Source organism: Saccoglossus kowalevskii, chromosome 21 (genome assembly GCF_978046115.1).
Source record: "Saccoglossus kowalevskii chromosome 21, keSacKowa6.1, whole genome shotgun sequence".
NCBI lineage: Eukaryota > Metazoa > Hemichordata > Enteropneusta > Harrimaniidae > Saccoglossus > Saccoglossus kowalevskii.
The window spans coordinates 4457131-4579026 of record NC_140661.1 but is presented as its reverse complement, the minus strand read 5'-3'; the positions used below and the strand labels follow the sequence as shown (position 1 = coordinate 4579026).

Genomic DNA, 121896 nt, shown 5'->3' with positions numbered 1-121896 from the left:
CTAGAGGGTAGAACAAGCAACTCCCCCTTTCTCTCAAACATTATAGAAAATTAGATAAATAAATAAAAGTTAGGAAAATTACATGCAGAAGAATAGATCAAGCAGTCTATATTCAGGTATAAATAACACAAAGTGATGCATAAAACATATCAAGATAAAGTACATTGTATATTTTAAATAAAAGTATTTGATGAATAATTGCAAAATTTTGCATAGATCACATAAATTTGAATATCATGGTCTCATTACATGCACATCTGTTCAACAGAAATGCAGATATCGAGTCTACTTGTGCAAATCACGGATCAATGTTTTCATGATTGTATTTAAATGTCACTACCAGCTTCTCTGGTTTATATGTATCAGTTGGAAGAAAGACGGTGCAAATGTACTTGACAAAAAGACCAATATAGTTTGTACCAGTAGCATTGTGAAATTATGTGTCATTAGTTGTGACCTGTTATTTTAACAGGAACACATACACATGTATTTAATAACATCAGCATTCATGTATAATGCTATCTCATTTTTGGATAACAAATCTTGCCAATCATTCACTGTGTGCGTGAATCATAAGGCCTAAAGTTGTCACATTCCATTTGGTGCCATGATTGTAAATATTAAATAGACAAAAGGTCAACTGTCTATTTCTATAAATAGACTGATTTATTCTTCCCCAACCTTATCTAATCTATTGCACCCACATAAAATAATCCATGGGAGAAAAAAAAAAAAAATTTTTGGAAATGTGCGGAGAGAATAAAATGTGGCAGCTTTCTAATTAAATAGTACAAGAATGATTTACCAGAATTTTTTAGGCTAATTTTTCCAGCACTGGAGCAATTCCCAAAAGATTCCTTTAAATACGAGAGAGAAAAAGCGGGAAATCTAATACAGTGAAATAGTTTATTTTGGCTGGAATTAATTTTTGCTGAAAATGCATTTTTGCTGTTTTGTGAAACATTTATTTTTACTGATTTTTAATGAGTTGAATGTAAAACTTGGGGGGAGGGGGTGATATTCACTGATTCATCTCTTCAGTGAAAACAGCAAAATAAAATTCCAAGTAAAAATAAAGTATTTTCCAGTGAAAAAAATTATCTGGAATAGAATGTTGGGTGGGTGGGTGGGTGTGTGTGTGTGGGGGTGTGTGTGTATATAATATTTTGCATTGATACAGATAGAAACATTGTTACAATATTTCAAACACAAAGGACCAACCAAAACTCAGTATACATGACAGATCATTTAACAGTGATTTTTTCACAGGTTCATTTATTTAAAATTAAATGTAATTTTTGAACCAAATCAATTAAGTTATTGCAATAGATATTGTTGATACAGTAATAAACATCTGTCATGGGAAATTCAAGTGACATAATCAGAATTATTAATATCATTAATATTATGAAATTAGAATCTTTCAAGGTATTCAGAGACTTTTCATTTTTATCAGATCACACAATCACCAAAATATTTTTACCATATCAATCCAAATGTTCAAAAGATAAAAATATATTAAAAGGGGTGGAGCATTTAATGTGAGTCCCATGCTACACATAGCAATGTCATGCATATGGGACAAATATATTAACTATTTACCAAAATTTGAACATTAGAATATGCACAGTTGCAATGGCACTGTATATTAACAGCTCTACCGGTACTAGTCAAGATCTCTGTTATCAAATTCACCAACAAATTTCCCTAATCCTAACCTTTCGTTCCAGGTTGTAGTGAAAAATGATGTCAAAGCCAGAGGAAATGATTCAGTATTTTAAGTCCTGTGCTCAGTTACTTGGATAAATACATGACAAGAAATGCTGATAGCAACATGGTACAAAGAACATAGTTGTTAGGCGTGTTCCACCTCAACACTGAAGCCTATGATGAATTGGCACTTCAATGCTACACTCAATGTAAATATTTTCCTTTGTAAAATTTGAGATATATATTCACCCTGTGTAGAAATTAAAGACTGCAAACTGAATATGATGAGTAATCACAATCATTTTTACTGAAACAGAAATGTTTTCATTGTTATACTGAACTTTAATAAAACAAGTCATTGTCAATGACACGTCCCCGTTCCGTTCATATTTGAGTGACATATACATTCAAAGCAGATCATGACCGAAATGCACCTGCATATGTACAACACATTGTGCTAAATCTGAACAAAATCCATCCATGCATGACTGAGATCCGGTTCTGGAATTGTGAAAATACGTGATTTTGATGCATTTTCGGCCTTAAAATGGCCATCATTTCGCTATTGTTAAGCAGATCATGAAACAAAGGCACATACATATTTATGACATGATGTACCATGTGTGTGTGAAGTTTGAACTTGATCAATCCAGACATGTCTCGGATACGGATCCAGAACTGAATTCTTTAAAACAAAATGGCCGCCAGTCGGCTATTTCGAACTTGATCCGAAAAAAAAAATGACGTGCATCAAGGTCCTATTATGTTTAATGTATGTACCAAATTTGAATGAAATCCGTCCATGCATAACTGAGATCCGGGTCCGGAATGGTGAAAATGTGCGATTTCAATGCATTTTCGGCCTTAAAGCGGCCGCCATTTGGCTATCGTTAATGAGATCATGAAACAAATGCACATACATATTTGTGACATGATGTACCTTGTGTGTGTGAAGTTTGAACTCGATCAATCCAAGCATGTCTCAGATACGGATCCAGAACTGAATTCTTTAAAACAAAATGGCCACCAGTCGGCCATTTCGAACCCGATCCCCCAAAAAAAATGACGTGCATCAAGGTCCTATTATGTTTAATGTATGTACCAAATTTGAACAAAATCCGTCCATGCATAACTGAGATCCGGGTCCGGAATGGTGAAAATGTGCGATTTTGATGCATTTTCGGCCTTAAAATGGCTGCTATTCGGCTATCGTTAATCGGATCATGAAAAAAATGCATGTGCATATGTCCCATATAATGTGTGATGTATGAGTGAAGTTTGAACTCAATCGGTCCATGCATGTTCGAGATACAGGTGATCACGGACGCACGGACGGACGAACGGACGGACGCACACAGGGCAAAACATAAGTCCCCGTTTTCGGACTGCGTCCGAACGGGGACTAATAATTTTTACTACCTCACATTAATAACAAATGATTAGTCGGCTTTATTTAGCCATTTTTTTGCCCAAAAAACAAAAATAAGATGAAAATAAAGTGATGTCTTAGACTTCATTGGATGAAGTTGACGATTTTCTATTTTCATGTGTCTCATCCCCGCTATATTCACTACTTTGACTAGCAATACTGGAATCTGGCGATTGGTCAGTACTATCAGTATCTGTAGTATCAGTACTTAACTCTTCATCACTACGGGATCCAGAGGTACCAGTAAAACTACCATCTGCCATTCCTTCAAAGACTGAATCCGGAAGACTTGTGTCAAACGGGGAAAGCTCTGCAGGTTTTGTATCATAGTCACCGCTGCCCATTACTGAGTAACTACCGCTAGTTGACGACACTTTCAGAGACTCTGGCTTAGAACTACCGCTGGTTGTGGAGTGCTCGGATTTAGACTCTGTACAACTACTACTGTTAAATGTAGATAAACTGATATCAAATCCAGTAGCTGACTGAGATGTTTCAGTTTCCCTTGATGGAGTGCTGTAACAAAAACTTTCTTGGTTGCCACTGAAAGTACTCATATCAGGTGTTGGCTCGCTGGTCTCAGTGGTATCTGTTGTGTTGAGTATGCTGTCAGAATTTGGTGGCAGGCTGCTATTGCTGTCACCAGCAGATCGTGTTGAATCACCACCTTCCACAGTTGTATCCTCACCCCCAGAACATGTCTCATCAGTAGTGGCAGTTGTATCGAAATAGCTTACAATTGAATCAGGTGATGAGAAAGAAAAGGCCGACATGAAAGATGCGCTAGTTTCAGAAACTGGAGATCTATCTTCAGAATTTGAAGTTTCAAGTTTTGAAGATGATTGGTCTGTTGTTGATGCATTACTGCTTGACAAAGCCAGGGTGCTGCTGCTCTGCAAATTTGAGGTATCCAGATTTGACACATCAGCAAGAACACTGGAATCTGAGTAGCTATCTATTACAACATAAGAACTGGCTTCAGACTTGTCAGAGATATAGCTAGAATCCAAGGATGTGGTTTCGGTGTTATCACTGTACTTCACAGAAATAGTGGAGCTGTTAACACTACTATCAGTGAGGTCAGAGGTCGTGCCTTTCTCACTTGAAGCACTGTCTCCACTCTGCACTATGTCAATGTAACTAGAATCCTCAGAAACATCTTTTTTCACATTTATTTCAGTTCCGTGTTCATCCACATTTTGCCTTTCTAATGAGGCACTAATAGGCATACCAAGCATTGTATTGTCTGGTTTTATTGGTGTAGAGGCACTTAAGACACAATCTCTCTGAGCGACAATTGCTTCTTCCAAGACAGGCTGCGTTTTTTTAACAATAACAGTATCAAGAACTTCACTGACATCACCTGACTTTACACATTCACTAACATCTTTTGATAAATCAGAATCCCCAGCTCCAATTTTAAAAGTATCATCGCCGTTAAGTTTTGGAGTAGAGTGTTTTGTTTCATTAACTGTCTTTTTGTCACCTGAGTATTTTGTGTTTGACTTCACCAAAGCTTGTACGGTTTCAACTTCTGATGGTGGGAAACAGATTCCCATTCTAGCTCTGCCAGTGTATTTGGATTTCCTTGGAGACCCGGGTGCCACACCCTGTCTAATTGAGGTGACAGCGTATCCAAGATCTGCCATACGATGGTTGATGTTGACATCCTAGTATATGAAGACACAAAAATACAAGTTATTGTCAATAACAAGTCCCTATCATGTTTTAGTGACTGTGAACATTAGTTCCAAATGATTATTCACACTCATGTGACAGACATGATACAAAGTGAAACCAGTTTATTTGTGCAATTCCTTCCTATACTCTGCCCATGAATAAAGTATTTCTAGGAGGAAAATGACCAATAGCCATCTTGAATCAGATTCTGAAACAGATGTATGTGCCATTGTATTACATGATGATGTGTAAAATCCAGCCATGTTAGCAGTATGGCTCCAAAAACAGCATTCGTTAAAACAAAATGGCCAACAAACAGCCATTTTGAATGGTTACTTAGACAAAACTTATTAATTAATTCATGGAGTTCAATATTTCTGACGTTTGTCAAATAAATCCTCTAAACTTAGTTTTTTTAAAAAGACAATATGTTCTTTAAATAGTTTATTTCCTTTGTTACCCTTTTTTCTATTGTCATATATTTCACTTTTCTCATTACTGAATATCCATTTTTTAGTTATACAACAATATTTATTAATTTTGCTGATCATGAGAATCTATGAGGTCATGGTAGTGTTGCATCATTTAGAATGGATTTTGTTTTCATGTACCATTTTGCTTTTTGTGTTTCTGATAACCAAAAATGCCTCATATAAGAGTGTGTTACTGGATATTCTGTTTATATAATTATTAAATTGCCTTCCATAGACAATGATTGGTTGAATGAATTTGTCAAAAAGTGACAAATGTAGCTGAACATTTTTTATTTTATTTGAGCTTATTTTTTTTCTTTTAACGAGAACATTGCTTTAAGGCCTTTTTTTCTTCAGTGATTTTAGATCTTCCTTGAAAATTCCATTTGGAGTTGTATTGATCGAGGTCAAGATAATTGTCTTACAGAACTAATTTGTTCCTTGAAATGATCTCAAAATGACCACATCTCATAGACATCCACCCAAGGAACATATGTACCAAGTATGAAATCAATAGAGGTTAAAAAAAAGAAAAAGTTGACGTGGGGTGCGGATTGACTATCCCAACTGCTCCCATTTAACAACAGAGCTGACGGCATCAAGTTCCCAATATGTTGACATATCGAGTTTGAATGAAATGTACATACACAACTGAGATTCAGTTGGCAGAAATGCTCAATTTTGATGAATTTTTAGCAGCTATATTGAATTGCATTATGAAACAAATGCATATGCTTATGTAAGATATGATGTGTAATGTGAACATTCTGAATGTAATCAATCAAAGCATGTAGATATGACCCTGTAAATGCATTTATTATAACAAAATTTTCGCCAGTCAACCATTTTTACTCTGATCTGGAAAAAAATTATGTGCATCAAGGACCTATTATGTTGAATGAAATATGTTCATGCATGATCAAGATCAAGTTCAGGAATGGAGGAAATATTTGATTTTGATAAATTTTTAGCTCTAAAATGGCCACCTTGAATTGGATCATGAAACAAATGTGCATATGTATAGTATGATGTGTGATGTATGTGTGTAGTTTGAATGAATTCAGTCCAGGCATGTCTGAGATATAGTTGCAGATGGACGCAGAGGTGAAATTACAAGTCTTTGTTTTCTGACTACCGTACATCCAAACAAAGACTAAAAATTGTCATAACTTGAAACGACATTGACATTGGATGGAGTCACTGGATATTATGTACTATGACGAAACTATAAAACAAAAGTTGTTGAGGAAAACTGTTATCATTTCTGAGAAATATCTTGTACAATATCCATACCTATAAAAAAACCACCTGCCTGTAGAAACCTCTTTTAGACAGTCCCAAAGTATAATGTATGAGTAACCTGTGTATAAAGACTACCTGCCTGTAGAAACCTCTTTTAGACAGTCCCAAAGTATAATGTATGAGTAACCTTTGTATAAAGACCACCTGCCTATAGTGACCACTTTTAGACAGTCCCAAAGTATAATGTATGAGTAACCTGTGTATAAAGACTACCTGCCTGTAGAAACCTCTTTTAGACAGTCCCAAAGTATAATGTATGAGTAACCTTTGTATAAAGACCACCTGCCTATAGTGACCACTTTTAGACAGTCCCAAAGTATAATGTATGAGTAACCTGTGTATAAAGACTACCTGCCTTAAATGACCACCCTATCAGCAATATTTGTTACCATTAGTATCAATCAATTCAACACATGGTACAGGGCCTATATATACTAACCTGTGGGCCATTAGTATCAATCAATTCAACACATGGTACAGGGCCTATATATACTAACCTGTGGGCCATTAGTATCAATCAATTCAACACATGGTACAGGGCCTATATATACTAACCCATGAAATTCCTGCCCGTCCGCACGCCCGAGACGGGTAACTTTCGTATCGGACTGGTTGAATTTCAAACTTCCCTGTCCGGTGGTCGGGTAACATGTTACCACATTCTTCCGCCGAAATTAAAATAAAAACAAGCTACCATTCTTTATATGTGCTCTAAACATTTTAAACAGAAACGTGATCAGCCAAAACTATGAAAATATTGCATTGCCGTCGCACATCGCGACTTGCCGACACGCATTCTCAACCCACAACACGGAATCCATTGACCTATTAACATAATAATAGGTACGTGACCTCGGGTCAGGTCCTATCTCCCATGGTGCAGTGACACTTCCGGTGACCCCTGACCAGTTCTATCGTTGAGTAGTTTGTTTACAAAGTTTTCATTTCGCGTACAACATGTATCGTTTTTTGGGGATAGACCCTCCAACAAAGAAACAGAAGTCGAGCATCGATAGAATTGCGGCAAATAAGGAGTATGACCAGTCAAAACGTACTCGCAAAATCGTTCCAAGCTGGAAGACCGAGTTCAAAGAATGGCTGGTCACCGATGACACCGGTAATCATACGGTGTATTGCCGTATCTGCCGGGCTATTTACGGGCCGTTATCAAACCGCAAAATACCAGACAAACTCCGTAAGTACGGAAAGGGATCGTTTGTAACCGGCTGTACCAATTTAAGACATGATGCCCTCACATGCCATGAAATGTCAATTGGTCATAAACAAGCCAAATCGATATTCGACGCAAAGAATGCTCCACCCACAGTAACTTGGGGGCTGAAAATCAATAAATACTAATTTTTTTAAAAAACCAAGTTTTATGGAAGGACAGAGGAGAAAGAAGTTGAGTGCTATACAGGCAGTAGATGAAGCAGTAGAGCAGCAGAGAGCTGCTGAAGCACTTGATGAGGAGGAAGTTGCAGAAGCTGAAACAGATGGTGATGGTGATGCTCATTTGGTAGCTGGATTAGATTCTGACTATGGTTCAGATTTTTCTGATCTAGCTGAGAGCAACAGTGACACAGACGTCTGATATATCATTTTCTGAATATGCATGTTCTCTACAGCTACTTTGTTGTTAAAATAAACCGTGCATAGTGTATTGTATACAACTTGTGTTTATTTGTGTGTGTGTGTGTGTGCGAAAATAATTGAAAAAATGTGCGGGACTGGTAACATTTTAGCAGGGCTTGTAACTTTTGAAAGTTACCAGCCCTGATGTCTGGTATGTAATCTGGACAAATTTCCTACACTGACTAACCTGTGGGCCATTAGTATCAATCAATTCAACACATGGTACAGGGCCTATATATACTAACCTGTGGGCCATTAGTATCAATCAATTCAACACATGGTACAGGGCCTTTGTCTGTCTGTTTATAGCTCAATATTCTTGCCATCAGTACTTTCCATTTAGCACAGTAAGTCAAGTCTTCAAACTCATCAGTCGCTTTCTCTGACCATTCACCATCTTTGATAAAAAATAAATAATTATGTGTTTACTATAGACTGGTGTATTTTTCAAATACTGGTTATATAGATCAGGGGAAGAAAATGAAAAAAAAGGGAAAAATAAATCAAAAAGTACCAAAAAACACTTCATTCTCAATTTCATTGCTATGATGCGACCAAAATTACAATAACAGCTACAATAACCAAAATTGATATGAAAACATACCTGCTGGTTCTAGATTGGCAAGAAAACTTTCAACAGCTTGGAAGGCTAGGCTCAAAAAATCACTCCTAAAGAAATAAAGAAGTTACAAATCAATCATGTTTAACAGATGTACTATAATCTTCCAGTTTACTATAACTCTACTATCACCATAATCTACATAGTAGACACCTACCTCAATGATAGTATCAATCCTTTATCTAGTTCACTACTATCACCATAATCTACATAGTAGACACCTATCTCAATGATAGTATCAATCCTCTATCTAGTTTACTACTATCACCATAATCTACATAGTAGACACCTATCTCAATGATAGTATCAATCCTCTATCTAGTTCACTACTATCACCATAATCTACATAGTAGACACCTATCTCAATGATAGTATTAATTCTCTATCTAGTTCACTATCACCATAATCTACATAGTAGACACCTACCTCAATGATAGTATCAATCCCCTATCTAGTTCACTATCACCCTAATCTACATAGTAGACACCTACCTCAATGATAGTATCAATCCCCTATCTAGTTCACTACTATCACCATAATCTACATAACAGACACCTACCTCAATGATAGTATCAATCCCCGATCTAGTTCTCTACTATCACCATAATCTACATAGTAGACACCTACCTCAATGATAGTATCAGTCCTCTATCTAATTCACTGCTATCACCATAATCTACATAGTAGACACCTATCTCAATGATAGTATCAGTCCTTTATCTAGTTCACTGCTATCACCATAATCTACATAGTAGACACCTACCTCAATGATAGTATCAATCCCCTATCTAGTTCTCTACTATCACCATAACCTACATAGTAGACACCTATCTCAATGATAGTATCAGTCCTCTATCTAGTTCACTACTATCACCATAATCTACATAACAGACACCTATCTCAATGATAGTATTAATTCTCTATCTAGTTCACTACTATCACCATAATCTACATAGTAGACACCTACCTCAATGATAGTATCAATCCCCTATCTAGTTCTCTACTATCACCATAATCTACATAGTAGACACCTACCTCAAAGATAGTATCAATCCTCTATCTAGTTCACTACTATCACCATAATCTGCATAACAGACACCTATCTCAATGATAGTATTAATTCTCTATCTAGTTCACTACTATCACCATAATCTACATAGTAGACACCTATCTCAATGATAGTATTAATTCTCTATCTAGTTCACTACTATCACCATAATCTACATAGTAGACACCTACCTCAATGATAGTATCAATCCCCTATCTAGTTCTCTACTATCACCATAATCTACATAGTAGACACCTACCTCAATGATAGTATCAATCCTCTATCTAGTTCACTACTATCACCATAATCTACATAACAGACACCTACCTCAATGATAGTATCAATCCCCTATCTAGTTCTCTACTATCACCATAATCTACATAGTAGACACCTACCTCAAAGATAGTATCAATCCTCTATCTAGTTCACTACTATCACCATAATCTGCATAACAGACACCTATCTCAATGATAGTATCAGTTCTCTATCTAGTTCACTACTATCACCATAATCTACATAGTATACACCTATCTCAATGATAGTATCAATCCTCTATCTAGTTCACTACTATCACCATAATCTACATAGTAGACACCTACCTCAAAGATAGTATCAATCCTCTATCTAGTTCACTACTATCACCATAATCTGCATAACAGACACCTATCTCAATGATAGTATCAGTTCTCTATCTAGTTCACTACTATCACCATAATCTACATAGTAGACACCTATCTCAATGATAGTATCAATCCTCTATCTAGTTCACTACTATCACCATAATCTACATAGTAGACACCTATCTCAATGATAGTATCAATGCCCTATCTAGTTCACTATCACCATAATCTACATAGTAGACACCTACCTCAAAGATAGTATCAGTTCTCTATCTAGTTCACTACTATCACCATAATCTACATAGTAGACACCTACCTCAATGATAGTATCAATCCTCTATCTAGTTCACTACTATCACCATAATCTACATCGTAGACACCTACCTCAATGATAGTACCAATCCTCTATCTAGTTCACTGTTATCACCATAATCTACATAGTAGACAGATACCAGATTCTCTTCGGTATTGATATTTGTTACTTTTGCTCGATACCACAAGTTATCATATGGGAATGGCACGCTCACAATATCACCAATATTGATAGAAGATAATATATGCATCTGAAAGAAAAATATTTTATGTTACAAAGAAAGATAAAATTGTAAATTTAAAGCAGGAATGGTCTCAATATTTTCCTAAATTGTTTAAAACTGCATCGTATTTGATTGAATAGTGTCACTGAGATTAGTCTAACCATGTATTTTTAAGGTTAACCTGGAGAATTTTCACAATTTGAATGTATAGCCAGCTCACTAAATGCCAATTTAATGTTCTTCTAGTGTCAAATTCATTAATATTTATTTCTGGTTCAAGATTCTAGACTACTAGAGTAATAGTGGCTGAAGTTGTAGACAAATCCTAAATAATACCTCCTCATGTGAGTATGGGGCGAATGATTAAATGATTTGATGACAAAGAATTGAAAATCCAGTACAAGTTTGTATCTTCACCTATGTCCATGATGAAAACAACATTTTGTGCTGTGAACCAGTTCAAGCACATACAGACCTTTATCCAAAGTTCCCCAAAGTTGAATGAATCTCTGCACATGACATTGGTCGATTCAGTAATCGATTAGTGTTCAACTTTATTCCACAACTACTGATTATTAGACGAGCAACAATCACTCTGCTATCGACAATCACTCAGTGATTTAAACTATAACCATGCTATAAATGTGTTTAGCCTTACCTCTCTATTTTCTTGTAATGAGTAGTATTGGGTCATTGTCTCCACCAAATAGTCAAGTTGCTGAGATTTTTTACCTAAAACTTGAACCCAAAAATGTCCAGCAGTGTCAACGGCTGATACATACACTTCAAAGTAATCAGAGTATGAGGGCAGACTGGTGTCTGAAATCTCGTATTTAGATACAGCTGAAATTAATCAAAGAGGTGGGTTTACAACACAGTAAACAAGAGTGTAAGGGTAGACTGGTGTCTGGTATTTGCCTACACAACTGAGAGGAACCACAGTGTTGGGTTTACACAAGTTACCTGGTTTCTTTGCACTTCTTTGAGGTGGAGCATCCTCATCTGATTTATTCTTCCAAGGCTTAGGACTGCGAGGTCTTCTATTAGCTGATGCCACTTCCAACTTCTTTCTAAATTCCTCTTCTTCTGCAACCTTTTCTTCCAATAGACACTAAATAATCCAAAATCAGTGACATTATAATGCACAAATTAGATTCTATAGATTAAAGGAACATCCTGAGATTTACAAATAATCCTTTTCCACTAAACCACCAAAGTTACAACCCAGTTATCACCCCTGGGTCTTAGTTACAAACCATGAATCTTAGTTACAACCTCTAGGTCCTAGTTACAATTACCTAATTACCACATTGTGTGACCTCAGTTACCACCCTGTGTTCGTAGTTACCATCCTTAGTCCTACTTATAAATCCTTAATTCTAATAAATCACCACTCCAGGGTCCTAATGCAATAATTTGGGTTCTATTGCTACAACCTGGGTCCTAATGCTACAACCTGTGGGTTCTATTGCTACAACCTGGGTCCTAATGCTACAACCTGGGTTCTATTGCTACAACCTGGGTCCTAATGCTACAACCTGGGTTCTATTGCTACAACCTGGGTCCTAATGCTACAACCTGGGTTCTATTGCTACAACCTGGGTCCTAGTTACCACTTCTGGGTCATAGGCACCATCCTGAGTACAAGTTACAATCTATGAGTCAATCATTACAAATTATTTCAATCAGTATGTACCTTAGCATGCTTTATTTGTTCTATAGATCCTTTGATAGTGATGGTTTGCTGTCGATTTGGATCATTGTCATCATTTCGTCTTTCCACTTTAATACGGGTTTTAGAAATACGACACATAGTGCGTATATTCTCACCATTCCTACCTATAAATAATAATAGTTGAATATTAATCAAAATTTTAAATTATTTAATTGCCATGGTTACACACTCAGGCACCCTAATACAATAAATAGGAAAACAAGAGCAGGGTCTGAACTTGGGAGATGAGATGTCACCTAGTGTTAAGGCAAAATTTCCATTGCTAACACTATGAAGCCAATTTTTGAGAGATTACAACAATTTCTAATGCCAGAATCAATTTTACATTCCTTTCAACCCTTGATAACATAATAGACAGATATTAATAATTAACAATTCACTAGAATTGGTTAAAATGAACTGCTTTTTTTTTAAAATTGTCAATGGTGTGGATGGCTCATCAAACGAATGTAGTTTGCAGTTGTTATGCGGCATAATCAGATCTGCCCTCTAGAAAGTTTGCTGTTGTTCAATGTGGGAGACTCCTTTGTATGCAGTGTTCTATGAGTTCTTGATGTACATGTATCCCTCAAGTATAAATGCTTAATGGAACAATGGGTTCCTAGTTAATACTGCATGAAATTATCTACTAGTTTCACTTCCAACAATAATTTATGCATAAATAAACATTGCATTGAAATGTTTTTGCATCAATCAAGCTTTTTTATGGACATCTTCCATTTACAAAATTTTTGGAGCATGTTCAGTATATTGTAAAACAAAATATTTAAGTAATTCAACTGACTTGCTCATCATGTAGTCAAAAAATGAAATGGGTTTAAAGGTTGGAGATGTTGTAGTGTACATGTATATTTTCTACCACCATTGTAAGTATCAAGAGTTGATTCTAGGAAATTTTTCTTTGCGATTTGATCAACGGAAAAATTATAGTTACAATATATGTACAATATTAGTTTATGCATATTTAAAAAAAATAATATTGAATTTGTATTCATAAAATGTGTAACCTATGGCAAGGTAGGTATAGTGGCTGCAACTCACTTCAACTAGTGAATTTGTATCCCCAGAAAGGACTCGGGTATGTGACCTTCTGGGGTCATGTATAAGATTTATTGATTTATGTATAGAGGCTGCTACTATCAACACTGCCATTATTTCATTCAATCTAAGGCTGCCACTAGAGATGGAAAAAATTGAAATAGCCTCTCAATAAATATCCAAAACAATATATAGCAGAAATGAGTAAATTTAATACAATTAATTCAATTGGCTTCTGGTTTGCCTGCTCAAAATAGTTCATTTCTGGGATCCTTTCTGGTACCATTAACATTCCACATTTTGTAACTTTTATTGGTGTTTGAAAATAAATAAAACAATACCTATAATTCTACCAAGTGCTCTCTGTGGTACCATTATTTCTACATTATGAATTTCAGGTTGATTTGAAATAAATTCACGTATTAATCTTTCAGCTTTTTGAGCATTTTCATCCTGACCGCGTATCACTATTACTCTCTCCTCATCCTCTTTAAGTCCAGTCTCATCATTGAAGTTGATTCTTGCGCCACTTTGTTCTTGTAACTAAAATTATACAGCATAAACAAAATATGAATTTTAAAAAAATTAAAAATTGAACAACCAATAACAAAATCAGAATTTTTTTTATCAACTTATTCCCGATGAACAGATAAATTTGATACTGAACAATTCAGGCGTAACTTAACTCCCAAAGCTGGCTATTCAGCTTTTTTTACCTTTACTTATCATTGTTATATGTATGAATAATTTCAATTCATTCTTTGTAGTATTTGCACATGTAACTACTAATATTTAGACAAATTATTCTGCTCAATTCAGTCATATGGCCGCTTCACGCCATCTTGCGGCTAGATACACATTGTTATTGTTTCAAACATCAAAACAGCAACTTTGCTATGGTAACTGACTGGTTTGCTTTGAGTGTCTCAAGATTTTCAAGTGATTGGATCTGGTTAGATCAAACATTTGTGTGCTGTTCACCTACATAGTACATGCATGAAGTATACTCAGGTTATCACATGCAACGACAAATTTCTTCTGACACGCGAGACTGCATCAGTACATTCATATAGCAATTTACACAACTAAAGTATTTTCTATTGATATTCAACACATCCCTCAGATTGACCTCCAACTTGTTCTAATCACGCATCAAACCTGAGGCATGTGCAGCAAACCAGTCAGCAACTTCACTGGAGAATTATGTTACTGGTTTTGTGTCTGAAACAATATGTTACTCTTGGGCTATACTGTACTATAATTAAAATTATGATCCTCTGTCACTGAAACTGTAAATAATACAGCACGTCTCAGAGGTATTGGGGCAGCCAATTTGCTAGCGAATTGGCTAACTGCTTTGGTTTTGACTAAACGGTTGGCTTTCGAATCTCGCTGCCGTCCTCTTGTGACCACGCCCACTTAAGGCTAATCTATGTAACAGTAGGGGACGATCGTCATACTTTAAGAGCAAATCAGCGATGGTTTTATAGTTGGATGCATACAGCGATTTCGCTTTCAAATATACCAGGGAAAGTGTTCTATGTTCTTCGTGTCCACACAAGAACGACAAAATAGGTTGATTTGTTCAGTGGTTGGCTTAATGTTGCCCCAACAGATTGTTTGGATGTGTTAGTTTATTATTTTCTCCCTGATTTGTAGGAAACTGTTTCTCAACTTGTCTATTTAGTTTCAAGCAGTGTTCAAGATGGTTACCCTCATATAGTAAATATCGGTGGATTAATCACATTTATCATATTATCACTTGTACGCCAGCTGACTGTGGCCATTTACAGGCTCAAATCATTCAGGGGAATCCAAACATGTACCAGGCTGCGCAAAAACATTCTACAATGTATGTCCCCTAATGCAAGATAGATTTGCCAAGAGTGGACGTGATCACAAGCCAGCGCCAGCGAGATTCAAAAGCCAACCGTTTAGTCAAAACCAAAGCAGGTAGCCAAATCGCTAGCGAGTTTGCAAATTGGCTGCCCCAAGACTTGCTGTAACAGCATGCAGATATTCATACATACAAGTACATAAATGTACATGGAAAAGTATAGCACTAATCATTAAAAACTACCATCATATTATAGTTATACTGGACACACTAGTCATTGAAAACTAAGTGTAACCACCATTATATATATTAGCTCAACAAGTTTTAAAATTGATCTAGATTTTATTTCTTGTTCTCGTAGTAAATTGCTAACTTGACTGGTAACAAAAATATAGTTGACAGTGACACCACACACACAAAGCAAATATTCTACTAATCAGAGAGAACTTTTCAAAATGTACAATACATACAAGAATGTACAATATACAAGAATCACTCTGATTGGATTGATTGAATACTCGTTGTGGGTAATAACAAAAACAACTTAATTTGTTTTTAATCCAAAGGTACAGTCCATTGATATGCTACTTGTGATTTTGTATGTATATTTCTTCCATATAGCATCTATATTATAATGCAGTGATAAAGTGTAAACAATCATAGCTTCTGCAACAGGAGCTGGTGTTTTTAATGATCAGTGCTAACATAAGAATGAATCAGTGTTCTCTCATGGGACAGATGCCCCCAAGTTTGGCAGACTCCACTGGGTTTGGCAGACCCCCTGAGTTTGGCAGACTCCACTGGGTTTGGCAGACCCCCTGAGTTTGGCAGACTCCACTGGGTTTGGCAGACCCCCTGAGTTTGGCAGACTCCACTGGGTTTGGCAGACCCCCTGAGTTTGGCAGACTCCACTGGGTTTGGCAGACCCCCTGAGTTTGGCAGACTCCACTGGGTTTGGCAGACCCCCTGAGTTTGGCAGACTCCACTGGGTTTGGCAGACCCCCTGAGTTTGGCAGACTCCACTGGGTTTGGCAGACCCCCTGAGTTTGGCAGACTCCACTGGGTTTGGCAGACCCCCTGAGTTTGGCAGACTCCACTGGGTTTGGCAGACCCCCTGAGTTTGGCAGACTCCACTGGGTTTGGCAGACCCCCTGAGTTTGGCAGACTCCACTGGGTTTGGCAGACCCCCTGAGTTTGGCAGACTCCACTGGGTTTGGCAGACCCCCTGAGTTTGGCAGACTCCACTGGGTTTGGCAGACCCCCTGAGTTTGGCAGACTCCACTGGGTTTGGCAGACCCCCTGAGTTTGGCAGACTCCACTGGGTTTGGCAGACCCCCTGAGTTTGGCAGACTCCACTGGGTTTGGCAGACCCCCTGAGTTTGGCAGACTCCACTGGGTTTGGCAGACCCCCTGAGTTTGGCAGACTCCACTGGGTTTGGCAGACCCCCTGAGTTTGGCAGACTCCACTGGGTTTGGCAGACCCCCTGAGTTTGGCAGACTCCACTGGGTTTGGCAGACCCCCTGAGTTTGGCAGACTCCACTGGGTTTGGCAGACCCCCTGAGTTTGGCAGACTCCACTGGGTTTGGCAGACCCCCTGAGTTTGGCAGACTCCACTGGGTTTGGCAGACCCCCTGAGTTTGGCAGACTCCACTGGGTTTGGCAGACCCCCTGAGTTTGGCAGACTCCACTGGGTTTGGCAGACCCCCTGAGTTTGGCAGACTCCACTGGGTTTGGCAGACCCCCTGAGTTTGGCAGACTCCACTGGGTTTGGCAGACCCCCTGAGTTTGGCAGACTCCACTGGGTTTGGCAGACCCCCTGAGTTTGGCAGACTCCACTGGGTTTGGCAGACCCCCTGAGTTTGGCAGACTCCACTGGGTTTGGCAGACCCCCTGAGTTTGGCAGACTCCACTGGGTTTGGCAGACCCCCTGAGTTTGGCAGACTCCACTGGGTTTGGCAGACCCCCTGAGTTTGGCAGACTCCACTGGGTTTGGCAGACCCCCTGAGTTTGGCAGACTCAATAGGTGCTGCGATTCCCATGGGATAGATCCCTAGGCAAAAAAAAGGTAATACAGTTTGAAAGATATTAACCATTTCAATACCAAAGTCAACTTTTGGCACAAATTTAGACCAGATCCAGACTTACTCCAAAATCTCACAAAAGAAGTATAGAAAAAAATATAATAATAATAATAGGCAAAAAGTTGCACCAAATTTTGATCGAAAAAATGATGGTGCTTCAAAGGGTTAACCATGTAATGTACACATATACCAACATGACAGCTTTGTTTTGCAGGGAGAACACTGATTAATAACATTATGATTCATAAATAGATGTAATAATGCATGTTATGATGAGCTGGTGAGAAAACAGCTGGTGACAACCACAATATGGAATGAATGAATACCAGACAGCTGTCATGGAATGAATGAATACCAGACAGCTGTCATGGAATGAATGAATACCAGACAGCTGTCATGGAATGAATGAATACCAGACAGCTGTCATGGAATGAATGAATACCAGACAGCTGTCATGGAATGAATGAATACCAGACAGCTGTCATGCAATGAATGAATACCAGACAGCTGTCATGCAATGAATGAATACCAGACAGCTGTCATGCAATGAATGAATACCAGACAGCTGTCATGGAATGAATGATTACCAGACAGCTGTCATGCAATGAATGAATACCAGACAGCTGTCATGGAATGAATGAATACCAGACAGCTGTCATGCAATGAATGAATACCAGACAGCTGTCATGCAATGAATGAATACCAGACAGCTGTCATGCAATGAATGAATACCAGACAGCTGTCATGCAATGAATGAATACCAGACAGCTGTCATGGAATGAATGAATACCAGACAGCTGTCATGCAATGAATGAATACCAGACAGCTGTCATGGAATGAATGAATACCAGACAGCTGTCATGGAATGAATGAATACCAGACAGCTGTCATGCAATGAATGAATACCAGACAGCTGTCATGCAATGAATGAATACCAGACAGCTGTCATGGAATGAATGAATACCAGACAGCTGTCATGCAATGAATGAATACCAGACAGCTGTCATGCAATGAATGAATACCAGACAGCTGTCATGGAATGAATGAATACCAGACAGCTGTCATGGAATGAATGAATACCAGACAGCTGTCATGGAATGAATGAATACCAGACAGCTGTCATGGAATGAATGAATACCAGACAGCTGTCATGCAATGAATGAATACCAGACAGCTGTCATGCAATGAATGAATACCAGACAGCTGTCATGCAATGAATGAATACCAGACAGCTGTCATGGAATGAATGATTACCAGACAGCTGTCATGCAATGAATGAATACCAGACAGCTGTCATGGAATGAATGAATACCAGACAGCTGTCATGGAATGAATGAATACCAGACAGCTGTCATGGAATGAATGAATACCAGACAGCTGTCATGGAATGAATGAATACCAGACAGCTGTCATGGAATGAATGAATACCAGACAGCTGTCATGCAATGAATGAATACCAGACAGCTGTCATGCAATGAATGAATACCAGACAGCTGTCATGCAATGAATGAATACCAGACAGCTGTCATGGAATGAATGATTACCAGACAGCTGTCATGCAATGAATGAATACCAGACAGCTGTCATGCAATGAATGAATACCAGACAGCTGTCATGCAATGAATGAATACCAGACAGCTGTCATGCAATGAATGAATACCAGACAGCTGTCATGCAATGAATGAATACCAGACAGCTGTCATGCAATGAATGAATACCAGACAGCTGTCATGCAATGAATGAATACCAGACAGCTGTCATGGAATGAATGAATACCAGACAGCTGTCATGCAATGAATGAATACCAGACAGCTGTCATGGAATGAATGAATACCAGACAGCTGTCATGGAATGAATGAATACCAGACAGCTGTCATGCAATGAATGAATACCAGACAGCTGTCATGCAATGAATGAATACCAGACAGCTGTCATGGAATGAATGAATACCAGACAGCTGTCATGCAATGAATGAATACCAGACAGCTGTCATGCAATGAATGAATACCAGACAGCTGTCATGGAATGAATGAATACCAGACAGCTGTCATGGAATGAATGAATACCAGACAGCTGTCATGGAATGAATGAATACCAGACAGCTGTCATGCAATGAATGAATACCAGACAGCTGTCATGCAATGAATGAATACCAGACAGCTGTCATGCAATGAATGAATACCAGACAGCTGTCATGCAATGAATGAATACCAGACAGCTGTCATGCAATGAATGAATACCAGACAGCTGTCATGGAATGAATGAATACCAGACAGCTGTCATGGAATGAATGAATACCAGACAGCTGTCATGCAATGAATGAATACCAGACAGCTGTCATGGAATGAATGAATACCAGACAGCTGTCATGCAATGAATGAATACCAGACAGCTGTCATGCAATGAATGAATACCAGACAGCTGTCATGGAATGAATGAATACCAGACAGCTGTCATGCAATGAATGAATGAATACCAGACAGCTGTCATGCAATGAATGAATGAATACCAGACAGCTGTCATGCAATGAATGAATACCAGACAGCTGTCATGCAATGAATGAATACCAGACAGCTGTCATGCAATGAATGAATGAATACCAGACAGCTGTCATGCAATGAATGAATGAATACCAGACAGCTGTCATGCAATGAATGAATACCAGACAGCTGTCATGCAATGAATGAATACCAGACAGCTGTCATGCAATGAATGAATACCAGACAGCTGTCATGCAATGAATGAATACCAGACAGCTGTCATGCAATGAATGAATACCAGACAGCTGTCATGCAATGAATGAATACCAGACAGCTGTCATGGAATGAATGAATACCAGACAGCTGTCATGCAATGAATGAATACCAGACAGCTGTCATGCAATGAATGAATACCAGACAGCTGTCATGCAATGAATGAATACCAGACAGCTGTCATGCAATGAATGAATACCAGACAGCTGTCATGGAATGAATGAATACCAGACAGCTGTCATGCAATGAATGAATACCAGACAGCTGTCATGCAATGAATGAATACCAGACAGCTGTCATGGAATGAATGAATACCAGACAGCTGTCATGCAATGAATGATTACCAGACAGCTGTCATGCAATGAATGAATACCAGACAGCTGTCATGGAATGAATGAATACCAGACAGCTGTCATGCAATGAATGATTACCAGACAGCTGTCATGCAATGAATGAATACCAGACAGCTGTCATGCAATGAATGAATACCAGACAGCTGTCATGCAATGAATGAATACCAGACAGCTGTCATGGAATGAATGAATACCAGACAGCTGTCATGGAATGAATGAATACCAGACAGCTGTCATGGAATGAATGAATACCAGACAGCTGTCATGCAATGAATGAATACCAGACAGCTGTCATGCAATGAATGAATACCAGACAGCTGTCATGCAATGAATGAATACCAGACAGCTGTCATGCAATGAATGAATACCAGACAGCTGTCATGGAATGAATGAATACCAGACAGCTGTCATGCAATGAATGAATACCAGACAGCTGTCATGCAATGAATGAATACCAGACAGCTGTCATGCAATGAATGAATACCAGACAGCTGTCATGGAATGAATGAATACCAGACAGCTGTCATGGAATGAATGAATACCAGACAGCTGTCATGCAATGAATGAATACCAGACAGCTGTCATGGAATGAATGAATACCAGACAGCTGTCATGCAATGAATGAATACCAGACAGCTGTCATGCAATGAATGAATACCAGACAGCTGTCATGCAATGAATGAATACCAGACAGCTGTCATGCAATGAATGAATACCAGACAGCTGTCATGCAATGAATGAATACCAGACAGCTGTCATGCAATGAATGAATACCAGACAGCTGTCATGCAATGAATGAATACCAGACAGCTGTCATGCAATGAATGAATACCAGACAGCTGTCATGCAATGAATGAATACCAGACAGCTGTCATGCAATGCAAAACACAACAGATTTTAAAATACACTTGCAGTTGTAAAACATGCAACACAACAACTATTACATAGCAGTAGTCAAATGAAAAAAACTCTTCTTGCACTGAAAATTACTTAAACCACTATTGGCTACTACTGATATTTCTGTATTTACGCAAATTGTAAACCAGTCACACTGGTTTTGATTGAGTGCAAACAGACAGTGTATTACCTCATGATAACTATACATAACTTGTAAACCAGTATTGTATTACCTAATGATAACTATACATAACTTGTAAACCAGTATTGTATTACCTAATGATAACTATACATAACTTGTAAACCAGTATTGTATTACCTAATGATAACTATACATAACTTGTTAAAATCAGCCACATATTTTGTAAAGCAGACTGTACAGCTTTAGTCAAGGAGCAATGTCTGGTGTTGACGAGCAGATAGAGTTCTTTCGTATCTTTTGAAAAACTGGCCAAGGGTGCACCCCAATATCAACCACAACAGCTGCATTGAAATGATTAATTTTTCATCCATGATTTTTAGTCTAATTTATTCCAGAGCACCTCTGTGATGAATTCAATTTAAATCTGATTTTTTTAGATATCAGAAATGGGCTAATAATAGATAATCAATATGCATGTTTATCAACAATAAACTAATCATGTCTGTGGATTACCTCAATGAACCAAATGAATTATTATACAAATTAAGCAATTATTATGAATAGATTTAGGTCTGTATATTGTTTCAGGGTGCACATGTACAAAGTTTCATTATAATGTGATGATTAATCCTAACTAAATTAGTGGAAAGCTGAAAAGTAAATTATTATGCAAATTAGGTAATTATTATAGATGTAAATAAACCTAAAACTAATTTGATCATCACATTGTGTTAGAGTACATAGGTACCAAGATATACTAAGTACTGTCACAGACCATCTATGTACAAAGTTTCATTGAAATTTGATTAGAACCAAAAATTATGATTTATTTATATGCAAATTAGGTAATTAATATGATCTAATTTTAAATCAAAACTGAGTGGGTCTGTTCAATGTTCTGGAGCATCAATGTACCAAGTTTCATTGAAATGGAATAATTAGTATATGTGATATCAGTGTATAAGCTGAAAATTGGCTAGCTATGCAAATTAGTTGATTAATATGCTCACATTTTTACTTAAAATTGATCAGGTCTTTGGATTGTTCTAGAGCATCTATGTACCAAGTTTCATTGAAAAGTAATGAAGTACTAGTACTTGAAATATCAAAAAGCTGACAATTTATTAATTATGCAAATTAGGTAATTAATATTTCACATATCTGTCTATGCATCGTCCTATGTATTTTTGTAAGTTTCATTGAAATGTGATGATTAGTACCTGAGATATCAGTGGAAAAGCCGAGAACTGACTATTCATTATGCAAATTAGGTTAATTATATGAATGGATTTTTACCCAAAACTAAATACATCTGTGCATTAGTCCAGAGCATCTATATACCAAGTTTCATCGAAATGTAATGAACAGTCAAGGAACAGCTAAAACTTAGCTAATTATCATGCAAATCAGATAATTAATATGCATGGATTTCAACCAAAACCTAATCAAATCTGTACAAAGTTTCATTGAAATTTAATTAGAACCAAAAATTGTGATTTATTTATATGCAAATTAGGTAATTAATATGATCTAATTTTAATTCAAAACTGAGTGAATCTGTGCATTGTTCCGGAGCATCAATGTACCAAGTTTCATTGAAATGGAATAATTAGTATATGTGATATCAGTGTAAAAGCTGACAATTGGCTAATTATGCACACACACACACACACACACACACACACATACATACATACATACATACATACATACATACATACATACATACATACAGACAGTACAGTTCTCGCGGAAGCTTTGGCTTTTGTGGCATCATTGTCGCATACGCATGGCTTCATTGTCGCCTCAGCATCGCATCATTGTGGCATCAGCTTCGCGTCATTGAAAATTGAAGCTGTGTTCGCCTCTCTTATTTTGTGGCATCATCGTGGCCTCAGCTTCGCAGTCTCGTGGCATCAACATGGCATCAGCTTCAAGGTATTGTGACATGAGTATGACCTCATTATTTTCACATGGAAAGGCAGTAGAGAAAAAACACATGTACAGAAGTTCGATATGTAATCGATTTGAAATTCAAAGTGGTAAGGGGAATAAAATAATATGACCAAGGGTAAAATGACATTTTAAAAAGATATCTTGTTTAATTATTTAATGTTGCAAGTATTGGGTACCAAAAACTATGTGAAGTACATTGCAATCTGCAAGGTGACGAGTGTCATATTGACTGCAAGGAAAATCGTGATAAATTTAAATCACACGATGCAATCGTCGTTCGGAAACAACACTATTTGCTATACGAAATAAAACTGTTCTTGTTATAAAATTACCTTATTTTCGTTCATTTTATTTGCTGGTAAGAGAACAGATTCAGATTCCTCATTTTGGTGGTATTTCTCTGTGTTTCGTTTAGTTTTAGCCGAGTCCGATCCCATGCCCGGACTACTAAAACATGCAAAACACGCGAACGCCGCCTGGCGTTGTCGCCTGCAATCTTGATACAAAGTTCCAAAACAAGTGCGTACATTTCCAACTATGATTGGATGGTTGTGGTGGCGTCGGTCTGGTAAAATTTTACATCCAATTTTCAAAATTAAGTAACGATCAGTGACCTGAGCTCGATCTATACGTACTTCAAAAGTATTCTCACAAAAAAATATTTTCGAATAAAAACGAGCCACAGGCCTGGTAAAAAAATCGAATAGCACTTGACGTGCAGAAATAATTTATTGGGCTTCAGAAAAAAAAAGTGCTCATTTAGTTGTAGCCGTAAATATTTGGTGACCAGTCGATGAACAATTTGAAACTCATTATACACACGGAAGTCCTTCGATACTGAATATCAACTTTCCCAACTTGCAAAACTGATTTGTATCTCAGCCCAGTTTTTCTTTTTTCTTTTTTTGAACTGAGGTCAAATCCCAGCCGTTTGTCAAAATATACCGATGTTTTTTCAGTGAATGATTGTAAAGCCTGTCACAGCACAGTGAATCGACGCCGGAGATTGGACAGTACGACGACCCTTCAATTAGCGTCAAATATGCTTTGTTACAACATCATTGATTTGCTGAAAGTCACCTGATCGGAGCATGACCTGGGTAACAGAACCATATTTGTCCGTATTATCAACGGGACTTTGCAAGTGAACCACACCCACATTTTCATTTCATTTCATTTTAGCGCGGAAGTTGCCAACAAATGTCGAAAAACTCGTGAATTTTATGGATTTGTATAAAATAAAGCTATCGATTAGTAAGACTGGTAAATAATATATCCCCCGATGCTCTTCGATTTTTTTAAATTTTATTTCAAGGCGAGAAATGGATAATTGAAGTTCCATCGATTTCAAGGCGACTGTTTCACCGCGACAACTCTAACGCTGTGTTGTAGTTTCACGAGGTTAAAAAATATATATAATAAATAGTACATGTTTAATTAATTGGTTTTACAGCCCGCAAATTACGGGACATGATCCCTATGAATTACGATAAATAAATGCTGATTGTGTTGAATAATGGACGTCGGGACCGTTTGGACGGGGATCGATATTCCAAACAAATTATTGGGACACGGTCGGTAGACATTTCAAACAAATGAAATTATTAACGAAAGACGAGATTTTTCCAGATATTTACGAACATACTGTCACAACAAATATATGCAAAATTGACAAATACACAAAGAGATATTAGGTTTTATTTTAGCCTTAGAAATATTTTCTTCCACTCAGTCCATGCGTGGGACTTCTATTTAGCTTCATGGTCGTTCGGCTTGTGTTCTCCTTGGGGGAAATAACAATAATTATACAAATCGTAAACTCAACACAGTCAGGAAAAGAAACCCGGACAACCATGTCGTACTTCTGTTGAAATACATTTTGTAGCAGTGCGTCACGTCAGAATATTGTTTAAAATAAAATAGTCAATCCCAGCCAAATCTAGGTCAAAGGGTCAGATTGCGTGCATATAATTATAGATAGTTAAAACAAAAAGTATTTGAACTTTTGACGGTTGTTTAACATCTATGCACGGTTACTAAACTCGTAACCGTGATCTATGAAAACCAGAAAATTGTTAGTAGTCCGAATTTTTGCACAGTCGAAAATAAAGCGGAAATTCAACAAGCGGTCGCGGAAGCAGGCGAGAGGTTGGGCGAAATGAGTTCTGTACTTCTTTGTTTGATGAAGCGATGCTGATGCCACATTGTCGCCATAATGAGGCCACAATAAAGCGAAGCGATAACCACCTAACTTTTTAATGTCGCGACGTTGAAGCGATGCTGAAGCCATAACAATGCTATAATGATGCGATGCTGAAGCGAAGGTGAAGCTGAAGTGAAGCCAAAGCTTCCGCGAGAACTGTACTGTACATACATACATACATACAGACAGACAGGGTAACTGCAAAGACTCCCATTGTGTGCTTCGCACATGGGAGTCAAGAATAGACCTTTTTTTATTTATGTAAATTAACCTTCGAGCATGGGGCAATTCAACTGCTTTCTGAATCTTTCAATTTTATGTTTTTTCATGTTGTAAGTCTGAAACACTCACTTGATCATGTTTATAGATATAAAAACATAGTTTGGACTAGAATCTTGTATATTGCAGAGGTTGCTGTCCAAAACTATGGGTTTAATTTAAGCCACATTTTTTTCACATATCCTCCAGATAGGAAACACAAGCATATTTTATATTAAGTTTGTACCTTTATGCATAACCACTAAAGGTCACACATTATGGTATAAATTCACTTTAAATGACAATGTAAGTGATACGGTAGCCACGCTTCTAAAAAAATAGGGATTATTTCCATGAAAGTCACGCTGTAGTAAACAGCTCCAGCCAAGCTCCAGTAAAGACTTGTTTTCTTAAACTTACAGGTCGATTATGTCATGCCAAAGTAGACATATGTGACTATGAATATCACAGCAGTGATTATATATAGTATTTATGACAATAAATAGTGTACAAGTTGAGATTTTGTCAGATAAATGTCAAAAACACAAAGCAGGAAAAGGTATGCACTTCTAAATCTTTAATAATTAACTGCTATCAATCAATGTCACATGATGTTGGGCCGCTGAAACAGGTTGCGTCATTGAATCTCCAAAAACATTTACACAGTTCCTAATGCTTTTCTCATTATCACATAGCGGATTCAACGAAAACAATGAAAATTGTGTTCACAATTTAAACAAGCAGCCTATCGGCTGAGATAGCTCCGCTGTTAGCAATGCACATTTCAATTAAAGAACTGAAGACATCATTAGAAAATGAACAATATGTATAGTATCAAAGCAATCGGACTTACAGTTTTTAACAAGAAGTCGAAAATATCACTTTCTATCAAAAATGACCAAAATATTCACCAAAATTAGAGAATTGAAGATATCATCACGAAATGAACAAATCTGAGAAAGGTCTACATGTAGTATCTATATGTGTAATATCAAAGCAATTGAACTTTTGGTTTTTAACAAGAAGTCAAAAATATCACTTTTTACCAAAAATTACAAAAATATTCACCAAAATTAGAGAATTAAAGATATCATTACAAAATGAACAAATCTGAGAGAGGTCCACATGTAGTACTTATATATGTAGTATCAAAGCAATTGGACTTGCAGTTTTTAACAAGAAGTCGAAAATATCACTTTTTACCAAAAATGATAAAAATATTCACCAAAATTAGAGAATTAAAGATATCATTACAAAATGAACAAATCTGAGAGAGCTCCACATGTAGTACCTATATATGTAATATCAAAGCAATTGCACTTGCATTTTTCAACAAGAAGTCGAAAATATCACTTTTTACCAAAAATGACAAAAATATTTATCAAAATTAGAGAATTGAAGATATCAACATGAAATGAACAAACCTAAGAGAGGTCTACCCAAGGTACATATACACCAAGTATCAAAGCATTCAGGCTTGTAGTTTTCAAGAAGAAGTCGAACAAGCAGCCTATCGGCTGAGATAGCTCCGCTGTTAGCAATGCACATTTCAATTAAAGAACTGAAGACATTAGAAAATGAACAATATGAATAGTATCAAAGCAATCGGACTTACAGTTTTTAACAAGAAGTCGAAAATATCACTTTTTACCAAAAATTACAAAAATATTCACCAAAATAAATAGAGAATTGAAGATATCATCACAAAATGAACAAATCTGAGAAAGGTCTACATGTAGTATCTATATATGTAATATCAAAGCAATTGAACTATTGGTTTTTAACAAGAAGTCGAAAATATCATTTTTTACCAAAAAAGACAAAAATATTCACCAAAATTAGAGAATTGAAGATATCAACATGAAATGAACAAACCTAAGAGAGGTCTACCCACGGTACATATACACCAAGTATCAAAGCATTCAGGCTTGTAGTTTTCAAGAAGAAGTCGAAAAAGTAAAACATTGACACGAACGATGACGACAATCACTCATATGATAAGCTCCGCTCGACAAAGTCAACAGCGGAGCTAAAAAGTCGCCACAGAGAGTACAAGCCAGAAATACCCCCAGATGATCTCTACAGTTGTTGATGACTGACCAATAATTTTACATACCGTACGACTCAGTATGAGTTAACGTACTGGCTTCTTAGTGGCTTTGTTCAAGAAAATGTGTTAATTGTGTGCCCACGCACCGACCCATAGCTGAATCGTGACAATTTTGGTTTTCTCTAAAATTATTTTTGTTAACATGACTACTAAACCTAGCCTTTAACATTAGGTGAACAGCATTTATGAGAGTAAAAGTGTGGATGCTGTGCAGTGAATATTTTTTATGGTTGACCCATGGACGTACTAATACGTCCATGGTTGATCATAGCGAGCATGACAGCATTCTAAGAATACATGCATTGTGGTCACTGCCGTGGCATCGTACAGTTGTTCAACGATACAAAGGTGCAGAAGAAGAACGCTATTGTAGAACATAATTCAAAGAAATGGTCAATGCCACATCACTTTGTATCACGTTCCATATTAGCTTGTCATTACAGAATGCCTATGCAGCTCAGGTATGTGCTCTATGCTCTACGCTCAGACAACCAATCCAATTGGTCTGACATGCCTGATAGTGCTATCGGCTTGTAAATAAACTACGAATTTCTGTAAACATAGGCTATGCAAGTGATTAACAGGACTCAGTTGCATGGCCACACCAATAAACACTTGCCTGGGGCAAGTGAATTGGGGCTTCAAGTTAAAAAAAAGCCAGGATGTGTGACCTTTAGGGGTCATTCCAAAGCATATTATGTCTCTATTAATATGGTATAAAATATGCTTGTTATGGACTGTCAAACATACAAGGTTGTTTAGATAACAGTTTAACCCTTGGAATTCCAATGATAACTTTTGATATCAATCCCGAAATAAACCTGATAATTCGCCACATTATTTTAATCATAATTATAAACCAAGAAGAAATTGTCTTCATCAGAAAAAAATGATTTAAACTGTTAAATGTTGGACCAAAATTTTAGTAGGAAAAATATGGTGGTTGAATAGCCATTATGAATTGATTCAGTCTCAATGCAGACTAAAAAGTAGTTATAAATCTGACCTACATGTGTACTTTAGTAAGTGACATGGATTTTCTTTTTGCAATCTAATTATCATCTTCAACTTGTTAATATTTTTCAATGGGCACCGAAACGATAACAATTTCAACTTAATCTTGTTTATGATTGCACAGGTCAACTGTAATTCAAACCATAATACAGATAATGGAATGATAGGCGTTTCACTGTAATATATTTTTTTTAAATAAAATTCCTGTCCACCCTGGCTAACCTTAATTTCTGTTAATAAAAGACATAAGCATTATGTGAGAATGCAAAAAGAATGCACAGAGAGATTCAACCATGCTGTAGTGAAGATCAGATTATTTTGATGACACTATCATCATAAGTTTCAGCATAGTACAGTTACATCATGTGTATTGCATGGACTGAAAGAACGTCTCAAATGATTTGATTTTGAACTTTAATTTTATTTTTTAATAGCTCAATGTCGAAATGACGATCTTTTACAGTGGGATACAACATTGAGATACCTTGACTTCATCAAAATTGACCATCATCAAATGTGTATGCACATTGATAAATATACCAGTATCCTTAAAAATACATTGGTCTATTGTGTGATATTGCATTCTATCTTATAAAGAAATGCAAATACCAAAATATGCAAATTATTTCCAAGATGACATACATGTTTGAAGTCTGAGTTCAGCTAAAAATGCCACTAAATTGTCATCATCTTGGTCAATTCTCAGCGTTACATCACAAGTGGTTCAATTGGAAAGATGTATAATAATAAGGTTATTATAGGGATATGACAATCATATACGCTAAATTGAATCTATTGAACTCATTAATTATTAATTTATTTTTATCTGTGGTGGGTTAAAATAGTAAATGTTTGTTTCCTAAAAGAGCCAAAAAACGGACACACAAGCACATTATTATACCACTAATAAAACTAGATAATATTAATTTGAGATTCCCTAATAAATAAATAAATGAATTAATTAAATGTAAGATGAAATACAAACAGAGGAGCTAGCTTCTACAGCAGAAGTGTACGTGAAATAGCAAAGATGGAGCATGCCTAAATATGCAGAATGTACAGCTAGTCACATACACAGAGATGGATACAGGTAAAGAGTCACTGGTAAACCAATACAGATGCATGAATGGACACCAAACAATGGAAAACCAATGATTCGACCATGGATGGAGGAAGGAAGGAAATCAATGGACAATACCTGGAATTGGGAACAATAGGATGAATCCAGGAAATCATCATATTGTATATTTTCCACAAGTTTCTCTGGGAATTTGACTTTCTTAGGAGTGCTATTACTGCCAGTGGAATCACTCTCATCATCAGGCTTTGTTTAAAATGTACAAGAAAAGGATTTAGCATGTGAGGGCAGCTTCAAATTTCAGTCTAAGATTCAGCTTCAGCATGAGAAGATTATACACAAACAAACAAACATAGTAGAGTAGCTGCTTCTTTTTCACTAAAAGTGCTAATTATAGCTTTTTGAAGAAATACAATTTATATTTTCAATGATTATAATGATTATAAATTACATGAATTTTTTTCAGGAATTTAGTCACTTTGGCTTGGTTGTTAAATTTAAAAAATTAGAAAAAAATGAATCACAATTTGTGAAAGCTGGGGACATTATTGAAGCTACTCCTTGGAACTAAAGATGATGGCTCATAAGTTTTTGGGCCATTTTTACACAAAGAATGTATATCCATATAACATTAGCTGGCAAATAAAATTGTACATGTATGTGAAATAATATAAGGCTTTAATTCAAAGTGTCAAGAATTGGCCAATGTTAGAACATATTACAACTGTATTTGCTCTATTAGAAGCGCATGTGCTTTATGTGATTTGTTGTGATCAAAATATGTAATTTTAATGATTTAATTTTCAGGCAATGTGATTCATGGTTGTGTGCTTCTATTGGGGATGCGCTTGTAATGAAGTAAATACTGTATTTCAATTCTGTGATGAATCTAACATGTGATTGAATATGAATCTAAGGCTGGAATCTGAAGCTTATTTCATGCCTGTAGAAATCAACATTACACCATGATATAGTTGAATTAAAGGTGCAGTTTTGAAGCTGGAAGAAAACTTCTGCAAAGAAAATACTGGAAATAAATTCTGATATTAGAATATAGTAGACTGCTATGGAAGCAAAGAAAAGTGGATTTCTTCCTTGTTTAAAGCCGTAACTTTATCATACCTTAATCATGTCATGAATTTCAGAGAATGCAACACAAAAGTTAACCAAATAATGACACAAATGCCATTAACAGTACTGTACAAGAAGAAATATTTAGGGAAGAGTAGGAAATCAAACGGGCGGAGTACCGCAGAACGCCGGGGAGAGCCGCGGACTGCTTATAATTAGCGGTCTCTACCGCTGTACCGGTCTCTACCACGGTCCTCGGTAATGTGTGAAATACGTACTTAACAGTTTCTTTGTGATTCCATGAGTCATTGTTTTAAAATCCGATGCTGTAAATGAATACGATATGTGCGCTTGTTTAGTATTTAGTACATGTATTTAGCGTAAATTTCCAAAGTGATGCAATACAATTTTTCATGGTACATGTATAGGTATACCTTTATTACACTGGAATAAAGTTTACAATTGAAAAGAGGACGATTTCAGAAGTTTCAGCGTATCCAAGCCGTATCCTGGTTCTTGATTGATTTGGCAGTATTGTGTCACACTCCAGAAAAAATGGCCAGCAAACGAGAAACGGGCGAACTAATCAAAACAGGTCAGGCTGTCTGCATTGCACTGACAATGACATGATTATTTTCTGTTTCGTTTCATAAATCTTGCCTTGCGCATGTATTCTTGGTTGACAGAATCTTTTTTAAACAAAAGACGTTATTTTTCTGTTACATGTTCGTGTTCCATGGCACTCGTGAGTGTGAAAGGCATTTTGAATGAATAATTATTGAGTTTATGATACCGTACGATAACGCTAGCTGGCTCGATTAGAATTTCATTGCGTGTGAACCGCTGAGGTCATTGCCCGTTACTGTGCCAACTGCACGTAGTTCAAAAGCACCTGACGTTGTTTTGTTTTTTTACACTGGAAATGTAAGCAATACTCTGCGTTCAAAGTACGCTGCCCCGATTTTGAAATTACAGTAAATTGTAACGCATGGATTTTATTTACATGAAATTTAGTTTATTTCAAAATGATATAGATGTCAAACCATAATTATTATTATTTGAAATGTTGTTTCTTGACTTGACTTTTCTGGCTTTAATGTTTTGTGTGTGCGTGTTTGTTTACAATATCATTATCAACAACAGTTATTCAGTGGCCCCGTCTCTGAGGCAGTAAGTCGCGGTTTCGACTATGTCGCGTAGTTCGATGGCTCCGGACGATTGTATTGTGTTTTGCCGTCAGTTTTAAAGTAGAAAAACTAAGTCTGGTATTATCGCGTATTTAATTGCCCGCTCAATCAGTTGGAGGTGACAACTTAACACCTACAGACCGTCAATTACTGAAATAGAAAGGGTGATAGCAGCCTGACTCGAGGTGTCGACAGGGGTATAATAAATAAGTTTGCGTAATTATTGCAAAGGCAACGCATTATCAAGTCGGCAAAGTTGAAATATTCACAGCCAGTACGTAAACAATGAAAAACAAGTTTGCGCAATTATTACAAAGCCAACGCATTATCAAGTCGGCAAAGTTGAAATATTCACAGCCAGTACGTAAACAATAGAAAATAAGTTTGCGTAATTATTACGAAGGCAACGCATTATCACGTCGGCAATGGTGAAATATTCACAACCAGAACGGTAAAAAAATTTACGTAGGCAACGCAGAGCCAGTAAAAATTTGCGTAATGGGATGTGTATAATAAAAAGGTCAACGCGCGGAGCGCGAATGGTCACCAAGGTAACAACCCACTTGTTCAGCGCGCGACTTGGGGGTTAAACTTGGGCCAAGATTTATTAGATTAGTCAGTTTCGGCAAGAAGTGCGCTATTTTTTTCGCTGATCACCCAGTTGTTGTAGTATATATTGTAGCACCAAGTGTGTGACACTCCCTCTTCGACTTCGGCTTGCTTTTCCTACTCAGTGCATGGTCTCGAGGTAACGTAAACTGCGGCCTCTCATCGAGTGTTTTACACTTGGAATTTATACTTCGCCCGATTATATTGGTATACGCGAAACATTAATCTTTTAAAATAAATCCTGAGACTATACATGATGTAAATTCAAAATAATGTGATATTATTTTACATTATGTGGGGTCTACATTATTCTGGGTTGCTTTGCGATGTTATACCAAGACTCGTGAAAATAAAATAGTGTTCTTCTGCGAACTAATAGAGACGATTTTTCCAATTTTCTGGTACCACTCAATTTTTATTATTTGAACTTGGCGGCAAGTAACCTTTAGTTTCCCAGTCTATTGTGTACATTCATAGTCTTAACAATAGGGTGTAAATTGCCAAGCGAGCCTACCGCACACGACCGCGGTAAACCGGGGTCATGGAATCTATGCATAAATTTGCATAAAATGCGGCCGACCGGCGAGCACCCACCACCACCGCGGTAATGACCGCGAGTTTGATTTCCTACTCTTCCCTTACAGGGTTTAATATTAGTAAATTTGATGTTGCAGGGACATTTTAAGTTTTAAATTCATAGATTTGTGAAGGAAAGAAATGACTTTTTGTCAAATTTGCATATTCACTTGGGTTTTAATTTAGAGCATAATTAAGTTGTATATGATACCAGAATGATATGGATGGCTACACTTTATTGTAATTAAGATAAATATAGGAAAATACTTAATACATTCAAAGACCATGTGGGTTCATGTCTAAATATTTTTCTTAGAAAGCCTGACCTTGGAGATGGGTGACCCCACCCCCCTTCCCACTCGAGTAGCAAAATACAGGCAGTAAATACAACCATCTATCATGCTACAATGTAATATTGAAAACAGAATGACGGAAGATATATGGAGGTCAATTCGTCCAAACAGAAACTAATAACATGTGTATACTTACATCCTTTATATGACAGCCTTGCCTACCAATGATAGCACCAACTATATTACGAGGAACTTTGACTTCAATGATTTTCTGTCTTCCTGTAGCAATCTGTTGTTCAGATACTTCATCTAAATAGCACAAATTAGAACAGCAAAATAATTCAATTATATTTTATTTCTTATGTCATTATGGCACTAATATACAATATATGAATACAAAAAATGAAGGCTGAAGAAGTGAAACTAAGTTCACATACTGATAAGATCATCAAAAAGGCCAGGTTGACACTGGATCATAACATGTCAGATTTTCCTGTTAAGATTTCTCCATTTTATAACTGCAGAGTCTGCACTTTACTGTTCATTAGTATGCAATCACACAGAATTAGTTTTTCTGTAACAGCATTTATTCCCATCTTTATAATGTTTTGGTCTCCCATCAGTCTTGTGTTGTTGTCTAACATAGCACTATAGTAATTAGTGAACTTTCTCACAAAAACTATCAGTAGGCTTCTACCTTAAAGGAAACATCAAGCCAAACAACATAATGACCCCTCAAGAAAATGCTCCACAAATGTAGGAGAATGCAATTTACAGTTTTTTTATATCACTTTCCATTCTTTGGATACATGTATTCAACTTTTCATCAGTTTTATGTAGCCAGCCATCTTGATTTTATAGAATCTGTTGTCAGAAATTGAGAAAATGATACAATACAGCTACAAACATTAGTTTGAAATGCTATTCTTTGGAACAAAATTCTTGTTTTTATATATTAATGGATTGCTTGTGTGGGAATCTTTTATTGGCTCCATGTCGCTATTCCACTGATATATAAAAACAAGAATAATACAAATACACAAATGTAAAATAAAATTTAATGATTTGTATAGGATTTTAAAAGTAAATTATTGATTTCATAACCAAACTGAACAAAAATCATATGGAACTTAAATACAGCTGCAATTTGTGTACTGAAGTTGTCTGGTGTATGTACAGTTTAATTACAGGGATTGCTACCAGGAGGGTGTATTTGCTATTAGACGTACAATCAGCCACTATTAGAAATTATATTTTATACTCTTACTTTAGACAATTAGTGTTGTCCTGTATATGATCATGTGGATACATATAAATTACCATGACATCAATTTCAAACAAACATTTATTGTTTGTATGATATCAACCGTGTCTTTTAGACAAGGGCAGGACAGTACAAAACACTGATTGTTGTAGACCAGGTGATTTGATTGTCTATGGAATACTATAAACCAAGATCCGGTTCCAGAATGGAAGAAATGCTTGGCCACCAATCTTGAATTTTATTTTTAACATTAAAATGGCTATCAATTGGCCAACTTGAATTCGATGGGCAAACAAATCTGTGTGCATATGAGCATAAGATGTATGATGTATGTGTGAAGTTTAAACATGATCAGTAAAGGCATGCCAGAGATACAGCTTTGGAATCCGATCTGAAAAACAAAATGATGTGCTTCAAGGTCTAATTATGTCCAAGACAATATCCTGTTTCGCAATGGCAGAAATATTTAATTTTGATGAATTTTAAGCATAAAAATGGCTGCCAGACATGTTGAATTAGGTTGTGAAACAAACGAACACGCTTATGCAATCCAAGATGTCTGATGTATGTGTAAAGTTTGAATGTGATCGGCCTACGTACAGATAAACAGAAACAAAGAGGTCAACTTGAACAGAGACTTATTAATCACTATTTAAGCTTATATTTGTACAAGCATTTATGTATGAAGGACTGAGCATTTGTAATTGTAATGTAAACCTGATTAAAAATACTGTTCTTTGCTTATTTAGCTGACATGGTTGCAGAGTTATGAACTCACAGGGGTTAGGGGTCGTCTCATGTCAAAATATACCTTGTTGTGCTTGCTTGCTTGCATGAAAATTAAGTTTTCCAAAAAAAAGATTCATGTAATGTTGCTTTTAAAACAATTTTTTAGTTAAAAAATAAACTAGTATTTTTTTAGTACCTGTACTATAGTTACAATAGTGATTTTTTTATGTATTTTTATGGTTGTCCAAAATGGGTAACCATTTTTCATATTTTGTTGCCTTATTACAAAAGTGGTTGTTCAGGACATCTGCAAATTTTGAACCCTGCAGAAGTCTAGCTAAAGTATAGAATATTGAAATATGATTGCCCACCAGAGAGAAAGAGCTCACCACTCGCATCTAAGAGTTTGGGTTTTTGTTTTTTAAAGATTATTCAGTGTTATGAATTCCTGTATAATACTTTATTTTCGCTTTGAATTTATTTTCACTAAAGGGATGATAGAGCAAATATAACTTTTTCCCTCATATTTTATATTTAACTCAGTGTCAATAAATTCCATACAGAACATCCAAAGTATAGTATACAGTGTTCTCCCCAGGAATATAAACCACTGTGGCGGACTAATTTGCATATCATTTGCATATCATTTACATAATAATAGAGATTGACCAAAGCATATTTACATCCACATAACATATATTTTCAAAAACAATGTGGCACATATTTATTTGTTTCATACAGTGTTATAAACACTATTCTTTTGGGATATTAATGAGCTCAGTCACAGTGCAAATATTTTTTCTATTGGAGTCAAAATATTACGTTTCACAATTTAGAAGAGTTTGAATTTAAAAATGAAAAATTGTCAAATCGAAATGGAAATGCTGCAGACTATTAAAAACAAACAAACAAATAAATTGGATCACCAGCTTTATTAAAACTGGAAGCCAGGCAGACTAAACTTAATTTCAGAGCCCTGAATATTGATTTCATTTTAGTAAGTTTGTAGTTCTTGATTTGAACATACCTTCTTCATGTCTTTTATACAGCAGGTAAAGTAATGCCACAGCAGTAGGTAGTGTGATTGCCAATGCAATATAATGACCAGTGGTAAGGTGACCCATAGTGGAATTCAATTCAACAGGTTACTGAACACATACCTGAAAAAAATAATTATTATTATAACATAATTATTAATTCTTACACAAGTTGCTGTCAGTAAGTGATATGTACTTGATTATGTTTTGTACGTATACATGTACAAACCATTCATACATTCAATAACCACTGTTCAGATCTGAAGATAAAATGATGTTGTCCTCTGCTGCAAATATAATTTAGGCACAATCTGTCACAGCACATTGTGAGCTACATGTATATGCCATTTTTTGTCAGACAAGTGCATGCTGGTTGGAAAAAATGACGTCACAGTGCACTGACCTTTAATGTTTTTTTAAGCTCACTATGGAAATTTCAAGAAATCATGAAATCATAAATGATTAAGAATAATCATTCATATACATGAACTAGGTAATCATAAAGTAACAACTACTTGACCCATTCAACACCAAATAAGTCTGAATTTGCTCATTTCTCTCCAATGGTGTGTGGTTTATTCTTTTTTCATTCAAGTAGTTACATAAGGGTAACATCCATTGTATACATTAGTGCTTATGAAGCCAATATGCCATACAGAGACGAGCCACCATGATCACCATATACATATACTGTAAAGTACTTTATTTTCGCTTGGAATTAATTTTTGTTATTTTCGCTGAAGGAATGATTCAGTGAAAATAAAATCCAGCGAATATACCTTTTTTCCTATATTTTACAATAAATCAATGAAAATAAATTCCATACAGAACACCCAGAAAATCAGCGAAAATTAATTCCAGCTAAAATAAAGTACTTTATAGTACATGCTGCAGACTGATCACTAAGACTAGAAGACTAGAATGTTTGAACTTTCTAAGATGAATTTTATGAAGCACTGCCCTAAGTACACCTTGTGTGGCAGCAGGTTCTTGTTAAGACAGGATGCAGCATACAATAAGACATCAACTCAAGTCAAATCTGATTTAAAAAAGAACACTTATGCACAATAAACTGGCAGGAAAGAACCACTTTACATATGGCTAATTGGTTAATTAAAACAAACTGTGATAGACTGATAAGATTGATAAATGTCTAGCCTTGCTGAATTCAAGCTCTACAAACCATTCATGATATTTGATATATATAACCTTATAACTCAGACTCACTGAAATAGAGGCGAAAATATATAATTGATTCAAGTCTGAGCACACCAGTGCAAATAGATGAGATAATTACTTAGTGGTTTACAAGAATTCAAAGCCCTAGCATTTCAATGGAATTATTAACATGTTCCTTACAGGCATACTCTCTTATAATCAGACCTCTGAGACTGTGATAGAAAACAGAAGACTTTACTAATGGAATGTACAGACTGTCTACAAAGATAAAAGTCACAACAAGTGGACTGCAATCACAAAGAAGTTCCTGTATTAGAAACAAAGTATTCAAGCTCAATGATATTTGGGTTTAAATGAGAAATGTAACAAAATCAGTGTAGCATAATTTAGTGCATCTAATGTAACATTTTTTTGTGAATTGGTTGTAATTTCAGACACTGCCTGCCAGATATAATTAGTCTGGTAAAATGAAAAAACAGTTTTAGCAGTTTCAAATCAAATACCCAATTATGAGATTAAATAATATTATGAGTTGCTGAGATTTCTGGTTTTTCAGATCTTTTCAAGACCTCATTCAAAAATTGTTAAAACCTCACAGATTTTAGACATTTTTAAGGCATAAAAATGAAGACACTTATGATGCCATATTTATTTAATTTAACAAGAAAGCTGTTCCTACCCAAATTGATGTTTCATCTCAGTCAATATTCACAAATAAGTTGACAGACGATACTCATTTTCTGCTGTAGATTGGTAGGATACTTATTGTTTGAATATTCAGTGAGATATATTATTGACATTAATTATATCATGGTTACCCCACAAAATATTCACAGAATTACTGCATCAAGAACCCTGACATGCCACCATTGGCATGTTAGAAAAATTACTACATTAAAATTGGTAAATTTTCTAGTCATTCCACTGTCACTTGTACATTTTGTTGGTCACTGGTCAATACCACAAAATTAGTCCTGTTCTCAGAAAGTCCACTGATGACATCTATGCTATAGAAATTGTTAATTTGGCGCATATGTTTTCAAATCAATAAACGAGACAGTGTTGAGACACAACTGCAATAGGGACCAAAACCGTATTAGGACGAAACACTGGGATGAAACAGGTTTGGGACAAAACTACACTCTTTCATATATAGTATAGGCACTTGTTAGGCGTTTTGTGCATGTACATGACATAAGTTGCCATTATGAAAAAATATTCTAAGCTAATTTCTAGACAACTGAAACCCAGTAGAGGCTATTTAAACATGTGCATAGCAAGCGTAATACCTAGTTTTTAAAAAACAAACATATTTATCAATTTTAATTCTTTGCAGAAGTCTTTTTGTTGCCCTGCACATTTTTTGCTACTTATTCTGGTAAACATTTCTAATTTTTCTCTGAAAAAAACATTGAAATTATTAGTTTTAAAGACAGTATAACTCAACTGAGTAATTTCTAATAATTTATCAAAAAAAGCTTGTTAGCTAAGAAGGTAACCGAAAAATATTCGTTCCAATCCCACTACATTTTGTACATATGAAAACTGTGCTTTTTGAGCCTAGTCATAAAGTTTAGATGTAGATGTCATTTAGACAAGTGTTAAATAGACAAGGACTGAGGTTAAATCCCTGTTTCACACCACTCCTGTTTTAATTTAATACTATTCTTAATAAAAATTACCCCAACCTAGTTGCAGTGTTTGAATAACAGGCCCTCAAACTAAATCAAAAGCCTTGGAGAAGTCAATGAAACAAGAAAAGAGGCAATTCATAATTTACTGACAATTGAAACTAGGGAGCATACTCAGTTTCCAGCGATTGAAAGGGACTTAGGGTACATTTTGTCTCCTCAGTAACACAAAACAGAGTAAAGATTAACAACATTTTGTGATGTCTATAACCAATACAAGAACATTTTATTTACAGAAGCATGGAAAATATCCACAAATTTCAATAAAATAAACATATAATACTCAGATTTATTTTGAGCAATAAATCCCTGTTGATTCCTTTAGGCCAATATTGCGAATCTTTTTTGAATCTAGATAGCAACACCTCCTTGACACTAGCTGCTGGTTTCGCAATTACCAATAGACGAACGAATCAGACTATCGATGCAACAGAAAACCAGACACCAGCGAAATCCAGAGCTACAGAACTGCAGCTACCTAGACACTAATGTTACATAGAGTGACCATCCAAATTCTTGGGTTTTCTGTCATTTTCAATTTTAATTGTTGTTTTTTTCTGTGCATTCCAATGGATATGTTAAGTGATTAAATAAAAAAGAATAATTATCTGAATTCTTAAGTTTGTTATTTACATATTTGGAGTCTTCAAAATGTAAATACAATTGATAATATTACATTTATTTATCAAAGCTTGGAGATTACCCCGATCACTTGTTAAAACACAGGCATTATATACCGGCTCCGTGTAAATTGGTCATATTTTGCAATACAAGTGACTGTGATGATAAAAAACTTGTAACTAAAAATATGTGACAGAGAAAGGTCAGGTCACCGTCGGGTCGGGTTTATGATTTTATTGATTTTGCCTTCGCTGGCTATACATGAAAATAAAACCAAACAAAGGAAAATTCTAAGAACTGACTTCAATGTTACTATGTTCCTAACAATTATTTCACTATATAATGTCATATAATACGAACTTTACCTTCATGTGAACAGTACATCTTACATGATTAACGTCTTTCTGCACGTCTCCGCCATATTATCTTTTAGTCACGTGGGATGAAAGGGAGACTGATTTAACAATGACCTATGACCTACGAAGATTCGTTTGATTCATGTAAAAGGCATTCACAGTATTGTACCTCTAGGTATATTAATGGCTTCTTTTGCCATTATTATGAATACTATTACTTTTACACGTGTCGATGGTAAATACAAAAAAATTAATTTCAAAATGTTACTCATAACATGAAAACATCTTTTTTGATAAACGTTTGGTGGCGCTTTACAATGAAAACCGAGGCTCGAAAACGAGGGGAATTCCCCCAGAATTTTGGAAATTCCCGCTCAGTTACGCCTTACCTTTACTACCTGTTGTTTTTCTTTTCGAGTTAGACGTATTTTGGGCTGTGATCTCGAAAAGAACGGTTAAAAACTTACACTTATCACGTTCATCATCATCTCGCGATATTTAAACTGTCGTGTGCCTGATCTTCAGGAGTCTGGTTGAGATTCAAGTGGTCGAGTTCTTTTTTTCACTGCAGCAATTTCGGACTTTGAAAGATACAAGTTACACCACGAACCAGGAATTTGGATTTTTGGGACAGAGTCACACGGTCAGTGAAATAAAATGGTAAGTTACTATGTTTTATTTGATCTAAAATTGAGGATTCAAAACCATATGCTACTGTTTCATGTAGTCAATAGCTCTAAGGTTGAAATAATTTATTATTTAATATTTAAGTTTGCGCCTAGTGGTAAGAGTTTGCTAGACCTGTCTATTGAAGGTGTTGCTGTCTGGATTCCAAAATGGCTTCACAAATATTTGTGGAAAGGAATTGACATTAAGTATGGATTTATTCTGATCTTTTTTAAGACTCGGCCCAGATCCTTAGCATGGGCTAACAAAGTGTGCATGAACGCTTAGCTCTGGTTAAGTGCCCAAAATGTTATTGTATTCAAGATTTACTCTATATATTCATAACTATTCACTTCGGTATGCCATTTCCAACATGACATCAAAAGATATTCTTGAGAAAAAATGAACTGACGATGAGGCTCTGTAGTACTCCCTTAATTTGCTTTGGTGTTGTTTTCTAACCATAGAACTAACACGTATACCTTTCTGGCCACTGTACTTCATTGTTACATGTATAATCATAGTGAAAATCCTGAAAATTTGTATATTCTTAACAGGTTTGCTAACCACTGTTTTTCCCATGCATGAACAAAATTAGGTCTAGCCGATAAATAAGCAAATATATGATATTACCTTAAATCTAATACTGTAAAATACTTTATTTTCACTGCAATTAATTTTCGCTGAAAATTCTTTTTGGGTGTTTTGTATGGATTTTATTTTCACTGAATCATCCCTTCAGCGAAAATAGCGAAAATAAATTCTAAGCGGAAATAAAGTATTTTACAATAGTCTTTGTTATAATAATGAGATGTTTACTAAAAATAGAACTGATGAAAATCTGGAGTGTGGTACAGGGCATGAAACAGATCAACCGATGATTTAACGTGGGTGGACATTGAGAACATTTTCAACCCCCACTGCTATACTGTGGTTTTTTCAGTGATGTGTTGTGAATCCCAAGGAAGTGTATTGACTGTACAAAACCTGAAGAAATAAACAAATTTGTAGTGTATATGGGTTGAAGTCAAACCGCTGGAAATGAAATAATAATTATTCTACCTTCCAGGTTCTAATTACTTGTATTTTGTTAGTACTGTACCAGCACTTGTATATCCTAAAAATTAAGTTATTTGTATTGTGTAAGGGCTGAGGTCAAATCGCTGGAAATGAAACAAAAATAATAATCTATGTTCCAGGTTCTAAATACTGCATGCAGATCTTTTTCGCACATCACACAAAGACAGTACATAATAGTATGCATATGCCCAACTAGTCACTTAATGATATGAGGGAAGAATGGCCGACTGGCAGCCATTTTGGACACATAATTTTCTATATCCTACTACTCAAAGGTGACTGAGGCAATTTTGTGATTTCTACAAATATGATTCTGATGTCCATGTCAGTTTTCAGTTTAGTCTCAGAACATATGTATGTATATACACAGTCCCTCAACACCCGGTTGGGAAAGGCTAATACTTATTTTGTCTCAATGTGTGTTTTGCGTTTGTCAAATTGTTTATTCGTTAATCCATATACACTTTGTTTTGATTTTTGCTATAACGCAAGAGACGGTACATTATTTATCGAAATGTGGGAAAACTATGAGGATTTTGTGATTTCGACAATAGTGATATCGATTGGAACAATATAAGAGAAACCTGAGTATGTTTATGCTGAATGCATGAAAGAAGGCAACAGCGACGGCAACTGAGACATCAACACAACCATTCATTCTGTCAGGGCCGCAAAAAACGTATTGAACGTAATTTATGTGTTAAAACACGATCTAAGTTTGATCGAAAAAAAGAAATAAATAAAAAATTAACAGAACGGCCATTAAAACTGCATTGGGCACTTTTTTGAACTTCCACCTTAATACAAATTAATATAAATATTAATAAAATTAATTTTATTATCATTAAAATTAATAAAATAATAGTTCAAGTCAGAAAAGTGTGTTTGGAAGGGTTGTTATGATCAGATACTCTATAACATCGACTAAGGTCGTTGGAATCGCCTTCTTGATATAACATGAACAAATTTTGTATGCTCTAAATTCACAGTCATTTTCTGAGAAGAATATCGGAACCCGACCACACCAAAATAATTCTGTTATTTCTAAGATATAAATCAATGGCTCTTCAAAATTTTAGTCATTATTAAAAAAAAAACTTCGAATAGTAGATTTCTTCGAGCGATACTAAACGACCATGGTGCTTCGTGTGTGAATACAAGTATCCAGGGGGGCAAAACTAACGGTAAAATAATCGACTGAAATGAACCCTTTAATGCTGCTTCTACACAAAATAATATATTTTGGGGAACAATTTAAATATTAAACTACAAAAATATGATGATTGTGATCGCTTTAGATATACATGTAGGAACACATTTTCACAGGGTGAAAACTTTTTGTACAGCGTCACCATATTACGTCACCTGGCTATGACGGTCTGAAATTGAAATCTTGATTTTTTTATGTCAATTAAATGAATATATCTTTTAAATTACACATGCCTTGTTGGGAACTTTTTATGAACGCAAATACATGCGCAACTTGGAATAATTTTTAAATAAGCTGTATAAAATAGCAAAGATTCACAGGTGCAGAACAGAAGACAATTAAAATCTAGGAAGACTCCAAGATGCTATGATGTCATCGGTTTCACTCCACAAGCATAACCCGCACTGTTACCAGCGATTGAGGGATTAACATCTTAGAACAAAGGCGTTTCCCAACCATGTGTTGAGGAACTGTGCTATATAGTACACCAAGATACCCACCGGTACTTATTAGTTGGACATAATAGATTAAGGTTCAACTAGTGATCTTTGACTGCTATCAAAATGTTAAACAATTAAATCACCTGTTTAGTTTATTTAAATATAACCATTGTTCATGAGATTTAACAATGTGCATTTTATATTTGGTGATCATTTGGAGAGATAAATCATGATATACTTCATTTTAGTGACATGTAAAAACAAAACATACTGAACAATTGAAAAAGATATGAATGTATATTTTTTAAATACAATTTTTTTTGAGGAATTGTGCTGTTTTATTGTCATAGCAACAATTTTAAAAAAATAGTTTTATATGTTAAATTAATTTTCACTTTGTTTCAGTCAATTATTGACTATTTAAGTAAAACTAAAATCAAATTTGTTATAAAAAGTTTGTAATGTAAAAATAGTTCTCTAATGACTCATTCACTGACCCTTGTGTTAACTTTCCTTATAGTTGGCCATCCCACTAAGTGATGAGAGTATCCTATGAGTAATACTTGTAGTATTAATAGTGCAACCCACTCACATGTTGGTGATAATATAACAACCACTAACATCCTGAGATGGTAGTAAAAAACATAAACTACAGGTGTTACTTTATGTTGTATCTCTCAGTTGCTGTTTTCCTATGGGTTGTGTACATGACTGGATATCAGGTTAGATTTATGAAGACATTAGCAGCCATATACATTGTATTCCATGTAACAACTTGGTCACTGTTCATAACAACTTGGTCACTGTTCATAACAACATGGCCACTGTTCATAACAACATGGCCACTGTCAGTAACAACTTGGTCACTGTTCATAACAACATGGTCACTGTTCATAACAACATGGCCACTGTCAGTAACAACTTGGTTACTGTTCATAACAACTTGGTCACTGTTCATAACAACATGGCCACTGTCAGTAACAACTTGATCACTGTTCATAACAACATGGCCACTGTCAGTAACAACTTGGTCACTGTTCATAACAACATGGCCACTGTCAGTAACAACTTGATCACTGTTCATAACAACTTGGTCACTGTTCATAACAACATGGCCACTGTCAGTAACAACTTGATCACTGTTCATAACAACATGGTCACTGTCAGTAACAACATGGCCACTGTTCATAACAATATAGTCACTGTTCATAACAATATGGTCACTGTTCATAACAATGTGGCCACTGTTCATAACAATATGGTCACTGTTCATAACAATATGGTCAATGTTCATAACAATATGGTCAATGTTCATAACAATATGGCCACTGTTCATAACAATATGGCCACTGTTCATAACAACATGGCTACTGATAGTAACAATTATCGGTAACATGGCCACTGTTCATAACAGATATTTATTGTTAGTGAGATACAAACAAGTAGCAACAGTACCATTTTAGTAAGTCTAACAACGTGGCTGCTACACATAACACATAACAATATAGTCACTGTTCATAACAATATGGTCACTGTTCATAACAATGTGGCCACTGTTCATAACAATATAGTCACTGTTCATAACAATATGGTCACTGTTCATAACAATATGGTCACTGTTCATAACAATGTGGCCACTGTTCATAACAATATGGTCACTGTTCATAACAATATGGTCACTGTTCATAACAATATGGTCAATGTTCATAACAATATGGTCACTGTTCATAACAATATGGCCACTGTTCATAACAATATGGCCACTGTTCATAACAACATGGTCACTGTCAGTAACAACTTGGTCACTGTTCATAACAACATGGCTACTGATAGTAACAATTATCGGTAACATGGCCACTGTTCATAACAGATATTTATTGTTAGTGAGATACAAACAAGTAGCAACAGTACCATTTTAGTAAGTCTAACAACATGGCTGCTACACAGTCTTAGATTGTAACAGTAATGCCACTGTTAGAAACAAATGTTCATAAATATTTACATGGGAGGGAACACATCCTTATCTCTTTTGTACCCATTATTCAATCTTTTATATTCAAGGCCAGGCAGGTATTTGGTATTAAATTGTATTTTATTCTGACACTTGTGGTCAATAAAACAATAAAATATTGATTCCACACAGGTAATTATCGTTGGTGTTATAATTTAGTGAGATACAAACAGGTACGGCTTATAAATATACTCTTGGATAATTGCCAAAGTTTTATCTGTACGGGAAAAATACGGGGAATAACCTTGCGTTACTAATGAACAAATCCACCCATGCCTTTTTCAGCTTTTGTAGTCGTGATCAAACTTTGCTCTGTACTTGTATATTGTGATCAATCTTATTTTTGTTAAGACACTACAGGGTTATTAGTTACCTCATGTGTAATCTATTTCACCTCTAGTCTTTTTTACTCTAAATGCTATACCCTCAATAGATGGTCTATTTGGACTCTAAATGATATACCCTCAATAGATGGTCTATTTGGACTCTAAATGTTATACCCTCAATAGATAGTCTATTTGAACTCTAAATGCTATACACTCAATAGTTTATCTTGTCTCTAAATGTTATAATACCCTCAATTTTACTCTAATTTTAGATACAAAGACCTGTCAGTTTCTCTTAATCATTCCTCTGGTGTGCCTGGTGTATGAATAATATGTACAATTTAGGGGGGGGGCATGTTGGTTTTATTTTTATGTCACCTTAACTGTTTTTCAGATAGATTTTGTTAAAAGTTGTGTTACATAGACATCATTTTGTGTTCGCAATGTTAATTTCACCAAATACCAACAGGGACTATGTCATCAAGAGTGACTTGTTTTTCTCATGGCCTTTAGTCTTCTTGCAAGAAATCAGAAAATGAAATTTAAATTAAAATAATTCACTTAATTATAAAGAATATTTCCCGACAGTAAAGCTAACACAACAGATGAAGACACTCAGTCAATAGGCAATTTTGTCCATTTCATCCAAAATTACCCAAGAAATTATAGAATTATACATTTAATTATTGAAGCAAAGTATGACATTCAATTATTCCAGTATATCTAAAATGTTAGTCTAATATGTCTCAGTTGAATTTAGGTTTTAGGTCAGTTTATGAACCAAACTTGTTATCAGTACATCACACCATTATTTGCTATCTCTGGTTTGATAATGTACAATGTCATCTCATCCCCTCCCCAATTATTTATTAATTTAACATAGTCTGCCAATTAAATAAATAAGATAAATTTTTATCTGCATTTGGGGAGAATATCTTGCCTATGTTGTTGCCATTTGCAATGCCATGGTAGTTTAATGGATTTGGAAACAACCTTTTTTTGTGAATAGTTGTAATTGTATTAAATGTTCCATCGTTGTGGGTATCAGTAAAATAAAACCATGTAAAGTTTTAATTTTTGTTTTTGTTTTTCTAGATTTGTTATATGGTGTGATTGAAAGTTAATTCAAGATGGCAGACACTGCTTTTGAGAAATTGATACAACATGCAAAGAGTGGAAAAGTTGATGAAATAAACAGAATATTACAAAATGAATCTATAAAAAATGAGATATTGGATAAGAAAGATGAGGTGAGATTTGTGATATTATCAATTTCCTCTCAATCTTTAGTAAAGTTTTTGTGCAACATGTTTTTGTGTTGAACTTCAACCTACAATCATTTCTTCCAGGAGTTAATGTTTTCTGGGCCAGCATGTCTCAGGGAAAATATTTCTCAGTAATATTATTTCTGTGCCTTACTTGTCTTCTTATTTTTCCAACTATATTATATTATTTTCAGTTGGGGAATAGAGCACTTAACCATGCCATTCAATTTGATCACTACAAAGTAGTCGAGAAATTAATAGACCATGGCAGTGATGTGAAACTGAAAAATGAGGTAATGAATTTGTCATCTTATGGTTGAATAATAGAAATCCTAATTCATCTTTTTTCTTTTAGTGATTTTGTTAAATTTTTTATTTTATCCATTTTTTGACTTATTTTGTTGAAATGCGAAACATGGAAATTGTGATCAGCCATTTTGATCTGATCGTTATTGGTATACTTCTTTATGGACAGCCTTGGCTGATTTCATTTATAAAGGATCAAAAGCATGTGTACTTTGTCATATATATTGATGAGGTGATGCCATTAGTTGCATTCACGCACAGCTCCTTAGCACAGGCTAAGAGGTCAAATTCCTTAGCCCGTGCTAAGAAAACGTGCGTGAACGCTTAGCACGGGCTAAAGAATGCTAAGTACGGGTTAAATCTGAATTTAAGACACGATCTAGACCCTTAGCACGGGCTAACGGAGTGTGCGCAAACGCTTAGCCCAGGACTAAGCGCCCTCTCCTCTGCATTGTCCCATGTTCGTATAACGACTCTATTCCACCAGTCATTACTCCCCGCTCGCTTCCACACTGATCGGGTCACTGTAGTAGAGCGTACAGCAGCTCCAATCGTAGACAAAATAAATTTGGTTCGCTGTCTACGACATGCATTAATAAAACTATATATTCTGTTACACAGTTGTATACTGTTTCTGTGCATCCAAATAAGTTGGGTCCGTCTTTCTCGCGTTCCTGTGCACGTCGCTTCAAAATTAGAATGAAACATGCCAGCAGCAGAAATAGTACCTCGCGCGTGTCATCCATTTTTCGTTTGTAAATAGCGGCTTACCAAAGGTCACCGACTATTGGCACCCCTTAGCCCGTGCTAACGACTGGCCCTCCCTGTGAGTGGACGCAATTGGGTCTAGCCAAAATGCAAATATGCTAGATAAGCCTAAATCAGCTTAAATCTTAGCCCGTACTTCATGTAACGTGAACACAACTATTGGTAGTCTTCTTAGATATATTGATTTATCACATTGTTACCACATTTCACACATGTACTAGTTGTAGTGTTTCTTTATTTACAGCGTGGTTTGACGCCATTACATTGGGCATCATATTACAACAGACCACAGATAGTGAAATTATTGTTAAAAAAAGGGGCAGATATTGATGGCAGAAATCAGGTATTTATGTTGTTTTAAACAGTCGTCATAGAAACGAGTTTAAGACAAGGATTTATTAACAAGAGGGGTATGCAAATGGTGAATATTTCAAGAGTCTATAAAATAATGATTATATAAGTCCCTGTTTGGACAAAGTTTGATAGTTGGTCTATTATTTTGTGTTTCTTTTGTGTGTCCATCCATCCATACAGTACTCATTTCGCCCAACCTACCGTACCACCTGCTTTCGCTTTCCATTTGTTTTTTTCACTCGCTTTTGTGAACACAATCAGCTGAGACAGGACAAACATTGACCGTAATTCATGGGGATCGTGTTTTCACACTTTACTATCAAAATCATCTTTTTGACCACTCATTAGTCAGTGATCAGTGTTTGGGCGAGCGGTCGGTGTTTTCAAAAAAAGTAATTAAAATGCAGTTCAATGGTTTCCGCACGGTCAGAAATTTGGTGATAAGCAGTCGATTAAAAAGCGGTAAAAGAGAAGGTTGAAGAAATGAGTACTGTATGTTTAAAGCCATTTCTTGGGCATGCTTTAACTAACTTATCTCAAACTTGAGACAAAGACAATACAAAACTTCATACATTTTAATTAATTCATTATTTTTTAAAATTTTAATTAAATTTTGATTTGATTAAATATGGCTGACAAGCAGCCATTGACTAGCTGTCATTTAAACCATTCTACTGAAAAGTCAATATGTCAACAACAAAAAATAGCAAACTTTGTCTTGCTACATCACTGAAATATGTCCACTGACCTTTGAAAAGATCAATAACAATGTGTGATTAGTTGTACGACAACCAACCAATTCACTAGACCTGATAGTTGTGCAGTGTCTGTGTGTGTGTGTGGGGGGGGGGGGGCACTCAACGGTTGTAGTTTGTTTAATGTTGAACACAAAATTTTTCTCCAGATACACATTTATTGCAGACTGGTGGCCATTTTGATAATAAAATTGCTTAATCCTAATATATGAATGTGTCTGCAATGAAAATGGCTTTATCATATTTTTTCATATCAATTATTAAACTTTTCAGTTGGAATCTACACCGTTACATGAAGCGGTTGAAAGAAAAAATATTGAAGTGGTTAAAATATTGATTGCAGCCGGTGCAGATCTTAATGCTCTCAATAAGGTTTGTATATGTTGACTATTTCAAGAACTTTCAGTTTTTAAACCTTAGCCCAAATATTTTATTCAATTTGGTATTTGGTTTACACAGGTCTCTCTGTACTGGTGTTCAATTTAGACAGCTTTCTCCATACTGGTGTTCAGTTTAGACAGGTTTCTCTGTACTGGTGTTCAGTTTAGACAGCTTTCTCCATACTGGTGTTCAGTTTAGGGAACTGATCATTACCACCCAGCCGGTTTCCTGTGAGTTTGACTCGGTTTACCGTACCGGTCGTTGCTTTACCGTACCGGTCGTTGCTTTACCGTACCGGTCGTTGCTTTACCGTACCGGTCGTTGCTTTACCGTACCGACCGTTGCGTTACCGTACCGGCCGGACAATTACCGTACCGACCGTTGCGTTACCGTACCGGCCGGACAATTACCGTACTGATAGGACCAATACCGACTATTTATCACCTTCGATTAATGAATGCATGGTAAACAAAGCCCCGGTAACTGATCTGCGCCCTGCCGGTAACCGTGAGTCATGCATGAATTAATTGGGCATTTTGCAAACAATAAGATTTTTTTTTTACCCACCCATTGAAAGTGAATAATTTGAAAAGGACATGACTTGTACAACAGAGTGTTACGTCCCAGTCGACTAGAGGACTCGATGGGTTAATTATTTGTTTATATTTGTCAGTAGCTCACACAGTGGAAAGAAAGTCGGACAACCGTCGAAATACAAATAAATAAATTAAATAAAAAAGTCTTTCTGAAATTTCATGTGTTTTTTTCAATATATGTGTGTTATTCACATATTCATGATCGCCTGTAACGCTATAAAACGACAGTCCTACATCGTAGCTTACCCACGACGTTGAATAAAACGTCTCAACCTGTCGCATGAATTCGATGATACTTGCATAATGTGTCAGCGTGACTCGCTTGGCCGAGCTCACATGTATTTAAATTCGGGCTTGGGCGTTCGAAAATCTGTTTTGATACTTTGTTGACAATAACACGCGCAACGCGTGCACGTAGTCCAGATAAAATTCAAGTGCGTAAAACGGAATTTGACCTTGCTCTAGGTCAACATTTTTCTATTGCTTTTCGACCTCATTTTGTGAGTTTGCTTATGGAATTGTCCAAACATATTTACCCGATATTTACACACCTCCTCCAACAATCCCCAATGTAACTTTATTATAACAAAACAGAGTGTGCAAGTGTGCCGGTATATCTCTTTTTGGAACATGTGATTGGCCCTGAAAAGGGCTGTTTGGTTTGGGGCAGAATACGATTTAGACTGGAAAGGTCGGGACTTTTTTTTGTTTTACAAAAAAAATATAATTACAGTCAATACAAAGTCAGCTTGGACATTCAGTTGTGAGACATAACAAAATAAACGGTGCCAGCGATAGATTTTGCGAATGAAAGAACAAACTAAACGCAATCAAAGGCGCCGACCACTCGCGTTGGAAATAAACTAATAAAACGCGTTGCGACGAGAAATCTCGTCTGCATCTATCATTCACGCAAACGCACACACATGCTATTTTCGTATGTTGAATACGTTGGCAACGTCGTCAAATATTTAGCCCAATCACTGAATAAAAAAACATCCAAGCACACGTGCACTGGCGCCAGATAAAGTGAAAAAATGAAAACAAAATTACGTCTGCACTGTGCATTTTTAACAATAACCAAAACCATTAGGTTACATGCCAAAACTACCGACTCAGGATTCATCATACACAAATATAGCCACTTTCATGGAACTGTTTTTTTTGTAACCCACTTTGTCGGCTCAGTTGATTTGGGAGCACTGATCCCAATTTAAAAAAAATAAAAATATCGTATAAAATAAAGACGCAGTTCCGTCTGTAGTCATATCCAACAGTTCACATGGACGTACTGGGAGCTCCATGGTCTCAAAAAAATCATGTGTAGCAACTTGAATGTAAATATTATGCAATAATAATGGTAAAGTTTAATCTCTGACAAATAAAAAGACGCAACAAATTGACCTGGTGGTGTATTTGACCTCGAAAGCTACTGCATAGCAAACATGAACAAAATGATTTATAAACTGACTATAACTACAAACTAAACAAATTCTACTCAAATTAATTCTACAGTTTTGCTTTCTCAGGCGATCCTGTGCATAAAACTGAAATTTAAACAGGTCGGCATTTTACCGGTAAACCGGAAAATCAATGCATAAATTAACTTGTCAGAAGTGTGAATTGCCTCCTGCCAGTACGGTAACGGCCTTGCCGGTACGGCTAATGACCTTCGGGTACGGTAAAGCAGCGGCCGGTACGGTAAAGCAACGGCCGGTACGGTAAAGCAGCGGCCGGTACGGTAAAGCAGCGGCCGGTACGGTAAAGAAACGCATGCCGCAGGAGACTCACAGGAAACCGGCTTGGTGGTAATGATCAGTTCCCTTAGACAGGTTTCTCTGTACTGGTGTTCAGTTTAGACAGGTTTCTCTGTACTGGTGTTCAGTTTAGACAGGTTTCTCTGTACTGGTGTTCAGTTTAGACAGGTTTCTCCGTACTGGTGTTCAGTTTAGACAGCTTTCTCCATACTGGTGTTCAGTTTAGACAGGTTTCTCTGTACTGGTGTTCAGTTTAGACAGGTTTCTCCGTACTGGTGTTCAGTTTAGACAGCTTTCTCCATACTGGTGTACAGTTTAGACAGGTTTCTCTGTACTGGTGTTCAGTTTAGGCAGCTTTCTCCATACTGGTGTTCAGTTTAGACAGGTTTCTCTGTACTGGTGTTCAGTTTAGACAGGTTTCTCTACTAGTGTTCCGTTTAGACAGGTTTCTCTACTAGTGTACTGTTCATGCAGGTTTCTCCAGTGTTCTCTACTAGTGTTCTGTTCATGCAGGTTTCTCCAGTGTTCTGTTTATGCAGGTTTCTCTGTACTGGTGTTGTGTTTATGCAGGTTTCTCTGTACTGGTGTTGTGTTTATGCAGGTTTCTCTGTAATGGTGTTGTGTTTATGCAGGTTTCTCCAGTGTTCTGTTTATGCAGGTTTCTCTGTACTGGTGTTCTGTTTATGTAGGTTTCTCTGTACTGGTGTTCAGTTTAGACAGTTTCCTCTGTACTGGTGTTGTGTTTATGCAGGTTTCTCTGTACTGGTGTTGTGTTTATGCAGGTTTCTCTGTACTGATGTTCAGTTTATGTAGGTTTCTCTGTACTGGTATTCTGTTTATGCAGGTTTCTCTGTACTGATGTTCAGTTTATGTAGGTTTCTCTGTACTGATGTTCAGTTTATGTAGGTTTCTCTGTACTGGTGTTGTGTTTATGCAGGTTTCTCTGTACTGGTGTTCTGTTTATGTAGGTTTCTCTGTACTGGTGTTGTGTTTATGTAGGTTTCTCTGTACTGGTGTTGTGTTTATGTAGGTTTCTCTGTACTGGTGTTGTGTTTATGCAGGTTTCTCTGTACTGGTGTTGTGTTTATGTAGGTTTCTCTGTACTGGTGTTGTGTTTATGCAGGTGTCGCGCGCAGTTATCTAACATGAAAAAATTTTACTTTCTGTATGATGTTCTCTAAGCTAGTTTGTAATTTCAGACATTGTTTTGATAACCACGAGTTGAGTCCTGAGAGACTAGATCGGTTTCTGTAGCAACCATGACGCTATATCCAAACGTTCGCTACATTGTTTCCCATTGCGTTCTCGTGGTACTTGTCTGTTTACCGCCCAAAATTCCCACCAAAGTTCTGCCTCGTGTTAGTCGCGTGTCACTCCTAATAAGGAATGACAGCGCTATGTTTCGTTTGTATGCGCCAATCATTAGCGTTGTTTTATTTTCGGAACGTTTTTGGCATGATATATTCTAGAGTACAAACACGTGTTTGGCACTTCTCCGATTAGCTGTCACCGAGACAAATGCCGCTCTAACGTTGACAATTACATTAACCAGGCAAAGCGCTGTTGTGAGAAGTCCGATTCAGGCCGTCGCTGTAATTCCTTCTATGGTAGCTTCGCAACTTGATGCTCGTTATGCACACCCTCCTTTCTATGCTCTCTACGATGTCAACTCCTCATGAAGCTATTATTTAGCGATCTATATTTTATACCAAGAAGTATTTGCTGTACAACATATTGATGTTCATGTTGAGTACAAATAAACCAGTTTGAATTATACCTCACGTCTGTTCAACTCAAGAAAACACAACGCAATCGATGTCCGTTTCAATAACAATTCCGCATGATTAGTCAGTTCGTTTTATGTGACGAAAAGAACACCCCAACGCCTACATGTAGTTTTGCGATATAAACTTATCCACCACAGCAGGTTTCTCTGTACTGGTGTTGTGTTTATGTAGGTTTCTCTGTACTGGTGTTGTGTTTATGCAGGTTTCTCTGTACTGGTGTTGTGTTTATGTAGGTTTCTCTGTACTGGTGTTGTGTTTATGCAGGTTTCTCTGTACTGGTGTTGTGTTTATGCAGGTTTCTCTGTACTGGTGTTGTGTTTATGTAGGTTTCTCTGTACTGGTGTTGTGTTTATGTAGGTTTCTCTTACTGGTGTTGTGTTTATGCAGGTTTCTCTGTACTGGTGTTGTGTTTATGTAGGTTTCTCTGTACTGGTGTTGTGTTTATGCAGGTTTCTCTGTACTGGTGTTGTGTTTATGCAGGTTTCTCTGTACTGGTGTTGTGTTTATGTAGGTTTCTCTGTACTGGTGTTGTGTTTATGTAGGTTTCTCTTACTGGTGTTCTGTTTATGTAGGTTTCTCTGTACTGGTGTTCTGTTTATGCAGGTTTCTCTGTACTGGTGTTGTGTTTATGCAGGTTTCTCTGTACTGGTGTTCTGTTTATGCAGGTTTCTCTGTACTGGTGTTCTGTTTATGCAGGTTTCTCTGTACTGGTGTTGTGTTTATGTAGGTTTCTCTGTAATGGTGTTGTGTTTATGCAGGTTTCTCTGTAATGGTGTTGTGTTTATGCAGGTTTCTCTGTACTGGTGTTCTGTTTATGTAGGTTTCTCTGTACTGGTGTTGTGTTTATGCAGGTTTCTCTGTACTGGTGTTGTGTTTATGCAGGTTTCTCTGTACTGGTGTTGTGTTTATGCAGGTTTCTCTGTACTGGTGTTGTGTTTATGCAGGTTTCTCTGTACTGGTGTTGTGTTTATGTAGGTTTCTCTGTACTGGTGTTCTGTTTATGTAGGTTTCTCTGTAATGGTGTTGTGTTTATGCAGGTTTCTCTGTACTGGTGTTGTGTTTATGCAGGTTTCTCTGTACTGGTGTTGTGTTTATGTAGGTTTCTCTGTACTGGTGTTGTGTTTATGCAGGTTTCTCTGTAATGGTGTTGTGTTTATGCAGGTTTCTCTGTAATGGTGTTCTGTTTATGCAGGTTTCTCTGTACTGGTGTTGTGTTTATGCAGGTTTCTCTGTACTGGTGTTGTGTTTATGTAGGTTTTTCTGTACTGGTGTTGTGTTTATGCAGGTTTCTCTGTACTGGTGTTGTGTTTATGCAGGTTTCTCTGTACTGGTGTTGTGTTTATGCAGGTTTCTCTGTACTGGTGTTGTGTTTATGCAGGTTTCTCTGTAATGGTGTTGTGTTTATGCAGGTTTCTTCAGTGTTCTGTTTATGCAGGTTTCTCTGTACTGGTGTTCTGTTTATGTAGGTTTCTCTGTAATGGTGTTCTGTTTATGTAGGTTTCTCTGTACTGGTGTTCAGTTTAGACAGCTTTCTCTGTACTGGTGTTGTGTTTATGCAGGTTTCTCTACTAGTGTTCTGTTCATGCAGGTTTCTCCAGTGTTCTGTTTAGACAGGTTTTTCTGTAATGGTGTTCTGTTTATGTAGGTTTCTCTGTACTGGTGTTCAGTTTAGACAGGTTTCTCTGTAATGGTGCTGTGTTTATGCAGGTTTCTCTGTACTGGTGTTGTGTTTATGCAGGTTTCTCTGTACTGATGTTCAGTTTATGCAGGTTTCTCTGTACTGGTGTTCTGTTTATGCAGGTTTCTCCAGTGTTGTGTTTATGCAGGTTTCTCTGTACTGGTGTTCTGTTTATGCAGGTTTCTCTGTACGGGTGTTCTGTTTATGCAGGTTTCTCCAGTGTTGTGTTTATGCAGGTTTCTCTGTACTGGTGTTCTGTTTATGCAGGTTTCTCTGTACTGGTACTGGTTTAGGTAGGTTTCTCTACTGGTTTTCAATTTAGACAGGTTTCTCCATTGGTGTTTTGTGATAGCCAGATTTCACCATACTGGTGTTCTGTTATAGCCAGATTTCACCATATTGGTGTTCTGTTATAGCCAGATTTCACTGTACTGGTATTCAATTTATTTAGGATTATCTGTACTGGTGTTCAGCTTTTGCAGGTTTCTCCGTATTGGTGTTCAGTTCATACTGGTTTCATTTTACTGGTACATTGATAATACCACCTACAAAGTAACTAGTTTTGCTGTACTATAGTATACTTTGTATGTGTTAGTATATCACAATATTTGTCACTATACTTTGTAGTATCACCATATTTGTCACTATACTTTGTAGTATCACCATATTCGTCACTATACTTTGTAGTATCACCATATTTGACACTATACTTTGTAGTATCACCATATTTGTCACTATATTTTGTAGTATCATCATATTTGTCACTATACTTTGTAATATCACCATATTTGTCACTATACTTTGTAGTATCACCATATTTGTCACTATACTTTGTAATATCACCATATTTGTCACTATACTTTGTAATATCACCATATTTGTCACTATACTTTGTAATATCACCATATTTATCACTATACTTTGTAGTATCACCATATTTGTCACTATACTTTGTAGTATCACCATATTTGTCACTATACTTTGTAATATCACCATATTTATCACTATACTTTGTAATATCACAATATTTATCACTATACTTTGTAATATCACCATATTTATCACTTTGTAGTATCACCATATTTGTCACTGTACTTTGTAGTAGCACCATATTTGTCACTATACTTTGTAATATCACCATATTTGTCACTATACTTTGTAATATCACCATATTTATCACTATACTTTGTAGTATCACCATATTTGTCACTATACTTTGTAGTATCACCATATTTGTCACTATACTTTGTAGTATCACCATATTTATCACTATACTTTGTAATATCACCATATTTATCACTTTGTAATATCACCATATTTCTCACTATACTTTGTAGTAGCACCATATTTGTCACTATACTTTGTAATATCACCATATTTGTCACTATACTTTGTAATATCACCATATTTGTCACTATACTTTGTAGTATCACCATATTTGTCACTATACTTTGTAGTATCACCATATTTGTCACTATACTTTGTAGTATCACCATATTTATCACTATACTTTGTATTATCACCATATTTATCACTACACTTTGTAATATCACCATATTTGTCACTATACTTTGTAGTATCACCATATTTGTCACTATACTTTGTAATATCACCATATTTGTCACTATACTTCGTAATATCACCATATTTCTCACTATACCTTGTAATATCACCATATTTCTCACTATACTTTGTAATATCACCATATTTATCACATCACTATACCATATTTGTTCTCTATACTTTGTAGTATCACCATATTTGTCACCATACTTTGTAATATCACATTATTTGTCACTATACTTTGTAATATCACCATATTTATCACTATACTTTGTAGTATCACCATATTTGTCACTATATTTTGTAGTATCATCATATTTGTCACTATACTTTGTAGTATCACCATATTTGTCACTATACTTTGTAATATCACCATATTTGTCACTATACTTTGTAATATCACCATATTTGTCACTATACTTTGTAATATCACCATATTTATCACTATACTTTGTAGTATCACCATATTTGTCACTATACTTTGTAGTATCACCATATTTGTCACTATACTTTGTAATATCACCATATTTATCACTATACTTTGTAATATCACAATATTTATCACTATACTTTGTAATATCACCATATTTATCACTTTGTAGTATCACCATATTTGTCACTATACTTTGTAGTAGCACCATATTTGTCACTATACTTTGTAATATCACCATATTTGTCACTATACTTTGTAATATCACCATATTTATCACTATACTTTGTAGTATCACCATATTTGTCACTATACTTTGTAGTATCACCATATTTATCACTATACTTTGTAATATCACCATATTTATCACTTTGTAATATCACCATATTTCTCACTATACTTTGTAGTAGCACCATATTTGTCACTATACTTTGTAATATCACCATATTTGTCACTATACTTTGTAATATCACCATATTTGTCACTATACTTTGTAGTATCACCATATTTGTCACTATACTTTGTAGTATCACCATATTTGTCACTATACTTTGTAGTATCACCATATTTATCACTATACTTTGTATTATCACCATATTTATCACTACACTTTGTAATATCACCATATTTGTCACTATACTTTGTAGTATCACCATATTTGTCACTATACTTTGTAATATCACCATATTTGTCACTATACTTCGTAATATCACCATATTTCTCACTATACCTTGTAATATCACCATATTTCTCACTACACTTTGTAATATCACCATATTTATCACATCACTATACCATATTTGTTCTCTATACTTTGTAGTATCACCATATTTGTCACCATACTTTGTAATATCACATTATTTGTCACTATACTTTGTAATATCACCATATTTATCACTATACTTTGTAGTATCACCATATTTGTCACTATAGTTTGTAGTATCACCATATTTGTCACCATACTTTGTAATATCACCATATTTGTCCCTATATTTTGTAATATCACCATATTTGTCACTATACTTTGTAATATCACCATATTTGTCACTTTACTTTGTAGTATTACAATATGTATCACTATACTTTGTATTATCACCATATTTGTCACTATACTTTACAGTATCACCATATTTGTCACTATACTTTGTAATATCACCATATTTGTCACCATACTTTGTAATATCACAATATTTGTCACCATACTTTGTAGTATCACCATATTTGTCACTATACTTGTAGTATCACCATATTTGTTACTATACTTTGTAGTATCACCATATTTGTCACCATACTTTGTAATGTCACAATTTTTGTCACTATACTTTGTAATATCACCATATTTGTCACTATACTTTGTAGTATCACCATATTTGTCACTATACTTTGTAATATCACCATATTTGTCACTATACTTTGTAATACCACCATATTTATCACTATACTTTGTAGTATCACCATATTTGTCACTATACTTTGTAATATCACCATATTTATCACTATAATTTGTAGTATCACCATATTTGTCACTATACTTTGTAGTATCACCATATTTGTCACTATACTTTGTAATATAACCATATTTGTCACCATACTTTGTAGTATCACCATATTTGTCACTATACTTTGTAATATCACCATATTTGTCACTATACTTTGTAATATCACCATATTTATCACTATATTTTGTAATATCACCATATTTGTCACTATACTTTGTAGTATCACCATATTTGTCACTATACTTTGTAGTATCACCATATTTGTCACTATACTTTGTAATATCACCATATTTATCACCATACTTTGTAGTATCACCATATTTGTCACTATACTTTGTAATATCACCATATTTGTCACTATACTTTGTAGTATCACCATATTTGTCACTATACTTTGTAGTATCACAATATTTGTCACTATACTTTGTAGTATCACCATATTTGTCACTATACTTTGTAGTATCACCATATTTGTCACTATACTTTGTAGTATCACCATATTTGTCACTATACTTTGTAGTATCATCATATTTGTCACTATACTTTGTAGTATCACCATATTTGTCACTATACTTTGTAATATCACATTATTTGTCACTATACTTTGTAGTATCACATTATTTGTCACTATACTTTGTAGTATCACCATATTTGTCACTATACTTTGTAATATCACATTATTTGTCACTATACTTTGTAATATCACCATATTTGTCACTATACTTTGTAGTATCACCATATTTATCACTATACTTTGTAATATCACCATATTTGTCACTATACTTTGTAATATCACATTATTTGTCACTATACTTTGTAGTATCATCATATTTGTCACTATACTTTGTAGTATCACCATATTTGTCACTATACTTTGTAGTATCACCATATTTGTCACTATACTTTGTAATATCACATTATTTGTCACTATACTTTGTAGTATCACCATATTTGTCACTATACTTTGTAATATCACCATATTTGTCACTATACTTTGTAGTATCACCATAATTATCACCATACTTTGTAGTATCACCATATTTGTCACTATACTTTGTAATATCACATTATTTGTCACTATACTTTGTAGTATCACCATATTTGTCACTATACTTTGTAATATCACCATATTTGTCACTATACTTTGTAGTATCACCATAATTATCACCATACTTTGTAGTATCACCATATTTGTCACTATACTTTGTAATATCACATTATTTGTCACTATACTTTGTAGTATCACATTATTTGTCACTATACTTTGTAGTATCACCATAATTATCACCATACTTTGTAGTATCACCATATTTGTCACTATACTTTGTAATATCACATTATTTGTCACTATACTTTGTAATATCACATTATTTGTCACTATACTTTGTAATATCACATTATTTGTCACTATACTTTGTAGTATCACAATATTTGTCACAATATTTGTCACTATACTTTGTAATATCACATTATTTGTCACTATACTTTGTAATATCACATTATTTGTCACTATACTTTGTAATATCACATTATTTGTCACTATACTTTGTAATATCACATTATTTGTCACTATACTTTGTAATATCACATTATTTGTCACTATACTTTGTAATATCACATTATTTGTCACTATACTTTGTAGTATCACCATATTTGTCACTATACTTTGTAGTATCATCATATTTGTCACTATACTTTGTAATATCACCATATTTGTCACTATACTTTGTAGTATCACCATATTTGTCACTATACTTTGTAATATCACATTATTTGTCACTATACTTTGTAATATCACATTATTTGTCACTATACTTTGTAGTATCACCATATTTGTCACTATACTTTGTAATATCACATTATTTGTCACTATACTTTGTAATATCACATTATTTGTCACTATACTTTGTAATATCACATTATTTGTCACTATACTTTGTAATATCACATTATTTGTTACTATACTTTGTAATATCACATTATTTGTCACTATACTTTGTAATATCACATTATTTGTCACTATACTTTGTAATATCACATTATTTGTCACTATACTTTGTAATATCACATTATTTGTCACTATACTTTGTAATATCACATTATTTGTCACTATACTTTGTAATATCACATTATTTGTCACTATACTTTGTAATATCACATTATTTGTTACTATACTTTGTAATATCACATTATTTGTCACTATACTTTGTAATATCACATTATTTGTCACTATACTTTGTAATATCACATTATTTGTCACTATACTTTGTAATATCACATTATTTGTCACTATACTTTGTAGTATCACATTATTTGTCACTATACTTTGTAATATCACCATATATGTCACTATACTTTGTAGTATCACATTATTTGTCACTATACTTTGTAATATCACATTATTTGTCACTATACTTTGTAATATCACATTATTTGTCACTATACTTTGTAATATCACATTATTTGTCACTATACTTTGTAATATCACATTATTTGTCACTATACTTTGTAGTATCACATTATTTGTCACTATACTTTGTAATATCACATTATTTGTCACTATACTTTGTAAAAGCACATTATTTGTCACTATACTTTGTAATATCACATTATTTGTCACTATACTTTGTAGTATCACATTATTTGTCACTATACTTTGTAATATCACCATATTTGTCACTATACTTTGTAGTATCACATTATTTGTCACTATACTTTGTAATATCACATTATTTGTCACTATACTTTGTAATATCACATTATTTGTCACTATACTTTGTAATATCACATTATTTGTCACTATACTTTGTAGTATCACCATATTTGTCACTATACTTTGTAATATCACATTATTTGTCACTATACTTTGTAGTATCACCATATTTGTCACTATACTTTGTAATATCACATTATTTGTCACTATACTTTGTAATATCACATTATTTGTCACTATACTTTGTAATATCACATTATTTGTCACTATACTTTGTAATATCACATTATTTGTCACTATACTTTGTAGTATCACCATATTTGTCACTATACTTTGTAGTATCACCATATTTGTCACTATACTTTGTAATATCACATTATTTGTTACTATACTTTGTAATATCACATTATTTGTCACTATACTTTGTAGTATCACAATATTTGTCACTATACTTTGTAGTATCACCATATTTGTCACTATACTTTGTAGTATCACCATATTTGTCACTATACTTTGTAATATCACATTATTTGTTACTATACTTTGTAATATCACATTATTTGTTACTATACTTTGTAATATCACATTATTTGTTACTATACTTTGTAATATCACATTATTTGTTACTATACTTTGTAATATCACATTATTTGTCACTATACTTTGTAGTATCACAATATTTGTCACTATACTTTGTAGTATCACAATATTTGTCACTATACTTTGTAGTATCACCATATTTGTCACTATACTTTGTAATATCACATTATTTGTCACTATACTTTGTAGTATCACAATATTTGTTACTATACTTTGTAGTATCACCATATTTGTCACTATACTTTGTAATATCACATTATTTGTCACTATACTTTGTAGTATCACCATATTTGTCACTATACTTTGTAATATCACATTATTTGTCACTATACTTTGTAGTATCACCATATTTATCACTATACTTTGTAATATCACCATATTTGTTACTATACTTTGTAGTATCACCATATTTGTCACTATACTTTGTAGTATCACCATATTTGTTATTATACTTTGTAGTATCACCATATTTGTCACTATACTTTGTAGTATCACCATATTTGTCACTATACTTTGTAGTATCACCATATTTATCACTATACTTTGTAGTATCACCATATTTGTCACTATACTTTGTAGTATCACCATATTTGTCACTATACTTTGTAGTATCACCATATTTGTCACTATACTTTGTAGGTGCGAGTATCACCGTTATACACAGCTGCAAGAAGAGGAAGTCTACAGTGTTGTGAATTATTACTGGATAAAACGTTGAGAGACAGAAAGGCCAATGTTAATTTACTCAATGAGGTATATACTTGCATTAAATTCAAATTAGGGATGGATACCCACAAATTTCTATTATGGTTTGTATCATGAAATCAAAATAGTTAATAAATTACAATTGCTGCAGAATTGAGTTGAAACAATCAGTATCACTGTTTTTCAAACCATGGTGATGTCATCAGCATCTGACACCCTTTGCCTTATCAATTAGTAATACATGTGTCAACTCATCTTTATGGGTTTCTTAGCCAATACTGCGTTGCTAAAACTTTCTAAAACTCATTGCAATGTGAATAATCCACAAAAACATACTATAAATAAAACCATGTGTGTATTTATAAATGTATGTAAATCTATTTTAAATTCATTTTAAGAAGGCCTCTTGATGAGTCACCATTAATACCAGTAAGTCACAGTTTTGACTGGATCCTGACACCCACAATTTAGAGAGGCATCACTCTAGATACTGAGAAGTATATATTTTCATAATTTCTTTATCAAAATGTCTAGCACAATGAGATACATGTATAACCTTTGTGAGACTTGCAGTCATTTATGTAACTTGATATCATTAACACATGGATATATATGTGCCAAGCCACTATTACCGGTAATATTGTTACAATTGTTTGTTTTTTTCAGAATAATGAGAATGCATTGTTTGCAATTCTCAGATTTGATATCAGTGACAATGTTTCTCAAGTTGAAATACAGAAACAAAGAAATGAGGCAATGCAAATTGTTCAGTTACTCTTGGATGAGAATATTCGTATTGACTGTATAAATAAGGTGACTATTAGCTTAGACTGTCACTAATTTCACATTCATGCTTCATATTTGATGTGCATCTATTTTACCTGAGATCTAAATTACAACATAATTTGAGTGTGTTTTGCCTCACTATGTTGACAAAGGTTATAACGTATTATCCATCTCAAATATAGAATGTTGAACTGACCTGCACAGGTTATGTAAAATAATTCTGGCATCTAATAAGAACTTTTATAACCTTTCTGTCAATTACATCAATCATAATAACTTTTAAAATACTGGCTGTATACAGCTGCATTTATTTCCTGATTCAGTTCATGATGCTCAACAGCCACCATTTAAGTGCTAAAAATGCTTTACAATAAAGTATTTTTAGCACTTCAACATTGGATCTGGGTAATGCATGGATACCTTTCTTTAAGACTTGGTACATGCATTGAACATAAGGGAACATAAAAGAACCTTAATGTTTGATGCTTCTCATTCAAAATAGTTGATTACATTAAATGAGAGTGAGTAGTGTATTACTTGTGTCTACATCAATGAGAGTGAGTAGTGCATTACTTGTGTCTACATCAAAGAGAGTGAGTAGTGCATTACTGGTGTCCACATCAGACAAGAAGTCGAAAATATCACTTTTTACCAAAAATGACAAAAATATTCATGAAAATTAGAGAATTAAAGATATCATCACAAAATGAACAAACCTGAGAAAGGACCAAATGTAGTACCTAGATATGTAATATCAAAGCAATTGGACCTGCGTTTTTTTAACAAGAAGTCGAAAATATGACTTTTTACCAAAAATGACAAAAATATTCATGAAAATTAGAGAATTAAAGATATCATCAGGAAATGAACAAATCTGAAAGAGGTCCACATGTAGTACCTAGATATGTGATATAAAAGCAATCGAACTTGCGGTTTTTCACAAGAAGTCAAAAGTATCACATTTTACCAAGAATGACAAAAATATTCATCAAAATTAGAGAATTACAGATATCATCACAAAATGAACAAATCTGAGAGAGGTCACCCAAGGTACCTACATACCAAGTATCAAAGCATTTGGGCTAGCAGTTTTCAAGAAGAAGTCAAAAATAGCATTTTTGACCCAAAATGACAAAAATATTCGCTATAAATAAAACAATTGAAAATATCCACACGAAATGAACAAATCTGAAAGAGAACCGCCCAAGGTATCATTCTAGAAAGTTTCACAGCTTATACAGTTTGTGCTTTTTAAGAAGAAGTAAAAAATGTAAAGTTGACGACTACGGTGACGGCTGACAATCAGTAATACTATAAGCTAATAAAGTTTAAACATGAATGGTGAGAGCATCTCAGAGATACATTTGTATGACTCAGTAATTAATAGCAAAATGACCACCAGTCGGCTATTTTGAATTTGATCATCAATTTGTGCATTAAGGTTTCATGTCCAATGTATGTACCAAGTTTGAACAGAATTCATCCATACACAACTGAGATTCAATTCTGTAATGGCAGAATGGATTTTTAACATTATAATGACCCCCTCCCCCTCACCACATTTGGCCATCTTGAATCGGATTAAAGACTTAGTCCGAATAGAGACCCGGAATGCATTCACATTGCTTCACGGCTATACAATCATGTGACACCCTGATTATCTTTCTGTACATGACTTTCTCCGAAAGCTCTTTCGTTGCCATGTACATTCCTGTAAAAACCACATGAGAGATTCAATACAACTCTAGTTAATGTCAATTGCATTCAGTAATTAATAACAAAATGACCACCAGTCGACTATTTTGAATTTGATCAAAGAGATCCCATTCAACTCTAGTTAATTTCATCTGTGCCCTTACACAACTGGATCTAATATGCACAACATTTAATTTCTGTTGATCATTAATTGCACAATAAAGGACTTGTTCCTGACTTGATATCAAGATTACATGATATTGATAATTTGTTATCTTCTCTCTGAAGGATAAATCAACACCATTGAAACTCATCAAGTCAAAGTTTGGTCTAAGTAAAGACAAATCTGCATACTATAAGCACATTGAAGAGCTCATAGTGAAAGCTGAGAAAGTATGGTTACATTATTATTAATATTATTAAAATTAATATTATTGAGAACATAGACTTCTAATTAGATTGGGACCTAAAGATTGTTTCTGTACTTGGTATATGTAAAAGTCACAGTATTTATATTACAATGTGTAGTGGAGAGTGAGTAGTGGATTACTGGTGTCTACATCAATGAGAGTGAGTAGTGCATTACTAGTGTCTACATCAATGAGAGTGAGTAGTGGATTACTGGTGTCTACATCAAAGAGAGTGAGTAGTGCATTACTAGTGTCTACATCAATGAGAGTGAGTAGTGGATTACTGGTGTCTACATCAAAGGGAGTAAGTAGTGCCTTACTAGTGTCTACATCAATGAGAGTGAGTAGTGCATTACTGGTGTCTATATCAAAGAGAGTGAGTAGTGCATTACTGGTGTCTACATCAAAGAGAGTGAGTAGTGGATTACTGGTGTCTACATCAAAGAGAGTGAGTAGTGGATTACTGGTGTCTACATCAAAGAGAGTGAGTAGTGCATTACTGGTGTCTACATCAATGAGAGTAAGGAGTGCATTACTGGTGTCTACATGAATGAGAGTGAGTAGTGTATTACTGGTGTCTACATCAAAGAGAGTGAGTAGTGGATTACTGGTGTCTACATCAAAGAGAGTGAGTAGTGGATTACTGGTGTCTACATCAAAGGGAGTAAGTAGTGGATTACTGGTGTCTACATCAAAGAGAGTGAGTAGTGCATTACTGGTGTCTACATCAAAGAGAGTGAGTAGTGGATTACTGGTGTCTACATCAAAGAGAGTGAGTAGTGGATTACTGGTGTCTACATCAAAGAGAGTGAGTAGTGCATTACTGGTGTCTATATCAAAGAGAGTGAGTAGTGCATTACTGGTGTCTACATCAAAGAAAGTGAGTAGTGGATTACTGGTGTCTACATCAAAGAGAGTGAGTAGTGGATTACTGGTGTCTACATCAAAGAGAGTGAGTAGTGCATTACTGGTGTCTACATCAATGAGAGTAAGGAGTGCATTACTGGTGTCTACATGAATGAGAGTGAGTAGTGTATTACTGGTGTCTACATGAATGAGAGTGAGTAGTGGATTACTGGTGTCTACATCAATGAGAGTGAGTAGTGGATTACTGGTGTCTACATCAAATAGATTGAGTAGTGCATTACTGGTGTCTACATCAAAGAAATTGAGTAATGAGTTACTGTGGGATTAGTGATTTTTTTTTATAATAAGCCTGTAATTTATATGACTTGTTTATTTATTCATATATTTGTATTTCCATAGCAACGGGAATATCATGAATTAATGATAGAAGAAGGCATTTTGCCAGACATTGGTAAACTGTTTGTGTGTGGTCATGGTGGTGTTGGTAAGACAACACTTAAAGATGCATTACAACGGGTAAGTTTATTTGACATTCTTATTAATTGTTAAGTGTAAACTACAATATAAATTTTTATGATACATTGGAACACTATGTTTTGTTGACAGTGAATGCAGCAGCGTTATATATCACTTGATAGAATCCCATCACATGTAAAACATTTTTGATCTTTGACTAAATTATTACTACAAGCAGGAATGTATAATGATGATCACAAGAATACTGCAAAGTATGATCTTAGGCAGTACAGGATGGCACTTATCATCTGCAATCTTTTCTTTTCTTTGTTCATAGCATTGCTCTGATAATAAGGAATAATACAAAGTAACATGTAACTGGAAGTTACTTATCATATAAGTATGTACAAATTTTTGCATTGAAATATGCATTTGAATATGTCTAGAATTAATTGTTTACATTGTCTCTGTGTTACAGGATTGGATCCAGGCTAAAATCACTTCTCGATTCAAAGAGAGATGTCCCGATCCTGGTAAAGATGACTACACACCAACGGCAGGCATTGATGTGCAGTCTATTAAACTGCCAGATGGCACTAAATTCAGTGTTTGGGACTATGCTGGACAGGCTGAGTTTTATGTGACGCATACGATGTTTCTCGATGCCAGCACTGCTACCTTTATTGTTGTCTACAAAATAGCAGATTACCGAATGTCAGAGGAGGGAATAAAATTCATGAAACCAAGTGAAATATATGAAGAACAAAAAAAAAAGGTACAATGTGTTAAATTTGACATGAGTTAATATCTTGAAAGAATATTGTTAATTTTGTTAGCTCTGCTGTCATCAAATAGGTCATCGTAAGCGTATTGTCTGTCAACATTTCTAATTTTGACATCATCCTAAAAACTACTAGCCAATTACATATTGATACTTGATATGTGGGTAGCTTGTAGGACCTCTGTCAGGTTTTTTCATTTTGTGAAGATATCTTCATTTCTGTATTTTTTGGTAAAAATTTCACTTTCATATGTATGTACAGTCTGTGGGTTAACCTCTGTGAGATTTGTAACAAGATGATAACAATTGTAATTGCCATAGCAACAATATTTTCCGTGTGTCTGTGTGTCCATGCATGCGTCCGGACTGGACCAATCACAATCGAACTTCACACATACATGATATTATACATATACACATCAATTGTTTCACGATCTGATTCAAGATGGCCGAATGGCGGCCATTTTTGTTCTAAAAATCATCAAAATCAAGCATTTCTCGGCTGTTCACAAATGGATTTTGTTCAAACTTGGTATATACGTTGGACATTATAGGACCTTGATGCGCATTATTTTTTTCCAGATAAGATTCAAAATGGGCGTCTGGCTGCCATTTTGTTTTAATAAATGTGGTTCTAGTGCCATATCTCTCTGACTTGCTGTGACTGATTATGATCAACATCATGTCATAGATATACAGATTTATTGGTTTGACGATCCTATTAAAAATGGCCAAATAGTGGTCATTTTTGTGCTCAAAAATCATTAAATATCAAACATTTCTGGCATTTATGGATGGATTTTGTTCAAACTTGGTACATACATTAGACATAACGAGTTCCTGATGCACGTTATTTTATTTTTTAGATCGGATTCAGAATGGCTGACTAGTGGCCATTTTGTTTTAATGAATGGGCTTCTAGAGCCTTATGTCTGACATGCTTTGACTGACTATGTTAAAATTTTATAAATTCATAATACATGTACTCAAAATGGCTGATTTTGTTTAAATTAATGCTGTTCCAATATCTCTCAATACTCGTTTGACGATCAGATATGTCAATCATTTAAATGTTAAACAACCATCATAATCATATTCCTGACATATATATTCCAGCTATATTACTATAAACAAAACTATATATCTTAAATTTGATAACTAACGGGAACTGTGCCATGCATGGCTTGTATTTTAATGAATGCAGTTTCAGAGCCATACCATCTCCTATATGCCTTGTCTGATCTTGTTCAAACTTTATTTTATATCATACATCATGTCACACATTTATTCATTTCACACTCTGATTCAAGATGTCTGAATGGTGGCCATTATTGTGCCCAACTGGCCAAGTGGTAGCCATTTTATTTTAATGAATGCAGTTCCAGAGCCATACCATCTCCTATATGCCTTGTCTGATCTTGTTCAAACTTTTTTTTATATCATACATCATGTCACACATTTATTCATTTCACACTCTGATTCAAGATGGCTGAATGATGGCCATTATTGTGCCCAACTGGCCAAGTGGTAGCCATTTTATTTTAATGAATGCAGTTCCAGAGCCATACCATCTCCTATATGCCTTGTCTGATCTTGTTCAAACTTTATTTTATATCATACATCATGTCACACATTTATTCATTTCACACTCTGATTCAAGATGTCTGAATGGTGGCCATTATTGTGCCCAACTGGCCAAGTGGTAGCCATTTTATTTTAATGAATGCAGTTCCAGAGCCATACCATCTCCTATATGCCTTGTCTGATCTTGTTCAAACTTTTTTTTATATCATACATCATGTCACACATTTATTCATTTCACACTCTGATTCAAGATGGCTGAATGATGGCCATTATTGTGCCCAACTGGCCAAGTGGTAGCCATTTTATTTTAATGAATGCAGTTCCAGAGCCATACCATCTCCTATATGCCTTGTCTGATCTTGTTCAAACTTTTTTTTATATCATACATCATGTCACACATTTATTCATTTCACACTCTGATTCAAGATGACTGAATGGTGGCCATTATTGTGCCCAACTGGCCAACTGCTAGCTATTTTATTTTATTTTAATGAATGCAGTTCCAGAGCCATACCATCTCCTGTATGTCTTGTCTGATCTTGTTCAAACTTTATTTTATATCATACATCATGTCACACATTTATTCATTTCACACTCTGATTCAAGATGACTGAATGGTGGCCATTATTGTGCCCAACTGGCCAAGTGGTAGCCATTTTATTTTAATGAATGCAGTTCCAGAGCCATACCATCTCCTGTATGTCTTGTCTGATCTTGTTCAAACTTTATTTATATATCATACATCATGTCACACATTTATTCATTTCACACTCTGATTCAAGATGACTGAATGGTGGCCATTATTGTGCCCAACTGGCCAAGTGGTAGCCATTTTATTTTAATGAATGCAGTTCCAGAGCCATACCATCTCCTATATGCCTTGTCTGATCTTGTTCAAACTTTATTTTATATCATACATCATGTCACACATTTATTCATTTCACACTCTGATTCAAGATGTCTGAATGGTGGCCATTATTGTGCCCAACTGGTAGCCATTTTATTTTAATGAATGCAGTTCCAGAGCCATACCATCTCCTATATGCCTTGTCTGATCTTGTTCAAACTTTATTTTATATCATACATCATGTCACACATTTATTCATTTCACACTCTGATTCAAGATGTCTGAATGGTGGCCATTATTGTGCCCAACTGGCCAAGTGGTAGCCATTTTATTTTAATGAATGCAGTTCCAGAGCCATACCATCTCCTATATGCCTTGTCTGATCTTGTTCAAACTTTTTTTTATATCATACATCATGTCACACATTTATTCATTTCACACTCTGATTCAAGATGACTGAATGGTGGCCATTATTGTGCCCAACTGGCCAACTGCTAGCTATTTTATTTTATTTTAATGAATGCAGTTCCAGAGCCATACCATCTCCTGTATGCCTTGTCTGATCTTGTTCAAACTTTATTTATATATCATACATCATGTCACACATTTATTCATTTCACACTCTGATTCAAGATGACTGAATGGTGGCCATTATTGTGCCCAACTGGCCAAGTGGTAGCCATTTTATTTTAATGAATGCAGTTCCAGAGCCATACCATCTCCTGTATGTCTTGTCTGATCTTGTTCAAACTTTATTTATATATCATACATCATGTCACACATTTATTCATTTCACACTCTGATTCAAGATGACTGAATGGTGGCCATTATTGTGCCCAACTGGCCAAGTGGTAGCCATTTTATTTTAATGAATGCAGTTCCAGAGCCATACCATCTCCTGTATGTCTTGTCTGATCTTGTTCAAACTTTATTTATATATCATACATCATGTCACACATTTATTCATTTCACACTCTGATTCAAGATGACTGAATGGTGGCCATTATTGTGCCCAACTGGCCAAGTGGTAGCCATTTTATTTTAATGAATGCAGTTCCAGAGCCATACCATCTCCTGTATGTCTTGTCTGATCTTGTTCAAACTTTATTTTATATCATACATCATGTCACACATTTATTCATTTCACACTCTGATTCAAGATGACTGAATGGTGGCCATTATTGTGCCCAACTGGCCAAGTGGTAGCCATTTTATTTTAATGAATGCAGTTCCAGAGCCATACCATCTCCTATATGCCTTGTCTGATCTTGTTCAAACTTTGTTTATATATCATACATCATGTCACATCATTCATTCTTGATCTAATTTTCACATTTCTATGAAACTTAGTAAATAGATCCTCTGTTTTGGATTGAGATTCATGCATATTAATGACTAGTACCTGATTCGCACAATAATTAGCCACATTTTCGGCTTTTCCCACCAATATCTCAAGTAATTGATTATCTCAAGTAACTGATTATCTCATATCAATGAAACTTTGTACATAGATGCTCTGGGACAATTCAAAGACCTGATTAGTTTTGGTAAAAAATCATGCACAATAACTCCCTGATTTGCATAATATTTAGCAAATTTTCAGCTTCTCCATAATACCTGAAGAACCATTCATTGCATTTCAATGTAGTACGTAAGTGTTCAGAGAGAATGTGCATAGCTTCTAAGTTTTGAAATCTTCATATCAAATTATCTAATTTGCATAATTTAATTACCTATATTTCAATAAGATTTGCTATATTGAAGGCATCGAACAAGAAATATGATTAAAACAACAGATTTAATATTGTATCATATATCATATTTTGATCATAATAATAATATGCACAACTTGTATCTTGTGCACTGTTGTTTTACAGGTTGAGTATTGGCTTCGGTTTATCAGATCTACAAATGCTGGTAGAAAGTCTGAAGATGAAGATAAAAGACCACATGTAATACTAGTTGCTAGTAGAGCTGATTGGGCCAAGGAATTTCCAAATGAAGGTACATTTAGTCTCATTAACATAAAGTAAATAATATATGGTTAGTTTTGAGGTCACATGATGGTCATATAAATGTCATGTGATCACATTTTGACTCGTTTTCATTTCCAGCCAAGCAAGTTGCTCAGACTATCCATGATGAGGTTCAAGAAACTTTCAAAGATGATCTAAAGATCTTGGATGATGTCTTTGTAATTAACTGTCATAATTCACAGTGTTCTGATATGGAAAGACTGAGAAAGATATTGAAAGAAAGGAAAGCTGCAGTATTGAAGGTGTGCCATACGCTGTGCCACTGTGGATATCTTCATCACCGGAACTACAACTATTTCTGTGTCTCATATATCATCATATTTAACATCAATGTTGATATGTGTTGCAAAGCTTTCAGTGTCTCGTATATCATCATATTTAACATCAATGTTGATATGTGTTGAATAGCTTTCAGTGCCTCATATATCATCTTATTTAACATCAATGTTGATATGTGTTGAATAGCTTTCAGTGTCTCATATATCATCATATTTAACATCAATGTTGATATGTGTTGAATAGCTTTCGGTGTCTCATATATCATCATATTTAACATCAATGTTGATATGTGTTGAATAGCTTTCGGTGTCTCATATATCATCTTATTTAACATCAATGTTGATATGTGTTGAATAGCTTTCAGTGTCTCATATATCATCATATTTAACATCAATGTTGATGTGTGTTGAATAGCTTTCAGTGTCTCATATATCATATTTAACATCAATGTTGATATGTGTTGAATAGCTTTCAGTGTCTCATATATCATCTTATTTAACATCAATGTTGATATGTGTTGAATAGCTTTCAGTGTCTCATATATCATCATATTTAACATCAATGTTGATATGTGTTGAATAGTTTTCAGTGTCTCATATATCATCATATTTAACATCAATGTTGATATGTGTTGAATAGCTTTCAGTGTCTCATATATCATCATATTTAACATCAATGTTGATATGTGTTGAATAGCTTTCAGTGTCTCATATATCATCATATTTAACATCAATGTTGATATGTGTTGAATAGCTTTCAGTGTCTCATATATCATATTTAACATCAATGTTGATATGTGTTGAATAGCTTTCAGTGTCTCATATATCATCATATTTAACATCAATGTTGATATGTGTTGAATAGCTTTCAGTGTCTCATATATCATCTTATTTAACATCAATGTTGATATGTGTTGAATAGTTTTCAGTGTCTCATATATCATCTCATTTAACATCAATGTTGATATGTGTTGAATAGCTTTCAGTGTCTCATATATCATCATATTTAACATCAATGTTGATATGTGTTGAATAGTTTTCAGTGTCTCATATATCATCTTATTTAACATCAATGTTGATATGTGTTGAAACTATTTCTGTGTTTCATATATCATCTTATTTAACATCAATGTTGATATGTGTTGAATAGCTTTCAGTGTCTCATATATCATCTTATTTAACATCAATGTTGATATGTGTTGAATAGCTTTCAGTGTCTCATATATCATCATATTTAACATCAATGTTGATATGTGTTGAATAGCTTTCAGTGTCTCATATATCATCATATTTAACATCAATGTTGATATGTGTTGAATAGCTTTCAGTGTCTCATATATCATCTCATTTAACATCAATGTTGATATGTGTTGAATAGCTTTCAGTGTCTCATATATCATCATATTTAACATCAATGTTGATATGTGTTGAATAGCTTTCAGTGTCTCATATATCATCATATTTAACATCAATGTTGATATGTGTTGAATAGCTTTCGGTGTCTCATATATCATCATATTTAACATCAATGTTGATATGTGTTGAATAGTTTTCAGTGTCTCATATATCATCTTATTTAACATCAATGTTGATATGTGTTGAAACTATTTCTGTGTTTCATATATCATCTTATTTAACATCAATGTTGATATGTGTTGAATAGCTTTCAGTGTCTCATATATCATCATATTTAACATCAATGTTGATATGTGTTGAATAGCTTTCAGTGTCTCATATATCATCTCATTTAACATCAATGTTGATATGTGTTGAATAGCTTTCAGTGTCTCATATATCATCTTATTTAACATCAATGTTGATATGTGTTGAATAGCTTTCAGTGTCTCATATATCATCATATTTAACATCAATGTTGATATGTGTTGAATAGCTTTCAGTGTCTCATATATCATCATATTTAACATCAATGTTGATATGTGTTGAATAGCTTTCAGTGTCTCATATATCATCTTATTTAACATCAATGTTGATATGTGTTGAATAGTTTTCAGTGTCTCATATATCTTATTTAACATCAATGTTGATATGTGTTGAATAGCTTTCAGTGTCTCATATATCATCTTATTTAACATCAATGTTGATATGTGTTGAATAGCTTTCAGTGTCTCATATATCATCTTATTTAACATCAATGTTGATATGTGTTGAATAGCTTTCAGTGTCTCATATATCATCTTATTTAACATCAATGTTGATATGTGTTGAATAGCTTTCAGTGTCTCATATATCATCATATTTAACATCAATGTTGATATGTGTTGAATAGCTTTCAGTGTCTCATATATCATCTTATTTAACATCAATGTTGATATGTGTTGAATAGCTTTCAGTGTCTCATATATCATCATATTTAACATCAATGTTGATATGTGTTGAATAGCTTTCAGTGTCTCGTATATCATCATATTTAACATCAATGTTGATATGTGTTGAATAGCTTTCAGTGTCTCATATATCATCTTATTTAACATCAATGTTGATATGTGTTGAATAGCTTTCAGTGTCTCATATATCATCTTATTTAACATCAATGTTGATATGTGTTGAATAGCTTTCAGTGTCTCATATATCATCTCATTTAACATCAATGTTGATATGTGTTGAATAGCTTTCAGTGTCTCATATATCATCTTATTTAACATCAATGTTGATATGTGTTGAATAGCTTTCAGTGTCTCATATATCATCATATTTAACATCAATGTTGATATGTGTTGAATAGCTTTCAGTGTCTCATATATCTTATTTAACATCAATGTTGATATGTGTTGAATAGCTTTCAGTGTCTCATATATCATCATATTTAACATCAATGTTGATATGTGTTGAATAGCTTTCAGTGTCTCATATATCATCATATTTAACATCAATGTTGATATGTGTTGAATAGCTTTCAGTGTCTCGTATATCATCATATTTAACATCAATGTTGATATGTGTTGAATAGCTTTCAGTGTCTCATATATCATCATATTTAACATCAATGTTGATATGTGTTGAATAGCTTTCAGTGTCTCATATATCATCATATTTAACATCAATGTTGATATGTGTTGAATAGCTTTCAGTGTCTCATATATCATCTTATTTAACATCAATGTTGATATGTGTTGAATAGCTTTCAGTGTCTCATATATCATCATATTTAACATCAATGTTGATATGTGTTGAATAGCTTTCAGTGTCTCATATATCATCATATTTAACATCAATGTTGATATGTGTTGAATAGCTTTCAGTGTCTCATATATCATCTTATTTAACATCAATGTTGATATGTGTTGAATAGCTTTCAGCAGTGTCTCATATATCATCATATTTAACATCAATGTTGATATGTGTTGAATAGCTTTCAGTGTCTCATATATCATCATATTTAACATCAATGTTGATATGTGTTGAATAGCTTTCAGTGTCTCATATATCATCATATTTAACATCAATGTTGATATGTGTTGAATAGCTTTCAGTGTCTCATATATCATCATATTTAACATCAATGTTGATATGTGTTGAATAGCTTTCAGTGTCTCATATATCATCATATTTAACATCAATGTTGATATGTGTTGAATAGCTTTCGGTGTCTCATATATCATCATATTTAACATCAATGTTGATATGTGTTGAATAGCTTTCGGTGTCTCATATATCATCATATTTAACATCAATGTTGATATGTGTTGAATAGCTTTCAGTGTCTCATATATCATATTTAACATCAATGTTGATATGTGTTGAATAGCTTTCAGTGTCTCATATATCATATTTAACATCAATGTTGATATTTGTTGAATAGCTTTCAGTGTCTCATATATCATATTTAACATCAATGTTGATATGTGTTGAATAGCTTTCAGTGTCTCATATATCATCTTATTTAACATCAATGTTGATATGTGTTGAATAGTTTTCAGTGTCTCATATATCATCATATTTAACATCAATGTTGATATGTGTTGAATAGCTTTCAGTGTCTCATATATCATCATATTTAACATCAATGTTGATATGTGTTGAATAGCTTTCGGTGTCTCATATATCATCATATTTAACATCAATGTTGATATGTGTTGAATAGCTTTCAGTGTCTCATATATCATATTTAACATCAATGTTGATATGTGTTGAATAGCTTTCAGTGTCTCATATATCATCTTATTTAACATCAATGTTGATATGTGTTGAATAGTTTTCAGTGTCTCATATATCATCATATTTAACATCAATGTTGATATGTGTTGAATAGCTTTCAGTGTCTCATATATCATCTTATTTAACATCAATGTTGATATGTGTTGAATAGCTTTTAGTGCCTCATATATCATCTTATTTAACATCAATGTTGATATGTGTTGAATAGCTTTCAGTGTCTCATATATCATCATATTTAACATCAATGTTGATATGTGTTGAATAGCTTTCAGTGTCTCATATATCATCATATTTAACATCAATGTTGATATGTGTTGAATAGCTTTCAGTGTCTCATATATCATCTCATTTAACATCAATGTTGATATGTGTTGAATAGCTTTCAGTGTCTCATATATCATCTTATTTAACATCAATGTTGATATGTGTTGAATAGCTTTCGGTGTCTCATATATCATCATATTTAACATCAATGTTGATATGTGTTGAATAGTTTTCAGTGTCTCATATATCATATTTAACATCAATGTTGATATGTGTTGAATAGCTTTCAGTGTCTCATATATCATCATATTTAACATCAATGTTGATATGTGTTGAATAGTTTTCAGTGTCTCATATATCATATTTAACATCAATGTTGATATGTGTTGAATAGCTTTCAGTGTCTCATATATCATCATATTTAACATCAATGTTGATATGTGTTGAATAGCTTTCAGTGTCTCATATATCATCTTATTTAACATCAATGTTGATATGTGTTGAATAGCTTTCGGTGTCTCATATATCATCATATTTAACATCAATGTTGATATGTGTTGAATAGCTTTCAGTGTCTCATATATCATATTTAACATCAATGTTGATATGTGTTGAATAGCTTTCAGTGTCTCATATATCATCATATTTAACATCAATGTTGATATGTGTTGAATAGCTTTCAGTGTCTCATATATCATCATATTTAACATCAATGTTGATATGTGTTGAATAGTTTTCAGTGTCTCATATATCATATTTAACATCAATGTTGATATGTGTTGAATAGCTTTCAGTGTCTCATATATCATCTTATTTAACATCAATGTTGATATGTGTTGAATAGTTTTCAGTGTCTCATTTATCATATTTAACATCAATGTTGATATGTGTTGAATAGCTTTCAGTGTCTCATATATCATCATATTTAACATCAATGTTGATATGTGTTGAATAGCTTTCAGTGTCTCATATATCATCTTATTTAACATCAATGTTGATATGTGTTGAATAGCTTTCGGTGTCTCATATATCATCATATTTAACATCAATGTTGATATGTGTTGAATAGCTTTCAGTGTCTCATATATCATATTTAACATCAATGTTGATATGTGTTGAATAGCTTTCAGTGTCTCATATATCATCTCATTTAACATCAATGTTGATATGTGTTGAATAGCTTTCAGTGTCTCGTATATCATCTTATTTAACATCAATGTTGATATGTGTTGAATAGCTTTCAGTGTCTCATATATCATCATATTTAACATCAATGTTGATATGTGTTGAATAGCTTTCAGTGTCTCATATATCATCATATTTAACATCAATGTTGATATGTGTTGAATAGCTTTCAGTGTCTCATATATCTTATTTAACATCAATGTTGATATGTGTTGAATAGCTTTCAGTGTCTCATATATCATCTTATTTAACATCAATGTTGATATGTGTTGAATAGCTTTCGGTGTCTCATATATCATCATATTTAACATCAATGTTGATATGTGTTGAATAGCTTTCAGTGTCTCATATATCATATTTAACATCAATGTTGATATGTGTTGAATAGCTTTCAGTGTCTCATATATCATCATATTTAACATCAATGTTGATATGTGTTGAATAGCTTTCAGTGCCTCATATATCATCTCATTTAACATCAATGTTGATATGTGTTGAATAGCTTTCAGTGTCTCATATATCATCATATTTAACATCAATGTTGATATGTGTTGAATAGTTTTCAGTGTCTCATATATCATATTTAACATCAATGTTGATATGTGTTGAATAGCTTTCAGTGTCTCATATATCATCTTATTTAACATCAATGTTGATATGTGTTGAATAGCTTTCAGTGTCTCATATATCATCATATTTAACATCAATGTTGATATGTGTTGAATAGCTTTCAGTGTCTCATATATCATCTTATTTAACATCAATGTTGATATGTGTTGAATAGCTTTCAGTGTCTCATATATCATCTTATTTAACATCAATGTTGATATGTGTTGAATAGCTTTCAGTGTCTCATATATCATCTTATTTAACATCAATGTTGATATGTGTTGAATAGCTTTCAGTGTCTCATATATCATCTTATTTAACATCAATGTTGATATGTGTTGAATAGCTTTCAGTGTCTCATATATCATCTTATTTAACATCAATGTTGATATGTGTTGAATAGCTTTCAGTGTCTCATATATCATCTTATTTAACATCAATGTTGATATGTGTTGAATAGTTTTCGGTGTCTCATATATCATCTTATTTAACATCAATGTTGATATGTGTTGAATAGCTTTCAGTGTCTCATATATCATCATATTTAACATCAATGTTGATATGTGTTGAATAGCTTTCAGTGTCTCATATATCATCATATTTAACATCAATGTTGATGTGTTTTGCTAACAATGTTGATATTTACGTTGATTTCTGTGTCTCGTACACCAACCTCATTGGTGCATGATATGCTTGTTTTAAGCTATCTGTGTGCTATCAAATATCAACAACCATTCTGGCCACTGCAGAAAAATATTTCCCAAATACAAACTGTTCAATGATACTAGATATATATGTAAACTGCTTGTCATGAAACTATATGTACTAATAATATTTAAACAAAGTTACTTTTATATTGGATTATTTCTATTCACTTTGCCAGTTGTGTTTGTTTTTACTTTAATCCTTTCAATATTTAAAAGTCTTGGAAACTATTTTGATATGGACACAACTGTTTGTTCTAACTAAATGATAGATATTATAAACATTTAGTAGTTTATGTTTCCATGGTAACCTGCATGTTCTGAAGGAAAGTCTAACAATCGATTATAAGATGTTTTCACTTTGTTTGAATGGTATCTTCTCTATTCAAATTGATGTTACTTTCTAAATTTTCCTGGCAATGTATTTTGGAATATTACAATTATGTTGCAAGGGAAGTTTTCATGATTTTTTAACAACCACTGTAATTCTATTGTAATTATCTATTCTAACACCCGTAGAACAAGAGACCTATGCCAAATATTTGCAGCAGAATCTTGAAGTCCAAGGATACGTGGCTTAATAAGAACCTAGATGACCATGGCAGTGGGGCACAAAGTGAACAATTTCCTGTGATGCGTTGGGATGATTATTACAAATTTGTCAAGAAATATATTGCCCCAAAAATTGAAGAGGAATTTCTTAAGAAAGCCACAAATTATTTACATGATATTGGCGAGGTGAGTGTGTATACTGTTGTGTTAAAAGAAGGGAATCTGTTCTGAAAGACAAGAACATTTTTTGATCAAGTTGTTTCCAGAAATCATTTTGAGTGCACATTTTGAGTCTGAAATTTGGGACTGCATTTGTGTCTGTCTGCTCACATTACCCTCACTGTGGTCCTTAAGACAGGAAGTCACACTAATTTTTGTAGCAGTGAATATTTTACTTATAACTGTAATCTTGAGACTCCCTAACAGCGAAATTTCAAATTATTACCGGGTAGTCCCTGTTCGGACAAAGTCTGAAAACTGGGACTTATAATTCAGTCTCCATGCGTTCGTCATATTTCAGAATCCTTTTGACTGATTCCATTCATTCTTTGCATGTGCCTACTTTATGGGGGACATATGCACATGCAGTGGTTTAGGGATTCGATTCAAAATGGCCGACTGGCAGCCATCTTGTTTTTTGAAAATGTCGAATTTTGGACATGCTCTGTCAGTTTTCACTCAAACTTGGTACATAGGTTATACATGTTAGTATACATGTCCATAACAATTTCTTTTGCGATTGGATCAAAGATGGCGGACTGGCAGGCATCTTGTTTTTTTTAAATGTGGTATCTTGGACATGCTTCATCAGTTTTCATTCAAATTTCTGTCACCCATGTATCATTTTCATAGATAATTAGCATGTCATTAATGGATACATGTACATGTCAATTCAATTTGCAATTTGATCAAATATGGCCGACTGGTGGCCACCTTGTTTGTTTAAAATGTGATAACTTGGTCATGCTTTCACTTGTGATCTAAATAATCTGTTGTATACACCACTTGGGATTCAAGTTTTAAGGACATGCTGGCGACAACCCCTCCACTTTAATATGACGAGCACAATGAGAACTTTCAAAAATTTAACAGCGACTGTGTCATTTTGAATGACTTGTTATTATATAATATTTGATGTACTAGTATTGTTGCCTAAATTGACAGATTTAATTTTTTTCATTTACACAGGTGTTATATGTTAGAAATCTTGGTTCTTCTGGATCTACAAAAAGACAAGACATCGTTGTGCTGAAACCACAATGGTTGTGTAATAGGATATTTGGACCAATGTTAGCTACAGATATATTTTTACAGTTTGCCAAGAAATTCACAAAAAAGAAAATATATCCACGAAAGGACATTGATGAAGTTCTTGGTGAAAATGCTGATTGTGACTTACTCATTGAACTTTTGAAAGACTTTGAGCTTCTTTTCTTGAATCCAGGAAGTCCAGAAGAATCTTACATCATCCCAGGCCTTCTGATTGAAGACATGCCAGAGGGACAATGGGAACGGAGTGCATCCATGAAGAGATACTTTGGAAGAAGGATACGATGTAAGAGCAAAAAAGATGGGTTTTCTCCAGGATTATTTCCAAGATTACAAACCCGTATTTATCAAGAGTTGACACAACATGGACGACCACCGAGTGGTATTTGGAGAAATGGGATTAAATTCAGCTATGGTATTGAAGGGTTACTTTACATGGCAAACGATGCAATTAACATAATTGTGCGTGGACGGGATGATAGTGAGATTGGAGAATGTTATGAAGTACTTGAGATGGTAACAAGAGATATCTATGATGTGCTTGATGTATCCTGTCCTGGTGTTGATGTAGAGATGTGTATTCTGAGTGCCTTATCACTGCATGACCACTGTAAACCAGAACTTGTACATGCATATCCATTATCAAAGATCCTTGAAGCAGAGAAACTAAAAATTAAAGTTTATGATGAGGAATTTGGCAAAGAAGAAGAAATCACAACATTACTTTGTCCTGGTTTTGACAGGACAGTTCTGAATGAAATGGGAGAGCAAACTGATGTGAAATGGATGCTGCATCCTTCAAGAAAGAAGTTTGTAGATCTTCTTGAAGTGAAGCATCCTGTTGGATGGGATCACAGGAACATGGCACAGTTCATGGATATTGATTATGAGAAGGTCATGGCCCTACAGGAACATGCAAATAACTCAAATAAAAGAGTTACTGATTTGATTCTTGATGCTTGGTCTGAAAATTGGGCCCAAAAAAAGAGGAAGTTTGGTAACTCTACGAATGTGAAAGGAAACAACAAATACCATGTCATTTTCTTTGAAAGTAGTTTTCAAAATTTGAAAGCAATCTTTCAGATTGATGAACTTGCATATCGGGACGATGTAAAGGCTGTGATTGAGGGAATGTTTAGACGTCTTGAAATTAGCCCAGGAGACCCAGCTTCTGATTCAGAAGAAGACTCTGATGCATATGAAGAATGAATCAAGTATAAAGTTACATACATTTCTCTTTTTGAATCATTATATGCAGAGTCATGCAGATTTGCAAAGGGTAGTGCTTTCTGACTTGATGGGCACCAGGTTGATGTGGTCTGGATATATAGTTGATGGCCACATGTGATGGCAGGTGTGTGATGTGGTGTAGTCTGGATATGCAACTGATGGCCACGTTCTGACTTGGTGTGGACTGGATATGGAGTTGATAACCATATGTGATGGCAGGACTTTCTGACTTGATGGGCACCAGGTTGATGTGGTCTGGATATATAGTTGATGGTCACATGGGATGGCAGGTGTGTGATGTGGTGTAGTCTGGATATGCAACTGATGGCCACTTCCTGACTTGATGTGGACTGGATATGGAGTTGATAACCACATGTGATGGCAGAACTTTCTGACTTGATGGGCACCAGGTTGATGTGGTCTGGATATATAGTTGATGGTCACATGTGTTGGCAGGTGTGTGATGTGGTGTAGTCTGGATATGCAACTGATGGCCACTTCCTGACTTGGTGTGGACTGGATATGGAGTTGATAACCACATGTGATGGCAGGACTTTCTGACTTGATGGGCACCAGGTTGATGTGGTCTGGATATATAGTTGATGGTCACATGTGATGGCAGGTGTGTGATGTGGTGTAGTCTGGATATGCAACTGATGGCCACTTCCTGACTTGGTGTGGACTGGATATGGAGTTGATAACCACATGTGATGGCAGGACTTTCTGACTTGATGGGCACCAGGTTGATGTGGTCTGGATATATAGTTGATGGTCACATGGGATGGCAGGTGTGTGATGTGGTGTAGTCTGGATATGCAACTGATGGCCACTTCCTGACTTGGTGTGGATTGGATATGGAGTTGATAACCACATGTGATGGCAGGACTTTCTGACTTGATGGGCACCAGGTTGATGTGGTCTGGATATATAGTTGATGGTCACATGTGATGGCAGGTGTGTGATGTGGTGTAGTCTGGATATGCAACTGATGGCCACTTCCTGACTTGGTGTGGACTGGATATGGAGTTGATAACCACATGTGATGGCAGGACTTTCTGACTTGATGGGCACCAGGTTGATGTGGTCTGGATATATAGTTGATGGTCACATGGGATGGCAGGTGTGTGATGTGGTGTAGTCTGGATATGCAACTGATGGCCACTTCCTGACTTGGTGTGGACTGGATATGGAGTTGATAACCACATGTGATGGCAGGACTTTCTGACTTGATGGGCACCAGGTTGATGTGGTCTGGATATAGAGTTGATGGCCACATGTGATGGCAGGTGTGTGATGTGGTGTAGTCTGGATATGCAACTGATGGCCACTTCCTGACTTGGTGTGGACTGGATATGGAGTTGATAACCACATGTGATGGCAGGACTTTCTGACTTGATGGGCACCAGGTTGATGTGGTCTGGATATAGAGTTGATGGCCACATGTGATGGCAGGTGTGTGATGTGGTGTAGTCTGGATATGCAACTGATGGCCACTTCCTGACTTGGTGTGGACTGGATATGGAGTTGATAACCACATGTGATGGCAGGACTTTCTGACTTGATGGGCACCAGGTTGATGTGGTCTGGATATAGAGTTGATGGCCACATGTGTTGGCAGGTGTGTGATGTGGTGTAGTTTGGATATGCAACTGATGGCCTCATGTGACAAATTTTCTGATTGGATGTGGTCTGGATGATAGCATGTGATGGTAGGACATTTGTCTTGATGTGAACTGGATATGGAGTTGATGACCACATTTCTCAGCAGGACTTTCTGACTCGATGTGGACTGGATATGGAGGAGATAACCACATGTGATGGCAGGACTTTCTGACTTGATGGGGACTGGACATGGAGTTGATAACCACATGTGATGGCAGGGCTTTCTGACTTGATGTGGACTGGATATGGAGTAGATAACTACATGTGATGACAGGACTTTCTGACTTGGTGTGGACTGGATATGGAGTAGACGGCTACATGCCATATGTGATGGTGTGATTTTCTGACTTGGTGTGGACTGAATGACTGTTTCTGTCCTTGGATGTTGAAACTAACATTCCAGTTATGTCTAATCTATCATTTGAGTTGATAGTAGTTGTCATGTACAATATTCCTATGTGGCCAATGTCAGTTGAACACTAAAAATTAATGACTGGTCTGTGTTTATCACTGGATTTTAAGACTGAGAAACTCTAGAATTTGTTCCATACAATGTAAATTGACAATTTTTCATTTTTTTCAAGACTTTATTTGGTATCTGATGGGAAATTAATTAATTAATTAATTTCAAATGTACAACTCACTAATTATGTAACACTTTTGGAACAGCTGTGAAAAATGTCCTACCCAATATTGTAAAATACTTATCTGGAATTATTTTTTTCTCGAATAGACCTTTTGGGTGTTTTGCATGGAATTTATTTTCACTGGTTTTTGACGAGTTGAATGTATCATTCCTTTAGCGAAAATAGCGAAAATTAATTCCAAGCAAAAATAAAGTGCAGGGTATTCCACAGTATGTCATATACTGCCCCGCCCTCCCCTCCAAAAAAACAGCTGTGTTTTTACTTTTGTGTATTTACATTTTATACTCAGAATAAATTCCATATTTTTGCTGCAGACTGATACATATGTTATGTGTTCACTCATATAAATATATTGACTTAAAATTAAAAATACAGTAAAGGGTGATGGTTGTATTGAATTTCCTGTAAATATTATTATTTTACATGATGTCATATTGAACAGGATGTGACATGTTGACAACCACCCTTTAAATCCAACCATAAAACAAGTAACCCACCATGTGTGACAAGCAAGTTACACTGTAGTCATTTTGTTAATTTCTATGAAATCTCCATTCAACCATGCATGTCATTATTATGCAAATTAGTCTGCCTTCACGAGTTGCACATTATTTTGCTTGACAACTGGCCCCTCATGCAATTTACTCTACTATGACCTAAACAGTGGGTTTATATCTTTCTTAAGTGAGCATTTCCACAGTCGTCGTGGATTGTGGAAACAAGTTAATTTTTGATTGGTTATTCAAATATCGTCCAGTAGTAAAGTGATATGGTGCAGCACGGCACAAGTTCCTTTAATAATTACTACCTTATACCATGGATGTACTAAGAACATTCATGCTTATACTAAAATATGTTTGGATATTTAGAGTACAAACAAATTCCCACTTCCGGTTCGGTTAGACTTAAAATACACCACTAATATTCACTTTTGAGATATAATTTTGGGTATGTGTTGGTTCTTGGATATTTCAGCTTCGTCGTCCTGTACTTCATTTAGTAATTCGAACAGACCAGATTGTGTAAAACCGGATAGTTCTGCGATTTTGATACAGAAAATGTCTTTGCTTAATTATTTGCTGAGGGACGGTCGATTATAATTTGCAGCACATGAACTAAAAGCAAATAAAAATGACATTGTACTAGACTCGAAACAGTCTTTTTTTTTTTGCTTGATGTGTACATTTTCCTTCAATTACGTTTCAGTGGCTGTCACAGTCATATTCTGATATCATTTTGGTGCAAATTCACGTAGCTATCGCCGAGAAAATTCAAAAAAATCTTTCAGTAACATACCGGAAATCAACAATAACCTAATGCTTTTGACCTTTGGTGACATTTTAAATTTTCCGCGATACCACCATGGACATACGTCCATGATACCACAGACAACTAAAACATTAGAGAAATTTGTTCGCTATGATAGGCAATCAAAACAAATTTATTTGTGCTAAAGTACGTTCAAGGTCTTCATTTTCTCATTGCATAAACACTGTTTTTACCCTCGCTTACTAAAAGTAAAATATGTTTGGGTCGCAATCACTGTAGCTATCGGTAAGTAGTCTCTCGCCTCTTGGTGGTTATCATTGTTGTGCAAGTAATTCACGTCCCTAATTTTGGTAACCAGGCGCCACTAATAAATAAGCCATATTATCTCTGGGCTGAATCAATGATATATCACCCAAAAAATGGATGATTCAGCGAAAATCTTTTCTTTTTTTTGACCTCGACCTTTTCCGCCCAGAAAGCCATGCTAAATTTTGGTTCCCGGGCGCCTCTAATTAATAACCTATCTAATAACCGGTCACTGGTAGCATAGTGGTTGTCGCATCAGACTCATGATCGGTAGACCCAAGTTCAAATCCTACCTTAGGCTGAACATCAAAGGGTCGACCCCTACCCTGGGTGAGTTTGCCACAGACTCAATGGGAAGGCCAATTCCACTGGCCGAGATTCTTTCACTAACGAATGTGTCAGCACTAGCACTTGCAATTTGCACATACAAAAAAATGTCAGGAGAGACAACAGTGATACTCAATGTCCAGAACTGTCGCCTGGCACAAAAAATATTTAAAAAAAAAAATCTGAATCATTCATATCACCAAATAAACGTGCAAAATTGGGCAAACATTTGAAACGTTCGTTGTGATATTGCATTACATTGCGTTTTTGTGTACCATAAATTGCGCTTTTAGAGTCCCTCAATTTTGTTTCAAAGACTGCAGTCGCATAGAGATAACCAGAACGTTGAAAAGTTTGTCGTGAAATTCACGTGCAGTAAGTTGTGTTTTCAGAGTCCCTCAAATTTGTTTTTGACCTTTGTCACCAATATTCCCACACCAGAGTGAAATGCAGCACTAATATTTGTTCCCTGGAATCTGTAAATAAAAAATGGTGTCACCATACTTTTTTTCCAACTGCTTTTATTTTCGCTGTAACTTTACATTTACAAAACATTTATTTATCTCCCCTAGGAAAGTTTACCATTTTTCTGTATGTTTTTAACAAAAGAATTAAATACATACATTGTAGGTAAAAACAGATTTCACTAGCATGAGTTTTATATGGGCTTGAAAACTAACAAAGACTAGACTTACCGGGGGTACTAGTAACTACTTATTCCCTCACCAGAGTGAAATGCACCACAAATGTTTGTTTCCCCAGAGTCTGTAATAAATGCTATTTGCAATTTATATAAATGAATTCAAAAAAATCCTGAATGATTCATCACTAGGCATAACAATAAATAATATACTCATTAATGGGTTATTCTTTGCTGACGATGTGGCCCTTAATGCCCCAAATAAGGAACAGCTACAATCTATGTTAGAGATTGCTAATAAGTTCTGAAAACTATGGAAAATGTCCATTATTTGGGAAAAATCTAATATCCTGATAGTAAAAAGAATAAATAAACATAATGAATGGTATATATTGGAGATTTAAAAATTAAAGAATCTAACGAATACAAATATTTAGGCTACTGGTTCACCAGAAACCTGTCTGACACTGCTCACTGTGTAAAACTAAGTGATGTAATGAAAGCTACTCTTGGAAATCATGGAAACATTAATAGGTCAGATTATGGGTTATCACTATGGAATAATGTTTATCTGATACGGAGAGTTTGTAAAAACTGCAAAGAACAGCAATTGGAAAATTTATACTGAAAAGTCCGTGAAACACTGCAAATGAAGTTGTTCTTGGTGAACATGGGTTGAATACAATAAAAAGTAGATTAGATATAATGAAGTTAAAATATTATAGGAGACTAAATGAAATCAGTGAATCCAGGTGGACAAAAGTTATTTTTACCAAATTAAATGAGCTAAACCAAGAAACTGAACAAAATAGAGGTTACATATTTTGGAACTGGCTAAAATATACAGATAATATAATAAAATATGTCAAAATAAATAAAAAAAAACAGTTTACAAACTTAACTGATAAAAAAACTAAAAACATTGGTTCTGAACCAGGATGAATCCAAGTGAAGAGAAGATATGAAGCCTGAATTATTATAGAAAATTCAAAACTAGCTTGAAAAGTGAGAAATATCTTCCGTCAATAAATAAATTTAAAGGAGCACAGCTAAAATTCAGAGCAAGATCATGTACTCTTGGGTTAGCATACGAAAAAAGAAAATGGGAAAATAATAGTGAAGATGCCATAATTTGTCCATGTTGTGACATTTTGCAATGTCAAAGTTTTAAAATAAAAGGTAAAACTTAATGTGTGAAATTAAAATTTTTTTTTATTGAAGATGAAAGAAACAAATTTATCTGATAACTTCAAGCAACTGAATAACGAAGAGTTATGTTTCCTTCTGGGAGATACCACTTAAGGTTATAACAAAGAAATATGTTACACCATGGACAAACTTATGAAAGAATTTTTAGTTGATTCCATGGACTTTAGAACAACATTTTTACACTAATAAGTAGATTGTAATGTTTTTTTTATTGTACTAATATTAATTTTGTTATATGTTATTTTTCTTGATCTATTTCTTGTACTTATTTTAAGAAATGTATCTTTAATTTTGCAGCTTCTGTAAAAGTGAGCCCCTGCTTTAAAAGGGTAGCAACAAATAAATAAATAATAAAACTGAATTCATGTCCTTCATTATAATTTATAACGGTTTATGTAGTTTTGGACCTCACCGCTTACTGTGTTTCCTGGAATCTTGCCAATATCGATTGAGTCACAATCACTGTAGCTATCGCTGAGGTAAATAGTCTCATCTCCTTGGTTATTATCACCGAATTTTGGTTTCCAGGGCGACTCTAATTAAAAATACACTTAGTCTATCTAACCTCAGACAACTAATAAATTTATTAATAACAGGTAAGACCTGAAGATGGCGTCACCTAATACAGCATTAAATTAACATCACAATTTTATGTTTCCTAATAATCAGATATATTGATATATATAGGTCTTTCCAAAGTACATATACACCAAGTATCAAATAAGAAATATTCAAGAAAAAGTTGAAAAAGCCAAAATTTGACACAGACAACGACGAACGGCGATGGGCAATCACTCAGATGAAAAGCTCTGCTTGACAAAGTTCACAGTGAAAAATAAGATTGATCACAATAATTAAATACAGAGCAAAGTTTGATCATGACTATAAAAGCTGAAAAAGGCATGGGTGGATGTGCCCAGTAGTGACGCAAGGTTATTCCCCGTATTTTTCCAGTACAGTTAAAACTTTGGCATTTATCCAAGAGTATATGTATAAGCCGTACCTGTTTGTATCTCCCTAAATTAAAAACACCAACAATAAATACCTGTGTAATCAACTTGAATATTTGACTGTTTTATTGACCACAAGTGTCAGAATAAAATAAAATTTATTAGAAAATACCTTTCTGACTTTAGGGTGATATTAGGGTGTTGCCTCCCATTTAAATAGCTATAAACATTTGTTACTAACACTGGCCTTACGCATATTATGATAATAATAGTTGGTATTTTGAAATTATATTCATTTGTTGTTATGGTATTTATTACGAGTTATCATGCACATGAACGGCAATGAAGATTCAAAAACAATTATTTTTTCACGCTGATGTAAAAAAATGTGCATTGCTATCAGCGAAGCTATCTCAGCCGAGAGGCTACTTGTTGTTATCACACAATGGGGTTCAGATTTCTCATGTGTAGAATCATAGTTTATCCAATCAGTATTTCCCTAAAAATATAGGCTTGACTCGTGTGGTTAGCTGTACAACAGTGAAAAAAAGAATATTCATTATATTTATTATTAGGAGAATGGTGTCAAGTCTAAGAGAATTTATAAAAGCTGTGGGGTCCATGTCTGTTTCTGTCCACAGTGTACATATATTACAATCATAGTATTCTCTTGTCACAAGAAAATGAATTGCTTTGGGATAACTGGAACTAATATTTGTATAAAAAAAAAAAAAAACTGAGCGATGTGCAAATAAAAAAATACAAAACACATTTTGACAACATGAGAAATGTCCTGGTGAAAAATGCTAAATACATTTTGACAAAATCTGACATGTACTGGTGAAAAATGCTGTTAATACATTTTGGCAAAATAAGAAATGTATCGATGAAAAATGCTATAAATACATTTTGGCAAAATGAGAAATGTACTGGTGAAAAATGCTATAAATACATTTTGGCAAAATGAGAAATGTACAGATGAAAAATGCTATAAATACATTTTGACAAAATGAGAAATGAAGGTGAAAAATGCTTTGTGGCTAATTGTCCAAGGTGTGAACGGTTTATTTACCTGCAACCAGCCCTGGAACAATAGACTGCAAAGCATTTCCAGACCAGGATAGAGGGACTGTGATACAATGTACTTGTTCAATTCATAAAAAGTAACCCTGTGAACTCCACTAATTATGATTTGATAATAATGAACAGTGCAAGGCAAAATAAACTGATGATAAACATTGAAAAATTAATTATTTCTAAAGTTGGTTCATTTTAAACATCTGCTGTTAGGTTCCTAGACCTGTTCTAGTTCTACTAGATAATGTATTTATACACTTTCTCCTCTCATATTATATCGAAATCTGTAGAAACATTGTCGTTTACAAAAAAAAAAGAATAATCATCTCTGAATTATATCACTCTGCTACACTCTTCTGACAACTGGTATAATTGAACTAGGTAAAATCTTACATATGTAGCTTTTTGTTGGTAAATTATTAATGATGTAAGAGACATTGACACGGACAAAATATCATCATCAATAAACCTGCCTCACACTTGACCAAACATGCACAAGTCATCATGTCCACTACATCAACAGTCATTTTAACAGTTATATTGTCTCAGTTAGAATGTAATGTTTTATACGGCTAACTTTTATAACTACAGTTGAACTTGTAATTTCACCTTTATAACATGCAATAATCAATAAATTAGGCATGTGGAATTTCACGTCAAACCAAGATTTAAAAAAAAATCTGCCACGGCTTGGTAAGTCTAATGTCAACATGTAATAATCTATAAATTTATAGGGTTGTGGTCACAGGGTTAATTTGCATACAATCTCTGCTTTGTTATGTGGTGTTTTTTCAATAAAGCGAAAGATGGGTATGGTATTTTATTGAAAAACAAACAAACTAGAGACTGTATATAAATGTAGTGGCAGTGCAGCGCGTTCAATGTTATATTCGTCGCATGGAATTAATTAGCTTCAAATCCAGCCATTCTGGCTTCAGCCGAGAAATCAATATTTCTTGAAAACTATTCGTTGTTATGTATCATGTAAACCTAGTTTCTGGCGTTTTGAATGGTATCAATAAATTTATTGACATTTCTGTGAAAAATCAAAATTATATATATTTTTTACAATCTAAAAAAGAAAACAATAAATAAAAATTTTTCTAAAAAAAAAAAAAACAAGTCAAAAACATTATAAGCATTGGCATAAAACCAAATATTTGTCAGTAAATGTTTTTTTGTACAGATCTTGAACAGTCATACCAGAATCGTCAGGTTGATCTCTGTGGTAGATGTGTCTGTAAATGATTTGTATTTCAATATAATTTTATTTCACCAATTGTTATTGTAATGTAGAAAGGTTTCAGGACTATGTACATTGGACATTACACCTCAATAAATTGTGTCGCGTAACCACTCAAAATAAATTATTTACTGGACCTGTGTTGAGCATACTAAAGTTGGTTTGGGGGTTAACCATTTCAAATCTTATAGGGGTGGTTGAAAGAGTGTGAGTGGTACAATTTGTTTCATGGTGTATTATTTTTTATTTTTTTTCATTTTCTGATTGTTCCATAATTTTTCTTGCAACACATTGTATGCAACTTGTTTTCATCAGTGTCTCAGTCTAGCTTATAAATTCTTTATAAACATATTTTTATGCCATCCCACATGATATCAAATAGTTGATCCCTAACTTCACAAAAAACGCGCTCCAAGGAGAGACTGATATCATTCAGTTGAGGCACTCATTGTGTTATCACATGAAGTGCTGTCTCAGCACAGAAGACGCCTACGCTTCTACTATCTGCTTTCTGTAAGTAAGATTTCTCTCTGTACATATCACACATACCATTCTTGTGTTCATAGACGTATCACAGATTCAGTTGACGGTATTTAAAAAGAATGACTCGCTCGCCGATTGATCACTAACCTAATTTGCGGCCGATTGTCACTTCCGCCATTGTCATCACAACTAAAACTGCAGTACATATTTTAACAACTCTCAACGTTTGTAAATTTGAATATCGTCACACAAGATTTAAAATGTTGATATAAGTATTGAGAGAATGTATTCGTTGTATGGGTTTGCTTATGTCACGTCTCGGTAACATTGACATAGCAAGTTTGCAAGACCGTGCTCTGTGGCCAGTTGCTGCAGTTTAGCAGCTCTTATTGGCCGCTTAAGCTATTTTGATATTACGTTGCGGCCATAGAGCTGCAGATCGCGTCCATTGAGAACCGCACAGTTCGCCGCCCCGGGATCCCGGGGCGCACGCTATTTTTGATGTTATCGAACGATTTCAATGAAATTTAAAACGAATAAAAGTTATCCTTGCAAACACAAACATCTTAGGTATCTACTGACCGAAAATGAAGGACTATTTCTTCTTGAAAAGTATATATTTCTGTGTATAATTAGACCGAACGTAATTTAATCGATTGAACGACGGATTTCAAGATGACCTCTGTCATGTGACCTGATCACATGACAATGACGAAACATGCGCAGTTGACATTTTAACTGAAAATTGAGAATGGCAGGTTCTTGCATTCATTGTGGAGATGAGTTCCAGAAGAAAGTTAAAGGGTATCGCAGGCAATCCATTGCATCTAGACTTAAAACCTCGGAAACTGTTGACAATGCATTAGTGAATGTTCTAAAGCTGAAACCCATTACCCCGTTGGCTTGTTGTCTCTTTCCGCATAATATTGAGGAGCATTGGTGGTAAAATATACATCATACTTTTGCCATACCCTGTTGGTAATATGGCCAATGTGTGTATATTATTTAAAATACAAGTAGTACCTTCTACTTGTTGAGCTTTTAGGTCAAATTTAAAAATATCTTTCAGATTCTGGTCAAAAGACTCAACAATTTTGTCCTTTGTGAATTCCATGCTGTCTGCTGTCTGCTCCTGTCACTTGTAACACTCTTTGGCAAGTTACAAGATTATTTTTAGATTTTTCACAATATATAAATAAAACTGCTTGAAAAAAATATTTTTAATAATACATGTACTTTATTTGATTTTTTCAAAAAAAGATGAGTCACTTAATGGTGAAATGAAATTAAAATTATAAAAAGCCATCTGCCGATGTTTCGTCACATGAAGCGCTGCCCCAGACAGGCGCCGATGGCCGTCTGCTGTAGTCACGTGATTACACTCGTCACTAAAAGAGCCAAGTCACGTGATAGAGGTCGGCTTCAAAATGGCGGCGTTCAATCGGAGATTTCACTTCGGCACAGTTTTAACGTAAAATAGTCTTATTTACACGGGCAAATTTGCTTAAAGCTTGCTGTAATCAGTAACAGATATATTTGTGAGAACATATTTGTCTATTTTTTCCTGCAAGTCGAGGTAATTTTATTACAATCACAATTTTAATGATACATAACTGGCATATTTAAAAATCTGTGCATTTCTTTAGGGAAGGGAACTGCAGCTCTCTGGTCGCCCCGCAACGTATACCACGACCAAGAGAGCTGCATAAACTGCAGCAAAGTACACTCAAGAATGACCTGGTGTAGTCAGCACAGAATTCAGTGTGATCAGTACTAGACCATTTTCTGTTCTTTATGAGATCACACGTGTACATTATGTGTGAAATCGAATGTAAAAACAGGACAAACAAAGGTCATAGCGTCGTAGTGGTGTCAAACATCACCTGGGATTCAACAAACGCGAAAGTATTTTAGGGGATATTTCCATGCTTAATAATGTGCTGTACACATTTGAGGATGGTCAATTTCAATGAAGGACTCAGAATGGTATTCAAACGCAATATTCCCCTTGAGAAGTGAGCTATGAAATAACAAATTCGAGTTCAAAATCAAATCGTTTGATTTTTGAGGTAGACGTTTGTAGTATATTACTCTTAGGTTCTGTAATATACCAGATCGTCGCTCTTACTGCTATAAATTAGAGGACTCAAATCAGAATTGAATCGTTACACGGAAGGAGACTTTATTTACCAAAACTCGCAACGAGGCTGTACCCAGCATGCAATACGCCTAGGCAAACCCAATACATTACATCCCTCCTTTTCTTGAATGAAAAACACATATGTACTATGTTTGGCTTAACGATATGTTTGAAACCAGTTCACATGTTTTGTTACATAAAGTACAGAAAATAACAGAAACATAACATCAACGTTCAAATAAATTTCAAAACAGTAAAATACTGTATCACAGTGTTCATCGAACTAAATATTGCTTTGCTATCAGTTCATGATGAAATCGGTAAACTTTGATGGTGTTTTCTTCAGCCTTTCTGATTTTCTGACGTCTGATTGTGGTAATGAAGATTGTGTGACTGAATCTGTTGTTTGTTCACCAGGTATAGAATCTAGTGACGGCTTGCTATCACAAGGAAACCTCAATATCTCTAATTGTGGCTCTGCTGGGGTATCACTCACCCTCTTCCCATTTCCACTGGGTTCATCTGATATATATTTTCTAACGTGTGTGGTATTTCTGGAATACTGAACACCACAGGGTGACTCAACAATAACACTATTGCCCGATTTACTGACAATTGTATGAGGTACTTTGTTGAATGGGGTTGAGAACTTGTTGACTTTCTCCTGTTTGAGTAGAACTTTATCCCCAACTTCAACATTTGAATATTGGGCATTTCGACGATCATCAGCATATAATTTGGCTCTGCCCTTCTGCTCAGCATCTTTATCGCGGACTTCCAAATCATTATGATCATCCATGTTGAAATCTGGCAATTTGCCTCTGATCTTACGATTAAACAAAAGTTCAGCAGGACTTCTGCCTGTGGTAGCATGGTTAATACCTCTGTATTTAGTTACATATCTCCGGAGTTCTTTTCTCCAGTTCAACCCTTCTGCTTGTGCAATGCAGATTCTCTTCATCAGTGATTTATTTTGGCGCTCAACTTCTCCATTTGCCTGGGCCCATCTTGCAGTTACTTTTTGATGCACAACTCCATTGTGTTCACAGTACTCTCGAAATTCATCGGACCTAAACTGTGGACCATTGTCTGATTTGATTGTTTTGGGAAGTCCATGTCGACTGAAGATCTCTTCCAGGCTGTCAATCAGTTTCTCTGTTACAGTCGAAGTCAAAATATCATATTCATAATAGCGGCTGTAGTAGTCTACTACGACTAATATAGAATGTCCACTTGGAAATGGCCCAAGCAAGTCAATCGCAATATCCTGCCATGGCCCATCAGGGAGCTGTGTAGGTCTCAGTGGTTCTGGCGGATCTGGACGTGCTACTAATTGACAACCATGACACGCCCTACAATACTTCTCTGCTGCCTTGTCCATAGCAGGCCACCATACTTTTTTTTTTTTTTTTTTGTTTTTAGTACCGGTAATATGAATTACAATACTTGAAATACACAATAAAATAGGATTACATTTCTTGTATTTTCTTGCTCATTTATAAGTTCCAATACTTGGTTTATAACTAGCTTCAATGACCTCAGGTACATTTATTACATCAGTCTAACCCATAACTTTCAGAAAATTTCCCCATTTTTTAAGGTGTCCTTTTAATTTATTTTTTCTGATTGCAATATGAAATTCTATACTTTGAACATTTTGCATGTATTTTCTATAAGCCATTAAATCCGGCTTCTGTTTTTTACACCTTGCACTGTATATGTAATATCTGGCTGCCAATAATGTAAAATTTAAGAGAATGGAAAAATCTTCATCTCCAAGGATAACCTGTATGGGATTAAGTGTATTTACCAATCCCATTTTCCTTCCCCACAGCATGTAAAAACCATCCCAGAATTCCCTAATAAAAATACAATCGTAAAATAGATGTAACAAAGTTTCATCCTGTTCTCCGCAAAAGGAACACTTTGAAGATTCAACAATACATGGTTTGAATTTCGCCAATAATACATTTGTTGGCAGTATATTGTGTAAAATCTTAAACTGAAAAGTTCTCAATTTTGTGTCAATTGTTGTTATAAATGGTAGTGAATATAATGCTAACCAGCAATCTATTTGTGCATTCAATGTCAAGGTGAAATACAGTTCAGATCTTGGTGGTATAAAATAAAATTCTACAAGTTTTTTCGTGATATTTCTAGTGTTACAATCATTTAAATGAACATTTATATTACCTATTTGCACCTGTATAATTTCTTCAGTTATTTCAAAATTTTGTATTTTCTTTCTGTTTACATTAGTTTTCCATTCATGTGGAATGGCATTGATAATGCCAAACCATCGTAACATTGAATTCTGTGGGATTCCATTCTGTAATAAGTCCTTCCATGTCCTTAATTCTACAGGAGTTTTAAAAAGTTGTCCCACATATATAATTTCCCTTTCTACAAATTCTTTGAAAAATATTGATTTTCCTGCAAATAGGATTTTTTCATTATTCCATATTATCTGCTGTAACTCATTTGGTTCTTGTTCAATTGACATTTTTGTTTTAATTTTAGTCCATTCATTTAGCATTGATTCAAGGCTTCTCGACACCCTTATATTCAATTTTTTCAGGTTGAAATTACATCTCAAAAGAAAGTGAATGCCTCCAACTTTTTCAAGCTGCTTGTTGAAAATTGTTTTCCAAGGATGACCTATATTTTTATCACACATCCTCCTTAACCAATTAATACGCTGAGCTGTATAAATGGCGTTAACATCTGGCATTGAAATTCCCCCTTTTTCAGTTCTACCAATCATTGTTTGTCTAGCTATTTTTTCTGGACCCTTCCATATAAATTTATAAATCATTTTGTTTATTTCTTTAATTTTATTAGCAGGGAGGTTTACCAAATTCATTACATATTGTATTCTAGATATGGCCAATGTTTTGATGATCTGTACCTTCCCCATAAGTGTTAAATCTCTGGATTTCCAAAATTGCAATGTTTTTCTTATTTTTTCTAGTGGTTCGGCCAGATTTAGTTCTCTTGCTTTGTTTTTATCATAGGATACAAAAATTCCAACAATTTTTATTGGATCAGTTGGCCACTTTAAGTTGAGTGGTCTTTCTTTGCACATTTTATTTTTTCCTATCCACAGGGCTTCACTCTTATTTATTGATAGACCTGAAATTTCTTTGAATTTTTCCAGTAATTCAAACATGTTTTGTGCTGATTCAATATCTCTGAAAAAACACGTCAAGTCATCAGCAAAAGATGCATTTTTTATCTCATTTTCCCCCACCAAAATTCCATTAATGTTTTGTTGTGTTCTCAATTTCACCAGAAATATTTCTAATGCCAATATGAAAAGTATTGGTGAGATACAATCACCCTGTCTGACACCACGATGAAGTTGGAAGTAGCCTGTAGATGTTCCCTTATTCATAACACAGCTGTAAATATTGTTATAAATAATTTTCACCCATTTTATAAATCCCTGGCCAAAATTAAAAGCTCTCAATGTCTTAAACAGGTACTGCCACTCAATACAGTCAAAGGCTTTTTCCAAGTCTACCGTTACCAACAGACCAGGCAATTCCATCTCCTCTGTGTAGTCCATTACTCCTTCAATCAACTTTATTACATCACCAATAAAGCGATTTTTGACAAATGCACTCTGTGTAACATGTATCAAGCTAGGGAGAACTTCTTTCACTCTATTTGCTAAACATTTTGTAACAATCTTGTAGTCAACGTTTAGGAGCGTCACTGGTCTCCAGTTACGTATATATCTTTTATCTTTCCCTCTTTTTTCAAGTAAGGAGATCACACCCTGTCGCTGAGACTGAGAGAATTCCCCCTTTTCAAAGGAAGTACTAAATGAGTCTAGCATATATATTTTCAATAGATCCCAAAAATGTTTATAAAATTCACTTGTTAGGCCATCATTTCCTGGTGTTTTGTTTGGGGGCATTGATTTTAAAGCATCAAGAGCTTCCTTTTCAGTTATTAGTCCTTCACATTTTTCAGCCTGATGATTTTCAAGTTTTGGAACATAAGGATTATTTAAGAATAATTCTTCATTATCAACAAATACTGTATTTTTATTTAGTTTAGATGTGTACAAACCTTTATAAAACTCTTTTATTTCTTTTCTGATATTTTCTTGGCCATTTATCTCTGTGCCATCTTCTCTGAGCACTCTATTTATCTGACTCTTATTATTATTTTGCTTCCCAATTTGAAAGAAATATTTTGTATTTTTCTCCCCATATTCCATCCAATTGCATCTTGCCCGTATCATCATTCCTTCTACCCTGTGATCATATTCCTGTTGTAATTCTACTTTTACGGTTTCTATTTCAGTTTTTATATTTTCATCTGTGTTGGCATTTAACTCTATTTCCATTTTAGCTAATTTATGTTCTAACTCTACTATTTTGGCCTTACGTTCTTTTGCTCTTTTCTTACTATAAGTCAACGTGGTTTGTTTTATTTTATACTTTATCCAATCCCATTTAGCTCTTGGATCTTTCATATCTGTACCTTCTAGTAACCAATCATCAAATTTTTCCTTTATTAATTCTATATATTCCCCTTCCCTTAACAGACTATTGTTTATCTTCCAATAGGATGGTCCTCTTTTACTTTCCTCCCATTCTAGCTCTAAAGTTATGGCTGAGTGATCTGATAGAAAACATGGTATGATATCAGCCTTATGTATATCTATCTGCAGGTTGTCACTAACTATAAAATAATCTAGTCTACTTTGTATTATTTCAGGTCTAAATCTTCTCCATGTAAAAACTTTTTTATTTGGATTTCTCAATCTCCATATATCTATTAAATCGAAAGTTTCCATTGTATCCTTCACTATCTTACTAGATTCTGTCCAGCCCCTGAAGTTGCCGCCTTCCCTATCCATCCCAATATCAAGCACCAGGTTGTGATCTCCTCCCCATATAATTTTGGTTTCTGAATCCGTTACATATTCCTTTAGATGTGTTACAATTTGTTTTATAAAGGTTACATGACTACCTTCCTCGTTAGGGCCGTATGCATTCACTAAGATAAAGTTTTTCTGTTCTATGTTTACATCTATAATCATAAAACGTCCCAAGGGATCCCTGCAAATTTTGTTAATGTGATAATCAATATTTCTAAATATGGTTAACACGCCTTTACTATTACTAGTTCCATGTGCAAAGATCACTTGTCCCTTGAGTTGGGATTCCCAGTATTTTGCTGTTGACTCTAAACTATGTGTCTCTTGTAGCATTATAACTTTCGATTTACTTTCAGAAATCCATTTGAACACCTTTTTTCTTTTTTTGTAATAACCAAGGCCACGAACATTTAAGCTCAAAATTTTAACTTTTGGAACCATATACAATAAATGTGTTTAAGTTTGTATCTTAATCCCATTTTCATTATGAACTTTCCCCATTTAAAAGTTTTAAAAACACAAAGAACGAACAATAACAAAAAATAACTCTTGCCTAAGCCCATGTTTGCTCACAACTATGTGCCTAACGCAAACAATATTGTCATTACTCCCCTTCTCACACATTTAGTGAATGTTTTCTATTTAAACATCTGCTCACTGTTTTAAAAGTTCTCTCACTGTTCTCTTTTAATTCTCTTTGTATCTCTGTCCATTAATGTAGACTGTGCCATTACTGAATCTTACTTTCTCACCTTTTTCATAGGCTTCCTTCATCACCGGGCGCATCGTTTTCTTTTTCTTGAAATCTGCTCCACATAGATCTTCTTTAACATATATGCCACTGCCTCTTAATTTTCTCTTGTTTATCAATATCTGTCTTCTTACGGGTCTGCGTATAATTTTTACAATGATATGTCTTGGTGGACGGTCTTCGGCGCGTAGTCCTATTCTGTGTGCATTTTCTACTACTCCAGGCTCAATGTCAAATTTGTCGCCTATCAGATGTTGTATTATTTTCATCGGGTCTTCTCCTTCTTCCTCCTGAATACCACCAAATCTCAAATTGTAACTATGGGAATACCTCTGCTGTCTTATAGTTTCACCTTTTAATTCCTTTATCTCCATCTTGGCCGCTTCTAGTTCAGCGCTGACCCTTTCGATTTCAATTTCTGTTTGTCGGTAATCTAGGTTGTTTACGGTCTCCGCCATATCTGTTATCTTCTGTTCAGCGACTGTTTGACGCTCTTCTACTTCATTTAGTTTCATCTGAATCTTTTGCACCTTTTCGTAGTGTTTATCTGTTTTCTTCATTAGTTCTTTCAATAGAGAATAAACCAATTCCAGGGAAACTTCTTCTCCTTCCAGTGACGCACTTTTTTCTTTCCGCGGAGGGCTACTCGAAAAACCACCCAGTGACGAGTTGGTACCATGTGTTGTCCCGTCTTCTTTGTTGCCTTTATTTACCGACTTCTTTTTGTCACCTTTAGGTCCCATGACGTCATCCGGTTCTATAACTACTTATAGTTCTGTATGTCCCTTGTTTGTTGAAGTTTCGAGCAGTTTATCGCAGTTTTTTACGTGTGTCGTGGGGAGCTGACGCACTAGCCTTGCCTACTGATCTGCATAACCTTTGACCTCCTGGGCCACCATACTTTACTTCTGAGATTTTGTTTTGTTCCAACAACTCCCAGATGTTCCTCATGGACTAAAGCTAATGTTCGAGGTCTTAAAGTGTTTGGCATCACAATACGAGTGCCCCTGAGTACAAGCTTTCCAATTATACACAGTTCACCAGCTATCGGTGCAAATTGTTTACATTTCTCAAACCTCCCAGTTTGAATCGCCTCCCTCAACTCTGTCAGCTCGTCATCAGTGGAGGATGCCTCTTCCACTTCTTGTGTGGTCAGTGCTTTGGGTGTCGCGTTAACGACTACAAATCGTACGTACTCTTCAGCACCATGTTGATGTGCATTACTGTTTTCATCGCTATCCAGTAGCCGTGATAAAGGGTCAGCTATGTTCTTGTGTCCCGGAATATAAACTACTCTGAAATCATAAGGTTGCAAACGAAGCACCCATCTTTCTATTCGAGCACATGGCTTAGATCTGGGACCATATATCGTTTCTAATGAACGGTGATCAGTTACAAGGTCAAAGTTCATGCCATATATGTATGCATGGAATCTTTCACATGCCCATACCAACCCCAATGCTTCTCGTTCAGTCTGGGAATATCTGCGTTCACAATCTGTCAAGCTACGGGTAGCATAGCACACTGGTACCAGTTCACCTGCTTGTTCTTGCACCAGTACCGCTCCCAGCCCAACTGGGCTAGCATCCGCTATCACCTTTGTTGGTGCATCCTTAGCAAAATAAGCAAGTGTGCATGCCCTGGCTAGACTTTCTTTCAAAGCACGAAATGCAGATTTCTGTTCAGTACCAAATTTAAATGGTGTGTCTTTTCTGGTAAGTTTTCTTAAAGGTTCACCTAGTGTTGCAAACTGCGGTATGAAACGGGAACTATACGTGACCAATCCCATAAAGCTACGTAGTTCTGCAATGTTCTCTGGCTCTCTTGCATTCATAACAGCTTTAACTCTATCCTCTGTAGGACATATGCCCTTTTCTGAAAGTAGCATGCCCATGAATACTAACTTATCCATGTTATAATAACATTTGTCAGGATTCAACGTAAGCCCACATTCATGTAATCGCTTCACAGTATCACGTAATTGCTTGTCATGGCTTTCTTGGTCCGCAGCGTATATTATTATATCATCAGATATGTTCTGCACACCGTCAATACCAGCTAGTGCAGTTGCTATTTCATGTTGATACTGCTCACTGGCTGATGACACGCCAAATAACAATCGCTTATATCTAAACAGTCCTGCATGTGTAGCAAACGTAGTGATTTCACGAGATTCTGGAGTCAACTCCAACTGATGATAGCCCCACTTCAAATCTAATTTAGAAAATATTTTCGAACCATTCATATTTTGTAGGAGCTCATCCACCGTTGGAATCGGGTGTCGGCCTCGGATAATAGCCTCATTTGCAATCCGCATATCTAAACACAAGCGAATATCACCACTACCTGGCTTTGGAACTATGACTACTGGATTTAACCACGGTATTGGCCCATTCACTGGCTCAATAATATCCAATTCAAGCAGTTCTTTCAATTTGGCCTCTACCTTATCTCTCATATTAAATGCAGTTCGCCGAAATGGCTGTGCCACTGGTTTAACAGAAGTATCTATGTGCAATGTTACTTGTTTTGTTTTGAGCTTTCCAACCCCAATGTATACATCAGGGTACTGGTGTTTTAATTCAGCGACCACATCTGTTACCACTGCTACATCAATGCCTATCTTTAAGACACCCAGTTTCATAGCTGTCTGTCTTCCAAGCAATGATATGCCCTTTCCTCTTATGACTAGAAACTCAGCTTGGACACTTGAATCCCCTACACTGGTATTACATGTGAAACTACCCTTCACAGATAGTGAACTACTAGACCCATATGTGTACAGTTTCTTTCCTTGGGGGGCAGCATAAGACTTACACTTTATATTGCTTGATTTCAATGTCTCCCATGTCGCTTCATCAATAATATTGCTGGTGGCACCAGAATCTACCATCATTTTTAAACTAACACCACCAACACAAATTACAAGCATATTTGATCTATCACTGCCTAATATAGTAAACGCATATTCATTTGAGGGGTCATTTTGTACCTCCTCAATTTGATTTACATGTGGTTTATCTCTTTTCGATTTACACACCCTGGCAAAGTGATCCCTCCCTTTGCATTTTCCATAGTGTCCAACTTTCCCACACCTGTAGCAAGATCTGTCCGAATTATCCTTGAATTTGCTGTGGCCTTTATCCCTTTTTCCACATGTTGACTTTTTCCATGGTTTTTCCATATCCCTGTTCACGGTTACTTCTCCTCCTCTGGCTGTGCTGAGCGCTGTCATCTGAGCTTCAACTTTCTCACATTGATCTGCTATTACGAGTGTGCGTGCTAAGTTTAACCCCTGACCTTCCTCCAACAGTTTTCGGCGTACATAATCAGAAGTGCATTTATTCAGCACAGCGTCTCTGATTTGATTATCGTTGTCAGCAGCAAAATTACAATCTCGGGCTGCTTTCCGCAAACGAGTAACGAATTGTTGTACCGTCTCACCTTGTTTCTGTGCAATCTGGTGGAAAGTCTGTCTGGCGAACGCTGGGTTTACTTGGGGTACAAAATAGGTATTTAGCGCAGTGACGGCGGCATCATAATCAGTTACTTCCCCTGTTAACGGTAATGTAGAAAATATGTCCTGTACATCAGGTCCTGCCGAATGTAACAGTAATGCCCGTCGCCTCTGTTTTACAGCGTTTTCTGTGTCCTCATTCACAATTAGCCCTTTCCCATCTGCGTACAGTTGAAATGACGTCAACCATCTTGACCAGCGAGGCCCCAACGTAGAAGGTTCGGCGTAGCATTCAAAATTCGGTATAGCGTTTTTATCCATATTTACCTCACTATTTTCGTCTTTGTGGAGTGTCCTCGTCGCCAGTGTAGTATATTACTCTTAGGTTCTGTAATATACCAGATCGTCGCTCTTACTGCTATAAATTAGAGGACTCAAATCAGAATTGAATCGTTACACGGAAGGAGACTTTATTAGTCCCCGTTCGGACGCAGTCCGAAAATGGGGACTTATGTTTTGCCCTGTGTGCGTCCGTCCGTGCGTCCGTGATCACCTGTATCTCGAACATGCATGGACCGATTAATTTCAAACTTCACTCATACATCACACCTTATATGGGACATATGCACATGCATTTTTTTCATGAACCGATTAACGATAGCCGAATAGCGGCCATTTTAAGGCCGAAAATGCATCAAAATCGCACATTTTCACCATTCCGGACCCGGATCTCAGTTATGCATGGACGGATTTTGTTCAAATTTGGTACATACATTAAACATAATAGAACCTTGATGCACCTCATTTTTTTTTTTGGATCGGGTTCGAAATGGCCGACTGGCGGCCATTTTGTTTCAAAGAATTCAGTTCTGGATCCGTATCTGAGACATGCTTGGATTGATCGAGTTCAAACTTCACACACACAAGGTACATCATGTCACAAATATGTATGTGCATTTGTTTCATGATCTCATTAACGATAGCCAAATGGCTGCCGCTTTAAGGCCGAAAATGCATTGAAATCGCACATTTTCACCATTCCGGACCCGGATCTCAGTTATGCATGGACGGATTTCATTCAAATTTGGTACATACATTAAACATAATAGGACCTTGATGCACGTCATTTTTTTTTTCGGATCAAGTTCGAAATAGCCGACTGGCGGCCATTTTGTTTTAAAGAATTCAGTTCTGGATTCGTATCCGAGACATATCTGGATTGATCAAGTTCAAACTTCACACACACAAGGTACATCATGTCACAAATATGTATGTGCATTTGTTTCATGATCTCATTAACGATAGCCAAATGGCGGCCGCTTTAAGGCCGAAAATGCATTGAAATCGCACATTTTCACCATTCCGGACCCGGATCTCAGTTATGCATGGACGGATTTCATTCAAATTTGGTACATACATTAAACATAATAGGACCTTGATGCACGTCATTTTTTTTTTCGGATCAAGTTCGAAATAGCCGACTGGCGGCCATTTTGTTTTAAAGAATTCAGTTCTGGATTCGTATCCGAGACATATCTGGATTGATCAAGTTCAAACTTCACACACACAAGGTACATCATGTCACAAATATGTATGTGCATTTGTTTCATGATCTCATTAACGATAGCCGAATAGCGGCCATTTTAAGGCCGAAAATGCATCAAAATCGCACATTTTCACCATTCCGGACCCGGATCTCAGTTATGCATGGACAGATTTTGTTCAAATTTGGTACATACATTAAACATAATAGGACCTTGATGCACGTCATTTTTTTTTTTGGATCGGGTTCGAAATGGCCGACTGGCGGCCATTTTGTTTTAAAGAATTCAGTTCTGGATTTGTATCCGAGACATATCTGGATTGATCAAGTTCAAACTTCACACACACAAGGTACATCATGTCACAAATATGTATGTGCATTTGTTTCATGATCTCATTAACGATAGCCGAATAGCGGCCATTTTAAGGCCGAAAATGCATCAAAATCGCACATTTTCACCATTCCGGACCCGGATCTCAGTTATGCATGGACGGATTTTGTTCAAATTTGGTACATACATTAAACATAATAGGACCTTGATGCACGTCATTTTTTTTTTGGGATCGGGTTCGAAATGGCCGACTGGCGGCCATTTTGTTTTAAAGAATTCAGTTCTGGATCCGTATCTGAGACATGCTTGGATTGATCGAGTTCAAGCTTCACACACACAAGGTACATCATGTCACAATTATGTATGTGCATTTGTTTCATGATCTCATTAACGATAGCCAAATGGGGGCCGCTTTAAGGCCGAAAATGCATTGAAATCGCACATTTTCACCATTCCGGACCCGTATCTCAGTTATGCATGGATGGATTTTGTTCAAATTTGGTACATACATTAAACATAATAGGACCTTGATGCACGTCTTTTTTTTTTTCGGATCAAGTTCGAAATGGTCGACTGGCGGCCATTTTGTTAAAGAATTCAGTTCTGGATCCGTATCCAAGACATGTCTGGATTGATCAAGTTCAAACTTCACACACACATGGTACATCATGTCACAAATAGATATGTGCATTTGTTTCATGATCTGCTTAACAATAGCGGAATGATGGCCATTTTAAGGCCGAAAATGCATCAAAATCACATATTTTCACAATTCCAAAACCGGATCTCAGTCATGCATGGATGGATTTTGTTCAGATTTAGCACAATGTGTTGTACATATGCAGGTGCATTTCGGTCATGATCTGCTTTGAATGTATATGTCACTCAAATATGAACGGAACGGGGACGTGTCATTGACAATGACTTGTTTACCAAAACTCGCAACGAGGCTGTACCCAGCATGCAATACGCCTAGGCAAACCCAATACATTACAACGTTCATCGCGTGTCTTTCACGCAACTCACAAGATCTCGCAGTTGAATGGATAATCACCATTTAGCTGTCTCCACAACTTCAGTACATTACCATAGGAACTCGCATACATAGACTTTCCATAAGTAAGGCCGCCCACAGCACTCCAAAAAACATAGCTAACTAAAACTATACATATTTTAAAACCCTCCACACTTGTAATTTTGAATATTGTATCATTTTTTATAGTAGTTAGTACTGTACATTTGTATGGAATTGATAGAAATGTTACAGACTCGTGTCTGATAAGACCTAAAAAATATTGTATTTCCAGTCAAATACATTTCCATCTTCTTCTTGAAAACTACCAGCTAAATTGATTTGATACATGTACTTGGTATATAGGTACCTTGGATAAACGTCTGATTTTTTTTATTTCAAGACAATATATTTAATTCTCTATTTTTTGGTAAAAAATGTTTTTTTTACTTCTTCTTAAAAACTACCAGCTAAATTATTTTGATACTTAGTATGTAGGTAGCTTGAGTGGACCTCTATCAGATTTCTTCATTTTGTGGTGATCATATTTTCAGTTCTCTAGTTTAAGCGAATATTACTTTGATACTGTACTTGATGCATGGAGCCCAGAACAGCCACTGGTGACACTGTACCCGATCAAAACCTATATAGGCTTGTCAATGCTCACACCAGTATCAGTGTAAAAAGCAGAAACACTTGTTAAATTTGATGACCGGTTTAGTACATGTATGATAGAAAACGTGTATAGTGTTCCAATTACCACAATAGACAGAGTGGGGGTCAAGACCGAATATAAATAATAATAATAATAATCTTTATTGTAATCGTATCCTTATTAGGATCTTGACAAAAGTGTACAATAAAGTATAGAAAAAAAAAAGGAAGTAAAAATAAAAAAATAACATTAAAATAATATACGTAATTCTGGTGTTTCATAATAAATGCTTCCTATTAATAATTGCACTTTAAAATAATAATTATATTCATGAGATATATCTACGGTATAACCTTGTTATGTTATTAGCATATTGTGTATGCAGTGCACATGCTTTGGGCCTTTTTTTCTTATTCCACAATGCATACGTCCAGTGTTATAAATTCCAACAAATAATGTGGTAGACAACTCATGAAAGTTAGTGGCCTTGATAAAAAGTTGGTGGACCAAATTACCAATGTTGTTAAAATCATTATAAGCACTGTACAGTATGTTTATTTAAATAAAAGCAACATTGTCAATAATGCTGTGTTTCCTTGACACTAATACATGTGATAGAAAACATACTGATACGTTCATGCTTATAAATACATTCACAGTGTTAATTTCTAAATGTATTAAGGATGTAAAATTTTCCCTGTTTTCAGAAAGTAAAATGCACACTATATATTTCACAAGAACTTATAATTCACACTAATTAAAAATCTGCATTACATTAGATGCATCCTTTATGTCTATTTAAAAAAAAAATTAGATTAAGGTCATATTTCTACATCTTAGAACCTTTATCATGCCTGGATTACATTCTAACTTCACACATAATATTATACATATAGGTAGGTACATCAATTTGTTTCAAGATCTGATTCAAGATGGCCAAATGGTCGCCATTTTTGTGTAAAAAATCATCAAATATCAATCATTTCTGGCATTCCGGAACCAAATCTCAGCTTGTTTATGTTGTAATCGTTGCTGACGGGCGATATTTTAACTGTGCGTAACAAAGAACCACAGTAAACATCACCGTCCACATGTTCGAGTCGCTGCCCATGCATAATTATTATTTCAGTTACCAGACTTGCATAGTTAAGTTGCAGGGCGGCATTAGATAACACCCATACCCATATTGCCAATGACAACCGTTGTTAGTTTAACTTCAACACATTTCCATATCATGGAGTGTATACTCTGAAATAAACGTACCTCCCGGAATAAACATAACCCCATACAAATCTAGCATTATACTTCAAATCTCAGGTCGCAAGATCCAATCAAATAGCAAACCCAATCACTACCCGAGTTGGCCTGGCTGAGAAACTTTCCAGCCAATCAGTACAATGGTGATGCATTTCGCAAAATTTGATCAGTTGCAAAAACAATACTTTTCTCGATTTGCGTGGGCTGGTTGGCTGCATCAATCAAGTCTCTATAGTGTGACCTTCGTGGCTGGCGAAAAGCAAGATATCGTATAATCTTTTAAATAGGTGTCACTCTAATTTAGGAGTCAAGGAGGAGTGACGTAAGATGCCTTAATTTGATTCTAAAATTGGGGTCATGAAATGTTGAAAATTTACAGTCAATTAAAAAAAACTGTTCATATGATAACAAAAAAACAATTAAAGCCGCAAGCGGCGTCACCGGGGCCCAAGCTGACAAGATTCTGTTTCATAATTAATGTGGTCACATGTTAGACAATCAGGTAGCTTGAATTATCAGTAACATGAGGTCAAAATGAAGTTGGTACCATGTATTTACCTGGTTTGGTTATCGAAATATGGTTTTCAGGATATATAATGAGCCATGTTCTTAATAATGAGATTACATAATCATATATAGCCATTTCTATTGTCAGTTACATCTTTCATTCAATGTCTTCATAATGACACTTGTTACATGTCCTGCTCTGCGACAGTGTTTTAGATATGACTGCTTTGCATATTAATGAGTTCACATGACCATATATGGTCATCTTTATTTTTAATCAAATCTCTTGTTCACTGTTGTCATAATAACACAGGATTCATCTTCCTAACTGCAACAGTGTTTAAGATATAATGATTATGCATATTAATGAGTTCACATGACCATATATGGTTATCTGTTATTTTAATCAAATCTCTTGTTCACTGTTGTCATAATAACACAGGATTCATCTTCCTAACTGCAACAGTGTTTAAGATATAATGGTTATGCATATTAATGAGTTCACATGACCATATATGGTTATCTGTTATTTTAATCAAATCTCTTGTTCACTGTTGTCATAATGACACAGGATTTATCTTCCTAACTGCGACAGTGTTTTAGATATGACTGCTATGCATATTAATGAGCTCACATGACCATATATGGTCATTTGTTATTTTAATCGAATCTCTTGTTCAAGTTTGTCATAATAACACAGGATTCATCATCCTAACTACAACAGTGCTTGAGTTATAACAGTTATGCATATTAATGAGGTTAGAAGCCCCCACCCCATGGGTGCCCAGCCACGTGGCCTAACAGTGTGCTATTGGGGCAAAATGATGCATCTGATGACACAAATGCACATACAAAATTTGAAAGAAATCAGACTAATACAAAACATGTAGTTGCATAATTTCTATTTTCACAAAATCCAAGATGGCGGCCAAACCACGTGACTGATCAAAATAATATTATTTTTCTCGCATGCAGCTAAGGCCAGGCATGGTAAATATAAAATCATCTAGTGGATTGGTTTAATCGTCTCTGAGAAACAAATACCCAAACTTTTGGTCAATTTTGCTTAAAATCCAAAATGGCGGCCAAACCATGTGACTGATCTGAAATTTTTTTAGGTTTCTGAAAGGGCTTGATACACAGATGCCATGAAGCAAAATTGAAAATATTCCCTCAAGTGTTGCCAGAGTAAAAAACTACTTCCTGTTTAGAAGAAATCCAAAATGGTGGCCAAACCACGTGACCAATCGTAAACATTTTTTCAAACATAAATGGGATTCATATATAGAAGCTAAATACTACATATGAGAGCATTCTGCTTGGTGGTTCTGAAGAAGAAGATTTTTTAGTAGTTTTTGCCGTTTTTAGGAAAAACAAAATGGCGGGAAAAGTCACATGACCGCTAAAGTTTTTATTGCTGATATTTATTACACATGAGTTGTACTATATACCATACAAAAATCTAGACGCCTAGACCCTCAGAAAGTGGTCAAACAGCCACTTCCGGTTTTATTTCAATCCATTATGGCTGCCAAACTAATTGTCCAATCGAAATTCTGAAAGCATGTTGCACCAGTTCACATTATGGACTATCAGTATAGAGCATTATCAGATCATTCTGTTCAGCGGTTTTCTCAAACGGCTTGACGAAAAAGTTACGGAAGAAAGAAAGAAGAAAGAAAGATTAAAGCCGCAAGCGGCGTCACCGGGGCCCAAGCTGACAAGATTCTGTTTCATAATTAATGTGGTCACATGTTAGACAATCAGGTAGCTTGAATTATTAGTAACATGAGGTCAAAATGAAGTTGGTACCATGTATTTACCTGGTTTGGTTATCGAAATATGGTTTTCAGGATATATAATGAGCCATGTTCTTATGCACAATAATGAGATTACATAATCATATATAGCCATTTCTAATGTCAGTTACATCTTTCATTCAATGTCTCCATAATGACACTAGTTACATGTCCTGCTCTGCGACAGTGTTTAGATATGACTGCTTTGCATATTAATGAGTTCACATGACCATATATGGTCATCTGTTATTTTAATCAAATCTCTTGTTCACTGTTGTCATAATAACACAGGATTCATCTTCCTAACTGCAACAGTGTTTAATATATAATGGTTATGCATATCAATGAGTCACATGACCATATATGGTCATCTGTTATTTTAATCAAATCTCTTGTTCACTGTTGTCATAATAACACAGGATTCATCTTCCTTACTGCAACAGTGTTTAAGATATAATGGTTATACATATTAATGAGTTCACATGACCATATATGGTCATCTGTTATTTTAATCAAATCTCTTGTTCACTGTTGTCATGATAACACAGGAATCATCTTCCTAACTACAACAGTGTTTGAGATATAATGGTTATGCATATTAATGAGTTCACATGACCATATATGGTAATCTGTTATTTTAATGAAATCAATTGTTTAATGTTGTCATAATAACACAGGTTTCATCTTCCTAACTCCAACAGTGCTTGAGATATATCAGTTATGCATATTAATGAGGTTAGAAGCCCCCACCCCTTAGGTGCTTGGCGACAAAACCCAGCCACGTGCCATTCGGTTGAAAGAATGCATCTCATGAGTAGAATGCGCATGTACAATTTTAGCCAAATCGAACCAATACAACACATGTAAATGCACAAGGTTTGTTTTCATAAAATCCAAGATGGCGGCCAAACCATGTGACTGATCAAAATAATATTATTTTTCTCATATGGAGATCAGGCCAGGCATGGTAAATATAAAAACATCTTGTAGATTGGGTGAATCACCTCTGAGAAACAAATGCCCAAACTTTTGATCAATTTTGCTTAAAATCCAAGATGGCGGCCAAACCATGTGACTGATCTGAAATCTTTTTTAGGTTACTGAAAGGGATTGATATACAGATGCCATGAAGCAAAATTGAGAATAATCCCTCAAGTTTTGCCAGAGTAAAAAACTACTTCCTGTTTAGAAGAAACCCAAAATGGCGGCCAAACCATGTGACCAATCATAACAATTTTTTCAAACGTAAATGGGATTCATATATAGAAGCCAAATACTACATATGAGAGCATTCTACATAGTGGTTCTGAAGAAGAAGATTTTCAAGTGTTTTTTGCCGTTTTTAGGAAAAACAAAATGGCGGGAAAAGTCACATGACCGCTAAAGTTTTTATTGTTGATATCTATTACACATGAGTTGTACTATATACCATAAAAAAATCAAGACGCCTAGACCCTCAAAAAGTAGTCAAATAGCCACTTCCGGTTTTATTTCAATCCAATATGGCTGCCAAACTAATTGACCAATCAAAATTCTGAAAGAGTGTTGCACTAGTTCACATTAGGGACTATAAGTATAGAGCATTTTCAGACTATTCAGTTCAGCAGTTTTCTCAAACGGCTTGACGAAAGAAGTTGTGGAAGAAAGAAGAAGAAAGAAGATTAAAGCCGCAAGCGGCGTCACCGGGGCCCAAGCTGATAAGATTCTGTTTCATAATTAATGAGGTCACATGTTAGACAATCAGCTGCAGGTAGATTGTATTATCAGTAACATGAGGTCGAAATGAAGTTGGTACCATGTATTTACCTGGTTTGGTTATCGAAATATGGTTTTGAGGATATATAATGAGCCATGTTCTTATGCACAATAATGAGATTACATAATCATATATAGCCATTTCTAATGTCAGTTACATCTTTCATTCAATGTCTTCATAATGACACGAGTTACATGTCCTGCTCTGCGACTGTGTTTTAAATATGACTGCTATGCATATTAATGAGTTCACATGACCATATATGGTCATCTGTTATTTTAATCAAATCTCTTGTTCACTGTTGTAATAATAACACAGGATTCATCTTCCTAACTGCAACAGTGTTTAAGATATAATGGTTATGCATATTAATGAGTTCACATGACCATATATGGTCATCTGTTATTTTAATCAAATCTCTTGTTCACTGTTGTCATGATAACACAGGAATCATCTTCCTAACTACAACAGTGTTTGAGATATAATGGTTATGCATATTAATGAGTTCACATGACCATATATGGTAATCTGTTATTTTAATGAAATCAATTGTTTAATGTTGTCATAATAACACAGGTTTCATCTTCCTAACTCCAACAGTGCTTGAGATATATCAGTTATGCATATTAATGAGGTTAGAAGCCCCCACCCCTTAGGTGCTTGGCGACAAAACCCAGCCACGTGCCATTCGGTTGAAAGAATGCATCTCATGAGTAGAATGCGCATGTACAATTTTAGCCAAATCGAACCAATACAACACATGTAAATGCACAAGGTTTGTTTTCATAAAATCCAAGATGGCGGCCAAACCATGTGACTGATCAAAATAATATTATTTTTCTCATATGGAAATCAGGCCAGGCATGGTAAATATAAAAACATCTTGTAGATTGGGTGAATCACCTCTGAGAAACAAATGCCCAAACTTTTGATCAATTTTGCTTAAAATCCAAGATGGCGGCCAAACCATGTGACTGATCTGAAATCTTTTTTAGGTTACTGAAAGGGATTGATATACAGATGCCATGAAGCAAAATTGAGAATAATCCCTCAAGTTTTGCCAGAGTAAAAAACTACTTCCTGTTTAGAAGAAACCCAAAATGGCGGCCAAACCATGTGACCAATCATAACACTTTTTTCAAACGTAAATGGGATTCATATATAGAAGCCAAATACTACATATGAGAGCATTCTGCATAGTGGTTCTGAAGAAGAAGATTTTCAAGTGTTTTTTGCCGTTTTTAGGAAAAACAAAATGGCGGGAAAAGTCACATGACCGCTAAAGTTTTTATTGTTGATATCTATTACACATGAGTTGTACTATATACCATAAAAAAATCAAGACGCCTAGACCCTCAAAAAGTAGTCAAATAGCCACTTCCGGTTTTATTTCAATCCAATATGGCTGCCAAACTAATTGACCAATCAAAATTCTGAAAGCATGTTGCACTAGTTCACATTAGGGACTATAAGTATAGAGCATTTTCAGACTATTCAGTTCAGCAGTTTTCTCAAACGGCTTGACGAAAGAAGTTGTGGAAGAAAGAAGAAGAAAGAAGAAAAAACCGAACAATAAGAATAGGGGCCTCGCCCTTTGGGCTTGGGCCCCTAATTAAAGCCGCAAGCGGCGTCACCGGGGCCCAAGCTGACAAGATTCTGTTTCATATTTAATGTGGTCACATGTTAGACAATCAGGTAGCTTGAATTATTAGTAACATGAGGTCAAAATGAAGTTGGTACCATGTATTTACCTGGTTTGGTTATCGAAATATGGTTTTCAGGATATATAATGAGCCATGTTCTTAATAATGAGATTACATAATCATATATAGCCATTTCTAATGTCAGTTACATCTTTCATTCAATGTCTCCATAATGACACTAGTTACATGTCCTGCTCTGCGACAGTGTTTAGATATGACTGCTTTGCATATTAATGAGTTCACATGACCATATATGGTCATCTGTTATTTTAATCAAATCTCTTGTTCACTGTTGTCATAATAACACAGGATTCATCTTCCTAACTGCAACAGTGTTTAAGATATAATGGTTATGCATATTAATGAGTTCACATGACCATATATGGTTATCTGTTATTTTAATCAAATCTCTTGTTCACTGTTGTCATAATAACACAGGATTCATCTTCCTAACTGCAACAGTGTTTAAGATATAATGGTTATGCATATTAATGAGTTCACATGACCATATATGGTTGTCTGTTATTTTAATCAAATCTCTTGTTCACTGTTGTCATAATAACACAGGATTCATCTTCCTAACTGCAACAGTGTTTAAGATATAATGGTTATGTATATTAATGAGTTCACATGACCATATATGGTCATGTTATTTTAATCAAATCTCTTGTTCACTGTTGTCATAATAACACAGGGTTCATCTTCCTAACTGCGACAGTGTTTTAGATATGACTGCTATGCATATTAATGAGTTCACATGACCATATATGGTTATCTGTTATTTTAATCAAATCTCTTGTTCACTGTTGTCATAATGACACAGGATTTATCTTCCTAACTGCGACAGTGTTTAAGATATAATGGTTATGCATATTAATGAGTTCACATGACCATATATGGTTATCTGTTATTTTAATCAAATCTCTTGTTCACTGTTGTCATAATGACACAGGATTCATCTTCCTAACTGCAACAGTGTTTGAGATATAACGATTACGCATATTAATGAGCTCACGTGACTATATATGGTCATCTGTTATTTTAATCAAATCTTTTGTTCAATGTTGTCATAATAACACAGGATTCCACTTCCTAACTGCAACAATGTTTGAGATATGACAGTTATGCATATTAATGAGCTCACATGACCATATATGGTCATTTGTTATTTTAATCGAATCTCTTGTTCAAGGTTGTCATAATAACACAGGATTCATCATCCTAACAACAACAGTGCTTGAGTTATAACAGTTATGCATATTAATGAGGTTAGAAGCCCCCACCCCATGGGTGCCCAGCCACGTGGCCTAACAGTGTGCTATTGGGGCAAAATGATGCATCTGATGACACAAATGCACATACAAAATTTGAAAGAAATCAGACTAATACAAAACATGTAGTTGCATAATTTCTATTTTCACAAAATCCAAGATGGCGGCCAAACCACGTGACTGATCAAAATAATATTATTTTTCTCGTATTCAGCTAATGCCAGGCATGGTAAATATAAAAACATCTAGTAGATTGGTTGAATCGTCTCTGAGAAACAAATACCCAAACTTTTGGTCAATTTTGCTTAAAATCCAAAATGGCGGCCAAACCATGTGACTGATCTGAATTTTTTTTTAGATTTTTGAAAGGGTTTGATACAATGATGCCATGAAGCAAAATTGAAAATAATCCATCAAGTGTTGCCAGAGTAAAAAACTACTTCCTGTTTAGAAGAAATCCAAAATGGCAGCCAAACCACGTGACCAATCATAATGAATTTCTCAAATCTAAATCTGCTCCATATGTAGAAGCTAAGTACTGAATATGAGAACATTTTACTTGGCGGTTCTGAAGAAGAAGATTTTAAAGTGTTTTTTGCCGTTTTTAGGAAAAACAAAATGGCGGGAAAAGTCACATGACCGCTAAAGTTTTTATTGCTGATATTTATTACACATGACTTGTACTATATACCATAAGAAAATCTAGACGCCTAGACCCTCAGAAAGTGGTCAAACAGCCACTTCCGGTTTTATTTCAATCCAATATGGCTGCCAAACTAATTGGCCAATCAAAATTCTGAAAGCATGTTGCACCAGTTCACATTAGGGACTATCAGTATTGAGCATTATCAGACCATTCCGTTCAGCAGTTTTCTCAAACGGCTTGACGAAAAAAGTTACGGAAGAAAGAAGATGAAGAAAAAACCGAACAATAAGAATAGGGGCCACGCCCTACAGGCTTGGGCCCCTAATTAAAGCCGCAAGCGGCGTCACCGGGGCCCAAGCTGACAAGATTCTGTTTCATAATTAATGAGGTCACATGTTAGACAATCAGGTAGCTTGAATTATGAGTAACATGAGGTCAAAATGAAGTTGGTACCATGTATTTACCTGGTTTCGTTATCGAAATATGGTTTTCAGGATATATAATGAGCGATGTTCTTATGCACAATAATGAGATTACATAATCATATATAGCCATTTCTAATGTCAGTTACATCTTTCATTCAATGTCTTCATAATGACACTAGTTACATGTCCAGCTCTGCTATTCATATTAATGAGTTCACATGACCATATATGGTCATCTGTTATTTTAATCAAATCTCTTGTTCAACGTTGTCATAATAACACAGGATTCATCACCCTAACTGCAACAGTGTTTGAGATATAACAATTACGCATATTAATGAGCTCACATGACTATATATGGTCATCTGTTATTTTAATCGAATCTCTTGTTCAAGGTTGTCATAATAACACAGGATTCATCATCCTAACTACAACAGTGCTTGAGTTATAACAGTTATGCATATTAATGAGGTTAGAAGCCCCCACCCCATGGGTGCCCAGCCACGTGGCCTAACAGTGTGCTATTGGGGCAAAATGATGCATCTGATGACACAAATGCACATACAAAATTTGAAAGAAATCAGACTAATACAAAACATGTAGTTGCATAATTTCTATTTTCACAAAATCCAAGATGGCGGCCAAACCACGTGACTGATCAAAATAATATTATTTTTCTTGTATGCAGCTAAGGCCAGGCATGGTAAATATAAAAACATCTAGTAGATTGGTTGAATCGTCTCTGAGAAACAAATACCCAAACTTTTGGTCAATTTTGCTTAAAATCCAAAATGGCGGCCAAACCATGTGACTGATCTGAAATTTTTTTTAGGTTTCTGAAAGGGCTTGATACACAGATGCCATGAAGCAAAATTGAAAATATTCCCTCAAGTGTTGCCAGAGTAAAAAACTACTTCCTGTTTAGAAGAAATCCAAAATGGTGGCCAAACCACGTGACCAATCGTAAACATTTTTTCAAACATAAATGGGATTCATATATAGAAGCTAAATACTACATATGAGAGCATTCTGCTTGGTGGTTCTGAAGAAGAAGATTTTTAAGTGTTTTTTGCCGTTTTTAGGAAAAACAAAATGGCGGGAAAAGTCACATGACCGCTAAAGTTTTTATTGCTGATATTTATTACACATGAGTTGTACTATATACCATAAAAAAATCTAGACGCCTAGACCCTCAGAAAGTGGTCAAACAGCCACTTCCGGTTTTATTTCAATCCAATATGGCTGCCAAACTAATTGACCAATCGAAATTCTGAAAGCATGTTGCACCAGTTCACATTAGGGACTATCATTATAGAGCATTATCAGACCATTCTGTTCAGCGGTTTTCTCAAACGGCTTGACGAAAAAAGTTACGGAAGAAAGAAAGAAAGAAGAAAGAAAAAACCGGACAATAAGAATAGGGGCCACGCCTTACAGGCTTGGGCCCCTAAAAACCGGACAATAAGAATAGGGGCCTCGCCCTTCGGGCTTGGGCCCCTAAAGAATTAAAGCCGCAAGCGGCGTCACCGGTGCCCAAGCTGACAAGATTCTGTTTCATAATTAATGTGGTCACATGTTAGACAATCAGGTAGCTCTTATTATCAGTAACATGAGGTCGAAATGAAGTTGGTACCATGTATTTACCTGGTTAGGTTATCGAAATAGGGTTTTCAGTATATATAATGAGCCATGTTCTTATGCACAATAATGAGATTACATAATCATATATAGCCATTTCTAATGTCAGTTACATCTTTCATTCAATGTCTTCATAATGACACTAGTTACATGTCCTGCTCTGCGACAGTGTTTTAAATATGACTGCTATGCATATTAATGAGCTCACATGACCATATATGGTCATCTGTTATTTTAATCAAATCTCAGGTTCACTGCTGTCATGATAACACATAAATCATCTTCCTAATTACAACAGTGTTTGAGATATAATGGTTATGCATATTAATGAGTTCACATGACCATATATGGTAATCTGTTATTTTAATGAAATCAATTGTTAAATGTTGTCATAATAACACAGGTTTCATCTTCCTAACTGCGACAGTGTTTTAGATATGACTGCTATGCATATTAATGAGTTCACATGACCATATATGGTTATCTATTATTTAATCAAATCTCTTGTTCACTGTTGTCATAATGTCACCGGACACATCTTTCATTCAATGTCTTCATAATGACACTAGTTACATGTCCTGCTCTGCGACAGTGTTTCAGATATGACTGCTATGCATATTAATGAGTTCACATGACCATATATGGTCATCTGTTATTTTAATCAAATCTCTTGTTCACTGTTGTCATAAGAACACAGGATTCATCTTCCTAACTGCGACAGTGTTTTAGATATGACTGCTATGCCTATTAATGAGTTCACATTACCATATATGGTTATCTATTATTTAATCAAATCTCTTGTTCACTGTTGTCATAATGACACAGGATTCATCTTCCTAACTGCAACAGTGTTTGAGATATAACGATTACGCATATTAATGAACTCACATGACTATATATGGTCATCTGTTATTTTAATCAAATCTCTTGTTCACTGTTGTCATAATAACACAAGATTCCACTTCCTAACTGCAACAGTGTTTGAGATATGACAGTTATGCATATCAATGAGCTCACATGACCATATATGGTCATTTGTTATTTTAATCGAATCTCTTGTTCAAGGTTGTCATAATAACACAGGATTCATCATCCTAACTACAACAGTGCTTGAGTTATAACAGTTATGCATATTAATGAGGTTAGAAGCCCCCACCCCATGGCTGCCCAGCCACGTGGCCTAACATTGTGCTATTGGGGCAAAATGATGCATCTGATGACACAAATGCACATACAAAATTTGAAAGAAATCAGACTAATACAAAACATGTAGTTGCATAATTTCTATTTTCACAAAATCCAAGATGGCGGCCAAACCACGTGACTGATCAAAATAATATTATTTTTCTCGTATGCAGCTAAGGCCAGGCATGGTAAATATAAAAACAACTAGTAGATTGGTTGAATCGTCTCTGAGAAACAAATACCCAAACTTTTGGTCAATTTTGCATAAAATCCAAAATGGCGGCCAAACCATGTGACTGATCCGAAATCTTTTTTAGGTTTCTGAAAGAGATTGATATAGAGATGCCATACAGCAATATTGAAAATAATCCCTCAAGTGTGGCATGAGTAAAAAAACTACTTCCTGTTTAGAAGAAATCCAAAATGGTGGCCAAACCACGTGACCAATCGTAATAATTTTTTCAAACGTAAATGGGATTCATATATAGAAGCTAAATACTACATATGAGAGCATTTTGCTTGGTGGTTCTGAAGAAGAAGATTTTAAAGTGTTTTTTGCCGTTTTTAGGAAAAACAAAATGGCGGGAAAAGTCACATGACCGCTAAAGCTTTTATTGCTGATATTTATTACACATGAGTTGTACTATATACCATAAAAAAATCTAGACGCCTAGACCCTCAGAAAGTGGTCAAACAGCCACTTCCGGTTTTATTTCATTTCAACATGGCTGCCAAACTAATTGACCAATCGAAATTCTGAAAGCATGTTGCACCAGTTCACATTAGGGACTATCAGTAGAGAGCATTTTCAGACTATTCAGTTCAGCAGTTTTCTCAAACGGCTTGACGAAAGAAGTTGTGGAAGAAAGAAGAAGAAAGAAGAAATTAAAGCCGCAAGCGGCATCACCGGGGCCCAAGCTGATAAGATTCTGTTTCATAATTAATGAGATCACATGTTAGACAATCAGGTAGCTTGTATTATCAGTAACACGAGGTCAAAATGAAGTTGGTACCATGTATTTACCTGGTTTGGTTATCGAAATATGGTTTTCAGGATATACAATGAGCCATGTTCTTATGCCCAATAATGAGATTACATATTCATATATAGCCATTTCTAATGTCAGTTACATCTTTCATTCAATGTCTTCATAATGACACTAGTTACATGTCCTGCTCTGCGACAATGTTTCAGATATGACTGCTTTGCATATTAATGAGTTCACATGACCATATATGGTCATCTGTTATTTTATTCAAATCTCTTGTTCACTGTTGTCATAATAACACAGGATTCATCTTCCTAACTGCAACAGTGTTTAATATATAATGGTTATGCATATTAATGAGTCACATGACCATATATGGTCATC

The 121896-nt window shown here is 35.2% G+C and overlaps 2 protein-coding genes across 3 annotated transcripts; one reads left to right on the top strand and one right to left on the bottom strand.

Moving 5' to 3' along the window:
* Nucleotides 1-2847: 2847 nt before the first annotated feature.
* On the bottom strand, nucleotides 2848-41218 carry LOC144352405 (uncharacterized). Its single transcript, XM_085495400.1, has 11 exons — nucleotides 41131-41218; nucleotides 37265-37397; nucleotides 34441-34553; nucleotides 14167-14368; nucleotides 12749-12891; nucleotides 12016-12163; nucleotides 11711-11895; nucleotides 10901-11079; nucleotides 8834-8898; nucleotides 8475-8626; nucleotides 2848-4809 (listed from the first exon to the last, which is right to left on the bottom strand). The coding sequence occupies exons 2-11, from the start codon at nucleotides 37359-37361 to the stop codon at nucleotides 3217-3219; spliced, it is 2877 nt and encodes a 958-aa protein (XP_085351526.1). The 5' UTR covers nucleotides 37362-37397; nucleotides 41131-41218; the 3' UTR covers nucleotides 2848-3216.
* Nucleotides 41219-41459: 241 nt separating this feature from the next.
* LOC102810281 (death-associated protein kinase 1-like) lies at nucleotides 41460-86368 on the top strand. Of its 2 annotated transcripts, none has more exons than XM_085495238.1 (14): nucleotides 41460-41781; nucleotides 47950-48104; nucleotides 48314-48412; nucleotides 49438-49536; nucleotides 50576-50674; nucleotides 63946-64059; nucleotides 64678-64824; nucleotides 66781-66885; nucleotides 68169-68285; nucleotides 68704-69000; nucleotides 73315-73441; nucleotides 73552-73715; nucleotides 81209-81427; nucleotides 82430-86368. In XM_085495238.1, exons 2-14 carry the CDS (start codon nucleotides 47985-47987, stop codon nucleotides 83717-83719), a joined length of 2997 nt encoding a protein of 998 aa, XP_085351364.1. In that variant the 5' UTR covers nucleotides 41460-41781; nucleotides 47950-47984; the 3' UTR covers nucleotides 83720-86368. The 2 variants fall into 2 exon arrangements, with proteins under 2 accessions (XP_085351364.1, XP_085351365.1); XM_085495239.1 differs by lacking the exon at nucleotides 41460-41781 and adding an exon at nucleotides 45163-45239.
* The last annotated feature ends 35528 nt before the right edge of the window (nucleotides 86369-121896 follow it).

Coding starts and splice junctions, on each gene's coding strand:
- LOC144352405 (XM_085495400.1), bottom strand. CDS start 37,361: ATGGGTCACCTTACCACTGGTCATTATATTGCATTGGCAATCACACTA. Junction 11,896..12,015: donor AAGAAGTGCAAAGAAACCAG/GTAACTTGTGTA, acceptor GATTAATTTCAG/CTGTATCTAAATACGAGATT. Junction 8,627..8,833: donor TGCCAATCTAGAACCAGCAG/GTATGTTTTCAT, acceptor TTTTTATCAAAG/ATGGTGAATGGTCAGAGAAA.
- LOC102810281 (XM_085495238.1), top strand. CDS start 47,985: ATGGCAGACACTGCTTTTGAGAAATTGATACAACATGCAAAGAGTGGA. Junction 50,675..63,945: donor ATCTTAATGCTCTCAATAAG/GTTTGTATATGT, acceptor TATACTTTGTAG/GTGCGAGTATCACCGTTATA. Junction 69,001..73,314: donor ATGAAGAACAAAAAAAAAAG/GTACAATGTGTT, acceptor GTTGTTTTACAG/GTTGAGTATTGGCTTCGGTT.